Genomic DNA, 144,179 nt, shown 5'->3' with positions numbered 1-144,179 from the left:
AGCTAGAACAAAATCCAAAAAAAAAAAAAATAATAATAAATAAAAGAGAACGAGAAAAGAATCTATATACAAGATAGATTCTGAGATTTTTAAAAAATACAAAATTAGTTATATATATACACACACACGTGTATATTTCTTTTTACAACTATCTTGGTGAATGAATTATTTGTTTTTTTTAAAAAAAAATCCATTTAAAGAAGGATAGTTGTAAAAAAAAAAACAAATAATTCATTATACATGTGTGTGTGTATACAACACGCACACCTCTTCATATGGATAAATTAAAAGGAGAGAGAAGAAGAAAGGTTAGATAATTTAAAAGAATATATTTGTTTAAAAAAGTAATGTTTGTAGAGTTTTACTAAAATAAAAATTTAAGTAATTAATGCATTCAGTGGAATTTGATTCCTAGGACAAACGAAAGTAAAGTCGTGATCAGCAAAGCCCTATAAATTATACACATATCAGCAAAGCCCTATAAATTATACACATACTTACCAAAGGCTGTTATTGATAGGTGGAGGAATCTGCTGTAACGAATTCCAGTATCTGATTCATGAAGATTTACAAGAAGCCAAGTGGTATAAAGCTGCCATAGAAATGCCAGAGACAATAGTAGAATACCCCAAAACCTGACACCATATAGAAGTTGACCCAACGAGTCAATAAACATGTGAAGTCGGCTTTATTAAATCCAATTTAATCAGTTCAAGTCCAAAAGGGCTACCAAATAATACTTTGTTTTTATGTTAGCAACATAATTTTATCAATTGTTCTGTTTTCCTCTGTTTGATCCATCCCTTCAATCAGTAACCAAACCATGGTTTAATTCATACTCATATGTGTGTATGTGAGTGTGCGCTAAGTTATAATTTAATTCAATATCATATAAAAAGGGTATAGAAATTAGGTGATTTACCATCCAAGGGCAGTGAATGCAATTGGAAGTGCAAGAGCTTGGATTCCAATCCCTGAAGAGAGAAGATGGAATGCGGAGTTACAGGTGTTGCCTTTTCGGGACGATGTGATGGGAAGCCAAGCGTCCTGTGCGATGGGCTGTGTCTGTGTGTGGTGATGGTGTGAGCCTTCAGCCTCACCTTTAGGGCTTGCTATGTCCACAGTAATGACTTGCAGTTGTACGCCTTCGACGGAGGTTTGGTGGTGAATTTTTGGTTCCATGGCTAGCCGCTTTGAGACCACCTTCTTCTACCTCCTACTTCACCTACTAGTAGTATATATTACTATTAATTCTATATATCTATATATATATATATAATTTGTATATAGAGGTAGAGACGTATACTGGTATGTAAGCAATGTGCTGGATGAATGAACGTAATTGTTGCCTATAAAAGAGCATTTGTTTATGGGCATACATGTCACACATACACTTATTATATAGGTCATAGTATCCTAGTTGATCATTGTTTGAGGTGTAATCAGTGACGTAAGTACGATGACGTCATATATATATATATATGAAGTGATCGTCAATTAAAGCCAACCATAGACTTTGATTCTGAAATCCTTGAGAATGGAGAATGTGAAAACGTAAATATATATATATATATATATATATATATATATATATATATGAAGTGATCGTCAATTAATGCCAACAATTGACTTTGATTCTGAAATCCTTGAAAATGGAGAATGTCCAAACGTAATATCAGTGCATCCTTGACTTTTTTGTACTCTTTCACAACCGGATCTAGAAAATTATTTGAGGCAATAATAATTTTTTTTTAATAATTTCAGTAGAACAGTAGTAATATTTTAGACATATATAACTGAAAAATAACAAATTAAAAAGATATATTAGAACCCTGAATTCCGTGCCTAAACTTTTATTATAATATCACCTCACCGCTCTTTCTTTACCTCACAAATTATGTGGGGCATTTTTATCACACAAATTAATTAACACTCAGTTTTATAATTTTATTTCAGTTAAAAAATTATAATTTAAATGATACAGGCAAAATGTTTGAGTTATCTTGATCTACAAGTCCGAATAGTAAGGAAGCTTGATAACAACAAAGGAATTACAAATTTAAATATTAGATGTGTCTCGTATTGAATTTGGATTGAAAATTAATGAATATAAATAAATGAACACCATCTAACAGTTTAAAATTTTAAATTAAGAGTAAGCCACCTTATACTAAACTACTTTAAAGTGTGTATAATGTATATTACCATCTATATGGAGCATATATATATATGAACAGGTGAAGACAAATGATAAAAAAATTGGGAAGAATCTTTTCAGTCTATGAGAAGGGAGGGAAGGAAAAGCAATAAAGAGATAAAAGATACTCCAATTATTAGGGAGGCATTGGCAATATTTCCATACCAATTTTAGCCACAGTCCTTACCTTCTTTTTTTTTTTTTTAAAAAGAAAATGACTAGAAAGACATGAGCTCATTAATACTTCACCCATTATTTTATAGGACAATACTTGCTTATTTATTTGTGGATAGTCCAATTATAAATGTACACCATGTCTGTAATTACAAAATTAAAATAATAAATAAGGAAAACACATAGAGTGATTGAATTTATTCCAAAAAAAATTATTTTTCTTATTTATTAATTTCCTAATTTTGAAATAATAGACAATATGTACATTTATGATTGGAACACATCAATGGTCAGTAGAGATCAGACAAGTATCGTCTTATTTTATAATACTTTAACTATTATTTTTTATTTAAACTTTAACTTTTTTACCTTCTTACTTCTTCTATTATAATTTTTTATTTATAAAAGATATCATTTATTAAGCATAAAAAATAAAATAATTTATGACAAATTATATAGGACTTTTATCATCAACTAGGTGAAATTCAATATTCAAAGACATCCCAATTTAATTCTTAAAAATCATAGAAGAAAAAAAAAAAAAATCTTACAACATGAAAAAAAAAAACCATGATACCCCAGTCATTTGAACCCTTGAATATGATGGGGCCCACTATCACATTCATGATTCAAAGGCTACTATTGCCCTGGGGTACCATACCTTCGGGGTATTTAATACTTTTTCTCAAGCCGAAGGTTAAAAATTGCGAGAGACCAAAAAAAATAAGTATTGGAGAGGGAATGGCAGTTGTGGTATTTAAGAAGAATAATAATTTAATTATAAAGTTATGGTTAAAAGTATCATTTCCTTTTAAGATTAGAGTGTAAATATTGCCTCCCTAATTATTTTATGTCTTATTTATTACCATTATTATTTTATTTTAATTCTATATTGATAGTACCTATTTATTGAAATTTGAAAGGTGTAATTCTAGAAAAGTTGAGTTATAAAATTATTGTCTTATTTATATGTTGTGTTTGTAGAATTTATTACACCAATCAATAAGATTTGATGTATTATGTCGTCGGTGTCTTACAATTTGTGTTCAACTTCCCTACCTCCTTAGACCTACTATAATTTAAGATGCAAGCACCATTTAGTTAATGTTGGCAACTGCAAAATGGAGGATTAATTGACTGAGAACCCAAACTTGCCTTCACAGGTAAGAAAAAGTGAGAAATGTGTCAAATTATAAGAGAATAGTAATAAAATAAAATAAATAAATAACAAGGAATATCTCAGGCATTGTTTGCTGCATTTTTATATTAAATTATATATATAAAAAAAAAATCAGAGGGTAAGTTGGTATCTAATAATTAAATTACTAAATAAATAAAAGCTCATAAAGAATATATTAAAAAAAATAAGGTGATTTTTTAATTTTTTCCCCCTTTTTTCACGTGTAGCAGTACTTGAAAGTTGAAACACTTAATTTAGGATGCGTTTAGTAACATTTTCGTTTTCTGTTTTTGCAGTCGCAAAGAAATAGAAACATAATTTTGTTTTTCAAAGTAAAAACAGAAAACAGTGTTTAGTACAACATTTGTTACAAAAATATATTTTTTTGTTTAGTAAAACATTTGTAACAAAAATATTTATTTTTTTGAAAATTTTTTTAATTTATTTTTTCATTCATCTATCAAAATCTAACTTTTAATCATAATAAAAGATATAATCTAAAAGAGAAGAACCAATACAGGTGAAGATAAAAAAGGAAAAAAAAAATTACAGGGCAAGATAAGCGGACAGTTGTATAATGTATATATATAGAATATAAAATTAGATTTTATATATACATATATATTAACAAAAAAATTTGAAAACAAACCACAACTCATACATGTATAACAATCAGAAAAAGGAAAAAAAAAAAAAAAAATACAGGGCAAGAAACTAGCAAGACTGATTCTTCTCCTAATCCAAAACAAAAAACTACTAAATCCAAAACCCACACGTGTACAACAATCAAAAAAAGGAAGAAAAAAAAAATACGGGAGAGAATGAGATACGAGTACGTACCTTTCTGAGAAGAGAGAAAGAGAGACGTGAGCCCTGTGATGAAGAGAGAATAATGAAAAAGTACTAATGGAAGAGTAAAGTAATTAATGGAAGATTAAAGAGAAGAAGAAAGTACTATTGAGTAATGTCAGTGGTTGTGTATTAATGGAAGAGTAATGTCAGTTGTTGATTAAAAAACAAGGGAAACAAAAAAACATTATTTTGATGTTTTCTCTTTCTTTTACAAAAATGAGAAATGTTTAAGAGGAAATAAAAACAAATTACTAAACATGATTTTTGTGTTTGCTTCTCCTTTTTAAGGATTGACAACGGAAAACAAGAAAACACACCCTTGGTCTAAGGCCATTCGTAGCGGGCTCTTGATAGCCCATTTTAGGCGAGCCAAAGCACTAAAGGCCCTGCAGCGGCCTAGCTATACTTGATGGGCCCATTAGCGATCGCGGGCCGGCTCGTGGTATTCGTCGGCTTGCGGAATACTGCCAGCCGGCCTGCGATTGTTGGATTTTTTTTTTTGTTTTTTCCTAATGCAATAATTTTAAGAGAATAATCAGAGATAAAATGAGAAATTATAGACTGGGTTCGATATTTTGCACTCCTATTCAAATACCATCATTTTGAAATACCATAATTTTTGGTTGAGACTCTGGAGAGTAATGTAGCACTGACACCTACCTTGATAGATATGATTTTGAAGGCTGCAAAGACTGCAGTACACATTCATGTCTTGGTCTGAGTGAATTACAGGCTGTGCCCTGCATGTTGCCAATATTTGAAGGTGTCATCCTTGAATTCATGGAACATATAATTTCACATGGGACTCATCTAATTTATCAAGTATTGTTAAATTTGCTTATGGTAATGCAATGATACCCAAGTCCGTTTTTTGGTGGCTCTAATCATTAATTAGTGCCCCAACAAGAACTCTCACACGATAATCAATAAGATAGAAACTCTTGGTTTTAATAACTGGTTCGACGCTTTTATCATTTTTCATTTGTTTATTGTGGCACAAAATTTAGGATATTTTTCTAAATTTTCACCCCTAAAACATGGTAGAATCCTCTAATAGGGAGGACAATTAAAGTTTGAAACTAGCTACTCTTCATGATATTGCAAGTGATATGGGAGGTTCTGATTTTAAGTTCCTTATAATCCATTTCAGTGAGAACTGTATGACCTCTAAAGACAAAGTCATGCCCTATGGGAGGGATCAATTTATGCGTGTGACATAAGGACTTCCCTATTATTAATTTTATATCTAACTTTTAACAGCTAGTTAGCTATTTAATTCTTTATTTTATTTAGGGTAAAGTACAAAGACATCCCTTGAAGTTTGGGGTAAGGACATACAGATGAAAGTTTATCTATTTTTGGACAACGACACCCCCTTGTAAAATTTATCATCCAAATAGAACCTTAAGTCAAATGAAAAGTCCACTTTACCCTTTACTATTTTATGAATTTTAATTATAAAATATCAAAAACTTAAATGGCCAAATTACCCTTTTCATCTCTCTTTATATATAGATATATATAACACATACACACAAACAACCAGTGACCACCACCCCCAACCGAAGACGCCGAAGAAGAGCTCTGCCACCGCTACCTCCTCGACCTCGCTGGAGCTCGGCCTTTAACCCCACTTAGGCTATTCCTGGACTCCATCATTCAGGTTTAGGCCTCTGCTTTGGAGCACTTTGGGACCTCAATTTGTCCTTGAATGATTGTGTACTCGCCATGTAATTTGGATAATTTGTGTACTGCTGGAAATAAGTATCAACACAGACGCTTTTTGCCGGCGTCACCGGGCATTAAACCCGCCAGAATTTACAAACCAAGGGGTGCTTTGGGTCGTGGAGAACCGGTATTCGTCGCCGGTTAGTCCCTAATTGATGTCTTGGAAGTTCCGGTGATCGGGGATTGATAAACGGGTCGAAATTCGACATGGGAAGGGTAAGGAAAGTGTTTGGCCAAATGGGTCGTCGCCGGAATCTGACACCCAGGTTTTGGTTCTCCGGGATCTTGATTTGGGCTTGCTAGTGTCCACTTCCACAATCTTTGGACTGCCCTCAGCGGTGTTTATGTCCAAAGATGCTGAAAGCCTTTTGCTATGTATTGATGCAGTGTGTTCACTTCGTGTATCATTAAATTTCTCCTACAAAATCAACAAAAACAAAGTAAGAAATTGTAATTAGTCCCAAAAAAAAAAAAAAAAAAAATGTTGTGAATTAAAAGGCTTGAATTTTTTTCAATTTTAAGACACCAATTCGTACTCTGAAACATAACCTAAACTTTGAAATTTGTTTGATTTTGACATTTGGGCTTACAATAGATTTTCGGGCTCTGAATTGTGTATGAACCCTTTCATCATTGTTGGTGAACCCTCTGTTTCTTTGGGCTCGAACTGTGGTATGTGCTCTTATTAAAGCTTCCATGCAATCGACGGCAATCACGACGCCACCCCACTGTCGTAGCCATCACCACAATTTCTCTCCTACCTTCTTCCTCTCTCTCCTCTTCACCTCATCTCTTCAACTATGGCTGCCCCCCCTCTCTACACCCATCATCGCAGCCACAACCACCATCCATCTCATCTCCCTTCTTCCTCTCTCCTCCGGTGAACTGTATAATATACACACAGGCTGGTTCGGGTTCGGGTTTGAGATGGGTTTGGATTTAATCCAAGGGTATTTAAGTCAATTAAAATGCTAATTTTATTTCAAAGGATAATAAGGTCAATTCACCATCTTCAGGGTCTCTTTGTCCATTTTTCAAACTTGAAGGGGTGTCATTGTCCAAAAATAGACAAACTTTTCTCTGAGTGTCCTTACCCCAAACCTCAGGGATGTCTCTGTACTTTACCCTTTTATTTATTATTGTTCTTCTCTCTCAAAGGCTAAAGATTACCTTCCTCTCAAAGTACCATAAACACTAGCCATGTCTACACCATGACATTCCTTGAAAAAAATTCTGCACTCCTTGGATGTTTTCATGATTGAAAATGAACTATAAGTTTGGACACTTGGCCAATCACAAACATCAAGAACAGTTTTCCATTAGTTGAGCATGAATTGGGACTTTTTAAAATAGGAAAATGATGTCTTATTTTATTTTATTTTATTTTTTTTAATATATGTTTGGAGATTCGTAATTATAGGATGTACAATATCATTATTAAGTATATTACTTACCTAAAAAAGTATTATTAAGTATTGATACTTGTCACTTTATCTTCCACATTCTGCAAGTTTAAGTTTTTATATATATAAATATATATTCCCCTATATGCATATATGTACTATGTACACACACACATATATTATGTTAGTGTCTTGTTGCATCCTAATTTCTTCTAGGAGTTCTGTATTCATTTTTTTCCCCCTTGCATGTATGCGCACGCGCACATATAAATGTTGGGCTTGCATCCATTTCCATAACTGTTCATGTATTGCTGCGTCCGAATTTTGTCACAGGAGTTGCGTATTCATCTTTTTTTCCCTATATGGTGTACGCATACATATAGTTGTTGGACTAGGATCTATTTCCATAAACGTTAGTACTGCAGTGTCCAAATCTTGTCACAGGAGGCCATTCTTGCTGTGTTCATGTGCTATTTTTTTTTTGTTAGGATCTTATTTGTTTTGTCAGAATACGATACCCTCTCATTGTCCCATGTTTGAAATCTATGTTACTTGTGCTCCTCCGAAGTGATAAGCCCACCTGTGATTATTTATGTGAAAGTATTTTGTTCTTACACAGGATCATTCTTGAACTTTTCTTCTTTCCATATAGTGCTTATTTCTTTATTTCATTGATGAACAAATTAAATAGGTGAAAAAGTTTCATCAGTCAAGGAAGAGTCAGCGGATGGTAGTAGCAGTGGTTCTAGGGAATCAAGTCCCACTGTATGGTGGTGTTCCATTCCTTTATTGTGCAAAAGACCACCTTGGGAGTATATCGGTGCCATTGAATCTGACGTTTGTGATGAGATCAAGGGCCTATGTCTTGGGTAGACTTGTAAAGCCAAATTTCTACAGGAGAATCCGCGGTGGATTTTCTTTTAAAATCAACCGATTAGGCAAGCCTCTCAATTTGACGAAGTCTTGTATCAATGAGTGAGGTTCTACCTCTTTCTGGATACATCTCTAACGAATGTTTAGCTGTTAACTATACTGCTTTATTCTTTAGTTGCAATTACCTCTTAAACGTTTTACACTTCATTTTTGATGCTTTTGATAGCATGGTATATATATTATAATTCATCTTAGATTTTTAGTTTTCATATATGCAATTGTTGTACTTTGTTCTTTTTTTGTTCCTTTTAAAACAAGGAAATAAGTATGTGTTGCACTTCGGTTACATCTGTTGGGGTGCTTTTGTTTATAGTAATGCTTTGACAATGTAATGGATATGAACCTTACCATCCAGTTTTGATCACAGAACTTACTGTCCCATTCTAGATTGCTAAATTTGGATTTTGAGACTTTTCTGTGCCATGTCTCTCCAACGAAAATTGTGAGAATGCTTAGACAATGTGACGGATATGGACCTTCCCATCCAGTTTTGATCACAGAACTTAGCATCTGTTCTAGATGCTAAAATTGGGGTTTGAGACTGTTCTGTGCCATGTCTTGTGATACCCCATCCGAGACACGGTTTGATCAGGCCAAGCTCAAACCCGAAGAAATATCAAACAATTAATATTTAAAACGAACACAAATTACAAAATGATTTAAGAAATAAATAAAAGCTGAATGAATTCTAAAATAAAATCCTTTCAAATTAAATGTTTAGAAAAATCAATAGTCCAAAACCTCCAATAGTTTAAACAACTCGGGAATTCATCTATAGTGGACCCCTAATCAAAATCCAAACTGAAATGAAACTACTAAAAGAACATCCAAAGTAAACCATGGAGAGAAGTCCTACGTCATCGGAAGAGTGAGTGATAGTCTCTACTCAGCACGATCAGGTCTAATAAGTCTAGAATTGGCGAACACCTGAAAAAATAGAAGTGGGTCAGGCCCAAGAACAAGTTCTATCCTACTACAATCCAAGCAAAGACTCGATACGCATATACATTCTAACCAACTCAATAATAGCTATATAATCCGTATATATTTATATATCCACGCTACACGACTGTCACTGGACTATGCAAAGGTCTCAGCCTGAATAGAAGGCAACATGCAAAGCGTACCTGAGTGGGCATGAGTACCTAAGCCTAACAGGGTATACCTCAACCTAGCATATTCAGTTACGCATCCTACTGCATATACGCTCTCTAACCGACAACTCTGAGACTCAAGCTCAAATCGCGGTACTATAGAAATATATTTAAAGTCCAATCATATCCATCCATAAGAAATCCAGTTAGTCGTTCAGCCTATTTAGCCACCCAGACTTACATATGAGTAGGATTTTATTTTTATAATCCATTCCCTTATTCCGATATAGGTAGGACTTAGCGTTTCGAGCTAATCCAAACCTAGTATGTCACCGTCCCATATCGGTGCATACAATTCAAACATCCAGCAGTTGATACAACAAATAATCAATGCACATCTCAACTGATCCATAATAAGCATAAATAGACATTTATAAATATAAGCATAAATAGACATTTATAAATTTACATGCTTACGCCAGTAATTGACAAATCTAAGTAATGAGATACATCAATTAATTCCATGACAACCATAATATAATTAAATAAACTATCATACTCATCCTAAATCACAGATACAGAATTATCCAATACCTGAGAATGCAGACAATCCATCTCCTCATCCATTATTCCATGACAAGTATAATAAAAATTATGTTTAATTATCATGCTTGTCTACTATTAAAAATACAAAATCAAATTACCATTCACAGAGAATGATTAACCTGAGGTTCGGTAATTTTAAAATCCTCCACAACTGAAGTAGTAACAGTTTTATCAAAACTTAATTACTGTTTAGGTTATAACATCTATTGGTTTATTATGCATTAACTGTAATACCCCCTAATCTCGGAACACGGGTTGATCAAGTCCGCGAACAAAATCAGGGGATATCAAACCAATTAAAGTATTTAAACAAGCACGGATTACAAAATGAAATAAAGAATAAAATAAAACGCTGAAGAAAACCAATTAATAGTAAATCCATTAATAACTTCCAAATGGTTACAACTCGGGAATCCTGTAACTCAAGGACCCCTTAACCAAAAGTTACTATTTAGAATGTCAACCAAATAAGTACTAATATCAACTGAAACAAAACTAATATCCTACTTTTAAGTAAATAGAAGGAATGGATAAGTCCTCCAGCTGCGGATCCTCAACCTTGAGACTTAACCTTCTACAACCTGAAAAATAAATCGCGGGTTAAACCCTACGAGCAAGTTCTCTCTACCAAGCGTCTGAAAACCAATAAACAGATCATCTTTACCAAAACCATCCCTAATTAAGCTTTAACTTTAATATACGACGCTACAAATATATATAAATACTTATATATATAGTGCAAGAATCCTACCAGTTAATAGGGCATTAAATTGTCAAAACCACTCACCAATAATTAATTATCAGACATACCTAGACCAAGCCCCCCCTTTTATAATTTTCTCATAAAGTAAACCCCACTCACCTTAACTCCATCCTAAACAGTAATTTAGTCATCTAAACATATAGCAATATAAATATGCACCGGCAAATCAACCATGCCTTTTATAAATATATTTATTTATATATTAGCAATTCAACCATGCTTCCTTCCGTATATTTACTTTTGCAATTAATTAGCAATTCAACCATACTTCCCATATATGAAATTTATTCATAACCAATAAGGCAGTATATCAAAGCCTTTGGCAACTCATCCATGCCTACAATTCAACCATGTACTAACTTTAAACTTATAGACTTCACATGCATATAATAAGCATGTCCTTAATTTAATAACCGTGTATCTATTACGATTTTAAATCAACCATACCATCCACGAATCAAGTCATACCAAACAAGATTTATAATATTTAATAATCTTAAATAATATATATACACATATATTTTATAATATATACATATGTGTGTATCATACATTCCATACCAATCGTTGACTATTTAAAATCATATCTACATATATATATATACATATATACACCTCCTTTCATTGCAAAAATATTTAATTAAGTGTATTTATACCCCTAAATGCTACTAGGTATCTTAGTAACACTCTGAGGCTCTCCGAACATCAAGAACACACCCTTTAATGATTAATTTTAACCCTGACACGCTTAAGATAAATACTGGAAATTCACCAGAGTCTCAAGCAACTTTTCAGGACCTCCCACGCATCCCCACGCGCCACCACATACCCCTAGACTACTCCCACGCGCCTTCACGCGCTTCCCCTTACCGGCAGGCGCGTCCACGCGCCTGCACGCGCCCTCACGCGCCTGAGCCACTCTCGGCGCGTGTGTGGCTTGTTCCTATTGGCTAGCCTTCTGCGTTCTAGTGTATTTGCTTGCACTGGATCATTTTCCTGTTGACTGGACCACATCTATGGTCCAGATTTAATGCGCACACAAATTTTATACAACCGCAACACACTGAATCATCCTACACCCCTTATCTTCATCTAACGGCCCAACCTAGCGAGTGCAACCGTTTCTCATGTAATCATCCACATTGGATTATTCTCTTGTTATCAGGACCAAATGATGGTCCTGATTTGGGCGCACAAGAAAGACTGTGTGTTGCGCCGCACCAAATCCAACCCCTTTTTGTGCATGCGCCGATTTGTATGTTGCCAGTATATATAAATATATATATATATATATATATATATATATATATATATATATAACCAAAAATTATACATAATAGTGTATATATTTTACCAACAATTTTATCAAAGGGAAAAAAAAAAAAAAACTAAAACAAATAATACGACTCATATGTATAAAATATCCAGAAAATTTCAGAAGCACTCAAATACTATATGTAATATTTTAAGGCCAACATTAACATATATAATAATTTAACCACCATATAATATAACTAATCATGCTACCCATCATTAAATCAACCTTTAAAAATTTCAGAAATTAAAATTAGAAAATCCTAATAGCACATACATGTATATAAAAGATTAAAGCTATATATATGCCAACAATAAATGTGACCCCAATAATCTGATTACTAATTTATTTTGATTCCACAAAATAAAATAAAACTATAATTTTGATAATGAAGGTGATAGGCTTATGAGCCCTAAGAGGAGAAGTAGAAAAGAACTTGCCTTTTCTTTTCCAAATCCGGTCTCCTCTTACGTTCTTTGATCCGGCCTCCTCTTCGTTAGCCCTTCTTCTTCTCTCTTTAATTCTCTTATTTTTCTAACGTGGAAAAACTCCTAACCCTAAAGTCTTATGTGTCTATTTATACACATCCAAAAACCTACATCCTTTTCCCATTAGGATTATTATCATATAAAATAAATAATATTTATCTTTTAAATAATATATATACATACATATATTTTAATATAAATATATATATATATATATATATATATATATATATATATATATATTACCTTCCATATATAACCATTAGTATAAATAGATTATATATACCTATATATATCAATATATAATTATATTGACATATATATCCCTCCTCATGATTTAATAATGAATTAATATACACATGTAATTATATAGGTATAATTATGCAAAGATAATTATTAAATATCCTCCCAACCACGGGCCTTTACCAATTAACCCAACAAGGCTTCCTTCAAGCCCAATACCACATCCGTTGGTCCAACTTCCTTTAATCCCAATCCAAATAACTTAAATACCTAAAATAATGAAATTAAATTTGATAGCTACCAATAATTAACAATAAAGTTACACCAACATAAAATCACGCAAATCAAATAAACACTTCACTAACTAGCATTCCACAAATCAAACACCATATAAATTTAACAAATAAAATTACAAAATATATAATTTAATTAAAACAATACAATTTACCTACGCACTTAATTAAATAAAACAAATCACAACTATCATGCACCTAATTAAATAAAACAAATCACTTAAAAATAATAATAATAATATAATATAAATTAATTTAATTAATAAATCCTTTTTAAAATATCGGGGTATTACATTAACCCACTCTCTTAAGCTTTTACTAAGGCTTAGATCATCTCAAAACACCCCAATATAGCTTCTTCCTGAAACAGAAAACTCAAAAATATACGCACCGTAGCCAAACAGTCGCTGGAAAACCAAAAAAAAAAATGAAAAATTGGAGGGAGCCGCCTCCATGGCCTTTGGAGCCGGCTCCCTCCTTGAGGGAGCCTGCTCTTTCATTTGGGAAGCCTGCTCCCCTCCAACGGGAGCCGGCTCTCCTTCTGTTCTTCGTCTCTTTCAACTCCGGCGGTTTTCCGACGGTCTGCCTCCATTCCTAAGATACCTAGATGTTTAAACTAAGTTCCAGTGTGATCCAGTAGTAATTTAATTCGTTATTTATTCACCAATGTCAACCAAAACACGAATTATGCAACAAGAATCTAGAACGAACAATTACTCACTTATGAACACTCATTGTTTAAAGCACTCAACCCTGTAATCCAGATTACCTCTAGTGTTTCCCAATGTGTTCCAGACTAATTAAAAAATCTTTATACATCAATTTACATGAATTAGATTATGATTTACACCAGAACGAATCTAAAATAAACAGTACACAATATAAGAATACGTTCAGTTTTAAAACATCAAAGACATGCAATTCAGTTTAATCTTTAATCTTTGTTTATTCTTGGAGTTGCATTAGACATGCAAAGAACACGAGTCAAAGGAAAAGAGTTAGGATTAGAACTTGCCTTTAACCTTACACCATCGTCTTCCTAAGTTCTCCGACGATTCCTACTGTAACCCCTCCTCTGTTCTTTTTCTGCCTCTATATTCGTGAATAAGGTTCTAAAACCCTAGGCAGAACCTTAATACATGTATTTATAGGCACATAAGTTTACCCTAATTCTAGTCCTAATACTAGACGGGAAAACTAGGTCGACTACAGGAAATAACAAAACCGTAAATTAATCCATTCACTTATTTACACATTTAAACAATTATAATAAATCAATTAATACTTAATTAAACCATTTAACAATTAATTCAATTTAAAGGAAAACAATAAGTTCTATAAAAACAATTAATTATATTAAAGAAAACAATTGAATCAAATAATTAAATAAAACAAATACTGCAATTAACACAATTAATTAATAACAAACAAAACAACCAAGCAAATAGCCAAATAACCACATAAAAATGCAAAAATTACAATAAAACCTTAAAATAAACTACCGAGACTATCCTTTTAAAATTAAGGGTATTACATTCTTCCCCCATTAACAAAAAGGAATTCCGTTCTCCGAATTCGCTCTTACCTTCTTCCAATATTTCAGAAAACTACGAGCGAATGACATCTTCCCATTCCCAAGTAGACTCAGCCTCATTGTGATGACTCCACTGAACACGAACCAAAGGAATAACCTTATTACGAAGGATCTGATCCCGACGGTCGACCATACAACATGGTAGTTCCAAATAAGTTGCATCCGTCTGCAACTCAATCTCCTTAACATCGATATGTTGATACCGATCCTCATCGCGCAGAAATTTTCGGAACATGAAAACATGAAACACATTATGCACACGATCCAAATTATCCAGAAGTGCCAACCGATAAGTAATAGCTCCAACTCGATCCGTAATCATAAATGGACCGACAAATCGCGGAGACAACTTCCCTTTTTTCCCAAAGCGCATCACTCCTTTCATAGGAGACACTTTGAGTAGAACTTAATCCCCAACCTAAAACTCTAAAGCACGTGTGCGACGATCGGTATAACTCTCGTGCCTACTCTAAGCAGTGCGCATGCGATCCCGAATAAGAGCAATATTCTCAGAAGTATCCTTGATGAACTCTGGACCCAAGAATCTACTCTCGCCAACCTCCATCCAACAAACAGACGATCGACATGGTCGGCCATATAATGCCTCAAATGGTGCCATACTGTAATACCCCTACTTTTAAAAGAACAGTTCTGGAATTTATTTATTTTATTTAATTGCATTTTTATTAAGTTAATTGTAGTATTTCCTGTTTATTTGGATTTACTTGTTTTATTTGTTAATTTAGTGTAATTGTTTTATTGTTATTTATTTAATTATTGTTACTTATTTGTTAATTAACTCAATTGATGTTACGGTTATTTAAAAAAAAAAAAAAATGGCCTTAAGTGAGTTAGGTTAGAAACGTAAATTCTTTAGGATTTAGGTGGTTGAGGGTTTTGTTTTAACCGACATAGATTTCATGGGCCGGTTAGGATTGGAATTAGGGCTTAGTCTCTAATTATACATGGATTAGGGTTATCATGATTCACCTATAAATATAAGCAATACGGTAGTTTAGGGTTTTAGAAAACTAAGCCAAATTCTGTAAAAACAGAGAGACCGTGAGATACAGAGAGCAACTGAATCTGTTTTGTGAGACAAAATATAGAGAGAACCTTAAGAGATTAAATGAGGGATTCAAGGAGGAGTTCGGGATTGAATTAGGAGCAGCAGAGGTAGTTTAACGCAACCAACGTTGCCGGAGTTGATAGAGACGATAGTTAGAGATTTTAATCCAAAGTTTCAAGGCAAGTCTCTGTTCTTCTCTTTCCCGTTAATTTGTGTTCTGTGCATGCCTAGTTAGACTCCAGGGATTAAAACAAGGATAAAACGGACTTAAATAAACTTTATAACAAGTTTTATATGCATGTATGAATTTCGTTTACTTTCGTGAATTAACTGCTTTGCAAAAATTGTTGATATTCTGCTATTTGTTCTTGCTGTGGTTTACGGTTAAACATTATTTTAATTGAGATTAATAGGATGTTTGGATGCCTTATAATCACTCTAGGACTGAGTTTGAACTCTAAAACAAGTACTTGGAACATTATTTAATTTCATTAAATCAATTTGAATTAAATCTGTTGTAATTTGCTTTAAAATTTCTTACGGAGGTTCTGTAAACATGGCTTTAAAACTTGCATTCCTACACATGTTAGGATTGGATCTCAGTGATTTAAACTAATCTAGGACTAAGATTGAACCTAGAACAAGGATTTAAAAATACTACAGAGGCTCTGTTAATTACTGGACTTGGAGAAGAAGACGCTGAAACGGGCAATGGCTGCTAAGGGAAAGGAGAGCAGGCTCCCAAAGAGGTGGAGCCGGCTCTTGGTGTGTTAGAGCAGGATCTAAAGAATCTAGAGCAGGCTCTAGATGGAAAAGAGCAAGCTCCAAAAGTTTTAGAGCCTACTCTCTCTTAAAAGGCACAGAAAATGGTTTTTAAGGTTTGTTTGGTTGAAATTGGATTTTCTGGGACTGTTTAAAGCTACTGAATGTTGTAATTAAATGTTTAAGACTTATAAAAATGTTGAGAAACAAGCTCACATTCAGATATTGAGGATGGGAATTAATTCAAGTTTAAACAAAGGACCCATAGGTGGATAATTAAAAATTGCCTATTGTTTTAGCACTTGGTTTCTCTGCATGATCTTAAATTATAAATTATATTTTCAGCTATGTTAAGAGCATATATTAGTCTAAATATATATGGCTTAGATGGAATTAACTGATGTTAAAAACTGTTGTAACATGACATTAATTATTGTACTGTTTGGAGAAGTTAGTGGTGTAGTTTAACTTTGTCAATTTCAAGAACTAGAACTTAGCAAGTTGTATGGATTTAATTATGTAAAATTATATTTTCCACAGTGTTGAGTATGGTGAATTGATTAAAAAACAACTATACTTATGTTGGATTTAATTGGTACTTCAATTATACTGAGTGATACCAGTTTATGGATTTTATGTAGAATTTAAATGCTATGACTTATTATAGCTATTTAAATTGTTGGAGCATGATATTTAGGTTCCATAGTGAATACCTAATATTGTTATATGTATGAATTTATATTGATGCATATTTTGGAGAATGTGAATGCTTGCATTTCTTATAGCAGTTTACATTTTTGGATTTGAATTTTAGGCTCTGTATTGAATGCCTGATACTTCTGTGTAAGAATTAATTTATACTGTGTATATTCTGGAGTTTGGTTGATTAGTATCTATTACTGGCTTGTCAACTATGTTAACTGGAGGATTGTATGGGACGGTGACATACTAGGTATGGACTGGTTAAAATACTAGGTTCTACCTAAATTGGATTAAGGTATGGATTAATCATATATGTTAAGTCTATCATCTACTTGTGTCATATCAATTTAGAATTGAATGACCTACTATGGTTTCAGGATGGATTGGTTATACATATATCAAACCACTACACAGATGGATGGTATTTTGTATTATGAGGAGTATGGACTTTATATATATATTATATGGTGCCGTGGTATGAGCTTGAGTCTCATGACCATGGTTAGGGCGCGTATATCGCCTAGGATGGATAACTGAACATAGGTGTTGTTCCCTGGTAGGTCTAGGTACTCATGCCTACCTTAGGGTGCGTATTTGCATGTTGCCTTCTATTCAGGCTGAGACAGACCTATTGGACTAGTGAGCGTCCTATAGTGTGTACTATATACATATATGGACTACTCTAGATATTTTTGAGTCTTCTTAGAATGTATCTGCGTATCGGATTACTGTTTGGATTGTAGTAGATCAGGATTTATATGTGGGCCTGACCCACTCCTTTATTTTTCAAGTGTTCGTCAGTTCCAGGGTTAGAGCTTGGACGTGCAGAGCAGATACAGATATTCATTTCTCTGACTACGTAGGAATCTTCTCTATATTAGCTTTAGTTTTTATTTCAGTTTTCTAGTTTCAGTTTGAGAACTTTTCATAATGGGTCCACTAGATGGATTCTCGAGTTGTAAACTATGGAGGTTTTGGAATATAGATTTTTTTTTATTTTAGTTTCTCTCAGCTTATTATATATATTTATTTATTTTATTTTGTATTCCGTGTTCGATTTAAAATACTTTAATTGTTCGATATCCCTCGGGTTTGGGCCTAGGCCTGATCAACCCGTGTCTCGGATCCGAGGGGTATCACAGTTGGTATCAAAGCATTCCAGGTTCAAGTGTCTCTAGGATTTTATCGTTTAAGACTTCCGCGTAGTGTGATACCCCCGGATTTCCGGGTGCGGGTTGGCCAGGCCCACGCCCGATTACCCGAGGATATCAAAACAATTAGCAATTTAATGAACACAGAATACAATATAGAAAACAAGAATGAATAAAATTTTGCTGAAAAGAATCTAGAATGATAATCCAATAATTGAAAACCTCAGAATAAATAATTTCATTGATAATTAAAACTATTTTGATACAACTGATCCACCATGAATGGAAATCGTTCTCCAATTTATACAACTCGGGAATCCATCTAGTGGACCCCTAAAAATATCCAATGGTACTCAAAAGACTGGAACAAAACCCAAGTCTTAACATGAAATAAAATCCTACGCCATCAGTAGAGTGAATAACTGTATCTGCTCAGCACGATCAAGCTCTACAGCCCAGAACTGACGAACACCTGAAAAAAATAATAAAAGGGTGGGTCAGGCCCACTAGCAAGTTCTAATCTAACTGCAATCCATACAGTGACCCGATACGCAGATACACCATAGATACCTCACAATATCTATCTAGTCCATACATATATATATCCACACTATGGGACATTCACTGAACTACAGTAGGGGTCTCAACCTGAATAGAAGGCAACATGCGAATACGCACCCCAAAGGTGGGCATGAGTACCTAGACCTAACAGGGTACACCCAACCTACTATAACCAGCTACACGTCCACTGCATATACGCACCCTAACCAACAAGTTTGAGACTCAAGCTCAACTCGTGGTACCATAAACATATATATCTAAACTCCGTTCCTAACCATTCACAAGAAATCCAATAAGTCATTCGGCGTATTCAACCGTACCGACTTATAAATATATAAGGAGGATTTATTTAACAACCCGTTCCCTTATTCCAAAATAGGCAGGACTGAGTATTTAAATCAGTCTGTCTCTAGTATGCCACCGTCCCATACCGGTGCATACAATCCACAAAGTCCATATAATTGATAGAACCAGTCATACTGTTCACCAATTAAAATCCATAAGGTAGGAATTAGCATTTTGAGCTAAACCATACCTAGTATGCCACCGTCCCATACCGGTGCATACCATCCTCCATATCCATGTAAATTACAACATTCAGATGATAAGCAAGTAATTTACAATGCAAAACCAAACCCAGATAATTGACAGAATTTTAATGTGAGAATTCAGCAATTAAAATCCAATACATAATTCCAAATAATTGGTCAAATTTAATATAAGAATTCAACAATTATAATCCAATATATGATTCCAAATAATTGACCAAATTAAGTATAAGAATTCAGCAATTATGCTCCAATACATAATTTCAGGTAAATTACAAGGCATAAATAATAGGCATGTAATTTATAGTCCAAAACCAACCATCCACATCGTTGTAGAATAGTATTTAGTATTTCAACAACTTAAAACCAAAACCATGTAAATTACAGACTACGAATGATAGTACAGCAATTTAAAATCCAAAACCAATATCCAATTAATTACAGAAGATTTTTAAATGTTTCCGCAATTTAAATCCAACCAAATTAACCATATATTTGTAGGGGATGAATTAATAAATCAACAACTAACTTCCAGAGCCTGCATAGATTACATCTAACACATCAATGACCCCATAATATATTTAAGACCATTTTATAAATATATTACATCCCACTCGAATGCCTAAAAATAAGCTTAAGCATTTAAAACTGCATCCATCCACCAACCGTATACAATTGTACATAAGTGTTATACAGTTTGATCCGTTAATTTAGAATTAACCTTAAATTAATTTAGGGTCTTAATAACACCCAAAAATTAACTATTTAATCCCTCCGTGAAGTCTCATTAAATTTCTAAAATTTAATCAAGCCATTCAGTTCCTTTCTCTGTTAGTAACATGCACCGTTGTATATTTTTACACTGCTTCATCCTTTGTCTTAAAGACTTAAACCATGCAATATTAAGTTTAATAACACTTAAAATTAACTACTTAGATCCTCTGTTAAGTCCCTACAGTTCATTAGAATCACTCAAAAGCTCAAACAGTGCTCAAAACACCAAACAGAGCCCTAAAACCACTTTCTGGACGTAACAACAAATTGGAGCCGGCTCTTGGAATGGAGGAGCCGGCTCTTGGAATGGAGGAGCCGGCTCTTCCCCTATTGGAGCCGGCTCCAATCCCCTAGGAGCCGGCTCTTGCTGAAGGGGAGCCAGCTCTTAACTTCCTAGAGCCGGCTCTCTCCCTCTTGAGAGCCTCCAGTTCATCCCTGCTCCGTTTCCGTCAATCTGCTCCTTCTCTGGTCAGTCCCTACCCTTCTGTTTATTTCTTAAACTGATCTTAAGGGTTTATTATCACTCTATTAACATCTCCAAGGTTTGATTACAGTAATTTAAAACAATTACAAAGCTTAAGGTTGCTATTGAACTTACCAAGCTTTTAGTATCAAAACTGAAACTATATGCAGAAACAGAAACGGAACAGATTGCACACGTATTTAAAACAGAATGATAACATCCCTATGAGTTCTGTATAACCCCAGTAGAGTTCCTATATTGTGTCTACAAGAGTTGCAGTCAAATACAGAAACTAAGGCTACGATGGAAACCATATGCTTAAAATACAGAAAACTGAAACACCACTTGCATACACTGTAACAGATATTGAACACATACAGACCAACAATATAACACGTAATAAACATATTAATTCCAGTTTCTGCTTGATTAAACCCTAGAGATTATCTAGGTGCACAGAACACGGATTAAAGGGAAAGAGGAAGATAGAACTTGCCTTTGTAATAGTTGGTCTGCTTTCCTCTGTTCTGGCCACACTGAAAATACTGCTTAGCCTCCTATTACTTCTGTGTTTCCCTTCTCCTAGGTTTGGCTTTGAAACCTCAGTCGAGAACTCACAATTTGCTCTGTTATCTCAACCCTTACTCTGCATCTCTCTGTGTTTTGCAGAACCCTCTACGTGTATATGCTATGTGATATATCGTAAAACCCTAGCTTAACGCATAATGGAGTATTTATAAACCCTAATCCTTGTCACATTGAGATAAAGCCCTAAACTTAATCCGAGTTTAGTTAGATATCAGATGCTTATGAGACGGCTCCAAAAACCCTAACTAAAACGTATCTAAAACCCTAGTTAATGGGAATGACATAATTACCCTGTTCAAAAATTAAATACTTAATAAACAATTAATTTAAACCCATTAATTAAATCAAATAAGGAAGCAACGAATCACTTAAAACACATAAAATAAATAAAACAAGTAATTAAAATAAACCAACAAATAAAGAATTACACCCTTAATTAAAATAAACAATAATAAATCAATTAAATCAAATAATCCAATTAAGTCAATTAATGCACACAAATAAACATTTATTCATAAAATTAAGAAATAAAATAAAAATGCACATAAAATAACATTTAAATTCCAATTTTATCCCTTTTTAAAGTAAGGGTATTACACGTAGTGTTATCTCTTGATTAGAGCTTGAGTTTAGGATTCGTTGAATTCCTTTACGGTTCGTTAAGAACGTACTGATGTCAAGTTTATTCTGTAATTTCATAATGTGTGGCATTAGGAGAAGGATGTGGTCCGTAATGAAGGCAAAGAAGGACCTAAAGAAGAGGAAGATTACTCCGACGATTCCTTTGCGAAGGCCGACCAAGAAGGCAAAGCTGGAGACCCAGGACTTGTATCCAATTAGTGTTGTCTCGGAGTATAAGGCAAGGAAGGTTTATTGTGTGCGGGATTGGCCAACATACTGTGGACCGAACATAACTTCGGTGGTGCTCGAAGCTGAGCTAAGTAGAGAGGAAGACCCCGAAGAAGTTCAGGATGGAGGAGTTACTGGAATATCCAAGATGGAAGGCATCGGAGCTCATGGATGACTATTCTTTTAAGAGTAATTTTGATTACTAGTAGTAGAGGAAGGATTACTAAAAGTGTAGTATGGATTTGATCAAATACACTAGTTTTGTTAAAGAATATTTTATGGTTATTCTTTTGGAAGTTTATAGTTTGGAAAAATTTTAATAAAGTAAACTGGTGGTTTTGGCTATCTCTTTTGTGGTTTATGATGGTATTGTTAGATTTATACACATATGGTTTATTTAAACTGTATTGGATTGTGTGTGAGGTGATGATTAAGGAATATCATAGTAGAGTGATTGTATTGGAGCAAGCACACAAAGCTTTGCTCATAGGTTCGTTGTGTTAAAACGGAATAATTACCGAGGAGTTTATAAAAGAACTTGTGTAATCAATATGGTAGGTACGGTTTCAAAGGCGGAATTCCTAGGATAGAACAATAATCTAAAAATGGGTCGTTTTTTGATTATTTTGTTTACTTTACATGTTTTACTTTACGGGGTATTTCGCGTACCTTCTGTGTTTTGCTCTACGGAGTTTTTTTAGAATTTTGGTTTGGATAGTTTGGTTGGGACACTAGATTTTTGCAGGCTCAGAAATTCTAGCCTGTTTTTTGGTCCTGGACATGCACCCATAGATGTGATGCATGGGATGGATTGGTTATCGCGTTACCATGCCCAAGTTATAATAAATCAATTAATACTTAATTAAACCATTTAACAATTAATTCAATTTAAAAGAAAACAATAAGTTCTATAAAAACAATTAATTCTATTAAAGAAAACAATTGAATCAAATAATTAAATAAAACAAATACTGCAATTAATACAATTAATTAATAACAAACAAAATAACCAAACAAATAGCCAAATAACCACATAAAAATGCAAAAAATACAATAAAATCTCAAAATAAACTACCAAGACTATCCTTTTAAAATTAGGGATATTACATGTCTCTCTAATAAAAATTGTGTTAAAACTGTATTTATACAATCAGCTGCATTGCTATTTAAGGCAGGGGCTTTTTCATTAGAGCTTTTAGATGAGAACGAATAGTTTCACCTTTTCAATGGTGATACACTTTATATGGTTTAAACTATTTGCTAATGGATATGCAAGTACTTAGTGTTGAAAAATAAACTTGATTTTAGTATTTTAGTATTTAGTATTTTCAAGTATTTTTATATCCATGATGCATGTGTGAATTTAGCATATATGTTAGTGGGTAGTAAATTATCTTAGTGGGAGTTAAGGTTATGTAAAATCAAGAGTCATGAAAGTTACAACTAGTAATGGTCATTTTAGTGGGTTAGTGGGAGTTATGCCTATTGAAGATTATGTTAATAGAAGAAATGAGAGTTATGATCATTTATATGTAATTCATAGATATGTGTTTTCAAGGCATATATAATTATGTACTCTAACAATTTTATTAAGGTATAAGTGAAATAAAAAGTGTTTTCCTCCATTTTTATTCTCTTCCAAATAGTGTAGTGTTGTGTGTGTAACTAGGCCACTATTTTCAACAAAGTGGTATCAGAGCCAGGTCATTATCAGAGCCAGTTCCATATTAGAGCCAGATTTCATGTTCAGAGCCTAGACGATCCTGAAGGCCTAACGAAGTTGATCCTAGAAGGTTCAACATTTGAGAAAAATATGTTTCTCCTTGATGATGATGAAGGGGAGAAAATATATTTTGTTAGTGAGAAGATGATGTTATCTAATTACAGGAGAATGAGAATCATCATGACTTCATATCTCAAAGCATGTGATTTGTGGGATGTTGTTGGATTAGAGCCAAATAATGGCATGTCCAACAAGCTTCGAGAAAAGAAAGAAGAAAAAGCATTGGTAGTGTTGCAGAAAGTAATACATCAAGAAATTTGGGAGTTTTGAAGAGTCTGAAATTCCAAGTTATGTTTGGAAGATGCTCGAGATCGACCATCGTTTCCAATCATAGAGGTGAATCACTACCCATAGAGTATTGGGTACAATGCTTTGAGGATGATGAGTTTACGAAGGCTGATTATGAAAGTTTAAAGGACAAATTTGTGGAGAATGAAGAGGCGTACAACACAAATGAAGTTGAAGAAATTGAAAATTCAAAAGTTGAAAGCCAAAGTGAAATGGTGAATAAGGAAGAGATAAAGAAATGTATTGAAGAAGAGATTGAAAAAATGGAAGAGATTGAAGTGGAAAAAGAAATTAAAGAAGAAGAAGGTGCTAAAGAAGAGTCAAAAGTTGATGAAATTGGTGAGTTAACAATTTCAGGTATGGTTCCAAATTTCAATTTCGAAGAAGTTAGATATAACTTATTTGATAAAATTTTAATTTCTTCATATTCATCCCAATTGAAAAAAGAAATCAAATATTATGATAATTGTGTTCATGTTGTGGAGAATGATGAACTTTTCTTGGAGAAAGTTGTTCTAACGAAGTATGAGATTGAAGCTCAAGATGATAATAATTTCTCAAATAATTTTTTGAAAAATGGTTTGGAGAATTTTGTAATTGACACAGGTTGGGTGAATATGGAGTTATTTTTTAATTCCAAAGTAGTAGCACATGTGAAGATCAAGAAGTTTCAGAAATTCAAGAAAAGAGAAAACAGATGGTGCGCCCGTGTGAAGAAGATAAAAGTTGATTATAAGAAGGCATTATTCAAGCATTTGAAGAAGTTTCACAAGCCCTACACTTCAATGGAAATGGCCAAGAAGATTGAAGCTATTGAAAGAGGTGGAGTTGAAGATCAACCATTGAACTTTTGATCAAACCCCCAAGATTAATAAGATTCTCAAGTTATAAAAATCAAGTTTAAAGGGGGGTGTTGAAAAATAAACTTGATTTTTATAACTTGAGAATCTTATTAATCTTGGGGGTTTGATCAAAAGTTCAATGGTTGATCTTCAACTCCGGGTGTTGAAAAATAAACTTGATTTTAGTATTTTAGTATTTAGTATTTTCAAGTATTTTTATATCCATGATGCATGTGTGAATTTAGCATATTTGTTAGTGGGTAGTAAATTGCCTTAGTGGGAGTTAAGGTTATGTAAAATCAAAAGTCATGAAAGTTACAATTAGTAATGGTCATTTTAGTGGGTCATTTTAGCGGGAGTTATACCTATTGAAGATTAGTGTCTAAGAACTAGCTGCCTCGTTTGTCTTGGAAGAAAAAAGAAATTTAGTTTAAAAATGGATGCTGTTTTATTATGAAAAAAAGCGAACATGAGGTCTTTTTTGTTATGATTGCACAGTTGATATGATCTGTCAGCGAAACTGTTGCATGAATTCAGGTTACTGAAACTTGCATAAAATGTCTATCAAGTGTGTTTTGTGTGTGAGAACTGTAAAGTCTTTCACCAGTGAAGAATTTACTATGACAGAGAGCGAACATGAGGTCTTTTTTGTTATGATTGCACAGTTGATATGATCTGTCAGCGAAACTGTTGCATAAATTGAGGTTACTGAAACTTGCATAAAATGTCTATCAAGTGTGTTTTGTGTGTGAGAACTATAAAGTCTTTCTTCACTGAAGAATATTTAGGATGCTGTTTTACTATGACAAAAAGCGAACATGAGAATGTCTTTTTTGTTATGATTGCACAGTTGATATGATCTGTCAGCGAAACTTTTGCATAAATTGAGGTTACTGAAACTTGCATAACATGTCTATCAAGTGTGTTTTGTGTGTGAAAACTATAAAGTCTTTCATCAGTGAAAGTAGATTTATCTTGTGCGTATAAGAAAATTGTTGCTGTTACGTGCACTCACAACAGATACATACCGAGCTAGAGTTGCTAGGAGATCGATGGAACTCTTCCATAAGTTTTGGCTTCTTTTTCTCTATGGAGTCTGATCCGTCTGTTATATGAATCATGACTGCATCCTCTTGGGAATTGCCTTCCTCTTTCTTTCCCAAGAAATCAAACATTCCGCCATCTCTAGTTTCTACAGGAAGCTTTGTGGAAGTCTCGCTCCCATCCTTGAGGCTGTGGTTCCGCCATGCTGCTGATGTTAGAAGTTTAGGTAAAAGGAAGATAAAGAGAAAACAGACAATGTTAGCACAATGCTTAATAAGAGTTTGAGAGTGTGAGTGATGGTACTGAGGGTTGAGTGATGTTTTATGTTGCAAAGATCCGGTTTTTATAGCAGGAGCTAAGAGAACATATTCTATTGCTTGTGCTTTGCAAAATTTTCCATTGATCATAAACTTGAATGAATAAATGAATTAGCCTTTCGAGTGGGAATATGTCAACATGATATACTAAATTAGCAATCGGATGGTACTTTTTGAAGAATACAAGATAAAATAGAGATGCTACTACTACATTGGCATTCAGTGAAAATGCGTACCAACGACATTGGAAAGGGCTTGCAAGTTGTCAACTGTCGAACATCGGGAGGAGAAAACTAAAAAGGGTTGGTGTGGACGGTCTGCACGAATAAAGACTTACCACGTGTTCGGTCAAACTCGGGTTTTTGAGACTAAGATTTTTTTAATACAATGTGTGTGGAATTGGTTTGGGATTCTATTATCCCTATGTTGTATGATATTGCATTGTCCCGAGCTGCTTCTTGTTATGAAAACAACTGAACAGCTTTGATGATCAACACTTTTTAGTCCTATATGTCTTTGGGCAAACAAACTTAATTCAGTAGAACATCCATTCACACCGTGTTTCGAACCGAAAATATCTCTGCTGACATGCTTATAGCACAAGAATATGGTTTCTTTGCTTAGTACATTAGGATTCTTCAAAAGGAATGAAAATTGGTCTCTCATTTTTATCCGGTCCTAATTGTCAAAGGTGTTGCAAATTTTGAATTGACGAGACTTATGTTGCATTAAGGAATACTGCTTTAAATTTGAAATTAGGTACCACAATAATTCCGTTTCCAAGCAAAGCTTTCGCAATTACAATTGTAGAAGTGCATCGGATTTTGGGTGTCCTTGGTGGAGCAACCAGAAGACAGATTTTGGAGCCGACCAGGTTACATAATTAGTATGCATGCCACAATGGTTCCCAGACCTTGGGTGCCTCAGCTCTTAGTAATATATATTGATAGTTGAGAAGGATTCCTGACTGCCCAACTACCGAGGCGACCGTCACTTTATCAAGATAATTAAAATAAGGCTTTCCATCATTTTTTATTTTTTTATTTTCAACTTTAAAATAGATCGAATTTATTGAACATTGATAAAGTCTAAAGAAGCCTTGAACTCCTGTTTGTATTCACAGAAATTTCAATTATCGAATTATCTTTCACTTTGGGACTTGGGCAGAGCTAGTGTCTGCCCAGGGTACATGCTCCCTTCCCCAATACAATATTTAGTTAATATTCAATTTATTTGTATACATATATATATATATTAATTAGGAAAAGACATGTACGATGCACGTGTTAAAGGTTTTATAAATAATGTGATAAACTTTTATAGAAAATAAAACAACCAATTTGTGGTAGATTTTATAAAAATTATTTTATTTTCTTTAAATATATTATTGTTTAATTATATTTTCTTTATTAAAAAAACTCATAATAAATAGATAAATATGTAATATGTGTTAAAATTTTATAAAAACTCTTTTAAAAACTCTTTTTATATCAATTAATAAATATTTTTTTATATTAATAATTCTTGTCTAATTAGATTTAAAAAAATAAATAAATAGGTAATTTGTGTTAGAGTTTTGTAGAAACTCTATTAAAACTTCTTTTTATATTAATTAATAAATAATTTTTTATATTAACAATACTTGTCTAATTAGATTTTTTTTATTCAAAAACTCAAAATAAATAGATAAATAGGCTATTTGTGATAGAGTTTTTATAGAAAATCAAAAAATATATCTTTGTCTAATGTATTATAATTTTATTGAAAATAAAATATGTAATTTGTGGTACAGTTTTTCTAGTCTAATTAGATTTTCTTTTATCAAAAAACTAATAATAAATAAATAAATAGGCAATTTGTGTTAAAGTTTAATAGAAACTCTCTTAAAAACTCTTTTTATATCAATTAATAAATATTTTTTATATTAATAATTCTTGTCTAATTAAACTTCTTTTTATTAAAAAACTCATAATAAATAAATAAATAGGTAATTTGTGTTAGAGTTTTATAGAAACTCTTTTAAAACCTTTTTTTTAGATCAATTAATAAATAAATTTTTACTTTAATAATACTTGTTTAATTAGATTCCCTTTTATTAAAAACTCTTAATAAATATATAAATAGGTAATTTCTGTTAGAATTTTATAGAAACTCTTTAAATATTATATCTTTGTCTAGTGTGATAGAGTTTTATTAAAAATAAAATCTGTAACTTGTGATACAATTTTATAGAAATTATTTTATTTTCTTTAAATATATCCTTGTCTAATTAGATTTAATTTTATTAAGAAACTCATAATAAAAGTTAATTTGCAGTACAGTTTTAGAAAAATTATTTTATTTTATATATCAATTAATAAATATTTTTTAAATCAATAATTCTTGTCTAATTATATTTTCTTTTATTAAAAAATTCATAATAATAATAAATAAATAAGTTAATTTAAATTTTATTAGATAGATTTTAGAGTTTGGTAGAGTTTATATATATATATATATATATATATATAAACTCCTTTCATAGCAATTAATAAATATTTTTTACATATAAATAGATACTTAAATACTATAACTCTTTGCAGATTTAATAATAGTATAGATCAAAACTCTTTTTATATCAATTAATAAATATTTTTTTATAAAAATAAATAAATACTGAAATACTTCGGCAAAGCTTCTATATTTTACTCTAAAAGTTAGATTTTCTTTTATTAAAAAATTCATAACGATAAATAGATAAATAGGTTAATTTGAATTTCATTAGGTAGATTTTAGAGTTTCATTAGTTAATTTAAAAAATTTACGAAAACTCTTTTCATATCAATTAATAAATATTTTTTTTATACAAATAAATAAATACTAAAATACTGAAACTCATTGCACATTTAATAAATATTTTTTATATAAGTAAATAAATACTAAAATTTTATATTTTTTATTAAAAAATACATAATAATCAATAGATAAATAGGTTAATTTTAATTTTATTAGGTAGATTTTAGAGTTTTACAGAATTTTTTATTTTATTTTATAAAAACTCTTTTCATATCAATTAATAAATATTTTTTTATATAAATAAATAAATACTGAAACTCTTTGGCAGAGTTTCTATATCCTGTATTTTATATATAAATAAATAAATACTGAAACTCTTTAACTGAGCTTTTGTAATTCTGCGTCTATGCCCCTCTGAATTTCACTCTTTTTATCCATTAAAAAATATTTTATAATAAATAAATAAATAGCTAATTTGTGTTAGAGTTTAATACAAACTCTGTTAAAAACTCATTTTATATCAATTAATAAATATTTTTTATACTAATAATTCTAGTCTAATTAGATTTCTTTTGATTTAAAAACTTATAGTAAATAGATAAATAGGTAATTTGTATTAGATATTTATTTGAAAACCTCTTTTTATATTAATTAATAAATAATTTTCTATATTCATAATATTTATCTAATTAGATTTCCTTTTATGAAAAACTCATAATAAAAGCTAATTTGTGGTAGCGTTTTTTAAAAAAATAGATAATTTGTGATAGAATTTTATAGAAATTATTTTATTTTCTTTAAATATATCCTTCTCTAATTTTATTTTATTTTAGTAAGAAACTCGTAATAAAAGCTAATTTGTGGTAGAGTTTTAGAAAAATGAATTTATTTTATATATCAATTAATAAATATTTTTTATATAAATAATTCTTGTCTAATTAGATTTTCTTTTATTAAAAAATGCATAATAATAAATAGATAAATAGGTTAATTTGAATTTTATTAGGTAGATTTTAGAGTTAGCTTATTTGTGATAGGTTTTATAGAAATTTTTTATTTTCTTTAAATATATTATTTTTTAATTTTATTTTTTTATTAAAAAAATTCATAATAATTAGATAAATAGGTAATATGTGTTAGAGTTTTATAGAAAATATTTTTAAAACTCTTTTTATATGGATTAATAAATATTTTAATAATTCTTGTCAAATTAGATTAGGTTTTATTAAAAAAACTTATAATAAAAGGTAATTTGAGATAGAATTTTAGAAAAATTATTTTATTTTTTATATTAATAATTCTTGTCTAATTAGATTTTCTTCTATTAAAAAACTTATAATAAATAAATAAATAGGTAATTTGTGAGTTTAATATAAACTCTTTTAAAAATTCTTTTTATTTCAATTAATAAATATTTTTTCTTTTAATAATTCTTGTCTAATTAGATTTACTATTGTTAAAAAAAATTCATAATAAATAGATAAATAGGTAATTTGTGTTAGAGTTTTATAGAAACTCTTTTCAACCTCTTTTTATATCAATTAATAAATAATTTTTTATATTAATAATACTTGTCTAATTAGATATCCTTTTATTAAAAAAAACTCACAATAAATAGATAAATAGGTAATTTGTGTTAGAGTTTTATAGAAACTCTTTAAATATATCTTTGCTTAGTGTGATAAGTTTTATTGAAAATAAAATAGGTAATTTATGATAGCCTTTTATACAAACTATTTTATTTTCTTTAAATATATCCTAATTTAATTAGATTTAATTTTATTAAGAAACTCATAATAAAAGCTAATTTGTGGTAGAGTTTTAGAAAAATTATTCTATTTTATATATCAATTAATGAATATTTTTTATATTAATAATTGTTGTCTAATTAATTTTCTTTTATTTAAAAATTCATAAAAGTAAATAGATAAATAGGTTAATTTAAATTTTATTATGTAGATTTTATTGTTTTATAGAGTTTTTTTTTATTTTTTATATATATATATAAAAACACTTTTCATATCAATTAATAAATATTTTTTATATGAATAGATAAATACTTAAATATTGAAACACTTTGCACATCTAATAATAGTATAGATAAAAAATCTTTTTATATCAATTAATAAATATTTTTTTATATAAATAAATAAATACTGAAACTCTATTTTACTCTGAAATTATGGATTTCTATAATTCTCAATTTCTGAAAGGCCGAGAAAGTAGTATTACACTTGATCTTAGCCAAAAAACCAAGAAAGGTTAGCCAAAAGGCCGACCCAAAAAAATTTAGTACTACACTTGATCTTAGCCAAAAGGCCAAAAAAGTGTGATTATTATTATTTTAACTCTATAGTTTTATAAGAGACTTTCATGCAATCCTTTATACTTAAAACGAATGTGGGACTTTGTAATTTGAATTAAACTCTTTTTATATTTTGTTAATTCGAATTAATTTTAATTTTATTAGGTAATTTTGAATTTTATAGAATTTATATCAATTAATAAATAAATACTGAAATACTGTAATAATTAATGAGAGTAGTATAATATAATTTGTTAATTTGAATTTTATTAAGTAATTACTGTTATTATATTTTGTGTGAGTAGTATAGTATAATTTGAATTTATTATATTTTGTGTGAGTAGTAGTATACTATAAAATTTAATACTACACTTGATCTTAGCCAAAAGGCTAAGAAGATGTGATTATTATTGCTTTAGCTTTATAATTTTATAAGAGGCTTTCATGTAATCCTTTTTACTTAAAACGAATGTGAGACTTTATAATTTGAATTAAACGCTTTTTATATTTTGTTAATTTGAATTAATTTTAATTTTATTAGGTAATTTTGAGTTTTATAGAATTTATATAGTGGGATATAATAATTAATGAGAGCTCTTTATTGTGAATTAAACTCTTTTATATTTTGTTAATTTGAATTACTTTGAATTTTATTAAATAATTTTGAGTTTTATAGAATTTATATCAATTAATAAATAAATACTATACAAAGGCCGAGAAAGTAGTACTACACTTGATTTTAGCCAAAAGATCAAAAAAGGTTAGTCAAAAGATCGACCCAAAAAAATTTAGTACTACACTTGATCTTAGCCAAAAAGCTGAGAAGGTGTGATTATTATTTCTTTAACTCTATAGTTTTATAAGAGGCTTTCATGTAATCCTTTTTACTTAAAATTAATGTGGGACTTTATAATTTGAATTAAATTCTTTTTATATTTTGTTAATTTGAATTAATTTTAATTTTATTTGGTAATTTTGAGTTTTATAGAATAAATTGAAACTCTTTGCACAAAGGTCGAGAAAGTAGTATTACACTTGATCTTAGCCAAAAGACCAATAAAGGTTAGCCAAAAGGTCGACCCAAAAAAATTTAGTACTACATTTGATCTTATCCAAAAGGCCGAGAAGGTGTGATTATTATTTCTTTAGCTCTATAGTTTTATAAAAGGTTTTCATGTAATCCTTTTTACTTAAAACCAGTATGGGACTTTGTAATTTGAATTAAACTCTTTTTAAATTTTGATAATTTTAATTAATTTAAATTTTATTAGGTAATTTTGAGTTTTATAGCACAAAGGCAGAGAAAGTAATACTACACTTGATCTTAGCCAAAAGATTAAGAAAGGTTAACCAAAAGGTCAACCCAAAAAAATTTAGTATTACACTTGATCTTAGCCAAAAAGCTGAGATGGTGTGATTATTATTTCTTTAACTCAATAATTTTATAAGTGATTTTCATATAATTCTTTTTACTTAAAACCAATGTGGGACTTTATAATTTGAATTAAACTTTTTTTATATTTTATTAATTTGAATTAATTTAAATTTTATTAGGTAATTTTGAGTTTTATAGAATTTATATCAATTAATAAATAAATACGAAATACTGAAACACTGAAACACATTTAATAATAGTATAGATATGTATGAAAATTTCAATATAATGTCCTCCCTAAAATTTGTAATTTCTAAAGTTATCTATTAAAAATTTTCTTTTATTCTTTAAATTCTTTTGATTTCCTTAAAAAAAAGTAGTTTGTATTTACAGAAATTCGAATTATCTTTTACCTTGGGACTTGGGCGGAGCCAGTGTGCCCAGAGACATGTCCCCTGCCCTGACCTGACCAATATAATATTTAGTTAATATTCAATTTATTTGTGTGTATATATATATATATATATATATATATGAAAATTTCAATATAATGTCCTCCCTAAAATTTGTAATTTCTAAAGTTATCTCTTAAAATTTTTCCTTTTTCTCTTTAAATTCTTTTGATTTCTTTATAATAAAAAAAAAGTTTAAATTTCCCTTTTTTAATTAAACCCTAATTTTTTTCTTTTCAAAGTTCTCAATTTTCTTTCCTTCTTCTTCTTCTTTTTTCTTTCCTACTTAAAATCATTTTTCTATCCTTTTTCTTCTTTTTTCTTTTCAACTTCTTAAAATTATTCTTTTTTACTTACGTAAGATGTATGTAATATGTAATTTTTTTTCTTTATAAAGTTGATGGATAAAATTTTCATACATTACTTCCAAAATACAATTATTTTAGTTCTTATATTAGTCAAATATTTATAGTTTTTTAGTGAAGAAGAAACCTTAGTGAAGAAGGAAAGAAGCAGTGAAGAAAAAGTGAGATCTTTCATCATCCAACTTTGGAAGATTGCTGCAATTAAGTCATCCACTTGTAGGAGACAAGCTCATGCTACCACATCCAATTTAAAGATCATGTGTAGCACTGAGTTAGTGCATTGTTGACATATGATCTACTTAAAACCAGATTTCCACACAACTTTTGAACTTTGTCTTAGCATTTAAATTAAAATAAAAAATCACTGCACCTATCGACTGTTCTTCGCAGTACCAAATTGTAGTTCTTCAAAGTCAGAAAAAGCTAAACTTTGATTATTATTTTCTTTTTCTTTGGTGAGTATTAACTTCTCTGGTTAGTTATATATCTTTTGATTAATACAAACTGATAAATGCATAAATTCAGCAGATTCGTGATCTAATTTCCTCTAACAGAACTGATTTGGTGGGGGGCATTGTCCAAATTGAGTGAAGTAGATTCAAAGTAACCTCAAATATGATAATGGGGAAAAATGAGTTAGTACTATTCAACAACTTTCATACATTGTTCTCTATGATATATGCCCTTACTTAGTAAGGGTTGAAGAAATTGGCATCTAAACCTCTGTTCACCACATTCCACACACCTCCAGCAACTATCAAGACACTTAACGTCACGCCTAAACAACCAAGCCCTAAGTTTAGGCACCACATTGCACCATGTGGACGGGGTTTGTTGATCGCCATCCACATGAAACATGGGTAAACAAAGGTTAAAGGCAGTGCGATCCCTCCAATGATAGGTGTCAGGCTTGACAAGAATGGGAAAGTCACGGAGATGAAGAATGTCACTCCCCCAAAGAAGACTTTGAACCCTGAGCGGAGCCATTTTGGACACGGCTTGTTTTTCTTGGTGACGTATATGCGCTGCAAGTTGTCGAAGACTGGCATTGCATAGATTTGGTACAAACTTACACAATTAATGAATACTATTACATGTATTAAGCCCATCACAAACTTTGACGTGTTGTGTTTATGGAATTTCAAGTACGCGCTTAATATCCCTGCATTCACAGCTTTCTGGCCCAACTTCCCTCCATTTGCAGCTATCTGTCATTTTAAGTCCAAGCCACATCGTTAATTGCTCGAGATCATTTTGCAAGTCTATGAGAGAAATCTTTGAAGCTAAAGGAAAATCAAATCAAAGCAAGTGTTGCTTACCCCGTTACCATAAGCCCAGTATCCACCTATTGCAAGGGGAAACATACACAAGGAAATCAGCAGATATGACATTTTCACGCCTCTCCACATTGGCTTAACTGATGAATGTTTTGGACTTGAAGGCAGTGTTCCCTGCATCAATATAATTAGTAGCAATTAGAGGTAACCCATGTCGGGACACCTAAGGTTAGACCAGGGCATTGGTCTGAACAATAGGCCAGATCAACAGCACTATGTTGTACAGCAGTGGACGGCCAGGATCACTCACATGTATGGCAGACTCCTAAACAACTTCAAAATAACCAAAATTTGGACTCAAATGACTCATGATTGAATGATTTACCTGTATTTCAAGCACAAGATTGTGACCTCTGAAAGAAAGAGCAATGATCCCTATGGCATTCAGTACACCTCGAATCCTACCCATGTCAGTTGTGGCTGTCTTAGATGGATCATAAGATATGCCATCAGGCCTACCATTTACAATTGGCATAACCCACATCAGTGTGCAATAAACTATAGCTGTTACTGCACCAATCACTGAAATCCCAGCTAGCGAATTCAAGTTGGGAAAAAACATAGCCACAGCAATGGCCAAGCATACAAAAACCAGGAACCACTCTGCTCCGCTCAATGTCTTGGAATTGCAAGTGAGCTCATCCCCACACACTATTTGATAGAAACTCTCCATGGTCCCTCCCCCGATGATAATCAGGATGACACATGTACCTCCCGATAGATACATGACTGGAAATATAGCTAGCAACTTGCCCAATTTTAAACCTGAAATCATCCACACATCATCATATCATCTTCTTTAGCTCCACTTGTACGTACGCGCATATATACATGTATAAAGTGCTACTCCACTCTTGACATTGGAAAGTCAAATGTACACATGATCGGGTTCAGGTCATAATGGAACAACTTTACACATTAATACATACATATAAATGTATATAAATTATACACATACTTACCAAAGGCTGTTATTGATAGGTGGAGGAATCTGCTGTAACGAATTCCAGTATCTGATTCATGAAGATTCACAAGAAGCCAAGTAGTATAAAGCTGCCATAGAAATGCCAGAGACAATAATAGAATACCCCAAAACCTGACACCATATAGAAGTTGACCCAACAAGTCAATGAACATGTGAAGTAAGCTTTATTATATACAATTTAATCAGTTCAAGTTCAAAAGGGCTACCAAATAATACTTCGTTTCTATGTTAGCAACATAATTTCATCAATTGTTCTGTTTTCCTCTGTTTTATCCATCACTTCAATCAGTAACGAAACCATGGTTTAATTCATACTCGTGTGTGTTTGAGTGTGTGCTAAGTTATAATTTAATTCAATATCATATAAAAAGGGTATAGAAATTAGGTGATTTACCATCCAAGGGCAGTGAACGCAATTGGAAGTGCAAGAGCATGAATTCCAATCCCTGAAGAGAGAAGATGGAATGCGGAGTTACAGGTGTTGCCTTTTCGGGACGATGTGATGGGAAGCCAAGCGTCCTGTGGGATGGGCTGTGTCTGTGTGTGGTGATGGTGTGAGCCTTCAGCCTCACCTTTAGGGCTTGCTATGTCCACAGTAATGACTTGCAGTTGTACGCCTTCGACGGAGGTTTGGTGGTGAATTTTTGGTTCCATGGCTAGCCGCTTTGAGACCACCTTCTTCCACCTCCTCCTCCGCCTACTAGTAGTATATATTACTATTAATTAATTATATATATATATATATATATATATATATATATATCTATGACTATATATAATTTGTATATAGTGGTAGAGATGTATACTGGTATGCAAGCAATGTGCTGGATGAATGAACGTAATTGTTGGCTATAAAAGGGCATTTGTTAATGGGCATACTAGTCATACATCCCACATACACCTACCTATTATATACTACGTAGGTGATAGTATCCTATGAGGTGTAATCAGTGACGTAAGTACGATGACGTCATATATATATATATATATATATATATATATATATATATAGATATATATATGTATGTATGTATGTATGAAGTGATCGTCAATTAAAGCCAACCATAGACTTTGATTCTGAAATCCTTGAAAATGGAGAATGTCCAAACGTAAATGCTATTTCAATGGGAGGGTCCTCCAAACTAATATCGGTGCATCCTTGACTTATTTATACTATTTCACAACCGGATCTAGAAAATTATTTGAGGCAATAATAATTTTTTTTAATAATTTCAGTAGAATAATAGTAATATTTTAGACATATATAACTGAAAAATAACAAATTAAAAAGATACATTAGAACCCCTGAATTCCATGCCTAAACTTTTATTATAATATCACCTCACTGCTCTTTCTTTACCTCACAAATTATATGAGGCATTTTTATCACACAAATTAACTAACACTCAGTTTTATAATTTTATTTCAATTAAAAAAATTATAATTTAAGAGCAAGCCACCTTACACTGGACTACTTTAAAGTGTGTATAATGTATATTACCATTTATATGGAGCATATATATATATATATATATATATATATATATATATAGGTGAAGACAGTTGATAAAAAAAAATTGGGAAGAATCTTTTCACTCTATGAGAAGGGAGGGAAGGAAAAGCAATAAACAGAGAAAAGATACTCCAATTATTAGGGAGGCATTGGCAATATTTCCACACCAATTTTATCCACAGTCCTTACTTTAAAAAAAAAGAAAAAGAAAATGACTAGAAAGACATGAGCTCATTAATACTTCACCCATTATTATATAGGACAATACTTATTTATTTGTAGATAACCCAATTATAAATGTACACAGTGTTTGTAATTACAAAATTAAAATAATAAATAAGGAAAACACATAGAGTGATTGAATTTATTTCAAAAAAAATTATTTTCTTTATTTATTAATTTCCAAATTTGGAAATAACAGACAATATGTACATTTGTGATTGGAGCACATCAGCGGTCAGTAGAGTAATTTCTTAATTTTGAAATAACAGATAATACATTTGTGATTGGAGCACATCAACGGTCAGTAGAGATCAACTCACGATGAGTAGGTAAGTATTGTCCTATTTTATAATAGGGTTAATTACACTCACACCCCCTGAGGTTTGTTCTATTGATAGGTAGATGAAAGTTGGGCTCTTTTTGAACACTCACACCCCTTGTCAGAAATTTAACTCAAACAGGCCCTTAGAAGATGGAAAAGGACAAAATTACCCTTCAATAAAATATTAAGTTTTAATCTAAAATATTAAAATGACAAAATTACCCTTTAACATTATTACCGCATGTTTCTCTCTTACAAACCCAGAAATCTGCAACTCTCACATCTACCCTTTTCACTTTCGTGAGAAACCCACCACCACCACTTCCACCATTGTCACCCTTTTACACACGGTGTTGGGAAACGTGCAAGTTTTTAAAACTTTTGAGGGATTTAAAATCACGGATCTTGATTCATCACACAGAGACAAGTTTTATGCAAAGATAAATAAAAGATGATGCATAATTCAATAAACAGATTGAATACTTACATCAAAGGTCTGAGTAAACCTTTTGAACTTTCCTCTAAAGTGAATGTTCTCACTTATTGTAGATCCCTTTAGCAAGATCATTTCTCCTTCCGTTCGATTATTATCTTCCCTTTAGGAATCACCAATATGCCTTGATGAATGACCTTGGAATCTAGGCTGGTGGTAGCCTCCTTTAGAAGAGAAAACAAAACCCTAAAATCTAGAAAGAGAAAGTGTATTCCTTTTTCTTGTTCTCCAAGTCACACCTAAAATATACATGAACTCATGTATATATAGGCAAAATAAAAATAAGAATAAGGAAACAATAAATCATTCTCCATCTCTAATTCAACTTTCTCAATCCTAATATGACTCCAATATCAACTTGGGCTATTGGTGAGAATCCTTTTGGGCTTACTATTTTCTTGGCTCCTATAAATTAATAATTGGTCCGGTCCATTAAACCATGGACCCAATTCAATTAATTCATAAATTAATTTCTACTCCACTAAAAGAAATTAATTGCACTCCAATTAAATAGTAAATAACCTCTAAGTCAATGTTGCACTTTGACCCCTCTATGCTTAATTATTTATCGGATAATTAAAGCCATCAATCCGACAACATAATTAATATAATTATTTTGTTACCTTTGATTATTTCCGACTCGATCACAATAAAATATTTATTTGACAAAAAATAATAATAATAAATATATATAGAAAACATTTGTTTAAAACATACGAAGGCCTTCGAATTTAATTTGTGATCAACCATAATCAAAACAAAATAAATACAAATAGTACTGATGCAAATATTGAGAATATAGACCTCTAATTATTAATTACATAATTACCCAAAGTGTCGATCTAAGGATCCCGAGGTATCTGCCGAACAAATCAAAGTAATTATTAATTAATAAAAGAGTCTATACTTCTCTCATGCTTGAGAGTCAAAAGCCATGACTGTGATAGAGAGCAATTGCATACGACAGCTCTCGCAATATATCTCAATCTATCGTGGACTCGGTTTAAGTCTTAACTAATTAAATGTCCATCCATAATTACCGACTTTAAACCATTTATGATTACTAATTTATATCATAGTATTAATTGTCATTACATACATATATAAATATATTTTGTAATCAAGCAGACACCATCAATTCCATAAAGAATCGAAAAATAATACATTCCATTCACCAATTGTATAATTCTTTAATAATAATATCCAAATAAGAAACCATGACTTTTACAATCCAAAATTAGAATTTGCTATGCTAGGGCACACATATCCTAATAGACGGAACCAACTATTTTTAGACTAATAAATCAAACACCACAACCACTTAACAGTCCCGCCACCACCACTTCATAGCCCCGTCACCACCACTTCACACTCCCACATCTCATATCTCTCTATATATATATGTATATATATGTGGGAAAAAACCTGTTTCATATATATATATATATATATATATATATATATATATATATATGTATATAAACAAAGATAAAAAAAAATAATAAAAAAAAACACCATCAGATTCACAGCAATTAAACCCACTTGAAACTCAAATATTTTACTGTGGCTTTTGCTTCTAGACCAGCTATTCAAATTGCCCATAAATTGGATTTATTGGCTATAAGCAGCAAAAATAAAATAATCTTTGATGATGTATTTTCATCCAAAATAAATCAATCAAACCCAAGATTCCCAAATTCAGGGATTTGGGTTTAGCATGGGTATTGGTAATTCAGAGCATGGATATATACACACACACACACTATATACATAGAAATTACCCAATTTAATTTGGTAATCTAGAACATAGCAAAATAGCTGCATACAGTGAAGCACTTCAATGTGATGAAGTCAACCACCCCGATGAAGTTACCGGCAACGATGATAGGGTTTGATGAAGCGAAGATGATGGGGTTTGATGGGTTCTCCACGATATCTGCCACCGCTTCTGTCTTTCTCCACCCACAATTATATACAACCACCCACCCTTCTCTTCCCCCTCTCTCCCACCACCACCAGCCTACCACTAAAATAGCACGAATAGTGACATTATGTATCAAACCAACCCAATCGGATCGATACGCTTGGTAAATGGCTGAATTGAAGCCTAATTTTGACCAAACTGTAATCTACTCCGTACATTTTTTTTTTTTTACCTGACAATACACTCTGGAACTTGACAAAGATGAAGCCAAAGCAAGGGCATTCAAGTCATTTAACAAATTAAATGTAGGTGTTGACAATTCAAAGGGCATTTAGGTCATTTTATTATGTGTCATATGTGACTGGGGAGTCTTTGTTAACTTTACCAAACTTGAGGGGGTGTCATTGTTCAAAAAGAGACTAACTTTCATCTGTCTGTCAATAAAGCAAACCTTAGGGGGTGTGAACGTAATTAACCCTTTATAATACCATAACTATTTTTTTATTTATTTAAACTTTAACTTTTTTTTACCTTATTTTCTTCTTCTATTATAGTTTTTTTTTTTAAAGATATTATTTATTAAGCATAAAAAATAAAATAATTTATGACAAATTATATAGGTCTTTTATCATCAACTAGGTGAAATTCAATATTCAAAGCATCCCAATTTAATTCTTAAAAAAAAAAAAAGAAAAAAAAAAAAAAAAAAAACATGATACTTGAGTCATTCCAACCCTTGAATGATGGGGCCCACTACCACATTCATGATTCAAGGGCTACCATTGCCTTGGGATACCATACCTTCGGGGTATTTAATACTTTTTCTCAAGACGGAGGTTAAAAAACGCGAGAGACCAAAAAAATTAAATATTAGAGAGAGGGGAGGGCAGTTGTAGTATTTGAGAAAAATAGTAATTTAATTATAAAGTTATGGTTAAAAGTATCATTTCCTTTTAAGATTAAAGTGTAAATATTGTCTCCCTAATTATTTTATTGTCTTATTTATTACCATTATTATTTTATTTTAATTCTATATTGATAATAGCTATTTATTGAAATTTGAAAGGTGTAATTCTAGAATGTTGAGTTATAAAATTATTGTCTAATTTATATGTTGTATATGTAGAATTTATTAGACCTATTAATAAGATTTGATGTATTATGTCGTCGATGTCTTACAATTTGTGTTCAAATTCCCTACCTCCTTAGACCTACCATAATTTAAGATGCAAGCACCATTAAGTTAATGTTGTCAACTGCAAAATGGAGGATTAATTGACTGAGAACCCAAACTTGCCTTCACAGGTAAGAAAAAGTGAGAAACGTGTCAAATTATAAGAGAATAGTAATAAAATAAAATAAATAAATAACAAGGAACATCTCAGGCATTGTTTGCTGCATTTTTATATTAAATTATATATTAAAAAAAAAAATATATATCAGAGGGTAAGTTTGTATCTAATAATTAAATTACTAACTAAATAAAAGCTCATAAAGAATATATTAAAAAAAATAAGGTGATTTCCGCCCCCCTCCCTCTTTTTTCACGTGTAGCGATACTTGAAAGTTGAAACACTTAATCTGGTCTAAGGAAAAACTTGCTGATCTTTCGACATTAGTCAAAAAAATATTGATATCACAAGCTGGGCCCTGAATTAGGTGTGGAAGCTGAGAGGGTTAATCACGTGGACCTTGTGGTCATCAATGGAAGCTATCAACTTTAGATGAGGAAAGAAGCTTCTGACTGGTCTCCTGTGCTTGCAGTCCCTTTTCCATGGCCGTCTAAATATTTTTACATAGTTCCAAGGCCAATTATGTGTGTGTGTGTGTGTTATAATTTATTCAGATCATATAAATCTTAAATTATATACTGTAATAATAATTTTCCATGAACATGTTACCTAAGTTGCGGAAAAGCATATCCTTTGACTTAAAGTTCCAAACTTCTATGACCCTAGACATTGTCTCTACATCGTATGCTATTATTGACCTTTAGCTTTTGCAAATTGCAAATTGCAAATTGTTATTTTGCTACATTAAGTTATAAGTTATTATCAACTGCAAACGCGTTGTAATTGAGACCAACTTACACGGTAAATCACTCTTAAACAATGAGTAATGTTGATTTTTGAATAAAAAGACTTTTAAAAATAACAATTTTTTTTTAAAAAATATTTATTTTAACATCAAAACATTTATGTAATCGATACACTAGAATAGATAATAATATCATTTTTCACAAATAATTTATGTTGGTGGCGCTATTTTAATATAAGTTGCATAATCACCTCTTGGTGATACAACTCACCGATGCATCACATCACCGATCTGAAAATGGCAATGACAAGATCTCATGAAATCAGCAGTTTTTAAAGAGAAATAATTATGTGGGCCGTCTCGGCCCATTTTTTACTGGGCCTAAACAATCGACAGAAGCTGTTTGTTTCAACTTTTGCTTTCACGCTTCTCATGCCCACCACTACTCATAGACATGGACTTGATGTAAAGTAACACTATTGACTTAAAGTAAAGCAAATTTCTACCTAAGAAATTATTAAATGGTTCGCAAACACAATCATATCACGTATACCCTTCTTTTAAACTGTTTTTCAGAATCAATTCAGTGCTTCTGTTTGATCAAGAATCATCATCTTTCTAGGAGATTCATTTCTCATCTTCTGTTTTTGCCAAGAATCATTCTTTTTATCACATTGATTTTCTTTTCTTCTTTTCACACGCTGTCAGTGTAGATAATTATGTCTTAAGTGATTTTTAAATTATTAATTATCTATCAGAAATACAAACCAATAGATGAATTCAATAAAATAAAGTACTCAGTATTTATAAAGTTGAAAGTTGAATTCCCTAGAACCTTATGTCACATTGGTTTGGTACCACTCGGCACTCACTTCTAAGCAGAAATGAATGGACGATGTTTTTTGACAAACAAAAATAATTCTTTTTACCAAAAATAAAAAAAATGGGTATATTATATGTCAGCATACGAGTTTGAAAAAGACACCTCTGAAAATATTGTAAAATTTCTCCAATCAACACCTATAGTAGTTGACAGAAAAAATCAAAGACTATACTGTCACTATCCAGCGAGGAATCCTACTTTCGCACCTTGATTATTATCATTTTCTTATTTATCTTAAAAAGACAAAATCTTAAAAATACCCACTTAAATTTTCACAATATGTCATTATATATTCTTATTGTTTATGTCCGTTTCACTCTCATACTTTCTGGTCCTTCATTACCTCACAATCTTATTATCATTATTATTATTATTTTTTTTTTTGGTCATTCCAAAGGCTCAAAGGCCGAGCCAAAGCGACAATACAGAAGTATAAAGTTAAGTCAAAAAAGACATACAAATCTTGAAACAAAACAAATAAAATGAGGAACGAACTTCAAATTTGTAGAGGAAATAGAGTCCAAAACTCTGTAAACAAACTATTATGAGAGAATATAACAAATAGGAGAGACCCAAAAATCTGACCATTATTACGACAACTGTTTTAAAACTATAACCACAAGGCGTTTCGACACCCACACACTCCACACAAGATCAAATCAAAAAGAAAAAGATCCAATCAAGACGAAAAAACCGACATTATGCTCACACGTAAATGTAATATACGGTATATACCTTATAAAGATGCCATAGGTTTCTCACACAGATGGCCCATCACTTGTCAGTATAATCTTTTTGTCATAGCATAATATTATTTGGCACACAACATTTCGCAATTTCAATGATATTATGAGGATCATATTATACAAGAATTAAAATTGAAACATGATGTTCAAATTGTCAAGATAATATGATTTTTTTTTATTTTTAATATTAATACGATCAATTATATTCTAAGATATTGTTTTTTTTTGACGCCATTAAAGTAATTGAACAGTGGCTAATGGTCGAAGCTTCTGATAGAGACAGAAAGGACAGCACTCGCACTCGGCATTAAGTTTAAGGATGCCAAATCAGGCATTATTCACTTTGTAATCTAATCTTAATCTAATTCCAATTCAAGTTCAGATTTCTTTACAATAATATATTAAATTCTTTCTTTCCTTATTTTTTTTTATTATTTTTTTTTTCTTGGTTCCCTCTGTTCAATTCTTATAATTTTATTTTATTATTATTATTTTTTTAAGTTAAAAGGTTTTGATTGGACGATTTCAAAGTGATCCAGGACTCTATAATAATTTTATCAATTTTTTTTTTGTCATTAAAATAATAATTTAATATTCTTTTTCTCTTAAATTAGGCGGAAGGGAACATCAACAGTGACTCGAAAGTAAGACGGAAGTGACAAAACAACTAAAGCAGCATTCAAAAAAAAGTATATAAATTATGAAAGTGGAATGCTCTTTTGCTGACATTCCTTACCAATTGAGATGCATTATTGAACCCTTTATTAAAAGGCTAAAAGATGGAGAAATTATTAAATAGTTTTGAATTAGAAGGTGATTGATTTTTAAAAAAAGCAAGGAAGTATGGATATAGACACGGAACATGAATGCGATATTTTTAAAAAAATAAATAAATAAATAAATATAAATACGATATGAATATGTCAAAAAATAATAATTTAATATATTATTATATATAAAACTTAATAGTTTTTGTTCATTTCATCTATACAAATCATGAATAAAATCACTAATTTAAAGTTCAGAGCTAAATGCTTGTTATTTTTATTTTTTTAATATATATTATTTTTTAATTAATTCATAATATAATTTAAATTTTATTGAATTCCATTCTTCCAAATATATATATATATATATAAAATAAAATTACAAAACTATCCCACGAAAGTGTCCAGAAAGTTGTCTAACAAAAAAATAAAATATTTTAATTTTAGTACAGTTCTAATCATGTCCGAGGCTGTTTCCATGTGTCTAACGTTCAACAAAGCCTAGACACTCTTAAATGAAATATCGTGTTTTTTAAGTTGATTAAAAAAAAATTAAAAAACAATAAAGAATAAATAAGGACTCTTTGTCAATTTTTAAAAATAACAAAAACACGTTTCCAGATTTTTATCCCAATCAATAATCCCATGTCAAATCAATTGGAGGAGTGTCCTAGGCACTCGATCATTACCAAACTGACTATAATATTTTTCTGTCCGTGAAGATCCAGCCAAAGCGCTTTCGACTTCTAATAGGCTCTTAACTAAATCAGAATCATTCTCCACGAGTCCATGAGAAGTGATCCCGGTTGGAGTTGGATCACATATGATGGTTGTTGCATCCAAAGTTGACTAGTTTCCCTAAACCAACCCAATTTAGTAGTGCTGGACAATATTTCCCTTCCATGAAAACGAGATGGTGATGCAGCCCAGCATATATGGGTGATGTGGTCCATACAAAGTTGTGTACTAAAATTAAAAATGGATCAATTATTTTTATTTATTTATTTATTTTTTAACGGCCGATAACGTTTCTCTCCGTGACCATAGAGAGGGTCTTTCTCAATCTCCTATAAGATAACCGAATTTGCTAAAATTGAAAATTAAGTATGGAAAATTTTAAACATTAAATTTTAGGCATTGAAATTTTAAATATTCAATGTATTAATTTGAAAATTTATTTTATAATGTTTTAATTTTAAGTGTTGAATTCATTAAAATTGTTTATTAAATACAAAATCTAAAGTCTGAAAGTTGTTCAAATTACATTTTTGCCCTCAATATTTGATACTCATAATAATTTTATATTTAATAAAACAATCACATTCGCTAAATAAAATATATCAATTTAATAATGAATATTATTGTCAAATCTAATAATAAATATGTCAAATCAAACTTAAATAATTAAAATTATTCATGCAGTACTCTAAATTTAAAATAATGTTTTTTTAAATAAAAAAAAAATTATTCTATCATGAAATTTACTGTCATTAACATTTATTTAAAAAGTACCAACCAAACCGAATATATATAAAAGAGTTTTTCAAAAAAGAGAACTTACTTATAATGCTCGGTTTCAAAAGCGGGAAAAGTCATGAAGTATTGATTATTTCAAAGTAGAGTAGTTACAGGGGCAAAGCCAGGTTTGCAAAGTAAGAGAGGTTAAAGATAATAAAATTTGAAGATGAACACAATAAAAGTAGTAAAATATTAGAATTTTTTTTTTTTTTTTTTTTTTTTTTTTTTTTTTTTTTTTTTTTGTAGAATTGAGATATGGTAAGGGTATATTGTGTATTCAAAATGGTCTTACTTCCATGTTCAATTAACTAGATAATGAAATTGATCATTTTTTTACTCAATCTGAGAGGACTTAGAAACCTAATTTACCAAGTTTAGATCTCAACTTAAAATTAAGTATAAAAACATGTTTGTTATCTACCATCAAAGTACCCATTGGAATTCATTTTCCGTGTAAAAATAAAATAAAAAATTATCCAATTGAATTTTGAACATCCATTCAACTATTAATTGATAAAGGTGCTTAGATTTTAAAATAAGACTACTCTAGGGAATATGGGTTTATATCCTAATTTGAATGAAAAGTTGGATGTTTCCTCACTTTTTAATAGTTGTAAACTTTTTGAATTGTGGTTTCTAATTAACATAATTTATGCTCTTGCTTAAGGGAGAAAATTTCAAAGATAAACACATGAACAGTTTGAAGAAGGATAGTAGCAGCATATAGCCCAGATAAACATATGAACCGTTGGGCTAATAGGAAGAGGAAGAGTACTACTACAAATTGATTACATATGCACTGGGCTTATATGAACAGTAATACTATTTTTTTTTTTTTTTAATTGAACCTGGGCTATAGCCCAGGTCAACCCATTAATGGTTCCTCCTTAAGTAGTTAATAAAAATAAAAATAAAAAAATTTAAAACCTAGTAACTTACCCACTTTTGCAACAAGGGATAAGCAATCTTTCTTGCGCTTAAAAATTTTACTCTCTTTTAGGTTGTACTTACCATCGTAAGCGGTATCCAAAAATTTTATCTTTTAAAAAGCCCATAAAGACATGGATATATGTTATATGAAAAACAATTTATAGCTTTATTATTTAGCGGAAAAAACAAAAGTTATATTTTCATACCTAATCCATTTTGAGGATTTTCTTAAATTTGGACAAGTTATACACCTAGGGGTGCACACGGTTCCAGTCGGAACCGGAACCGTTCACAACGGTTCCTAAAAAACGGAATCGGAACCATATAGATTAAAATCGAACCGGAACCGAACCGTAGAGTTCGGTTCCATGAGAACCGTTAACCATGAGTTGAGAGCGCCTGAAGCTTGCGAACCCGAACTGGAACAGCAGCGATGGAACTGAAAGATATGGGTTTTGATGTTTTTGAACCATCTGAAATGATATGCCGACAAATCTGAAATATATGGGTTTTGAAAGGTAAAGGTAAATATTTTTCAGAGACTTCTTTTTTGGAGGCTAGAGTAAAAAAGAGCTCCAGCTGGGCTTGGAAAAGCATGTGTAGTTGCAAAGAGGTTCTCAAGAGAGGTTTATGATGGAGGGTGGGTACAGGTGATGGTGTTAATGTATGGACAGACCCTTGGGTTCCAAATTTGCCAAGATTCAACATTATTTCAACCTGTCCTGAAGGTTTCTCTGTTAAACTTGCTAGAGAGAGAGAGAGAGAGGGGCAAGTTCAGATCTGAGAACGAAAGACAAGTACAGAGTCGAGAGAATAGAGATGGAAGCGAAGTTCAGATCTGAGAAAGAAAGGCAAGTTCAGAGTCGATTGAATAGAGATGGAGGCGATTGATTTAGAATCTTTAGATGGTTAGATGAGGTTTCAAACATGTGGCTGCTTGTAGGCCTTTAGTTTAAAATAACTAATTAAATATATAATTATATATATATATATATATATATATATATATATATATGGTTTCGGTTCTTACCAGGTCCCACGGGCTGGAACCGGAACCGGAACTGTACACTCACGGTTCCGAAATTAAGAACCGGGATTAGAACCGGAACCGAAACCGTGAGAACCGGAAAAAACGGTTTTGGTTCTGGTTCCGGTTCCACAGTTCCGGTTCTTTTGTGCACCCCTATATACACCATTTATAGTATTCTTTAGATTAACAAATATTTGTAATATAATATCTTATTATAATACAAGGACATTATTGTCTTTTCAAACTTAAAGTTATTTTCGGACAATGATAAATGAATTTAGAAAAATTAAAATAATAAAAATTGAATAGTCCTGTAATTTGTTCAAACCTTAAAAAGACGGTATAGTGTAATTTAATATTTTTATTGTATTGTATAATGTACACATAAAAATATTCCATGTATATACGGGAGAATCCCGTATGTATCAGAAATTAGCTTATGTAATCAGTGCTTTTGGGAGATGACTTTTTCGTAGGCATTAGCCGAGTGGACTATCTTTGCACTGGGTGTATGGTGAATATTCTAAGAGATTGTTGAGGAGGTCATTAAAGTCTTTAAACAATGGCTTACTATGGTTGAAGCTTCTCATTGAGACAAAAACGACAGCTCGCATTAGGCATTATTCACTTGTAAGGTTTTCAGTTGTGGTATCGGTCGCATTCGGGTGTAACGGACTTAGATGAGTATCGGTATTACGTAACGGTATCAATTATCGCACTCTTAAATTTTTTTCAAACACACACATGTTAACTAAAATCAAGGACGGATTCAGAAATTGTTAATGGGATGAATTAATATTTTTTGGGTGGGCTAATACTAATAATAATAATAATAAATTTGGACCGGGCTAAAATTGACTATAGTTTTTGGATGGGCTCAGGGCCACCCAGCCCAAAATGCACCGCGACTTCTTATAACATAATTTGATAAAGATGACTCTAAGAGACTCCAAACTTATGCTCGGTGTACAAACTACAAAGTATAAAGCCACACACAGTCACGCAACCCACTTTTTTCAAATCAAAGGTAAACTCTAAGAGACAATCATTGTTGTTTTTGTTGAAAGTTTGCTCTACATATTGTCCAATATACTCAGCTTTCCAATTTTTTATTTTTTATATATTTTTTTTTTTGTCTTTTTAATCTAGCAAACAGACTGCAAGTCTGCAAAGTGCAAACATAAAAAAGCTAATGTGGCTGGTATGGGAAAAAACATAACTGAGCGTAACGCAGGTAATAAAGGCGTACCGGTCGATCCTGTTGTGAATCGGTATAGATAACTTAGAAATTTGTATATGTATTGGTTAATACGGTGAACACTGTTTGTAATCTATAGTCTAATCAAAATCCATGATTTCTTTATACTTATTAAATTTTTATAGGTTTACCGATTTTTTAGTTGAAGAATTTTATGTGAGCACTTGCATTTTTATCATTTTTCTAGTCATTTTGATATTCATGCATTTTTATTTTATTACCGGAAATTATGATTTAAGTTGCAAATGTGTTTAATTTAGTTAAATGTCATTTGTTTATTTCATAAAGGGCATTATGGACTTTTTGTTTTACAAATGGTATATATGGTATTTGATTATTTTATATAGGGCAAAGTAGACTTTTAGTAGGCACATGGCATAATTGGCATTTAGAAATAATGAAAGGACTTTTTGGTCATTTTTGCGTGGTCTTGCATATGACTAATTGTGAGCTTGACACATGGGGGTTTACATGGCCACATATTGTGTGTGTGTGTGTGATGACATATAGTATTACAATTGAATGGGATAGACACAAAACACAATCTGCAAAATGCCATTTTTCATCCCTTTGTTCTCCTTCATAGTAGTCTTCTTTACATGACAGTTTGAAGCTTTTGTGTTGGGATTTTGGGAACGGTTTGTGAATGAAAAGTGTAGTTGATGTCTTGGGCTTCATTTTGGTAGCAAAGTTGCAATCATTTCTTCACTGCTGGGATTTTAAAATCTTATTTGAAAAGGGAAGGGTTGGTTGAATTTCAAGAGGTGTTCTTCATCTTTTTGCAAAATTGGTAGCTTACTTTGGATTGCTTTAAATTGTTGGTAGCTGGGTTTTCAAGCTGCAAAGAGGTAGGATTGTCTAACCCTCAATTCCTTTGCCTTTAGTAAGTTAATTTCTTTCAAATTTTGAGTTGCAAAGTGTATACAAATAAAACTGAAATTCTGTGCTTCTAAAACTTAATTACATGCAACTGTTTTGCTCAATTCATGTAAATTCGTAATTTATCTTTTAGAGATGATTTGATATTATGATAATATAGTTAATTAGATTTCATTGAGATTTGGTTTCATTTAAATTGGTTGAAAAATGAATTTATTACTAATTTTTGAAGTTATAGTGTTCTTGCTGGAAATTCTGGGTTGGGGGCAAATTTTGTTCGAATTTTTCTCATCAAACCTGATATAAATGGTAAGGGATTTTGATGAAGTAACATTTTATCTTGAAAATATAGTCTTTAAACTTTCAATGGGCTTTGGATTCACTTAATTTGGATGAGAATTGAATTTTTTATGATTTTTCAAAGTTGGAAGCAACAGGCTGGAAATCAGTTTTCTGGGCAGAATTTATTTCAAAATTTTGGATCAAAACTGTTCCAATTGGGAAGGGATTTTGTTAAACTAAATTGACACTTTCAAAGTACATTGTTTAAGCTTTCATTAGGCTTTGGAATCACTCAATTTGACATATAATTGAAATTATTATGAATTTTCAAAGATGGAGGTAACAAGCTGCGTATGAATTGTTAACAACTAGTAGAGGTTGTTTTAACCCTCACACCCTTTGTTTCCTTGTGAATTAAATCTTTTAAATTGAACCATTATATGACTTAAATTAGGCTTTCTTTACAAGCATGTTGTGTAATTAAAATCTGAAATTTTATAACTTAGACAGAAATGATGCGTTATGTGTTTTAAATATGGAATTTGAGCTCTTAAAATGTTGTTGATGTTTATGTGCTTAAAAACTGAAATTCAAGTAATCACAATGGTTGTATTGTTATTGTTTGACAATCTAGAAATTATATATTTAGTTCACTTCAATTATGGATTGTTTTGTTATAAGTTTGATGTTGTAATAGTGTTCAAAGAACTGAATGATACATTGTCCTTGAAACATGCTGCCATGATAAATTTGCTGTCAAAGCGTGTCCATAGAATTTCTATATGTTTTCTATGTCTTATAACTTCTATGTTGTATAGATTAGATGACAACATACTTGAGTTGATTTCTTGAAGGCTGTGATAGTATGTCATTGTGAAGCTTGCTGCCATGATATATTTGTTGCCAAAATATGTTTATAAAATTGGATTTTGATGTGAGTAATGATATGGTATTATAATATTGTGAAGCATGTGCATTCATCCATAGTATTGGGTATGAAAGAAAAGGGGAAAGTGTTTTGAAATGAAAGTGAAAGGGATTTTTGGGAGAAAAAATTTTGATAAAATGGTTTTTATGAAAACCCGAACGCTGCGGGGGTACCAACAGTTCGTGGAGTTAATGTAACCAAGAGGAAACTAGGGAGATCGTCCGAGCGTAGTTGAGCTATCTGGGCTCCAAATGACGCCGCGGGGGTACCAAGGGTCAAGGACAGTAGCCAATTCTTCTCTCGGCGCTGAGGGGTTACCGAAGGGGGTTACATTAACAGTTTGAAAAGTGACGGTTGGTTTTGGAAAAATGGGGAGCGATATCGCATGACATTGCACCCATTGCATGGCATATCCATTCATGCCTTGGTTTGAAAATGTGATATTGTGGTTATTTCTCTCCCGGCATGAATGTGGTAAATATGGAGTAATAGAGATGGATATTCTCAGTTTGTGTTTATGATTAGACATGAGTAGTTATCTTTTTGTCTAGGTGCAGTAATTCATTAATGCTAAAGGGTTCCTTAGGTATTAATAGAAGGATAGTCCTTTCACGGTACAAGGGTTTACCTTTAGACTAATGGTTGTGCTAATTAGAAAGGTGATACTTTGTATAGAAGGTTGTATTAAGGGGAATGATTTTGACTCTGCTTATATGGCACTTTATATTATTCTGTGTTGACTGTTTTTGTGTGATAGCATGATTATGTGATGATTATTTTCCTCCTGACTAGCATGACTCCCTTTCTGATTCCTATTCTTTGTTTGGATTCATGAGGGTATTAAGGAGTGGTGGTTAGACATTTCATACTGAGTTATGGTTGCTCATTCCTATTACATATACATTTTTTTCAGGTTATGGACAAGAGGTCGTAGAGGGATTTCCTCCACAGCCATGGATGGATGTTGGATTCTATTTGGTTATTTATCTTTGTCTAAATGGGAAATGTATATTTTGAGACCAGTATGTATATTTGTAAATATTTTTCCAAACAGATCGTGTTTAAATATTGTAATTAAAGGATTATGGGATTTTACGTATGAAACCTCCTTTCATATTTTTAGATAAAGTGTGAACGGGGAACTTTATTTAAAATGATTTTGAATCAAGTGATTTTTCTATTATCAGCTATGGACATTAAAGTTTTATTAAATTTTTTTTTTTTTTTTTTTTTTTTTGACATTGTTCCAAGGCTCGGTCAGACATTTCTGAATACAAACATTTCTTTATTCTGTTTTATATTCACAACCTAGATTACGGTTGAGGGTCATGACATTTTAATTGAATTAGATATGACTATTTAACAATTTCTCTTTAATCACTAAACATATAATAAAATGCAAAAGAAGATGGAAAGTAACAGAACTAGAAAAGGAACCAAATAAGTGTGTGAATTATTGAGATGTCTTATCATGATGGATTCCAAAAATTATGTAAGGATGTAATAATAATTTTTTTAAATATTTTTAAGGGGTAATAGAAATATTTTATGGGTATATAATTAAAAAAAAAAAAAAAAACAAAACAATACGGGTATATGCTATATGAAACACATACAGTTTAAAGACCATTAAATCATGTAAGCATCAAAATTTGTTATATGAAACACATAAAGACACACTCAATCTGGGTATATGTTATATGAAACACAATTTATATGTTCATACATAACGGCATTAGAATATTTTTTTATCTTTTACGAGTCTTCAACAAGGGTACCAAATTATAATATTGTTGAAATGAAGAAGTGAAAATACTGTTTATGTCAGATACACTTTTTTCCTGAATCGAAACCACAATTACATATAAACAAATATAGTTATGGTTATTCCCAATTCTAAATCATAAACCAACCACTCCTAATTTTTATCTAAATTAATGTACTTAGTGAGGCTTAAAGAAGCTCACTTCAATACCGGTGTCAATGACAACATACACCCCAGCTGCAATTAATATTCCACTTAGACCCATTCCTAAGAGGCCCAAACCCCAGTTCAGCCACCAAATTGGGCTATAACCCTTGGGCTTCTTAACCTTGAGCCACATAAAACATGGATAAGCTAAAGTCACTAGTAATGCTATCCTCCGATTAGTCCTGCTAGGCTTCCTAGGAAGTGGATTGCCACAGCAACAAAGAAGCATCCGTATCCAAACATGGTCCTAAAAATTGCTCGGAGCCACCAGGGGCATGGCTTCCTCATCCTTATTGTGTACTTGGACTCCATGTCGTCGAATGGGCATGCCATAGATTTGGAAAGAGTTCACCGCGTTTATTATCACAAATAAGCTTGTTAGTCCTAGAGCGAATTGTGAGGCATCTTTTCCGTGGAAAGCGTACAATACTGTTAGCATGCCTCCATTTTCTGGTATCTGCAAGTGAATAGTAATTCTCATTTAGCAAGAAGAATTCAACCTATTATTTGCCAAAAAAATATATATGTATTTTATTGTTTATTTTTCAAATTAAGAGTACAAATTTGTATAGAATGAGGTGAAAAATAATATATACCATATGACCATAAGCCCAATAGCCACCGATTTGACTGCATAAGCAAATTTGACACCTCTCCACATTGGCACTCGAGAGGGATGTTTTTCACTTGAAGGCATAATGGCCTAAAATAAACAAAACATATCCAAATATTCTATTAGACATTTGAGTGTATTAACAACGTGAATATCATAAATTGATTAAAATAGGATCAATCCTTAATTAATTTGTTAGAGAAATCATTGGATGGACGATGACATATATATGGTCTAAGACTACTAAAATAGTTAAAACAATCCAGCTTCAACATTACTGGACTGCAAAAACACTAGTGTTTCAATATGAAACGTGTTAATAATAATAATAATAATAATAATAATAATAATAATCATTGATCTGATTTTGGTCAACGAATTGTTGACCTTATTATGGGTCAAACATAATGAGCACTGAAAAGTGCGCATTTAAACCCGTTAAGCTTAAGCATTCTAGTACCTTTATCTATCTTACTTTGCCGTTTTAGACTTATTACGTGTTATTTATATTTTCAGGCACTAATCCCAAAATTGAGCTAACTCAACCAAATAAGAGCTTAATTGAAGCAATCCTGAGATAAACCAAAGGAGGGAGCAAAGTGGAGAAAGAAAGGAGCAAAAAGGAATCAAAGTTGTGCAGCTGAAAAGTTCGATCGATCCAACTTAGAGTTCGATCGATCGAACATCTATGATCGATCACAGTACTTCTCGATAGATCCAACCTTGGCCTTTGCTGAAATTCCAAGTTCGATCGATCCAACATCACCTTCGATCGATCGAACCCTATTTTGTCCTATTCAAATGATTGATCTTATCCATAACTGTACGCCTACCAACCACTTTTGTCCTTTTCCCCATAAATATTTTTGAAATATCTCAGCCTTGTCCTTATTCGGAGGAGTCAGACCACTTCGATCGATCCAAGATGCAGTTCGATCGATCGAACCCATCTTCGATCGATCCAAGTTAAGGTTCGATCGATCGAACTTCCTCCAGTGAGAAAAAGTTAAAGTCCAGCTCATTTATTCCGTCCTTCACCCAATCATTGGAGAATATACCTTGCACGACCAAAGCTCATCATAGGGTGTATTTGACCTACCTATATAAGGAATATGATACATTTTTTGGTAAGGAGCCTAGAGTCTCTTGTCACACATTGAAAATCATCTTGGAGGCTATTCTTGGAGAGGAAGAAGGGAGGAAGCTAGAGCAACCATTGGAGGAGATCTTCATCTACAAGGAGCAGCCATGGAGTTAGCCCTTGAGGATTGGATCATCACTACCATGAGTGGCTAGACATCTTCTTGGGGCTAGAGTTAGCCCCAAGCATGCTTTCTATACTCTAATCTTGTGTATTATTGAGGGATTAGTGTTGTATGATACATCTTGATATTCATGTATATATAAATCTTGATTATTTCATGGTTTGTATGGTTTAATGCTTCCAATTGACTATTCTATTCTACCCATATGTCTATGTATGCTAGAGTAGGATATTCATGTGCTTATCTCTAGATTTAGTGTTTTTGATGCATGTCTATGTGTATTGATGCAATAGATCTAGAGATTATCAAGATGATATGCTTAATGAATGCTATTTTGGTTCATTTGATAGTTTATGCCTATTCTTGATGGTTTGTGCCTCTCCCCTAGTCTAGATAGCTTTATTTTCATGCTAGTAGTGTAGATTTAGTGTAGTGGTAGTATAATGTTAGATGGGAGGACAATCTACTCTTGATGTTTGATGTTCCATGCTTGTGAGTCCAAATGGCATATTCCTCTAATATTGTGTTGCATGTGGATTGTGAGCTTAATGAAGGATTAATGACTTGTTTTGATATATTGTGCTATCCCCATGTTGTCTAGACAATATATGCTCTATTGTTTAGATATATTGTGCTCTTCACATGATGTTTAGACAATACTTGCTTGATTTGTCATCCTTGCCAATTGAATCAACCTAATGCACACACACCCTTATCACATTGCAACACATCTATTATCCTCAATTGATCACTTGTTAGTAGTATAGAAAAGTATTGCTTGGTGGTGATCTCTACACCCCAAGACCTCTCTCTCTCTTATTTACCTCATATTATTTTATTTAGTTAAATTCAATTTAGCCTAATCAACCAACCAACCAATTGTGTGATCACTTGACCTACTAACCCTAATTACCATAGTTCACAATTCGATACACCATCAAATCCCTTGGGACGATCCCTACTCGCCCTATCTATATTTTATATAGAGAAAGGTAGTAGTGGCTTTTTATAAATGTAAAACTTGGCCACCTCCTAAACACACACAACTCTCAAGCTTGACTTGGTATCGCGACCTTTGTAAAGGACCGGTCAGTTTTTGGCGCCGTTGCCGGGGATTTTAAATTGGCAACGTCGAATTGTGAAATTCAATTAGGATTAGTACTCTTTTGATCGTGTCTTTACTTTCTTTTTATTTTCTGTTTTTGATTACTTATTAAGTTTGTTCTTCATTAACAAGGTGCATTGAGCAAGGAGCTAGCAAAGAACTTCCAAGTTAAGGAGCAAAGCAAAGCAAAGGAAAAATGCTTAAAATAAAGAGTTGCTAAAAAAAAAATTTTTTTGCTAAGCTAAGTTTTTAAATTTGGAGTTGAAGTGCTAAAGGACTATTGTGAGACCTTCTTACTCAATCTCCTTAGTTAAATCGGGGGCCCACGTGGAGGCATTTATTTGACATACATTGCATTTGAAAATTGTGGTTGTGAAGTTTAATTGCATTGTTGAGAAAGTTGCTTATTCGTGTTGCATTGTGCATGCATGGTCGTCGTTCATTGAGACCTACTCTTGTCCCTCTTGATTTGCATTTAGGATCCACTATTAGGAATCCAAGGGGAAGAGGAAGTTCACATAGAACCAATCTACCAATGGATGCTCTCAATGATGATCATGTTGAAGACCTTGGTCACATAGACCAACAAGGCATCCTTCACCCTAATGTGTAAAATGATAATATGCAAGTCACATTAGGCATGCCTAGGCCATACATTCATCAACCTCCTCAACAACAAGGCCAAATTCCAATGGGAATTCCAAGGTCAATGTATGCACCACAACCCCCCATCATTAATCAAGCTCAATATAACCAAGGTGTCTATGTTGCACCTCAAGTTGCTAATCCACCACTCGCATTGAGAGATCACTATGTGCCTAATGAGTATAATGCACCCACATGCATTCAATTGCCACCATTTAGAGCACACCATTATGAGATTAAAGCACAAACTATCCAAATGCTACCTAACTTTTATGGACTTCCTAGTGAAGAACCTTACAAGCATTTGGATGAGTTTCTTGAAGTTTGTTCTACCGTTCGATACACGGACATGCCGGAAGAAGTTTTAAGGCTGAAACTTTTTCCATTTACCCTTAAAGATAAGGCGAAGTATTGGTTCAACAACCTTAGGCCTTTTTCTATAACTTCTTGGGCAGAAATGCAACAAGAATTTTTGAAAAAGTACTATCCGGTTTCGAAGACCAATACTATGAGAACCGCAATTAGGGAATTCACACATGGGGAGGGAGAAACTTTCCACGAGGCATGGGAACGCTTCAATGAATTGCTTAGGAAGTGTCCTCACCATGACATGCCTAAATGGCAATTGGTCCAATTCTTCTTTGAAAGCTTATCGGACAATTATAAAAGCATGGTTGATGCTTCAATGGGAGGTTCTTATATAAACCGGCAAGAGGAAGACGTGTGGCGTCTTTATGAGAGCATGAGTGAAAACTCTTTGCATAGAACAATGTCATCTAGGAATGGTAGAAATTCTCAAGGTAGGAAGAGTGTTGGCTTACATCAAGTTGACCACTCAAATGATATAACCGCCGAGATGAAGTCTTTATCTCAAAATTTTGATCAATTGATCAATCAAAACTCGGCGAATCAAGTGTCTTCCTTTCCTAATCATTCTCCTAGAGCTCAAAATGAATCATGCATGACTTGTTCTAGTGTTCTTCATTCTACTTCTAATTGCCCTCATGGACAAATTCAAAATGAACCCATTAAGCAAGTTAATGCAACATTTGTGAACCAAGGGAACAATCCTTATGGTAATCATTACAATCCCGGTTGGAGGAATCATCCTAATTTTTCTTGGAAAAACCAAGGGGAGGGCTCAAACTCTTCCCAAGGCGGTTTTCAAGGGAAATACATTCCACCTCCACTTCAAAACTAAGGATCCCAAGGTTCAAGACCATATAACTCACAAGGAAATCAATTTGCTAATTCTCATTTTCCTAACCAATCATATTCTCAAGGAAATTTTAGAGGTTCCGCTTTTGAGGAAAAGATTTTAAATGCTTTGGGCACTCTAGAAGCAAATACTCAATTGTTGCATTCTCATTCTCAGTCGATTGCTAAGCTAAAAACCCAAGTAGGGCAAATAGCTGAAACACTTAATGTTAGAGATAAGGGAAAGATGCACGTGAATGCCCCAATCAAACAACAATATGTTGTAGAACCAAATCCTCATTGGAAGGGCATAATGTTGAGCATGTCAATGCGGTAACAACCTTGAGAAGTGGTAGGGTAGTAGACTATCAAGTTAGAATGCCTAATGAAGAGAGTGAACCGGTACAACCTCAAGTTGTCACCCGTCCCGTTCCACACACTATTCCTCCTTCATTGCATGTGCATGATTTTGAGAATGAGAAGCCCTCAAATTGTGAGTTGAAAGATGATTTCCAAAGAGATTCATTGAAAACAGTGTTGAAAAATGTGTTTGAGAAAAGTTCTTTAAAAAATGTTATTCATGATTCTTCTTTGAAAAGTGATTTGAAATCCAATGAATCAAACAAGTCCAATGCTGAAAATTCTTTGAAAGAAAATGCTGAAAGAGTTTTTGAAAAAGCTCCATTTCCGGACGCCTTGAAATGGTCCATTTCAAAAGAAAGGCAAAAGACCAAGAACAATGAGATAATGGATATGTTTAGGCAAGTCACAGTTAATCTTCCTCTTTTAGATGCAATTAAGCAAATTCCGGCTTATGCCAAATTCTTAAAGGGCTTATGCACCCAAAAGCGGAAGAACAAGAGCCAAACATCAAAAAATGTGGTCTTAACCGAACAAGTGAGTTCCATTCTACAACACAACACTTTGCCAAAGTTTAAGGACCCCGGTGCACCTACAACATCTTGTGTCATTGGTGAACATGTCATCAACCGGGCACTTCTTGACTTAGGGGCTAGTGTTAACCTTCTTCCCTATTCGGTTTATGTCAAATTGGGCCTAAGTGAATTGAAACCGACGTCGGTGGTTTTACAACTTGCCGACCGATCCATTAAGAAGCCTAGGGGGATAATTGAGGATGTGTTGATTAAGATTGATAAGTTTTTTTTCTCGGTTGACTTTGTCGTCATTGACACGGAACCGGTGCCCAATCCAAAGAACCAAATTCCGGTTATCCTTGGCCGTCCTTTCTTGGCAACCTCAAATGCCAACATAAATTGTAGGACGGGGATAATGAAGATTTCTTTTGGGCACATGAGAGTGAAGTTGAACATCTTTAACCCCACACCCAATCCATTTGACAAATATGAAGAAGAGGTTAATGTGGTAGAGGAATATCATGATCTTGCTTGTGAAAGAAATGAGCTTTTGTGCATGAACAATGTTTCAAAGCCTTCATCTTCATCTTCAGCATTGTATGCCAGAAAAGTGATTTCGAACTCTTGTTGTGAAAGGGCGTGGAAGCCCAATGAAGGTTTTGACAAAGAACTCAAGACGTCTTTTGAGTTTACCCCAACAAGTTCTTCTAAGAACCATTTGTTGGGAGTGACTCGAAACATCTCTCATCCCAAAAAGGAGGGAATGCATTGCAAGATCTTTGATCCGGGCTGAAAGAGCCCAAGGTCTTGCTAGAGACGTTAAAGACTAGCACCGAAATTCGTAGGATGTCAAAACCCTATTCCTCCCTTATTTCTATCTTGCATTTTGATTCTTGCGAAGTCTAGATACTGTTTTTGTGGTTCATATACATTGGAAGGAACTGAGTAAGGGATTGCATGAGCATTCAAGTCATTTTGAACATTTAGACATAATTTCGATCGATCCAAGTCTTGGTTCGATCGATCGAACTTTGGTTCGATCGATCCAACTATGGACTCGATCGATCTAGCTCTCATTTTGCACCCAACACTTAGAAAAATTTTGGACCTGCATCCAAACTCCAAAATGCATGCTCTCGGGATCTCCAAATTTTCGAAAGTTCGATCGATCGTAAACCATTTCGATCGATCGAACTACCTTTCGATCAATCCAACATGTGGTTCGATTGATCATGAGTCCCAACACTTAGAAAAATTTTGGACCTGCATCCAAATTCCAAAATGCATTCTCTCGGGACTTTTCAAAATTTTTCATGTTCGATTGATCGAATTCCAAGTTCGATCGATCCAAGGTTCCAGCACATATCAACTCTTGAACCCTTAAACTTGTACATTCTTTATCCTCTTCGATCGATCGATCGAAATCTTTCTTCGATCGATCGAAATTTGCGTCTGATTATTCAAAAAAGAAAAAAAAAATGCCATTAAGAGTGGATACCTAAGTTCGATCGATCGAACTCTATCTTCGATCGATCGAACTCTGCATATCGTGTTTTTAAAAATATAACCGAGTTGGATCGATCACTTTGGATTGATCCAACTTCAAAAAGAAACCAAACCCTAGTCTCCCTCTTCTCTCAATCTCAATCTCAATCCGGCCAACCTCCATTCCAATCATCTTCCCCATCTCCGGCGAGCCAATTCCGGCAAGGTAGAGCCTTATTTTCACCGCGGTTTCGCACCCTCTCTCTCATCTCATCCCTCTCGATTTTGAGGTAAATCGCAAGCCACTTCTTGATTTAAAAGTTTAATCAATGCATGATTCATGATTTTCTATATTGATTTATGTTGTATGTGTATTAATCATCCATTTTGAAGCATCAATTTCATGATTATGGTATACATATTCACACATGCATTTGGCCGAACCAAATTGGAGATTTTTGATTTGATTTGGCATTTGGGGAGTGTTTGGATGTTGAGGATGGGATGTTTGGTGTGTAGATGGGCCCACAAACACGTTTGTGTGGGCCCCGTGCTATAGATCTCACAGATCTGTGACTTTTCAAATTCCGCATTCGCACAGTTCAATCGATCGAACTTGTTCTTCGATCGATCGAAGTAGTGAACTTCATTTCACTATCTTCGATCGATCCAATCTTGTGCACTTTCATACTTCGATCGATCCAAGTGTTGGATTGATCCAATTCACTTCGATCGATCCAACTTTTGAACATTTTTCACTTCGATCGATCAAAAATTTCTGTGATCGATCCAACTTAAAGTTCGATCAATCGAACTTTCACAGATCATACATACACACTCTATTCATCTTATGTTGTCTTCATGCTATCTTTATATGCACAATGCCTGTGATATTCCACATTGGATGCATTTCACACCTACATTGCTTAGCATGATTCACATTTCATCATCATCATAGATTCATGTCATCCGTATTTTGTCTATCTTATTTGACATACATGTTTCTATTATGCACTTAAATTCTTATATCTGGCACTGACTTATATTGAAATTTTCTTGTCTTTTTGCAGATCATGCCTCCGCGGTACAAGAGTACAGCCAGGAGATCTTCGGGGCCACAGCGACCCCGCAGACATATGCGACCCAGGATAGAGATGGTTGCAGAGCCATCTCATACTCAGGCGGAGCCAGCACAGGCTACTCCCCCTCAGTCCCCATCCCACGAGGCTGAGGAGGGAGCTGACCACATGCCATCTACATCCCAGGCTCCTCCAGTCTTCACACCATCACCTTCTCCTGTGCGCCATCAGGCAGATGCAGCCGCCATGCCATCATCGCAACCACCTCTACCGGCTCAGCGCCGTGACCAGTTGCTGCCGAGATATGCAGCTATGACCGTGGCTCAGGAGTCGTACTTCGATACTGCGTACTTCTCCGAGTCTATCCTGACCCGGTCTGGCTATCAGGATATCATGCAGCGGGGCCTCTCAGCCATCTTTGCCCCAGTCACCGGCCTTGTATACCCGCGACTGGTGCGGCTATTCTTTCAGCATCTCCGGCCCTCGTCACGATCTACCGCAGAGATGATCACTACATTGGACGGCCACGAGATTGTCATCACAGTTGACACTCTGGCCCGTGCTTGCCGGTGCCCACACCGGTGTCCACCTGAGCTTGCAGAGATATACCCGAGGCTGCATAGGCCTTCATTTTCTGACATGGCTGTCTCCTTGACAGGCCATCATGCCGGTGGTCAGACATTCACCACCAGGACCTTCTTGCCTGACGACCTCTGGTTCATTGACACAGTTCTTTTCCAGAACATTTACATAGCGGGCCACAAGATCCAGAGGCGTCATGACTACTTGACAGCTCTTTACGCTTTTACACGGGCTGCTGGGTATCTATCCCAGTCCTCATCTGGAGCGTGATGAGGTTACTGTATGATTCTTTCATTTCCAGGAAGGACCCTAAGCGGTTCAAGGTCCTGCCCTTCGGACACCTCATCACGCAGATTCTTCTTGACCAGCGCTACAGAGTGCCCCCAGATGAGGAGCCCCTTGCACGGTCCAGCTTCTATAGGAGGAGCGACTGGAATAAGAGCTACAATGCTCTTATTTGGAGTCTTCAGGAGCCAGCTGTAGAGGCAGCAGCTGACCTAGAGGAGGATGAGGCAGCCCAGGCACAGCCGGCACCTCCAGCAGCAGCAGATATCGCAGCGGACGACACACCAGTCGGTCCGGCTACCGATCACATGGACATCGACCTGGAGCGACCTGCGGAGGAGTATGCCGATGCTGCAGATGATGCCGATGATACCAGTGATCGAGCCGCTGCTAAGGAGCGAGTTCGGGAGTCTTCTTCAGAGGCATCTCTGCCTGAGTCTCCAGTTCCCACTCCCGGATTCGGAGCACGCTTGCAGACACTGGAGGAGGACGTAACAGCCATGCGAGCCGACATCACTGCCCACCGAGCTGAGTTCACCTCTTTCAGGGCGAATGTCATGGCTTGCTTTGCCGATCTTTCCAGCCGACTCATTGCACCTGCATCCGCACCTGCACCTCCAGCCACTGCCGATCTTCACGATCAGGCCTCCTGAGACTTCACCTCTAGTTGTTCTATGCTTTCATTTCTTTTATTCTGGATCTGTATTATACTGTCACTGTTATTGTATTATACCTTGCGGCCGGTCTGTCGGCTTTATTATTTTATTGATGTACCTGCACTTTATATTCTCTATATATTGCTTTTTGATTATGGATGTCTCTTAGTATCTCATATTCGTATGTTTGACTCCATCAGGTACACCACAGTGACTTCAGTGAGAGAGTGCTGCCTAATTTTTCAGGACCACTCTTACACCTCTCTCTCTATTTTCTATTTATCCCATCTTACACTTGCATGTCCACTGTGCACTGATTATCCTATCTTGTTATCTAATGAGTTTATCCGAGTGCAAACTTTTCAGGACCACAGTTTATCCCAAGTTTGGGGGGGCCATGCCACCCACTTTGGATACTTCTATCCCGATCATTCATGTCTAAAGCACTGGTATACTCTTTCATTTGTTCTCTTCACACATTAAGGACAATGTGCAGTTTAAGTTTGGGGGTATTGGTGTATGTTTCAGTGTTACTTTAAAATTCAAATTTTGAGCATGTCTTGTGTATTTGAGGGATATTTCTATACTTGGTCCATTTCTAACTATGATTTTGATCTTTTGAGGACTATATTGCTTAAAATTTAAAAATTACTTGACTTGAGAGTCCAATACTCCTTGTATGCCTTGAGGATGCCATTTAGGAGTAAATTTTTCAAAAGATTGATATCTTGCTTACATTTGTGGTCCACATCATCCTGATTCTGTAATTGTTTTGAGATTCATTCTAGGATTTTACACTAGCACCGGTGCACACTAGCATTCATTTATGGGGTACATGCTTTGTTGATTATTGAATTGGTTATATCCCAATTGGGCTAGTAGTGCATTAAAAGCTTTCATTCTTGATAAAGGTGGATAACAACCCCTTTTCATTGAGTAACCGGGGTTCTTGCCTCATTAAGCAGTGAACTTCTCGCGCCGAAAGGTGGAGGGCCCAAACTCTAGGTTAATAATTTAATTGAAAAAAAAAAAAAAAAAAAAAAAAAAAAAAAAAAGTTGCAAAAGCAATAAAAGTGAGGACTTCTCCCAAAAGGTGAGAAGTGGGAAATGATTAGATGGTTATTGTCTTGATTTGTAGCCTAGTTGATTTGAGTTTGTAAGTCCGTTGGGGTGTCTTAACAGCTAATGCCCTAAAGCCATCTAGTTTGGGAGTCATTGACCTAAAGCTCGCTACATGAATCTTCTAAAAAGCTTAAGAGATCAACACATTGCACAATACTTCCATCTTTGATCCTCAATAAAAATAAATAAATAAAAAATAGAGTGAAAAGAATAAGCGCACCTAGAACAATAAAACTTTAATAAAAGGTCCACTCTCTTATCTTGATGATCGGTACTAGATTTGTGTGCTAGTTTGAGGGTAAGGATGTGATTACTTCTCTAGTTGGCTAAGATAGCAGCACACTTGATGCCGGACCTCTCACATGGATTCTAGACTTGTTTCGATTTTCATGATCTTTTTCTTGATGTGTGGAGGATCATGCTTGCTTGCTTGATATTGAAATTTTGGGAGATTACTTAGAAACGGTTGAAAAATTGCATACTTGAGGTAGTTTTCTCCCAATGCTTATTTGCAATATTGGTGCCTCTTTTGAAAGAATGAGCTTAATGTTTGTGGGTACCATTTCTGGAAACCCTCACGAGACTTTACTCGTCCACTAGGGGTAACCTAGGGGTTTAAAAGGCTTGTTGCATATGCTAAATGCAATCGTGTTCCCTACGAAAGTGGCGCTATCATTTTACTTGCTTTTCAGTTTATACTTGTTTAGTTATTCATTTCATTCCTTTACTTCTTAGTTCATTGCTAGGGACTAGCAATATTTAAGTTTGGGGGTGTGATGAGCACTGAAAAGTGCGCATTTAAACCCATTAAACTTAAGCATTCTAGTACCTTTATCTATCTTACTTTGCCGTTTTAGACTTATTACGTGTTATTTATATTTTCAGGCACTAATCCCAAAATTAAGCTAACTCAGCCAAATAAGAGCTTAATTGAAGCAATCCTGAGATAAACCAAAGGAGGGAGCAAAGTGGAGAAAAAAAGGAGCAAAAAGGAATCAAAGTTGTGCAGCTGAAAAGTTCGATCGATCCAACTTAGAGTTCGATCGATCGAACATCTATGATCGATCACAGTACTTCTCGATAGATCCAACCTTGGCCTTTGCTGAAATTCCAAGTTCGATCGATCCAACATCACCTTCGATCGATCGAACCCTATTTTGTCCTATTCAAATGATTGATCTTATCCACAGCTGTACACCTACCAACCACTTTTGTCCTTTTCCCCATAAATATCTTCGAAATATCTCAGCCTTGTCCTTATCCGGAGGAGTCAGACCACTTCGATCGATCCAAGATGAAGTTCGATCGATCGAACCCATCTTCGATCGATCCAAGTTAAGGTTCAATCGATCGAACTTCCTCCAGCGAGAAAAAGTTAAAGTGCAGTTCATTTATTCCGTCCTTCACCCAATCATTGGAGAATATGCCTTGCACGACCACAGCTCATCATAGGGTATATTTGACCTACCTATATAAGGAATATGATACACTTTTTGGTGAGGAGCCTAGAGTCTCTTGTCACACATTGAAAATCATCTTGGAGGCTATTCTTGGAGAGGAAAAAGGGAGGAAGCTAGAGCAACCATTGGAGGAGATCTTTATCTACAAGGAGCAGCCATGGAGTTAGCCCTTGAGGGTTGGATCATCACTACCATGAGTGGCTAGACATCTTCTTGGGGCTAGAGTTAGCCCCAAGCATGCTTTCTATACTCTAATCTTGTGTATTATTGAGGGATTAGTGTTGTATGATACATCTTGATATTCATGTATATATAAATCTTGATTATTTCATGGTTTTTATGGTTTAATGCTTCCAATTGACTATTCTATTCTACCCATATGTCTATGTATGCTAGAGTAGGATATTCATGTGCTTATCTCTAGATTTAGTGTTTTTGATGCATGTCTATGTGTATTGATGCAATAGATCTAGAGATTATCAAGATGATATGCTTAATGAATGTTATTTTGGTTCATTTGATGGTTTATGCCTATTCTTGATGGTTTGTGCCTCTCCCCTAGTCTAGATAACTTTATTTTCATGCTAGTAGTGTAGATTTAGTGTAGTGGTAGTATAATGTTAGATGGGAGGACAATCTACTCTTGATGTTTGATGTTCCATGCTTGTGAGTCCAAATGGCATATTCCTCTAATATTGTGTTGCATGTGGATTGTGAGCTTAATGAAGGATTAATGACTTGTTTTGATCTATTGTGCTATCCCCATGTTGTCTAGACAATATATGCTCTATTGCTTAGATATATTATGCTCTTCACATGATGTTTAGACAATACTTGCTTGATTTGTCATCCTTGCCAATTGAATCAACCTAATGCACACACACCCTTATCACATTGCAACACATCCATTACCCTCAATTGATCACTTGTTAGTAGTATAGAAATGTATTGCTTGGTGGTGATCTCTACACCCCAAGACCTCTCTCTCTCTTGTTTACCTCATATTATTTTATTTAGTTAAATTCAATTTAGCCTAATCAACCAACCAACCAATTGTGTGATCACTTGACCTACTAACCCTAATTACCATAGTTCACAATTCGATACACCATCAAATCCCTTGGGACGATCCCTACTCGCCCTATCTATATTTTATATAGAGAAAGGTAGTAGTGGCTTTTTATAAATGTAAAACTTGACCACCTCCTAAACACACACAACTCTCAAGCTTGACTTGGTATCGCGACCCTTGTAAAGGACCGGTCAAAACAAATACTTTAGCAAAATATTATAATTGAAATACGAATCAGATGGTCCAAACTCTAAATTATAAACTAGTCCTTTATTTTAAGATTAATGATATTTATAGTTTGGGACTGCTAGACTATGTTGGCTGTAGTTTCAACCAACTAAATAATTTCTAAGTGAAGAGAGGAGAGAAACAAATATTGTATTGTATTGAATTCTTTGTTGTGTTGATATTCCTTAACAACAAATCCCTTACACTATATATACTATTCTCCCATAGACCTTTGAACTTTTCAAGATAATTCTCAACCACACATATTATGCATGCACTCACATGATACATGCACTACCTTGGTACATACACACACTTGATACATGTACAATAACAATACATGAATAAACCCAAAATGCATAATGAACATGCATGGCATTAATTTATTTTTAACACACCCCTCTTAATGCCATATTGTGACACCCAACAATTCTCTGAAGTATTCAAACTTATCTCTTGGAAGTGCTTCGGTGAAGATATCCGCATCTTGGTCTTTGGTCTTGCAATGCTTGAGTTAAATCTCATCCTCTTCCTCTTCTTGTTGAATTTCTTCCTTGCATTTCTTTAATTGCTTCTTCAACATTCTTCGGCTTAACAACACAAAAATTGCAACTTGCATACACATCACTAAGACTTTTCATTCTTCTTGGAGTTGAACTTGGAGATGAGGAATTTGAGTTTGATGGAGAAGTTGGGATTGATTGTAACCTAGATATGGGAGACATTTCTTGTGGAACTTCAAGAAAATCTTCATTTTCACTTTCTTGATTTCCTGATACTTCATTGAAAATGGGAATTTGATCTTAAACTTTTTTCTCTTTCCAATCCCAAGCAACCTTCTCATTAAAGAGAACATCTATACAAATAATCAATTTATTCTTCTTCAAATTAAAGAGTCTGTAACCCTTTGATTTTGAGCTATAACCCACAAAGATGCTTTTCACTAGCTTCATCAAGTTTATGCCTCACTTCTCTTGGAACATAAGCAAAACAAATACACCCAAAAACTTTCAAGTGGTTCAATGATGGCTTCCTTCCACTCCATGCTTCAAATGGAGTTTTATTCTTTACCGTTTTTGTTGAACTCCTATTCATCAAGTAACCAACTGTATACACGGCTTCACCCCAAAAAGATTTATGTAGCCCCTTCTCATGAAACATTGATTTTCCCATCTTAATAATTGTTCTATTTTTTCTTTCTGCCACTCTATTTTGTTGTGGAGTGTACCCAACCGTTAATTGCCTCTCCAAGCCAATATCTTCACAAAACTTTTCAAACTCATTTGAGTTGTACTCTCCACCTCTATCACTTCTTAACACTTTGATAAGATGGCCATTTTGCCTTTCAACAAGCTTTTGAAATTTTTTAAAAATAGAGAACACATCTGATTTTTGTCTCATGAAATAAATCCATGTCATTCTTGAAAAATCATCAACGAAAATAATAAAATACTTGTTACCCGCTTGAGTTGGTGTTGTCATCGGTCCACACACATCAGTATGAACAAGCTCCAATGGTGCTTTAGCCCTCCATGCCTTCTCTTTCGGAAATAACTCTCGGTGATGCTTGTCAAGAGCACAACCTTCACAAACTTCTTTAACTTCTTGTATTGTTGGCAGCCCATACACCATGCTATTTTGTTGTAAATTCTTTAAGCTTTGGAAATTCAAATGGCCAAGTCTTCTATGCCAAAGCCATGACTCATCAACAACATCCATCTTCAAGGCCATATTTTTTGAACATGAAAAAGTGAGAGGAAAGCTTCTATTTTTGCCCATCTTGATTTTTGCCACAATATGATTTTGTCCTCCCTTGTCATAAATTTTGCAAGAGTCCTCATCAAAATGAATAGAGTACTCATGCTTTACAAGCTGTCCAACACTTAAAAAATTTTGCTCTAAATCCGGAACAAGTAACACATCCCGAATATGCTTTCTTCCTTTTTCTGTCTCTATGGCAATAGTACCTTTTCTCTTTGCTTGGACCAAGGCACCGTTTCCCATCTTCACTTAAGAATTGGATGAAGAATCAATCTCCAAGAATATGTTTTTATCTCCGGTCATGTGGTTACTACACCTACTATCAAGAAACCACACATCATCCTTTTGTTTCGATGTCGTGTGACAAGCATAAAACATACTCGCTTCACCTTCTTGCTCTTCAGGAAAATTAGCTTGCTGATTTGTTTTCAACCGATAATCTTTTTGAACATGTCCAAATTTCTTGCAATCGAAACATTGAGATTTTCCTCGAAACCAACAATCTTTGTCAACATGGCTACTTCTCTTAAAAATTCCACAATTTTGTTGAGTGGACTCTATATTTCTACTTCTCTCAAAATTATTTCTTCCTCTTCCTCTTCCGTATCTTCCACCTCTAGAAGAATCACCTTTGGATCGATCAAAACTTGATGGGTATTTTTCTTGATTTTGGGAACTAACATTAAGCTTGGATTGAAAAGCACTTTCAATTGTCTTTTCGAAGCGCCTACTCAACCTTTGCTCAAATGCTTTTATGGAACCCATCAATTCTTCAACACTCAAGTTTTCAAGTTTTTTAGTCTCTTCAATAACAGCAACAATAGGGTCATATTTTTCTGGCAAACTAATTAGAATTTTTTCAACAATTCTTTGATTAGAAATATCTTCTCCATAGGTCTTCATTTGATTTACCACCTCCATAAGTTTAGAAAATAATCTTTCAACAACTCCATTTCTTTCATATTCATATTTTCAAAATCTCTTCTCAAAGATTGGAGTTTTATAGTTCTTACCTTCGTGCTGCCTCTATACTCCTTCTCGAGGATATCCCATGCCTCCTTTGCTTTAGAAGCATTGATAATTCTGGGAAAGATTGTATCAGCAACTCCTTGTTGAACCAAGCCTAAAGCTTTTGCATCTTTCTTCTTATGATCTTTCAATTGTTGTCTTTGGGCATTCGTCAAAGTTGTTGTATCCTCCAGTTCATCATATTCATCTTCAACATAATCCCATAAATCATATGAGAGAAAAATTGTCTTCATCTTCACATACCAAAAATCATAATTTTCCCCATAAAAAATGAGAAGTGCTGATTGATGGGTACCTTGGTTTTGATTGCTTGTAGTCGCCATCATGATGGATCTTCTTCGGGTTTTGTTTTCCCGTCAATAAGCTTCACGCCTAGTTTGCTCTTGATCGAAATCAAACTCAGATACCACTTATGTTGGCTGTAGTGTCAACCAACTAAATAATTTCTAAGTGAAGAGAGGAGAGAAACAAATATTGTATTGTATTCAATTCTTTATTGTGTTGATATTCCTTAATAATAAATCCCTTACACTATATATACTATTCTCCCATAGACCCAGGACCGGCCCTGAGATTAAAAAAATCTCTTGAGGCCTTAGGCAGACTTAAAATGTGAGGCCCTCTGTACATAAGTGATATGCTTGCCATATATATATATATATATATATTAGGCCCCTTTTTGCTATATTTGATTAGACTTTTTTTTTTTTTTGGTAGCACATCATTCCTCAGGCCCTCTGCTACAGTTAAAAAAATTTTTTTGGTGGCCCTACATTCATGGCCTATAAATTTGATTTGCTACATTTGGTTGTATTTATTTTTTTTATTATTATTATTTTTTTTGTGGCCCATCATATATAGGCCTATAAATTTGGAGGCCCCTTATATTCTAAGGCCCTAGGCGACTGCCTTGGTCGCTTTGGGCCAGGGCCGGCCCTACATAGACCTTTGAACTTTTCAAGACAATTCTCAACCAAACATATGATGCATGCACTCACATGATACATGCACTACCTTGATACATGTACCCTCTTGATATATGTACAATAACAATACATGAATAAACCCAAAATGCATAATGAACATGCATGGCATTAATTTATTTTTAACAGACCATGGGTCCAGATTGATACTGCCAAGTTTAGAATTTAATCCATCTGAGAGTATATATTTTTTTTTTCTTTCCCTCAAGTAATATACAGACAAATGGAGTATTACTAATTATAGAAAATGAAGTGTAATTAACCAGATAGTGTAAGTTTATCTGTATCTCAAGTATTAGATTGTGGCTTCTGAAAGCAAAAGCAACGATCCCAAGTGCATTCAGAAGATCGAAAACCCTAACAGTCTGGCTGTTGACTTTCACGGGATTGTAGGAAACGTTCAGAAGCCTTCCCTCGGCCACCGACACCTCCCACATGAGTGTACAGTATCCAACGACGGTGATGGCACCGATCAGCGACACACCAGCAATAGAATTCAAGTTGGGCAACTGAGAGAGAAGCACTGCAGAACATGTAAACACTAGGTACCACTCTACAGTCGTTAAAGTTTCGACTGTGCATGTGGTCCCACACACAATCTGGAAGAACATCTTTGACGTCGAACCTCCGATGATGATCAGAGCCACACATGTACCTCCTGCTAGGTACATGATCGGAAATAGGGCTATAAAATTGGCTAGCTTTTCTCCTGATATGTTAATTAATTAATTAGTTACTTACATCAAAATGCACGAAAAAATTATTGAATAACTAGGAGTACCAACTATAAAGTACTATTTTCTTTGATAATAAATATTGTATATATTTATATCTATACTATTACTAAATGTGCAAAGTGTTTCAGTATTTCAGTATTTATTTATTAATTGATATAAATTCTATAACACTCAAAATTATCTAATAAAATTCAATTTAACAAAATATAAAAAGAGTTTAATTCAAATTACAAAGTCCCACATCGGTTTTAAATAAAAAGGATTACATGAAAGTCTCTTATAAAACTATAGAGTTAAAAAAAAAAAAATCACACCTTCTCAGCCATTTGGCTAAGATTAAGTGTAGTACTAAATTTTTTTTGGGTCGACCTTTTGGCTAACCTTTTTTGGTCTTTTGGCTAAGATCAAGTGTAGTACTATTTTCTCGACTTTTGTGCAAGGAGTTTCAGTTTTTATTTATTAATTGATATAAATTCTATAAAACTCAAAATTACCTAATAAATTCAAATTAACAAAATATAAAAAGAGTTTAATTCCCAATAACGAACTCTCATTAAAAATTACCTAATAAAATCATGCAAAGTGTTTCAGTATTTCAGTATTAATTTATATATATAAAAAAATATTTATTAATTGATAAAAAAATAGTTTTTGTAAAAATAGTTTATATAAAACTCTAAAAATTACTTAATAAAATCAATCACATTCTATATAAAACTCTAATTTTTAGTTCAATATAAAAAGAATAGTTATTTTTTTATCGATAATTATCACAATATAACCGGCCTGGCCCAGTTATGATTATGTCCAAAGAGTTTTAGTATTTATTTATTTATATAAAAAAATATTTATTAATTGATATAAAAAGAGTTTTAGTATTTATTTATTTGTATAAAAAAATATTTATTAATTGATATAAAAAGAGTTTTTATCTATACTATTATTAGATGTGCAAAGAGTTTAGTATTTAAGTACAAATTACCTATTTATCTATTTATTATGAGTTTTTTTAATAAAAGTAAATCTAATTAGACAACAATTATTAAAATCAAAAATATTTATTAATTCAAAATTACCTAATAAAATCATGCAAAGTGTTTCTGTATTTTAGTATTTATTTATTTATATAGAAAAATATTTATTAATTAATATAAAAATAGTTTTTGTAAAAATAGTTTCTATAATACTCTAAAAATTACCTAATAGAATTAATCACATTCTATATAAAACATTCTTATTAGGTTTCTGGATCCAACCAACAGTTTGAACGAGAAGTCAACATCCACTTCTACCGGTCAACAAATCTGACCAAACGGGATATTGATTTCCCAGCTTGATTCACTGCCTAAATTGGAAGAAAAAGGGTAGATCAGAAAGCCCCTTAAGTCCTCCCTCTCAATACTTAGTTTATCGCATTCTCAAATTCTTATGAGTTATTATAGAAGTGATAAAATTTAAGTCACACATAGTAAAATCAAGAACAAGAAAGTATGCGAAACGCGAGAGTAGGAACACGTTTAGCACCTATTTAAAAAAAATGTGTGACTTAAATTTGTCATATCTCTTTCACAATTGTTTTCATATTCAAAATGTAATCGTATACTAATGATATGATAATATAGGTTTAATCTTTCACTTCCCATGCATCAAATTGTCTTATTCAAAAGCTAAGTGCAATGTCAGTATTTTCATTGTAGTCACACGGTATCTTTGGATCTCTTCTGACCAAGGACAACGATCTTTGGTTTATATAATTTGATGGTTGTATTGCAAATTCACTTTTCTCATTTTAGTATCAATAAAACCATTTTTTTTTTTTACTGTTTTAAATTTCTTAAATGAACATTATCAAAAAAAATCTATATCTATATATAAATAAAGATTTAAAATTGGTGAATAAAAAATAAGATAAATAGTTATATATATATATATATATATATATATATATATATATATATATATGTATACTATTATTAAATGTACAAAGTGTTTCAGTGTTTCAGTATTTCAGTATTTATTTATTAATTAATATAATTTTTTTTGGGTCGGCCTTTTGGTTAACCTTTCTCGGTCTTTTGGTTAAGATCGAGTGTAGTACTACTTTCTCGGCCTTTGTGTAAAGAGTTTCAGTATTTATTAAATGTGCAAAGTGTTTCAGTATTTCAGTATTTATTTATTAATTGATATATATTCTATAACACTCAGAATTACCTAATAAAATTAAAATTAATTCAAATTAACAAAATATAAAAAGAGTATAATTCAATTTACAAAGTCCCACATTGATTTTAAATAAAAAGGATTACATGAAAGCCTTTTATAAAACTATAGAGCTAAAGAAACAATAATCACATTAAGATCAAGTGTAGTACTAAATTTTTTTGGGTCGGCCTTTTGGCTAACCTTTCTTGGTCTTTTGGCTAAAATCAAGTGTAGTACTACTTTCTTGGCCTTTGTGCAAAGAGTTTCAGTATTTATTTATTAATTGATATAAATTCTATAAAACTCAAAATTACCTAATAAAATTCAAATTAATTCCAATTAACAAAATATAAAAAGAGTTTAATTCACAATAAAAAACTCTCATTAATTATTATATCCCACGATATAAATTCTATAAAACTCAAAATTACCTAATAAAATTAAAATTCAATCTATAATCAATTATGCTTGACCAAATGGTCCATATATTAAATTATTTGTCAATTTTCATATTTTTAATTTAATAAAATCCTTGATGTAAATGAGTCGTAAAAATGATATCTTGGAAATTTATTTATATAAAAAAATATTTATTAATTGATATATAAAGAGTTTTATCTATACTATTATTAGATGTGCAAAGAGTTTCAATATTTAAGTATTTATTTATTTATATAAAAAAATATTTAAAACACTAAAATCAACATAATAAAATTTAAATTAACCTATTTATCTATTTCTTATTATGAATTTTTTAATAAAAGAAAATCTAATTAGACAAGAATTATTAATATAAAAATATTTATTAATTGATATATAAAACAAAATAATTTTTCTAAAACTCTACCATAAATTAGCTTTTATTATGAGTTTCTTAGTAAAATTAAATCTAATTAGCCAATGATATATTTAAAGAAAATAATATAATTTCTATAAAACTCCATCACAAATTACCTATTTTATTTTCAATAAAACTATATCACACCAGACAAAGATATATTTAAAGAGTTTCTATAAAACTCTAACACAAATTACCTATTTATCTATTTATTATGAGTTTTTTAATAAAAGGAAATCTAATTGGACAAGTATTGTTAATATAAAAAATTATTTATTTATTGATATAAAAGGAGGTTTTAAAAAAGTTTCTATAAAACTTTAACACGAATTACCTATTTATCTATTTATTATGAGTTTTTTAATAAAATTATATCTAATTAGAGAAGAATTTCTAAAATAAAAAATATCTATTAATTGAAAATTACCTAATAAAATCATGCAAAGTGTTTCAGTATTAATTGAAATTGATAATTCTAGAAATCCAAAATTTTAGAGTAAAATATAGAAACTAAGTATTTATTTATTTATATACAAAAATATTTACTATTTGATATAAAAAGAGATTTTATCTACACTATTATTAGATATGCAAAGAGTTTCAGTATTTAAGTACAAATTATTTATTAATATAAAAAATTATTTATTAATTGATATAAATAGAGGTTTTAAAAGAGTTTCTTTAAAACTCTAACACAAATTACTTATTTATCTATTGATGATAAGGTTTTTTAATAAAAGTAAATCTAATTAGACAATAATTATTAAAATAAAAAATATTTATTAATTAAAAATTACATAATAAAATAATGCAACGTGTTTCAGTATTTCAGTATTTATTTTTTATATATAAAAATATTTATTAATTGATTTAACCATAGTTTTTGTAAAAATAGTTTATATAAAACTCTAAAAATTACCTAATAAAATCAATCACATTCTATATAACTTTCATGTCAATTATGATTATGTAATTATCAGAAAAGGACACATGTTATCATTCTACTAATCTAAGAAGCCTATAAATAGAGGCATGGAGGAAGGAGGAAAGGGTACAGAAATTGAAAATTCTAGAAATCCAAAATTCTAGAGTAAAATACATAAACTCTCCAAAGAATTTCCGTATTTCAATATTTATTTATTTATATAAAAAAATATTTATTAATTGATATAAAAAGAGTTTTTATCTATACTATTATTAGACGTGCAAAGAGTTTCAGTATTTAAGTATTTATTTATTTATATAAAAAAAATATTTAAAAAACTAAAATCTAGATAATAAAATTTAAATTAACCTATTTATCTATTTATTATTATGAATTTTTAAATAAAAGAAAAACTAATTGGACAATAATTATTAATTTAAAAAAATATTTATTAATTGATATATAAAATAAAATAATTTTTCTAAAACTTTACCACAAATTAGCTTTTATTATGAGTTTCTTAATAAAATTAAATCTAATTAGACATTGATATATTTAAAGAAAATAAAATAATTTTTATAAAAATCTTTCACAAATTACCTATTTTATTTTCAATAAAACTCTATCACACTAGACAAAGATATATTTAAAGATTTTGTATAAAACTCTAACACAAATTACCTATTTATCTATTTATTATGAGTTTTTTTTAATAAAAGAATATCTAATTAGACAATTATTATTAATATTAAAAATTATTTATTAATTGATATAAAAAGGGGTTTTAAAAGAGTTTCTATAAATCTCTAATACAAATTACTTATTTATTTATTTATTATGAGTTTTTTTTAATAAAAGTAAATCTAATTAGACAAGAATTATTAAAATAAAAAATATTTATTAATTACAAAATTACCTAATAATATCAATCACATTCTATATAAAGCTCTTATTTTTAATTCAATATAAAAAGAATAGTTATTTTTTATAGATAATTATCACAATATAACTGGCCCGCTCAGTTATGATTATGTCATTATAAGAAAAGGACACATGTCATAATTCTATTAATCCAAGAAGCCTATAAATAGAGACATAGAGGAAGGAGGAAGGGGTATAGAAATTGAGAATTCTAGAAATTTAGAATTACAGAGCAAAGAGTTTCAGTATTTATTAAAAAGAGTTTTTATCTATACTATTATTAGATGTGTAAAGAGTTTCAGTATTTATTTATTTATATATAAAAAAAATATAAATACTAAAATCTAGATAATAAAGATTTTATATAGAACCCTAACACAAATAACCTGTTTATTATTGTGAGTTTTTTAATAAAATGAAATATAATTAGACAAGTATTACTAATATAAAAAATTATTTATTAATTGATATAAAAAGAGGTTCAAAAGAGTTTTTATAAAAAACTCTAACACAAATTACCAATTTATCTATTTATTATGAATTTTTTTAATAAAAGTAAATCTAATTAGACAAGAATTATTAAAATAAAAATATTTATTAATTGATATAAAAAGAATTTTTAAAAGAGTTTAAGTTAAACTCTAATACAAATTACCTATTTATTTATTTACTATAAGTTTTTTAATAAAAGAAATTCTAATTAGACCAGAATTATTAATATAAAAAATATTTTTTAATTGATATAAAAAATAAAATAATTTTTCTAAAATTCTGTCACAAACTACCTTTTATTATGAGTTTTTTTTTTTTTTTAATAAAAGCTAATCTAATTTGACAAGAATTATTAAAATTTAAAAATATTTATTAATTGATATAAAAAGAGTTTTTAAAAGAGTTTCTATTAAACTGTAACACAAATTACTTATTTATTTATTATAAATTTTTTAATAAAAGAAAATATAATTAAACTAGAAAAACTCTTCCACAAATTACCTATTTTATTTTCAATAAAATTATAATACATTAGACAAAGATATATTTTAAGATTTTTTATAAAAAGTCTAATAGAAATTACCTATTTATCTATTTATTTTGAGTTTTTTAATAAAAAAAAATCTAATTAGACAAGTATTGTTAATATAAAAAATTATTTATTAATTGATATAAAAAGATGTTTTAAAAGAGTTTCTATAAACTCTAATACAGATTACCTATTTATTTATTTATTGAAATCTAATTAGACAAGAATTATTAATATAAAAAAATATTTATTAATTGATATAAAAAGAATTTTCAAAAGAGTTTGTATAAAATTCTAACACATATTATCTATTTATTATGAGTTTTTTTAATAAAAGAAAATATAATTAAATAAAAATATATTTAAAGAAAATAAAATAATTTTTATAAAATCTACCACAAATTGGATGTTTTATTTTCTATAAAACTCTATCACATTATCTACAAAACATTAAACACGTGCCTTTTCCTAGTATATATATGTATGTATGTATGTATGTATGCAATTTAAGGGTGCAAGGCTTACCAAAAGTTGCACTGAATAGTTTCATGTATCTGCTATAGCGCATCCCAGTTTCAGTTGACTCATGGAGTTGGACCAGTAAGTATAGGGTGTAAAGTTGCCATATGAATGCTAGAGTCAAGCGTATGATTCCCCTTGTCCTGCATATATATATAAGTAAATATTTATATACGTACATAATCATGAAACGAACTAGCAATTTAAAACAATATGTGCAGTATGTGAGTTTTTGTAACATAAAGATATAAGTATGGAAATTAATTGCATGCACAAAGACATACCACCCAAGAATGGTGAAGGCAACAGGGAGGATAAGAGCTTGAATCCCAACTCCTGAACAAAGAGTATGAAAGGCTGCATAGTAAGCGTTTCCGTTTCTTGACTCGGTGATTGGGAGCCAAGCATCTTGAGGATCTAGTTTTGTGAGTTGCAGAGCCTTTCTGAGTGGACTCCCCAATGGAGTAATGAACCGCGGCGTTCGAGATTTGTTGGGGGTTTTGGTTGCAGCTGCCGGATGGTCGCCGGTGGATAGGAGCGGTGACCGGGACGGAGGAATGGAACTGCAATGGAGGAGCTGAAATAAAAATAATGTTGTTTCAACCCTCCATAGTGTGGGCCTGAGTTGGCTTGTGGCCTTAGCTACGATCATCTGGGCTTTTGCCTTTGGGCTTGAGATCTTAAGAGTCATCCTAGGAAGAGATTTCCAATGCACAGGACACGCACATTAGCACATACAACACACACACACACATATATATAGTAGGGTTTAAGAGATTGAGTGCATATTTGACCAAATTAGCTAGTCTCATCATTTGTGTCGGGAGCTATGTTGTTTGCATTCTGTCTGGAACGTGCTATTATTTTTGGTATGTTATGTATGTTTTATTCAGAAACAACTTGGGGCCTAGATCTGATCGTACTTTTTTTTATGTTCTCTAACGGGATCTACTTGGGGATCTGCAGCTCAAAATTAAATCAGAAGGTGCACAACCTTGTAATCCTAGTCCTATTCTCTCTCTCTCTCTCTCTCTCTCTCTCTCTCTCTCTCTCTCCCTTTTTTTTGTCACATATATTTGTTTGTTTGATTGGAATATACTATTATATACATATGTATGCATACAACACATATATATATTCGTCCATCGCTGCTGACCTCTCTTCTCAGTTTGTGATGGAGGATTGATAGATCTCCTACGCCTCACAATGATGTGCGGCCTCAGGGTGGTATGGTTCATTGTAACCTGTTTTTGTAAGTCTTGGGCCTTCACTAAGGCCCATACTGCATACTGCAGCTTATAATTATTGATATAATTTGCTTAACATTTCAAAAAAAAAAAAAAAAAAAAAAAAAAACACACACACATATATATAGACACAAGATTAGATTCACAATATGCATGGGAATGCTTCAATTAAATTTTTTATTCATAATTCTCATCAAAATTATACCACACTGAAATCAGATTTTTCAAAGTACTAAAACTTTTAAAAGCTTAATTTTAATTTGTAAATTCAGATTTTTTTTTTTCTTTTTAGATTTGAGATGTTTAGCATTGGGTGATGAGTGAAGTCACTGTGACTTGAAATATTAATTTATTTTTTGGATATTTATTTTAAAAATAATAATATTCAAATTCTTAAGAGTAAAGTATAAAAAAACACTAAAGTTTACATTTTGTGTAAATAAAACCCCTATTTTGTGTTTATAAGTCTGTTAAATTTGAAAAAATGTGATAAATAAAGGCTTAATGTCTATGACAAGTCAAAAAAAGACCTTTAAGAAGTCACCTTTTTGCTCCTCAAAATGATTCTTAGTTAGTTTTCAATATACATATTAGTTACATAGGGCACTATAATTTTTTCATCAGGCTCTACTGACAATGCCAAAGTAGATATTAAGGAGTTTTGAGAATATATAGAGTTATACAATCTATATGAGTGTTTAATGCCCACAACCTAATTCTTAATTATATAAACATTTAACCTTTTCGGAATTACTCATACAGAGGGTTATCAAACAACATCTAATAGAGAAAGTCAGGGTTGTTGTTTTGTATAAAGCATAGGGGTGGCAAAATTCGACACGACCCGCCAACACGACACGTACACGACACGAGTTAAATGGGTAATGAGTTTACTATAAACGGGTTCGTGTCGTAAACGGGTTGACACGATTAACCCATTAAGTTAAACGTGTCGTATTCGGGTTTTATGACTCAACCCGTTTAACCCGTTTTGACCCGTTTAATTAAATGTGTCACCCGTGAACCCGTATAACCTGTTTTGACATGATAAGGGACATTTTGGTCATTGCATAGTATACATAACTCATAAGAAACCCTATCACTATACGCCCTTAGCCCCTTAGTCATTAGATTCACTATGCAGATTGCAGCGGCGGATTTTTCTTTCTCTTCTCTTCAGTCTCTCTCTCCTCTTTTCTCTTCAGAGTTCAGACAAAAGACAACTCCCTTTCTCTCTCAAATCCTCCATTCCTCTACAACTCAGTGAACTCACGTGGATCTATCTTCTTGTTTAGGTAAAATACTATAATTATTTATGGTTTATCTAAATATTGTTTTGGTCCTCCTCTCTCTATCTAAGATTCTCTATCTAAGATTCATGGTTTATGTAATGAAATAATAAATCCACTGTTTTTCGTTTGGATTTTGTTTATTGGATCGATCTATCTGCTTGATTGCTGATTTACTGGGTTTGATTGTTTATTAGGCTTTGTTATCAATTAAATATTTTTTTTTATCTAAACCTTGCTGATGGGTGTCGATGATTTCAATCGTGGTTTCGCCCTTGATCTTCCTCTGCATGTAGCCGGGGATACAGGACTGTACAACGATGTCGCTAGTGGTCAAGATGATGGTGCATGGGGTTGTAACCTTTTTGAGAGTGTCTCTTTCATCACTCTGAAAAACAAGTTTTGTTGCTGAGAGTGCAGCTTCAGGCCTCATTCTGTTCAAGCACTTTTCGAATTTCTATAGAGAGAGAGGATCGCTTGCATCAACAACCAGAGAAGCAAAGTGTGAAGCCTAATTGTTGAAATTGAACTCTACATTTGACAAGATTTGCTCAATATCTGATTTTTCGAACCCTCCTTCATAGTCTTCCGAATTTATGTACCTTTATGTAAAATCAATAAAATTAGTTAGGATCTTGTTTGGATGTACATACTCATATATCTGAATCATTTACATGGCATATTAATAAGATTTACCAATTTAAAAAAGAAAAAGAAAAGGAAAATGATGTTAAATGGATAAACGGGTTAAACGGTTAAACAGGTCGTGTCTGGTGTGTCTTAACACGACTCGTTTATTAAACGGGTTACACGTGTCGTGTCGTGTCATCCGTTTAATAAACGAGTCGTGTTCGGGTTTAGGATGTGTGACACGTTTATTAATCGTGTCGTGTTCGGGTTGACATGTTTAGTGTTATACCCCTAAATTGACACGACACGATTATGACACGCGAACCCGAATTGCCACCCCTAATAAAGCATAAGCCCATAGCACACCTCAATCCTGATGTAGCTAATTGTATAAAGCCAATAAAATTCATATTCTCACACTTTACAATTTGAAGATTTATCATTATTCCAAGTAATGGTCCGTTGTTGTTTGTATTTACTCTCAAAATTGTAAGTATTGCAGGAAACGGAAAAAGTTGACAATAGAAGTAAGGAATATCGAGCAATCGAACCTTATTGGACATTTCTATTCTGGATGGAAAGAGTGGTCATATTTTATGTGGTATGTATGTGGTGTTCAGGAACGACTAAGGGGCTATCTGGGGCCATGTTTGCCTTTTTTTTATCTCTAACGTGATGTACCACGGATTTGCTGAGGGGCTTCCAGAAAAAGAAAATAAACGGAAGGTGCGCAAGAATTAATATAACGCTAGCCCCGCCCTTTCTTTTATATTTGACATATTTTTGTTTGATTGGAATATATTATATAACATATGTTTGCATACAAACATATAGATACACAAATACATATCGATACACACAATTATATGCAAGATTCACATAAGCAAAGGCACTCTGATTTTTTCAATCCATATATATATATAAGGGAGTATTCTGTCAACCAAAAAAAAAAAGAACAGAAAATTCAGTACTTTTGTTGACAAAAGTACTGAATTTATGTAGTATTTATTTTGGAGACCTCAATATAGTATTTTGATGTATTTTGATAGGGATATTACTCACACGCCTGTAAATTCAAAAAAGGAAGAAGAGATATTAGAAACTTGTTTCAGCAAATATATATATATATATATATATATATATATATATATATATTTGTTAGATAAATACTCAAAAAACACATGCATAAATGCCAATTATGGAGCTTGAATAGAAATTATACCACTGTGCTAATGTTCAGTGGTGTTTGAGAGTAATTTGCATAGGAAATGCTTCAAAATAAATTTCTTATTCATAATTCTCATCAAAATTACACAATACTGAAATAAATTTTTAAAAGGTCCTAAAAAAAATTTAAAGCTTAATATGTAAATTAAGAATTTTATTTTTTTTTTTTTCTTTTTTGATTTCAAGTGCTTTAGCTTTCGGTGACAAGTGGAGTAATTGTCACTTGAAATTTTAATTTATTTTAAGCGAGATTTATTTTATTAAGTGATATTTAAATTCTTAATTTCATGTACATTTAATCTTTTCAGAATTAAGTGATTAATAGGTTATCAAATAACACCTAATAAAAAATTGCATGTGAAATTATTGTCGAAGTTCTTGTTTTGTAAAACCAAAAAGGCCATAGCACAGCTCAATCCTGATGTATAAATTCAATGAAATACATGTTCTCACACTTCACAATCTGAAATTTTATCATCACTCCTACTAATTGTCCCTTCTTGTTTGTATTTACTCTCAAATTTCTAAGTCTTTCAGGAAGCTGAAAATGGTGACAACAGAAATATTAGCCAGGAATTACGAGAAAACAAAGCTAATACTGACATCAAGTCGAAGGAAGAAAAAATTATATTTGATCAGGGTAACCAAAGAAAGTGTGGTGGAAGTGGTAGCCTCTTAGAAGAAGAGAAGAAAGGAAAAGATAAAAGAAATAAAGAATCGGAAAGAATTTGTTCAGCTGTTGCAAGTGACAATATTGGCAATGACTTGAACGTAGCAAAAGAAGACGATGGTGACAAGAAGGAAGCACATATATTGAAACTTAAATCGGAAGTAGAAATACTACTGAAATTAACAGTTGAAGGAATGCATTTATTGAAGAAGTTGAAGGAAGAGATGGAAAGATAACTACAGCTAACCACATTATCCACCTCATTAAGGGATGCATCAGAGCAAGATTTTGTAATGTTTTGCACTTCTACTATTTTCTGGACATTTTGACATTTACGCATCATTTTTTTTTCCGAGACCATGATTAATTTATTAATGTGATTCTTTTTATTTAATGTCATTTGTCTAATACATGAGGGGTATTGTGGACTTTTATGATGCGAATGGCATAATTGGGATTTTGTGATGTCCAAGGGACTTTGTAGTCATTTTGGGATGGTCTCACTTTGACCATCATGGGGGTTGACAGCTTGGGGTGTATTAGGCATTTTATAACATGCAGCATTTCAGGTGAAGGAGATATATACAAAATAATTCTGCAGAAGCTCGTTTCTTTCTTTTCCTCTTCATAGCTACTCTGTTTTATGTTTGGATTCACGGAGGTACTGAGAAGTGCACTTTAGGAAATTCTTAATGTTGTGCTCATTCTTATTCTATACACATCTTTTTAGGTCATGACTTTATACGCATCTTTTCAGGTCATGACAAGAAAATCATGGAGGATGTTCATCCCCAGCCGTAGACAAATTTGGGACTGGTGGTTGTGGTATTTTCTTTTGCAAAAAAGACTGTATATTAGTGGGAAAATGTTGTATAATGTTGGTTCAGTTACATCCCTGTAATGGTATTACGGACTTTGAGACTTAAAGTTGTAATATTAGTATCTTACCTGTATATTTTATATACGGTATTATAACTGGAATGAATAGGTGGATGCGTATGTCGAAACAGGTTACAGGGATGTTGGAGTCTTTGAGACTTAGTTGTCCATGTAGTATGTTCACAACCCGGACTCTGGTCTAGGGGTGTGACAGATATGCCTCTCTTAAGCTAAAGAATGGTGCTGAGATAAGGAAGATTGGTTCCCTCGAAGCAATGCAACAACTATTCATTCAAGGAAATATGCTCCTATGCCAGTGGCCAATCTTCGTTTCTGCTTTGATTCTGGTTGGATTCTCCTAAGACTCATGCTGGTTTTTGCTTGATTCTACTATGGTTCCCCTCATACTTAGACTTCAATTTGTTTTGCACTCCATTATGGGATTGTTTGCTGTAAATGGCTAGTTGTGGTGCTGCCAAGGAAAATGTTCCTCTGGCTGGTGTCCTTTGATAGACTCATTTTGCACATATTTTTCCTTTTATAAAGCTTACCCATTTAACAAAAATAAAATAAAAAAAGAGCTGGAAAGATAAATGAAAAAAAAAAATGGAGGATTGCGGCAAGTGGGAGGAAGAGACAGGCAGAATTTAGAACAACACTTTCCGTTGCAATACTTTATGCAGCGAAATCATCTTTTGAGGTTTACCAGTCTCTTGGAAGACTCGGAATAAAATCGTCATAAATTAGAAGAAGAGAATAACAATCTGACTGCACAGCTCTGTGCTGCTACTGCACTATCTGAGCTTCTTATCAGTAATTGACTTCTTTGTTTTTAGTAGGAGTATTAGCAGTTCATAGGATTCTATTTTTTCTTTGTTACAGATGTTGTTATCAATCATAAAGTTTCGTGCTTACTGCACTAGCTCTGGTAGTCATGGTCTATATATAGCCACCCTCTCAATAAAGATAGTTAAAATCTTTTTTGCAACACATCATTTTGTGCTTCGACAGATTAGTTTTATCTTTTGAAATAAATCTTCTGTTGAACTTGAAACTTTAAACATGAATTTAACTGCATTTGGAACTGCTACAACAGAGAACCCAGAGTCTAGCAAAGCACCGCCACATAATTTAAGTACGTTGAAAATCTTGATGGAATTGAAAAATACTATTTCTGTGGATACACTTTTTTTTTTGAATCGAAACCACAATTACATATAAACAAATATAGATATGGTTATTCCCAATTCCAAATCATAAACCCGGCCCCCACTCCCAATTCTTATCTAAATTAGTAGTAGTAATGTACTTAGTGAGGCTTAAAGAAGCTCACTTCAATACCAGTGTCAATGACAACATACACCCCAGCTGCAATTAATACCGCACTTAGACCCATTCCTAGGAGACCCAAACCCCAGTTTAGCCACCAGATTGGGCTGTAAACCTTGGGCTTCTTAACCTTGAGCCACATAAAACATGGATAAGCTAAAGTCACTGGTAATGCTATCCCTCCAATTAGTCCCGCTAGGCTTCCCAGGAAGGGGATTGCCACGGCAACAAAGAAGCATCCGTATCCAAACATGGCCCTAAAAATTGCCCGGAGCCACCATGGGCATGGCTTCTTCATCCTCATCGTGTACTTGGACTCCATGTCGTCGAACATTGGCATGCCATAGATTTGGAAAGAGCTCACCGCATTTATTATCACAAATAAGCTTGTTAGTCCTAGAATGAATTGTGAGGCATCTTTTCCATGGAACGCGTACAATGCTGTTAGCATGCCTCCATTTTCTGGTATCTGCAAGTGAATAGAAATTTTCATTTAGCAATAAGAATTTAGCCTACTATTTGTCAAAAAAAATAATTTTTATTTTTTCAAATTAAGAGTATAAATTTGTATAGCATAAGGTGAAGAATAATTAATATATACCATATGACCATAAGCCCAATAGCCACCGATTGCAAGGGGAAATATGCACATTGCTATGAGTGCATAGGCAAATTTGACACCTCTCCACATTGGCACTCGAGAGGGATGTTTTTCACTTGAAGGCATAGTGGCCTGCAATAAACAAAACGTATCCAAATATTCTATTAGACATTTGAGTGTATTAACAACGTGAATATCATAAATTGATTAAAATAGGATCAATCCTTAATTAATTTGTTAGAGAAATCATTGGATGGACGAAGACATATATATGGTACTGCCACGTTTAGAATTTAATCTATATGAGAGTATTTTTTTCCCTCAAGTAATATACAGACAAATGAAGTATTATTAATTATAGAAAATGAAGTGGAATTAAGCCAGATGTGGAAGTTTACCTGTATCTCAAGTATTAGATTGTGGCCTCTGAAAGCAAAAGCAATGATCCCAAGTGCATTCAGAAGATCGAAAACCCTAACAAGCTGGCTGTTGGCTTTCACCGGATTGTAGGACACGTTCGGAAGCCTTCCCTCCGCCACCGACACCGCCCACATGAGTGTACAGTATCCAACCGCGGTGATGGCACCGACCAGTGACACACCGGCAATAGAATTCAAGTTGGGCAGCTGAGAGAGCAGCACTGCAGCACATGTAAACACCAGGTACCACTCCACAGTCGTTAAAGTTTCGACAGTGCATGTGGTCCCACACACAATCTGGAAGAACATCTTTGACGTTGAACCTCCGATGATGATCAGAGCCACACATGTACCTCCTGCTAGGTACATGATCGGAAATAGGGCTATAAAATTGGCTAGCTTCTCTCCTGCAATGTTAGTTAACTAATTAATTAGTTACTTAGAAAAAATTATTGAATAACTCGGAGTACCAACTATAGAGTACTATTTTCTTTGATAATAAATACTCTATATATATATATATATATATGTATGTATGTATGTATGCATGCAATTTAAGGGTGTAAGGCTTACCAAAAGTTGCACTGAATAGTTGCATGTATCTGCTATAGCGCATCCCAGTTTCAGTTGACTCATGGAGTTGAACCAGTAAGTATAGAGTGTAAAGTTGCCATATGAATGCTAGAGTCAAGCATATGATTCCCCATGTCCTGCAAATATAATTAAGTAAATATTTATATACATAATCACGAAATGCTAGTAATTTCAACAATATGTGCACTATGTGAGTTTTTGTAACATAAAGATATCAGTATGGTAATTGCACGCAGAAAGACAATAATTGACATACCACCCAAGAATGGTGAAGGCAACAGGGAGGATAAGAGCTTGAATCCCAATTCCTGAACAAAGAGTATGAAATGCTGCATAGTAAGCGTTTCCGTTTCTTGACTCGGTGATTGGGAGCCAAGCATCTTGAGGATCTAGTTTTGTGAGGTGCAGAGCCTTTCTGAGTGGACTCCCCAATGGAGTAATGAACCGCGGCGTTCGAGATTTGTTGGGGGTTTTGGTTGCAGCTGCCGGATGGTCGCCGGTGGATAGGAGCGGGGACCGGGACAGAGACGGGGAATGGAACTGCGATGGAGGAGCTGAAATGGGCGGTATCGGTCTGATAGAAGCCGATCTTGGGGTTATAGGGGCGGAGCGTATATCATCAGGCTCACCCATTTTCTCTTGACCAAATTTTGTTGGATCGGATCTCCTCTACTGCAAAGTTATGTCTATTTTTGCTCAGACAATTAAGTCCAACCTTGTTTGTGTGTGTATATATAGGTGTTGGATGTAATATTGGTTGTATATTAAACTATCAATTGCCATGCACTTAAAACGTTGAAATGGGGACTACTTTTATTTGGTGCGTGTACGCTGACCAATTTGGTAGACCATTTCTGACTATTTTGTCTTTCTATCTTAGAATACTGCAGAATTTGAAGCACCAATTCTTTGACTAATTAATTTGCGGTCGGGTCATTGAAGAAAAAACAAAAGTCGGTCCATTATTAATTATCTTTATTCCATTGACTTGACTTGGCCCTAGGTTGAGCAATTCAAATGAAGGGGAAGTTCGTCGGTCCCGCCTCTTACTCCAAATTTTGTTTTTTTAAGACAAAAAGTATTAAAAGTTTAATTAGTAAATGTAAAGAATTCAAGATGGTCACTCCAAAATTTATTGGAAATACTAATTCACTTGCTATTGGAACATATGCGCCTCTCACCCCACTTTTAATTCTTTATTATTTCCCTAATATAGAAAGAAAATGCCATGTGGTTCAAGATGCATATATCATGAAAATATATCTCCACTTAAATGTGCAACATTTAAGTACCGTGAACTGTAATTCACACGTCAACATAGCTTAAATAAATAATGTAAAAATCATCATAAATAATTACAACATTTTTTTAAAAGGCAAAAGTTGATTAGTGGAATCAAATGAAATATTACAAATGAGGAGTGCTAATCACAATTGTCCTCGCAACTGTAGAATCTCAGTTGCTAGTTTAGTGGTACACGGGTGTATTTTCTTTTTCAATAATTAATTATTATTTTTATGCTAACTTCCTTTTGGGTCTCTCATTATATATAATTACTATATTAGCCTCCTAACTGAGAAACTAGTGAAAAAGTACTGTAATCTGGTTCTCTCTCTAAAATTACCTGATTTTTTCAGATCCCTATTCTCTGTTTCGAAGTATTTGGTTGTTTTTCAAATAAAAAAAATAAAATCAGATGAAAAAAAAGTATAATCGGAAGAAAAAAAAATTATAGTACTTTTTTCTTTTTAATTTATGATAATTTTTTTTTATTTTTTTAATCTGAAAAATCAGAGCAATACTTTGAATACAAAGAATACGGATCTAAAAAAATCTAGATTTGAACTTCAAACATTTAGATATGGACTTTTGTATAAAGAAAATTTTAGTGTTGGAACTTTAAACATTTAGATATGGAATTTTGTAAAAAATAAAATTTTAAAGTGAGATGGAATCATGGAGGTTTGTGAAGAGAGAATTTATGCAAATGGTTTCTTAGTTTCTTCCTAAAGAGAGAATTTATGCGAAAAAAGTACTCTTTGTATTCGATCCGTATTCTTTGTATTCGAAGTATTGCTCTGATTTTTTAGATTAAAAAAATAAAAAAATCAGTGAAAAAAGTATTATCAGATCACTTTTTTCTGTTTTGAAGTATTCGGTTGTTTTTCAAATAAAAATAAATAAAATCAGATGAAAAAAAAAGTATAATCTGAAAAAAAAAAAATTATAGTACTTTTTTATTTTTATTTTATCTTTAATTTTTTTAATCTGAAAAATCAGAGCAATGCTTTGAATACAAAGAATACGGATTTGAAAAAATTTAGATTTGAACTTCAAACATTTAGATATGTACTTTTGTTATAAAAAAAAAAATTAGTGTTGGAACTTCAAACATTTAGATGTGGAATTTTGTAAAAAATAAAATTTTAAAGTGAGATGAAACCGTGGAGGTTTCTGAAGAGAGAATTTATGCGAATGGTTTCTCAGTTAGGAGGCTAGTATAGTAATTATATATAATGAGAGACCTAAAAGGAAGTTAGCAGAAAAATAGTAATTAATTATCGAGAAAAGAAATATACGCGTCAACCGTGAAACTAGCAACTGAGATTCTACAGTCGCGGGGCAACTGTGATTAGCACCCCTCTATTACAAATAGGATTCTTGTCACATGACGGTTAATATTAATTATAAATTGGCCTCCAAAACTCATGTTTTAGTAATTGTCGCAAGAAATGCATTTATTATCATCAACGAACTTATATAAAATAGAGTAATGCTATTGCGAGGGTAGTGGTGCACAAAAGAACCGGAACCGTGGAATCGGAACCGGCACCATAAGAACGGGAACTATTTTTTCCGGTTCTCATGGTTCCAGTTCCGGTCTCGGTTCCAAATTTAGGAATTGTGAACATACGGTTTCGATTCCGGTTCCAGCCCGTGGGAACCGGTAAGAACCGGAACCATATATATATGTGTGTGTGTGTGTGATAAAGACTACAGTAAATTCAGTGACTAAATTCAGTCACTCATAAACCAGTCATAATCTCAGCCACGTGGTCACTCATACAGCCACCAAAAAAAAAAAAAAAAAAAAAAAAAAAAGTAAAAAACTCATCCAAAGACTAATTGACCTAAAGTCTCATCTCATCTTTCAAGGAAACCCTCGCCTCGATCCCTTCATCTCAAGCAGCCAAGCTTCCTCGACAGTCATCGCCCTAACCTCAAGCTTCCTAGAATCCTCATCGCCTTTGGCGCCTCGCCTCCTCTCATCCTCTCATCTTTAGATCGCAGCTTACAGCCTCTCATCCTCTCATCTTCAGATCGCAGCTTACAGCCTCTCATCCTCTCATCTTCAAATCGCGGCTTACAGCCTCTCATCTTCAAGCAGTATCTCATTTATTCTTTGTTTTGTTCGATTCTGGCCCTTGCGTTCTCATGCCCGGAACCCCCGCGATTGATTGGGAGAAATGAGGAGGTAGAAGGGATGAAAAGCTTATCCATGGGAGCAACATCTTGAAATTTTGTGTAATTAAATAATAAAGAAAACTCGGTTCGAAATGTCTCCGGGATCCCAAGTGGAGTTGTTGAAATAGAAGTCATTCCGACTCTGTAAAATCTGCTAACACATGAACGAGAAAACACTTTTGTGAGGAGCACAGAGTTAGATTGGACTTTCCACAATGCTGTGATTTGTCTCCAGATGCATGCCCATGAAGCAAAGGAAGAATATTTCATCTCATTTTATTTTAAAAGATTATTCAAAATTTCAGATTTCAGACTATCAATTGATTTATTACCATGGGATGACTGTAATATTATAGAATTTATACTATCAGTTTTTTTGTATTATGTTAATTGTTTTAGTTATGGGCTCAACAAAGCTTTCAAATCAGTACTGATTCTACTAAACGAGGAAACAAAACAGCAAATAGTCGGTTCAATATAATCGAACCGTGAGTCCGTTCGGTTCGGTTCATACCTTCACAGTTCCGATTTCATTTTTTAGCAACCGTGTAAGCTCCGGCGAGAGGGCTGTCGCAATAGCAATCACGCGCTCTCCATGTTTAGCCGCACAATATCTTATTGTTGGGATTCGGGAGCACCAAGGAAACAGAAGTTTCTCTCTCTTCTCACAACGTTTTTCTCTCTGTTAACCCTTGACCCAACTTTCTCTCTGTTAACCCTTAACCCAACTTTATCCTTCTCTTGTTTTACCCTCAGCTCACTTCCTCTTAGCTGAAAATTTTGAGAGAATTAATCCGTCAGGCACAAGCTGAAGGATGGCACTTCTGGGTTCAAAACCCACTTCCAATCTCGATCCGTCGCAGCCCAATTTGGGCTTCCCGTCACCGTCGTCCCGTACAGGATAACAAATTCTTTTTCCTCTCTCTTTATTTCTCTTTGTTTAGCTTTTTGTTTTAATCAGTCACCTATCTTTGGGTAATAATATTTTTGGCCTCCCTTTTTCCTGTCTATGAACAGCCACTAACCACCACCCCCCGTCACCCCAAACCACCGCCACAATCTCCACCCCGACAACCACCACAATCAAAACCCACCAAAAAAATCAATAATCAAAATAAAAAAACCACCGCAACAAATTAACACCACCATTGCAAACATGGATTCTTTTCCCCGATCTAACAATTTTAAAGTAGAAGTAAATTTTTTTTCTTCAATCAACTTGGTTTGAATCTGTTTTTTTTTTTTTTCCCTCTGAGAAGCAAAAGAGGACATACACGTGTGTGTGTGTGTATATATATATAAGAGAAGAAAAAAGGACAAAGGTTAGACACAGAAAAAAGGCAAAAGAAGAGAGAGAAGGGTTGAGGGTTAAGCAAAAACAGAAAGTTGGGTTAAGGGTTAACGGAGAGAGAGTTGGGTTAAGGGTTAACAGATCAGTTTCCTTAGTGCTCCCGAATCCCAAGAATAAAACATGGAGAGCGGCAAAAGCATTACTCTATAAAATACTCCAATATATACATGTAGTTGGTCTATAAATACAGGACCTGTAAACCCTAGCCCTAGTCACTTTTGCTTCCAAGCTCACTTCCCCTCCAGCAAGCCGCCCTCCTGAAACCCAAACCCTAACCACCTACCTACTCTCCATCTACAGCTACATATTTCGAGCCAACATCTACAGCTACATATTTCGAGCCAAATATGTAGTCTATTCTAGCTAGTTACCATGATGGTTACAGCACTCCAAGAAACTATATTCTATTTTTATTCCATTTTGTAGCTATTTGCTCTTTCTGGGTTTCTACTCTCCTGACAGCCCATATGGCAGTTTCCCTTATTCATAAGACTCGGCTGATGACCATTATTGGCGGCCTCAAAGAGTTTGACAAACTCTACATCTGTGATGGGAGAACATGCAAGAAAGAAGACCGAGTTAGCATTGCATCTGACTGAAGTGATGGAGCAAAGTTTTTGGTGGAAGAGATAACCCGTGGGTAGGGTTTCACTGTGCAGTCCCTTTTGTTCATTTATTTATTTTGTTACATAAATGAGTTTTTCATCTTTTTAGGCGGTCTATTACATTTCTAATTGATTCGGTTGATCAATGGCAGTATGTAATACCTGAAGAAGAGTACGCTCTCATTGTGATACCGGGCCAAACACCCACAGTAAGCAGCTACTTTCCTTTTTATCTGTTTTTTTTTTTTTTTTTTCTAATTAATTTTATTGTCTGGTTTTTTTTCACTGAAATTGAACTTGCTTTAAATTTCAGGGTGAATGACCCAAACCGGCCAAACCCCAAACTAGCTTGGTGGATCAAGGGTGAATGATCCAAAGGGGACTATTCTTGCTGCCCCCAAACTGTAAGATATCTTTCCTTTTTCTTTTTCTTTTTTTTCTTCTATAACTTCCATTTTCTTTTTTCTTACCGAAACTAACCTTGCTTTCATTTCAGGATAATTGATCGAAAGGAGAAGTTGAAAGATCCAGCCAACACCTCGACTGAGTATTTATTTATTTTTTTTTTCATTTCTTTATTTTCTGTAACTTCCTTTTTCTTTTTCTTACCCAAACTTACCTTGCTTTCATTTTAGGATGATCCTTCTTTTTCTTACCGAAACTAACCTTGCTTTCATTTCAGGATATTTGATCCGAATGAGAGGTTGAAAGATTCAGCCACGACCACAACTGAGTATTTATTTTTTGTCGATAACTTCTATTCTCTTTTTTCTTACCCAAAACTAATTAGCCTTTCATTTCAGATTGGATGATCCAATCAAGAGCGAGGAAGATCCCACCACAGAACACTTCACATGGATGTAGAGTTTGTCAAATTCTTTGAGGCCGTCAGTAATGGTCATCAGCCGAGCCTTATGAATAAGGGAAGCTGTCACATATGGGCTGTCGGCGGACTAAAAATTCAAAAAGAGCAAATAGCTACAAAAAGAAAGCAAAAAAAAAATAGAATATAGTTTCTTGAAGTGCTTTAGCCATGCTCTAGCTAGCTAGACTACAGTACTTAGGGTTTGGCTCGAAACATGTAGCTGTAGCCGCAGAGTAGGTAGGTGATTAGGGTTTGGGTTTTAGAAGGGCGGCTTGCTAGAGGGGGAAGTGAGCTTGAAAGGAAAAGTGACTAAGGGCTAGAGTTTACAGGTTCTGTATTTGTAGACCAACTATATTCTGTACTAAATATTATTTTACATATGTTCGTTGATATTATAATAAATGCATTTCTTGCGATAATTACAACTAATGTACTGCCTAATTCTTTTTCGTATTCCCGCTCCTTGGGAGGTTCTAACGGTCTTACGGATTTAATTCTAAATACTCCTAAGAAGTAATTGGTCAAAATCACCATACTGGGTATTTAGTTTAAATTAGTTTGTACTGAATTGAACTCTACCAGTACAGCTGGCTTCGAAACCTCACATTATTCACCTTTATTAATGTTTTATGTGGTTAAAAGAGGTAATGTTTAATAACTGGATTTAACACTTATGATTAAGTGTTTCTTCAATTATATGTAATACAACAATTTGAATTTTGTTAAAAACAATAACTTTCACTAAAAATAGACTAAAATTATAAGTAACAAAAAAATTTACATTTTTTTATTACTACTTAAAAATTTAAACTCTTAAAATTTTCAGTTAATAAAAAAAAAAAAAACCAAACAAACAAACAAAAGATTGGTGCTTCTGCCAATGGAGCTAACTGGCGTATCCACTGTAGCTGGATTGTATCTGGTGATTTGACATCTATATTTCTTATATTTAATTTATTTGTAAATCAATGAAAAATAAATAATATTGGGACATTCCACCTAATTGTCAGAGCCTCTATCTTTCTAAGTGAATGTGTCCTTGATGATAATAACTATTAATAACTTTAATTGTCGAGGAAAAGTAATAGACATCATTAGTATAATAGAATTTTTCAATCTCAGACGCCCATAAAACAACCAGATTTAATTACATGACCTTTATTATTTGTCTTTTAATTTTTACCATATGACTAGCTAATTACAGACCAATTCCCTGTAACGACAAAAGTGAGTAGCTGTTTAATTTCCAATAAAAATTATAACTAACTTAACCATGGTAGAGCATAATGGTACAAGTTTTCACCTCATATCTCCGTAAGTTTGAAATTAGCAAAATCAGGATTGAGGTGTGCTATGGCCTTTTGGTATATACATACATACAAAAAAAAATAAAAAAAAATAAAAATTCACATACAGCTTTCTCTATTAGGTGTTGTTTGTTAACCAAATGTATCACTTAATTTAACATATATACAGGAGAGATAACTATAAATTACCCTAATAATATTGTTGTGACAATCGAAATTAATTAGATATTAAACCATTTATTTTTCTAGCCTGAATCATTTTTCATTGTAGTTTTCACAAATACATAGTCATACTAAACATTTATTACTATTATTATTATTTTGAGTTTACTCAATGGAATCAATATAAATGATCTCTACATAGTATGTGTGTTCAACCAAAAAAAAAATCATTTTTTGAAAAGAACCAAATGCAGATACAATTAAATTCCATAAAGAACAAGTTTAATTTTTATTTTTCTAATATAAATTACTTAAAACGTTGGATACTATAAATTGATTATAAAAATTCACTCATTATATTGAAAACAGGGCCGGCCAATCCTGCCCTTGATCAGTCAACTCATACAAAATGAGCTACTTTGAATTTTGTTTTTTTGGGGTCAGCTTTGTTCCCAGGCCTATAATAGTGTAACTTTCAAATAAGCCTCTTTCTACGTACATGTATATCAGTGCCTAATAAATGCAAGCCAAATTTCAGACCACTCTTAAAAACCCAAAACTTAAACACATGACGTAAATACATCCAAGCGGCTATTGGAAATAGAGTGGCCCACAATGGTTAGCACGATGTTTCAACTTAATTGTTTCTTGCAGGCTTCTATAAATACATGACCTGCATGTAAACCCTAGCCCTAACCCTAGGTAGTCACTTTTCCTTTTTCCAAGCTCACTTCCCCTCTACCAAGCCGCCTCCTGAAAGCAAACCCTATTCTCCTACGAAATCTCCAGCTACTACTACCCTAGCTAGCTAGCTACACCATGGCTACAACACTCCAAGAAACTACATTCTATTTTTTTCTTTTTGCAGCTATTTGCTCTTTTTGGATTTCTACTCTGCTAACAGGCCATATGATAGCTTCCCTTGTCTGTAAGTCTCGGCTGATGAACATTCCTGAGGGCCTCAAAGAGTTTGACAAACTCTACATCCATGTGAATTGTTCAGTGATGGGGGTCTTATTTGTTATATTGATAATATATGTGATGATGTTGCATCTTATCACTGTGAAGTGGGCTACAAATGTTTCGCATTTCGTGCGGTGGTTCTGCATTGAGGCGAACCGTGGGCGTGCGGTTCGTTACGCACTGAGGATCCTCAAAGCTATGGGCTCCCACTACACGGGCGGAAATGTCTTGGTGGAGTCTGCGATTGGCTCCTTCTATGTGGGTGTTGTGTGTCTTTCCATCTTCTTATGCAAGAAAGAAGATCGAGTTAGCATCGCATCTGAAGTGATGGAGCAAAGTTTTTGGGGTGCTTTCTACATGCACTATGGTGGAAGAGATAACCCCGTGGGCAGCGGTTCACTGTGCAGACCCTTATGTTTTCGCTGCAATAGCCAGGGTAATAATTATTTATTTATTTATTTTGTTACAGATATGGGTTTTAGTGGGTCTATTACTTTTCTAATTCATTCTGTTGATCAATGGCAGTATGTGATACCTGAAGATGAGTACGCTCTCATTGTGATACCGCCGCCGGCGACGCTGATTCCAACAGCTAACACCCCACAGTAAGCAGATACTTTCCTTTTTATTTATTTATTTTTTTTCCTAATTAATTTTATTCTCTGGTTTTCTTTCACTGAAACTGAACTTGCTTTAAATTTCAGGGTGAATGACCCCCCCATCTTGGTGGATCCAAAAGTGAATGATCCAAAGGATCCACCGACTACATCTTGAGTACAGTATGTTTTATTTTTATTAGTTTTTCAATTTTTTTATTTTTATTTTTTTCTTTGGTTGATGTTTCTGGTATATTTATATATTTGAATTTCTGCAATATATATATATATATATATATATATATATATATATATGTTTTAAAAAAATTCAAATATGAGATATACGTATAGGCCACCATTGGTATGTTTCAAATTATCTTTTAATTCTGTGACATGTTTTTTTAATGATACATTATACATAACTCTTTTTTTGGTTTTGTACCATCTAACTCCTGTTTTTATCTGCTTTTCAGCCTACTGTTTCGAGATGGTCATTCTGCTTTATTGCTTTTGCTTAGCTGGGATGAATGGAATATGTACGTAGCTGGTGTTATTTTGTAGGAGATGTAATATATTTGTAGCTGGTCTTTGTTTGTTCCTTCTGTTAATTTCTTGCTTTTATTTTCATGAAAATGAATGTAGCTAATGCTTGTTTGTTGGATATGGTAATATGCATCTACCTGGTCTTTTGTACTTGGTTGTTTATGAGAATGAAAATGAAAATGTAGTAAAAGAGTTGTTTTCTAATTAATTTGACTTGTTTTTCTAAATCTACATACATGTGTGTGTGTGTGTGTGTGTGTGTGTGTGTGTGTGAGCTGTATGGGGCAAAACACAAGAGAGAGCCTATACGGGTGATGACAAAAAAATGATATTCACCTTCAACGGTCTAAAAAAAAAAAAAAAAAAAAACCAAAAAACAAAAAACAAAACAAAACCAGAAAGAAGTAGAGAAAAGTAATGGAGCAGTTTTCGTTGCTAGGAATGTTTTGCTCGGTAGCTGATGGGATAATCATAGACGCCTACTACAACGTATTTAATTAATCAATGGAAATTTTTTATTTTTTGTTTTTTACTAAAAGTTCAAAACATGATTTCAACCGCAAAACAAAAAAGAGAACATATTTTCATGGTATTTTTCACACTTATCGATAAAGAAAAAAATTGTTACAATGATTGAAATTAGAATTACGACATCAAATTATATCTATCATTAAGTGCCGTAATCCCATTAACATGACAGCAGAAGCTGTACAGCTTTCGTTTGACGCACTGTCTACTTCCTGTACATGCATGATAATAATCAGAAGGATAACAGCATCACAATGACTTGTGCACGAGTCCCGATATAGATTTTCATGTCATATCTCTAATAATATTGTGTGCCAATAATCCTCGTCTTTTATTAGTAACCTATTTATTTATTTATTTATTTTTATTTATTTTTTTATATATATATATCCCAAATTAGTTGTCTTCTTTAAAAAGTAAAAAGTAAAAGTATTTTTTCTTTATATTTTCATCATTATCCTTTATTTTTTAAAAAATTTCAAACTTTATAACTATATACATTTAAATTAAATAAGATAATTTGGTAATTTTAGAAGAAAATAATACATTAATTGCATGTCCCCTTAAAAAGTTATAAAACTAAATATGGACAACTAATAAGGTACGGAGGTAGTATATATTTTATTGATTATCTCTAATAATATATACTGAGTGCTACATAAGTCCGTAAAGATTAACATACTCTTTCCTAATGTTAGTTATACGGACTCCAATGCCAAATTTGTCTAGATTTTCTCAGAAAATTAGAAGAATTTCTCTCCAAAATATTTAGTTTTATGGACTGCATTGGAAGCTTTATGAGGCAAACCAAATGAGAGAGGTATTGATGATGATACTTTTTTTCCTAGTAGTTTTTCACACTTTAAGATAAAAATATAATTTAATATTTTTACTTATTGAAAAATAATAATAATAACAACAATAATATTGTTGTGACGATCCAAATTTATTAGATATTAAACAATTTATTTTTCTAGTCTGAACCATTTTTCATTGTAGTTTTCACATATACATAGTCATTACTAAACATTTATTATTATTATTATTTTGAGTTTACTCAATGTAATCAATATAAATGATCGCTCCATAGCATGTGTGTTCAACCAAAGAAAATAATAATAATTTTTTTGAAAAGAACCAAATGCAGATACAATTAATTTTCATAAAAAACAAGTTTAATTTTTATTTTTTTAATATAAATTACTTAAAACTTTGGATACTAAAAATTGATTATACAAATTCACACATTATATTGAAAACAGGGCCGGCCACTACTGCTTTTGATCAGTCAACTCAGACAAAATGAACTACTTGGAATTTTGTTTTTTCGGTCAGCTTTGTTCCCAGGCCTATAATAGTGTAACTAGTGTAACTTTCAAATAAGCCTCCATTTTTTTTTTTTTCTTCTTCAAATATAAGCCTTTTTCTGCGTACATGTAGGTCATTGACTAAAATATGCAAGCCAAATTTCAGACGACTCAAAAAAAACTCAAAACTCAGAAGGTCAACACATGACGTAAATATATTTAATTTATCATTTCTAAGAGCAACCCGGCGGGCATTCGGAAATAGAGTGCCCACAATGGTTAGCGAGCTGGCTCGCGTAGGGGTGTAATTTGGATTGGATAATTCGAACTAATTCGAGTCTAACTCGATTTTTCACAAGTTTCGACAATTATTTTTACAATTAGGGTTGGCTTTGAGTTGAAAAATCTCAACCTGAATTTAAATAAGGTCAGACTTGGGTTAAAGTGTTAATAACCTAAGTCAATCCGAACCCAAATTCTAATATTATTTTTATATATATTTTTACTTTGAAATACATTATATATAATATTTAAACTTTTTCTCTTTTCAATTCTTTTGTTAAATCTTAACCTATTGTATATTAACATTTAGTATAATTAATTTTCTAAAAATTTGTTTGTAATTTATTAAAAATTTATAAAAAGTCTTTAAACTTCTTCTTATTTAAGAGTAATTTAATCAAAAACTAATTCAATATCATATTAAATTTTCGGTATAAAGATTAGCCATATGTGTAACCCGAATTAACCCGAAATTTTAATTCATTATCTAAGCCTTAGTTACAAGCCCGAATTTAAAAGTAGAAGAATGGGTTGGGTTCGGGTTGAGTAGTTAAGGATGAGAATAGGGTTAGGGTTGAGCTTCGGTTTAACATTTCATATGGTAGATTAGGCTCAAGTTATACCTCAAATCCGCCCAACCCGCCTGAGTTGGAGCTCTAGGCTCGTGCAAAAGTGCGAGCCCAAACCCAATTGTAAAATTTTATTTATTTATTTATTTTTTATTTGCCAATATGATGCTTTTTAAAAAAAAATATTTGCCAGGCAACAGTTAAGGCACTGTTTCGCCGAAGAGGTTTTTTTAAAAAAAAAACCAAATATAAGTTATTTTGACCTCATTTTTTAAAAAAATAAAATTCATTACATAAAAAGTATATTATTTAGGCACTGTTTGTCCAAAAATAAATTAAAAAACATTTTTTCCCCTTAAAAATTGATTTTTTAAACTTTCTTTGCTTTATTTTTTAAAATTTTGCCACAACCAATGGCTATTAAGGCACTATTTGTGTTAGACAAACAATGTCTTAACAGTTATAATTAAAAATAATAATAATAATTAAATTTAAAATTTTTAAACTTTTTTCAACAAGGGAAAAAAAAAAATAATTCATTTCTCTTCTATAAATATCAAACTCTTACCACCATTCATCTCACATCTAACCCATCTCTATTCTCTATCATTCAAGTTAATTCATCTTTTATTTTCTTAATTCTAATTATTATTTTCAAACTCAATCCGATTCCATGAATTCTCGATCAAGTAACTCCCAACCTTCCATACAGCAACCAATTATCCGAAATCCAAATTGGTCCATGCTCGAAAATAAGGCTTTATGCTGGGTGTGGATGTCCATTACCTCTGATGCGATTACAGGGGTGCATAAATCAAAGTAAGAAGAAATTATGGGAGCGAATTCTCGAGAGTTATGTACAACATCTTTGTTCCATCTTCACAAAATGTAGAAGCTTTGATGAATAGTTGGTCCACGTGCCGTTCAAAAATAAATCAGTAAATTTTTTAAGTGCATGACTAATATCAAAATGAATCTTGCCCCTGTGGCTTGAGCACTGATGATATGGTGAATTATTTATTGTTTTAAATATAACTCGTAAATATTTTAAACGTTTGGTTTTAAATTTATTTTTAATTTTTTTTGCGTACATGACAGAAGATAAAAAAGGTGTTTCGTAGTCAAACAGGCAGTGAATTTAAATTAGAAAGTTAGCATATGGTGAAACATAGCATCAATATGTTCTATCTTTTTTAATCCAAATAATGGATAGTGTATTATTTAAAGTTATAACATCAATCTTTACTCTCTTTTTTAATTCAAATAATGGACAATGTATTGTTTAAATTTATAACATCAATCCTAATTTTTTTAGACCATCTAATAGATAATGTATTGTTTAAAGTTGTAATATCAATTCTAATTTTTTAATAATCTGCAAAGATATTGTTTTATTGAAAAATATTGTTGTTTGAAGCCTGAGAATTCATAGAGCATGATAAAGTGCATGTTTTTTGAGAGCCAAAGTTGCTGACATGGCTTTGAGATTTACTGTAACTCCTAAAAAAATTGAAGTGATATTTTTTAAAAACCAAAATTCAAGGAGACTGATGAGGAAGCTCTAAGTGAGCAACATCATGCCCAAACACACCATAAAGGCATGTGTTTGATTACTAATGAAAATTATTCTCAAAGTAAAAACTAAAGCTAATTTATCAATGAGCCACAAATGAATATAATTTTGGATCACTTTAATTCAGTTTTATTTAATATTGTTGGTCAAAATCAGACAAATATAATTTTTTTTATTTTATCTACTTTAATTTTTTAAAAACTCAAAATCTCATCATCTATTTTGCAAAATTAAGGGAGGCATTCCGGGGCGAGAAGGTCCTTGATTTTCTTAAAAAGTGTATCTTTGTGTGTTAACAATGGTATAGATACAAAGTAGGGTATATATAAATTATATAAACTGGTGAGAATAAATTGAATAATACCAAACACATCCACGTCAATGGTCAGACAAGACCCGCACAATTTTTGTTCAGTATCCAAAATCCTAATGTCATATAATTCCAACATTTATATCCTATGTTTGGATATAGCAGACTTTATTTGTGACAGTACTTGAAGATTCCGTCATGGCGCACACACACAATCTGTCTTTGTATATATAGGATATCCTTTGTTTATATAGACTTGTTTTTTTTTTTTTTTGAAATAAAAATAAATGTTAACTATGCCTTTTACTTTTGCAACATTTACGGCCAATTCCACTACTATGTGAGGAGTGCCGTGTTAGTATATAGTTGTTTATTTATCATACGATTTCTCAATGCTTTATTTATTTTGAATTTAAAATTTAAAAATAAATTATAAAAATTACTGTATATTATTAATTATTATTATCAAAATTAACTATCAAAATTAGTTCAATGAATATTAGTCTCCATATTTCAAAAGAAAAATTAAGGACCCATGTGTCATTGTGATGTGTTCATGAATTTAAAACAATTAATTAAATAAAAAATAAAAAACTATACTAATAAGATTCACTGTTATAAAAAGAAGTGAATTTAAATTAGTACTATAAATATAAATTTTAAAGTATATATTGTAACTGTTATTTACCGGAATGGTTGAAGTCTTAATATACATTCTTTATATGTATATATTAAAAAACTAAAAGGCTATCTCTAAAGTGAAAAGATTTATACTCTCACTTATATAAAATGAGAAGAATAATTTAAATAATGATTATATTTAGAAGATTTCTTACTTCTTGTTTCAAAATTTGAGTTTCCAAATTTTACTATGTACCTCAATTTTTTCAAATTTCTTTGAGGCCATTCAACGTGTCATGGGTATTACTAATTTAAACCTAACGTGTATTTAAAGTTACAGAAATTAATGCAAATGTTAAGATTGATGTGCAATAAGAGTATAAAGAATAATATTAGAAAAAATTATATTTAGAAAATGCTTCAGGTAGCACCGATTAGAGAGAAAATAAGAATCAATTTTGATAGTTTGGATATATCCAAAGAAGATTTTTAAGTGCACCGATTAAGAAAAGTGACATGGTCATTAAAGATTGTGTAGTTCTTACTTCTTGTTTCAAAATTTGAGTTTCCAAATTTTACTATGTACCTCAATTTTTTCAAATTTCTTTGAGGCCATTCAACGAGTCATGGGTATTACTAATTTAAACCTAACGTGTTTATTTAAAGTTACAGAAATTAATGCAAATGTTAAGATTGATGTGCAATAAGAGTATAAAGAATAAAATTAGAAAAAATTATATTTAGAAAATGCTTCGGGTAGCACCAATTAGAGACAAAATAAGAATCAATTTTGATAGTTTGGATATATCCAAAGAAGATTTTTAAGTGCACCGATTAAGAAAAATGACATGGTCATTAAAGATTATATAGTCTAATGGTATTTTCTTACCTAACAAAGTAGAAGGTCAATGGCTCAAGTCCCTACAGGGGCTAGCGTGTGTGTTTAACGACCCAAATCTGAGGATCCAAATTGCTAACCGGGTCCTTACCCAAACCCAAGGACACACAAGGGTACTATGGTTATTTCACATTTAAATACTAGTTCTAGGGTCCATGAGGGTATAATGGTCATTTACCATAGTCAAATAATGGTTTAAAACCTAAAAGGGCAAGTAGTCATTTAATACATTAGTTATAGTTTCTAAATTCATCAAGGGTAAAACGGTCATTTTCTATGGCTATTATATATGTGTTTTGGATGAAGTTCGGGGTTAATTAGGTAATTATACTAAAGTTTAGGGTCAAAGTACAAAAATTAGCTCATCTAACCGATTAGATGGAACCCTTCACTGCCTGCCCAACTAACCGGTTAGATGGGAGCATCTAATCGATTAGATAGGTTACGAATTTGATCAGATGGGTTACGGATTGGATCAGAAAGGTTACGGATCTAAATGAAATGATCGATTAGATCACTTTTCAAACTTGTATTGATGCAATCCAAGTTGCTCAAACATCAAATATAAGTTCATGCACATCATCTAACTCAATAACAACACATTTGATCTCCAAAATAAGTCTTTAATTCATCATTTAAAGGTCGGAAATCTCCATAATCTATTACATACATATCCTAAAAGAATGATTCATGTCCAAAAGAACATGTTTACAAAATAATAAGGTCTCCATGACCATGATTACAAAGGCTTCACTTGAAGCTCACAAAAGAATATAGTCAATTACATATAGTCATTACCTGTATAAATCTAAAACAAAAGATGTCAAAAGTCCATCACTCTACTTCTAAGCTTGCGGAGGCACATCATTAACAACTTTTTAATTTGCCATGTCCTGAAAATATTAGAAGATAGGGTGAGCACAATGGCTCAATAGAAAAAGGCCTAAAGCATTGGTTTTGGGCTCCCTTAAGTCAACAACTAAAAAACGGGAAAAAGATGTCGGGATCATACATAGGGAATTATTAAGACCGTAATCGGCACAATTCATATTAAAGGATAATCGTCATATAATCAAACCATACTCAAGAATGCCAATATGATATGAGATGCAATGCTATCCTGACCATAGTCCCGGCACAACATAACACATACAGAAAACCGCTAACCGACTTTACTGAGACGTGATCGATTAGCCGGTTCCAAATCTGGCAACCATTTGGGATCTAGCAATCAACGTTATAAGTCCAAATCCAGTATTGTTAGATACAATGGAATTTTTGGTTGAGTCGCTGAATTTCATTTTGGTTTTTTGGGTAATTCTTAAAATTTGGAGATTTTGTGTGTGTGTGTGATTTTGCTTAATTGGGTAGGAGAGACGATTGGGGTTGGGCGGTTGGTGGTGGTGGTGGACTGTGGGATGGAGGTGGGTGAGGGTGTGGTGGTGATTAGGGCTGCAAATGAGCTGAACTGTTCATGAACAACTCGGGCTCGGCTCGTTAAAAGCTCGGCTCGGGCTTGTTCATTTAGTAAACGAGCCGAGCTCGAGCTCAATTTCCAGGCTCGTTTTAAACGAGCCGAGCTTGAGCAACATTGAGCTCGGCTCGTGAACAAGCTCGTCAAGTTAATGGTTCATTTGTATAATCATTCTAAGTTTAAAAATGTTTAGCCCATATAAACTTGGCCCAACTCACGTAATTTTATTAATAAAGGCCCAAAAAGTTATAATTCATTAGCCCATTATGCAAACAAGATTTTATCTCATCCCTTGAAACTTAATACATCTCAGCCGTTGATTTATAAAGTTAAAGAGAGAAAAGACCTATCTACAAATAAGACCTAGAAGAAGTAAAAGCATACAGCGGCTGCAGCATATCTTCTTCTTCAGCTCCGCTGCCTCGTCTCGCCGACAGCCCTCTTCTTGCGACACAAATTAGTCACTCTCTCTCTCTCTAACTAATCTTAAAGTAGCGCAGTTCAAGATATAGGTAGATTGACTTTGATAAAATTTTTAATTTTTGATATAATCTTAAAAATATGTTGTATATTTTTTCTTTTACTTTTCTATCAAATATAGAGATCGGAATAATTTCTTTCCTGCCAAAGATCCGTGCTTGTTGAATATTTAAGGATCCAGAATCGAGCTAAGAACAGGTGATTTGTGCTGATTTGTGCTTGTTGATCCCGAACTGAGCCAAGCCTGAGCCCTTCAAATCTCTACCGAGCCGAGCCTAAGCTTGGCTAGGCCAAGCTCGCCCGAGCCCGAGCACTTCTCTGGAGTTGACGAGCCGAGCCCGAGCAAGCCAAAGCTCGGCTTGGCTCAGTTCATGTAATACCCCTAATTTTAAAAGGATAGTCTCAGTATTTATTTATTTGTTTTAATTGTATTTTTAATTATTTAATTGATTATTTGACTAATTGCTTACGTGTTTAATTGAATTAGGTATTATTTAATTATTTGATTATGTGTCTATGTATTATTTGTATTTGTCTATGTATTAATTGTTTAATTAGATTATGTGCTTAAATGGTGTTTTGATTAATTATAAGTTAAATGTTTTCTTTTCTTTTATTATTTTATTTTATTTTTCTTTTATGGTTATGGTTAGTAGTAATGGGCCAACCAATTGGATCCCATGGACTACTTGGATAGGAGGTTGGATGTGTATGAATTATTACCCATGGATATTATATGTATATATATAGATATATATTATATACATATATAAAAAGGAAAGTAATTTATTAATTATTTTTATGGTAATTTGGGTAATAATATTTAATCTGATATATATGTTTTATATTTAAATAATAAAAATATACATAGATTTGATACGTGTTATGTTTTAAGTTACTTTATAATATTATGGTAACTTAAGTATTATTGGATAATCCATTAATAAATAATGGAATGTGTATAATTTATTTATTTAATAAACATATACGTAACATATTTTACTTACCTTTTTAATATATATATAAAAGGGAAAGTAATTTATTAATTACTTTTATGGTAATTTGGGTAGTAATATTTAATTTGATGTATATGTTTTATATTTAAATAATAAAAATATACATAGATTTGATACGTGTTATGTTTTAAGTTACTTTATAATATTATGGTAACTTAAGTATTATTGGATAATCCATTAATAAATAATGGGATGTGTATAACTTATTTATTTAATAAAGATATATATAAATTATATACGTAACATATTTTACTTACCTTTTTGATATTTTATTTTTTTATTTTTTTTAAGTTAACTTGGATTGGGAAAGGGGTTAGGATTATTTTGTTTAGCCTATAAATATATAGCTATAGGTTGTAAAAGGGGTTAGAAATATTCACGTAATATATTATATAGAGAGAGAGTTGGAGAGGAAAGGAGAAAAATTAAGGAAGGAATGAGGAGAAAAACCCTGTAGAGAGAAGATCAAGGAAGAAGAAGTGTAACTTTCGATCCGAAAGTTTAAGGCAAGTTCTTCTTCTATCTCTTTCCCTTTGGTTCGTGTTTCTGTACATGCCTGGGAAATTCCAGGATTTATTAAACACATAAAATTAAATAATTATGCATATTTAATTGGATTAGAACATAGATTTTATGAATTTGGTTCATATCTGTTCTTGTGTTATGAATTGATAAATGTATGATTTTTATTTGATTTCCTGTATGAATTTTTACATGTTTAAATTATGTATTTTTCATATCTGAGGAATGATGGAACGTAGAAACATGTCTAGGATTCCTGAACATTAAATAGGAACTAGGTTTGGGTTTAAATAAATTTAAATAGACTTAATCATAATGATGCTTGCTATTTGAATGTTTTAAATAAACGAATGGATTTAATCTTTTAATATGTTTTAGCAATTGAGATTAAATATGTATGATGAAATGGATATGAAAAATGCTTATTTGACGGTATAACAAAATATCATCATATGTATAACATTCAGTTTATGTAGGATATACGATATAGGAAACTTAAATAAATAATAAGTCATTCCTATTTTGTGATAACTTGATATCATATTATTATTGTTATTTCTGGATTATTTGATGTATTTCCTTAATCGTTACATCAATTGTTATATTATGTGGTTTAATGCACCGGTATGGGACAGTGGCATTCTAGGGACGGATTAACTTATCAGTTAACTCTTACCTATTTATTATAAGGGAATGGATTAACTAAAATGTTAAATCCTACTTATATTCAAGTCAGGTCAGCTGAACAAGTTGAATGACTTATGGAAGATTAATTTATTATATAAGGGATTGGATTAACTAAAATGTTAAGGCCTACTTATATTTAAGTCAGGTCAGCTAAACAAGTTGAATGACTTATGGAGGATTAATTTATACTATATAGGATGGTTACTAAATTATATATATATAAGTATGGTGCCATGATATGAGCTTGAGTCTCAGGATCAGTGGTTAGGGTGCGTATATTGCCAGGGATGTGTAGCTAGATATAATGTAGTTGTGTACCCTGGTAGGTCTAGGTACTCATGCCCACTATATGTGCGTTTTGCGTGTTGCCTACTATTCAGGTTGAGACAACCCTATAGTCTAGTGAGGTTCTTTTAGTGTGTGTGTGTATATATATATATATATATACGGACTACTAGTTACTGTTGGATTGACTAAGATGTATACGTGTATCGGATCTCTGCTTGGACTGTAGTAGAGTAGAACTTGTTTGTGGGCCTGACCCACCATTATTTTTTTAGGTGTTCGTCACGAGTAGAGGTTGTTCGTGTTTAGCGGGGATCAGTCTACTTCATTCTTCCGATGCTACATAGGAGTTCCTTTATGATTCAGTTTCCTATTTTAGATTACTGTCATTTGTTTAGTTTGGATTTTCTAGGGGTCCACACAGTATGGATTCCCGAGTTGTATTTTGGAGGATCAGTTGTATCAGAAGAGTTTATTAATTAATGGAAATATATTATGAGGTTTATTATTAGATTATCATTTTAGTTTCTTGTCAACATTTTATTTATTCTTCTTTATTTTTTTGTACTCTGTGTTCGTTTATTATCAATTTGTTTTGATATCCTCGGGTATTCGGGCGTGGGCCTGGCCAACCTGCATTCGGAAATTCGGGAGTATCACAGTTCATTTGCAGTCCTAGTGGTGATGGTTGGTATTAGTGACGGTGATGGAGGTAGGTAGTGGTGGTTGGTAATGGTGACGGGGTAGGAGGTGGGCGGCGGCAGTGGTGGTAGTTGTCGTAGTTATGTTTCAAATTTATTAGTTATTAAATTACTAAAACTCCAACTGAATTCTTAATGAAGTTTTAGTGTAGTATCAATGAAGTTTTCTTCACCCGAATTATTAAAGTTTCTTAACTAATATGTTATCTATGTGGAAATTAAGTATAACTTCATTAATACTAAGTTAATTACATCCCCATTACTACTAGTATAAATAGTATGGCATACGAAGCCTACGAGATATACACTCTCAATACAAGTAAGAGAGAAAAAAAGATTTGAAAAATGTTTTCAAACTACTGAGTTTGAGTGTGTGAGTTTCATATTTTTAGTTGATCAGATGTAGGTAATACAGGTTCATGATGAGAAATACAACCTTCATGAATATACATATTTGATATTGCTTAGTTGAATCTCGAAGATAGTGCTGCCATTTGTCTTCCATTTGCACGTGGGAGAGACTTCAGCTATCTTCAAGAAGCGATTATGTGCCTCTAAGTCTCGATATTCCCCATTTCAATATATTGGTTCTAACAGTAACCTGGTAAGTGGTGGTAGAAAGAGAGAGTAGAGAGAGAATGGAGTTTGATGAAAAATTAAAAAGTTGTGAGGGTAATTTATAATAAAAAAAATATAGTTCCTTGTTTGATAATTATTTTAGTTTAATAGTTCCTTCACCCATATATTATTTGGATAGAGTCATTTTTGTAAGTATACCAAATTAAGCGTCAGTATTTAAAATTTTCCTACTAAAAGCATACAATTCATGAAATACAAGGGAAAGAAAAAGATAAAACCATACATGAGTAGAAAGGAATGAAAACATACAATTAGACACGAGAAATTATCATGTGGTTCTGGACCATTAATACTTACTGGACCAGTTAATAATTTCTCATTGGACACATTTAGTTCATGTCTTGTCAAGAGCTTCCCACGACACGTGGGATAACCACATACCATAGTAATTAATAAAAAGTTTGATGATCGTTATTGTTATTCTTGTGTCTAGTTCAAAAATAAAAAAATAAAAATAAAAAATAAAATAAAATAGGTTATCCTTGGAACCGCTCTGACCTATTTATTTTTGCATTTTAATTGAGTTAATTATAACCAGGAAATGAACACAATAGGCGGTCTAACTCTACCATGGAGTATTTTTTGTTCAAGCCATGTTACTAAGTGACGTGTTATTAACTTGTCCTTGTAACTTATTAGTGTAATTTTATAATTGCCAACGTTTACTTTTATTAACTTATTATTTAGAAAATATTGTTTTGTAAAAGATATTTAACATTATTAATATTTATTATTATTAAATTTTTATAATTATGTATTAATTGGAGTAAAATAGTAAAAGACAGATGCATATAAATAAGAGTGGGTGCACATCTTGTAAATATTTTAAACTTAAAGGGTTATTGAATTAAAATACAAAGTGATAAAAAGAATAAACTCAAGAGTGTCAGATGTGTAGCTGTAAACTGTAAAGATTCGAGTAGTGTTTTTTTTAGTGCGTGCATTCCTCTGTTTTCGGAAAGGGTAACCGCAGTACCTCAAAATATATAAGTAAACAACAGCTGTCCCATTGCCTTGGATGTACGACACACATCCTATAATCCGCTCACATGTGTCAAAATTTGAGTTTATATATGGTATGAGATTTCCTGCAATTCACAATATTAAAGTATCTGTTTTAGGGTCCGTTTTGGTAGAAAAAAAATGAAAGAAAAAGAAAAGGATGGTAATGGAATGAAATAAAGAAGCGTGTTTGGTAGGAAATGTGAATGGAAACAAAAAGAAAATGGAAGATTTGGAGGGATTAAATAAGATATGAATAATAATTTTTGTTATTTAAAAAAAAAAAAATGAGAGGAATTGAAATAAAATGAATGAAAAAATTAATATTCGCAATGAAAATTCGAGTAGTGTTTTTTAAGTGTATGCATTCCTCTGTTTTCGGAAAGGGTAACCGCAGTACCTTGAAATACATAAGCAAACAGCAGCTGTCCCTAGTGCCTTGGATATACGACACACATCCTATAATTTGCTCAAGGGTGTCAAAATTTGATTTTATTTGGTATGAGATTTCCTGCAGTCCACAATATTAAAATATCCGTTTTAAGGTCGGTTTGGTAGAAAGAAAATAAAAGGAAAAGAAAAGAATGGCAAGGGAATGAAGTAAAGAAATGTGTTTGGTAAGAAATGTGGATGGAAAGGAAAAGAAAATGAAGGATTTGGAAGGATAAATGAGACATGAATAATAGTTTTTGTTATCTTTCAAAAAATGGGAGAAAATGGAAGGAGAGGAAAGAAAAAATTAATATTTTTAATGAAATTTTATTATCACCAAATTTGCTCTTATTTTTATAAAAGAAAAACTTTATGAAAAAATATATCGTTGTAAATTCATTACAATAGTTTACTTTCTTTTCTTTCGTCAAACAAAATTACTATAATTTTATTTTATTAATCAACTAAACATAACAAATAATTGAAGAATGTCAACATCATGATGCTACCCATCTCTTGCACCACATGTTTGGTTTGGGCCTCCAAGAGCATCACGAGGGCAAGAGTATTAGGAGAGCCCAAGTGATTGGTGTGGGCCCTTTGGGCCTCGCATTGAATTAAATTCTACAAAAATCACATGACTCAGTCCATACACTCTGAAGATGTTATGGTTGAGATAGACTATGTAAAAAGTGGCCTTTATATTAAACCAAACAGGACAATTTTTTAAAAAGTGGCCCTATAAGTTCCTTACAAATACCTATTATTATAATTCTTTTTGTTTTATTTACTTATACTATCATTTTTTAACCTGCAAAAAAAGAAAGAAAAAGACCATATAATTTATTATATTAACATATAATCATGTATATTTATGATTAATATGTTTTTAATATAATACTATAACATATAATATTATAATCATGTTTTTAATATTAATATCAGATACATATAATAATATAAAAATTTACATATTAATATAAATATCATCTTAATATAATATTATACAATCATATTAATATACATATAATATTATTAACATATTATATTAACATAATATATTAACCAGGAATGATATACATGAATAATATAACCGAGATGATAATATAATACAAGATGATAATGATAAATATACATGATTATATTATTAAGATGAATATTAATATAAACGTGTAGATGATAACATATAATATTATAATATCATGTTTTTAATAATAAATATACATGATTATAATACTAGTATAATACATATTTATTAATATGTTAATATAATATACATATTTATTTTTAATATAATATAATAAATAATATATAATATTATATAACATATTTTATAATATTATATATTATTTTATATATGTTAATATGTTAATATTTAAAATATTATAACTAAATATCACGTATTAATATTATATATATTATTTAAGCATATTTTTATAGGTGACCCTCAATTTCTACACAAATCATACAACCTTTACTGGGCATTTCAATTTTCACCCGTCACTAAAACATGCGGATGTCCAACAAAGCTTATCTTCCCTCTCCCGCTCTCACTCGGTCAAAACATATTGTTTGTTTATATCCTGTGTGTTTATTTGTATTTAAATTATTTATTTATATTTTATTTTATTTTAAATGGATTTGATATGAATAATATTAATGGATCAACTATTTGGGTCCCATGAACTACTTGGATAGAAGGTTTAATGGGTATGAATATTTACCCATGAATAGTTATATTTATATATTTATGAAAAAAAATATATATATATATATATAAGGATAGTTTTAATATTATTATTATTATTTGTAGTATTTATTAATAGTAATAATATTATTATTATTATAGATAATTAGAATTATATATATATATATATATACATATATATTATAATAAAATACGCGTAACAAATTTATATTTATATTTTTCTTTTCTTTTTTATTTTTTTTTATTTTAATTAAGGTAAGTTAGATTGGGAATATGATTTTATATTATAAATTGGATTGGAAATAAGATTTTATAGTTATCTATATATATGGATATTGGGGGTTTGTAAAAGGGTTAGAAAATTCTATTCACGTATAAAATATTAGAGAGAGTTTTAGAGAGAGAGAGGAACTTTGTGGCAAAGAAGAATGCTAAATCAAGGAAGAAGGAGGCTTAAGTTTTCAATCTGAAAATATTAAGGCAAGTTCTTCTCTATTCTTCTTGATAGGGAAAAATAACCTACATTGACCAGCTGCCAGACCTCTTCAACATATTTCGTTATCAGAGATAAAGATTTCTATAGAATAAGAATGATGACATTTCTTATCTAGGATAATGAATGACGACGTGGTTCAACAGGGTGAGGATAACCTTGGCATAATTTAAGAAAGTCAAAGAAGTAAATCATATCCCAGACAAATCTGGCAACAGACGATCTCCTCTGATCTCGCACAAGCAGATCTCCCGGGACCAATTTGATTACGATCGACAGCCATAAATAGGGCACCAAGCCGTTAAAGAAGGTACGTGAAAAAACCCCTAAAGATAATATACATAATTATTATATGATACGATTACAGGGACTAACGTCGGAGGGTCCTTGGCTGGCACCCCACCGATGCCATTCGAGGTGACGTCCCTTTATTTTGCAGGTAAACGTCGTCGTTCCGAGTCGTGAGAATTTACGCATCAACAGCTGGCGCCGTCTGTGGGAACGATTAGTTCTCTGAAGAAATAATAATCCCGATGCGACTTGGCTCGGACGGCAAGATGAAAGTTTCCGATCATGGAAACCATCCCAAAGTCGTCAGTTGACAACGAGTTTCCATGTTCTTATATAAGGACGGGACTCTATATCTTGATTACCCGTCTATCATACTAGGGGCAAAACAGTGGGTTGTGTGATGCCACCCAGTGTACGAGAACAATAATCAAAATTTGGCATGTCAACCCAGGCAGTCCAGTATGGTGTTTTCCATTTAGCGATGCTTGGTCCCCTCACTACTGAGGTTTGGTCGTCTAAGACCAGACTCAATCTCATATCGAGCAGCAGCCAATTACCAAGGCCAGATCGTTGAAGACTAAGGCCTGGTCTTTCTACACCTACATAAATGGGTAGGTCTCCACCCATCAAGAAGATCACCACCAACAAGGGGGTCTTTACCTACTAATAAAGCCTCTACTACTGAGGATGTCTCTAGCAACAAAGTCTCATTACTCTGTCCGTTCGTGCAATTAGGGTGGCTTTCTACACCCAAGAATGTATCGAGGCCTTCAGGTCTAAGGAGTTCAATGTCCTTCAAGATCCCATGTCCAATGAGGTTTGTATTCCCAAGGAGGTTCCTAAGTTAAGGGCGATCATTGGACCCAACGAGGTACTAGCCACTAGACCGTCATCTGGTACTGGCCACCAGACCGTTATTTGTTAGCCGTTGGGTACCACGCCCCTATCCACTAAGCATCAAGCTAGTCGCTGGACACTAAGCCTCCATCTACCAGACGACAGTCATCACCTCTCTTCCCTTGCAGGAATTGCCGATCGACTTCAGATTATGCAGAATTTTGGATTGACAATCCATTGCAGGTTAATTTTCAGCAATTCTTTCTAACACAATTTAATATTTTTAGACAACTGTAAATTGTTGCAGCACCAGACACCCCGTCCGTTGTATAAACATCCATAGAATGGGTCATCACCCAAGATCCCAGCATCTGGGGCAGAATAGTGGATCACACGATATCAATCGTCGATCTACATATGATGACAAGGTTTAAAAGATTGACGTACCTTGGTACATCGAGCTAGTCGGGTTTTTAGTCTCTTTCCTTTAGCGACCCCTCGGGGGCACTAGTCGTCCAAGACCGATGCTCGATCCACCGAAACCATAACCAGGTAAGTCTCTACATACCGGGAAGGGTACAACCCTTGGTTATCATAAAATCAAGGCTTGGTTATCCAAAACCAAGTCCTAGTCAACCAAGATTAAGAATTGATTACCCAAAGTCTACAAAGGCTCGGTCATCCAAGATCAGTGCCCCGTCATCCCAAGTCTGGTTATCAGAGACCAAGACCAGGGCTTAACTGACAAAAGTATAGTCATCAGAGATCAGGACTTAACCTACAAAGGTCAGGTCAAAAAATGATCCTCCCCCTCACATGTTATACCTATGTGGTAATTAATTCCCTTACTAAAGGGACGAGCTGAGTTAAGCTCGTAAAACCTAATTCCCTTACTAAAGGGACGAGCTGAGTGAAACTCGTAAAACATAATTCCCTTACTAAAGGGACGAGCTGAGTGAAGCTTGTAAAATTTATTCCCTTGCTAAAGTGACGGGGTTGAATGAATCCTGTAATCAATATTCCCGTACTATAAGGGATAGTAAAGAAATGTCATGTACTAAAAGGACTTGGGTTGAATGAATTTCGTAATCAATATCCCCGTACTATAAGGGATAGTAAATAAATATCCTGTACTATAAGGACTCGGGCTGAATGAATCCTGTAATTAATATCTCCGTACTATAAGGGATAATAAATAAAAATTCCTTACTAAAGGGGACGAGCTGAGTAAAACTCGTAAAATTTAATTCCCTTAGTAAATGAGTGACGATCTAAGTAAAGCTCGTCCAATTTATTCCCTGGGAAGAATACCCAAGGGTACCAAAAAGAATACCCAGGGGCAGAGTACCCCTGGGTATCAAAAATAGTACCCAGGGGAAGATTACTCAAAGGTACTAAAAATAGTACCTGAGGGAAGAGTACCCAGGGCAAAAAAAAAAAAAAAAAAAAAAAAATAATAATAATAATAAAATAAAAAATTCTTGTACTGTTCACATGAACAGTACCTGCGGGAATAATACCCGTGAGGTACTGTTCCAGGGCAAAAAAAAAAATTACATTCCCAAGGCTAGATAAGCAAGCTTTAGAATGGGGGCAACTGATAGGAAAAAATAACTTACCTTGACCAGCTACCAGACCTCTTCGACATATTTCGTTATTAGAGATAAAGATTTCCATGGAATAAGAATGATGACATTTCTTATCTAGGATAATGAATGACGACGTGGTTTAACAGGGTGAGGATAACCTTGGCATAATTTGAGAAAGTCAAAGGAGTAAATCATATCCCCAACAAATCTGGCAACAGATGATCTCCTTTGATCTCGCACAAGCAAATCTCCCGGGACCAATTTGATTACAATCGACAGCCATAAATAGGACACCAAGCCGTTAAAGAAGGTACGTGAAAAAACCCCTAAAGATAATATACATAATTATTATGTGATACGATTACAGGGACTAACTTGATCGTCGGAGGGTCCTTAGCTGGCATCCCATCGGTGCCATTCGAGGTGACGTCCTTTTGTTTTGCAGGTAAACGCCGTTGTTCCGAGTCGTGAGGATTTACACATCAACACTTCTTATTGGATTAGTGTTTAATACATATCTAGATTAATTCCAGGACTTTTAATCTAAATTAATAATCCTATTTGTAAATTAAAATCAGATTTATAAAGTATGATGGTATGTTAATGGGTTTGTCTACATCTTTCATGTTTTGGTGAATTGATTCATAAATTGTGTTTTACAATATTGAAATCAAATTTATATATGTATTGTCATTGTTGGGACATTCTGGAATGGTAAATTAAAGTTTTGAAACTCCAACAATGAAGGTTTGAAGGGACAAACTCACTGAAGATGAAGATGAAGATGAACGGGTTTCCGTCGACCGAAATCACTATTTCTAAAAGGAATTGGACTCCTTTTCCAAGTTGTGTTCTAAAATAGGAATGGAATTATTATTATTATCATTTTTAATTTGAAACTAAATCAAACAAATTATAGATCTCAAGCAGAAGTGAATTACATTTTTTTTTTTTTTTTTTACTGTTTTATCCTTATTAAGAATTTATCAATCTATTTCGAAAGGAAACAAAATTTATAGGGTGAATGTTAATCGTTATATTTGTGTTTTAGTGCATTAAGAGATGTGTTACGTGGAAATTGAGCGATGTCAACATCACGATGCTACGGATCTCTTGCACCTTATTGGGCATGCAAATGCATTATGGCCACATGTTTGGTTTAGGCCTCTAAGAGAATCACGAGTATTAGGAGAGCCCAAGTGATTGGTGTGGGTCCTTTGGGCCTCTCATTTAATTAAATTCTACATAAATCACATGGGTCAATCCATATACTTTGAAGATGTTATGGTTGAGAACGTGAGATAGACTATGTAAAAAGCGGCCTTTATATTAAACCAAACCGGACAATTTTTTAAAAAGTGGCCCTATAAGTTCCTTACAAATACCTATTATTATAATTCTTTTTAGGGTAAAGTACATTAACACCCCCTCAAGTTTGTCAAAAGGACACACATATGAAACTTCGCTTGTTTTGGGACAAAGACACCCCCTTGTTATATTTGACAGCCAAACAGAGCCTAAAAATGTGTGAAAAGTCTAATTTGCCCTACATTATTTGATTAATTTTAATAGTAAAATATCAAAAATAATTAAATGACCCAATTGCCCTTCTCATTTCTCTCTCTATACACTTCTCTAATACACCGATATAGCAAATATATATATATATACTCACAACCGTGAAATTGTCCAGCAAGGCTCTACTAGGCGCTGATGAACCCACCCATGATGGAGCCATGGAGGTGATCTACTTGGCGGTGATGAACCCACCTACGATAGAGATGCTCTGCTCGGCGGCGGCAAAAATTATTACGTGTGTGTGTGTGTGTGTATATATAAAATATACATAAATTTGTTGCAATGTTCAAATACCAAGTACTGTCTCGATCCACAACTAGAGAGTAGAGAGTTCACGGCGACACAAGGATTAGGTCGGTGAGGAACGGCGGTGAATAGCTCGGCCATGGATGGTTCCGTTATGGAGATAGCGGCATGGGCCGGCGAGCAAGGAGGCTTCGGACGGTGGTGTGAACTCAGTCGCGATGGGGTGGTTCGTGGCGTGATGGCAGCGGCAAGATCGGCCGGTGGAGGGCTCAGTCGTGATGGTCTGACAGGCGATGGAGGGGTCGGCTGTGGAGAGATCGGTCGGTGAGGGGAACATCCGGCAAGCTTGGAATTGAATCGGTAGTGCTTATAATGGTTATGCCCGGCGGTGAAGTGGTGGCAGCGGCGATGAGCTGCGGCGGTGGACAGGTTCGGCTGTGAGCTTGTGGCTTCGGATGATGGCGCCGACAAGACTGAGCGGCGGGACGGTGATGGGCTTGGTATGACTGTGGAGAAGTTGGCTGACTTGGCCGTGAATGACTCGCGGCGGTGAGGTTGTGGCTTCGCTCGGAACGGCGAGGTCGGCTGAGATGGAGTGATGGCAACGGTGGGCGACAGGCTGTGGAGAGGAGTTTGATATATATATAAAGCTGCAAAAATTATTATATTACTTTAAAAAAATTATGTGTTTAAAACGACGATGGGAGAAGGAAGAAGAATGATTGGTTTGTGAGTAAATGTTAGAAATGTAATTTCAACTTTCAAATTGGTCAATATAAAGGTCAAAGGCAAAAATGTCAATTCATTACCATTGGGGTGTCTTTGGTATCTGTATGAAACTTGAAGGGGTGCCTTTGTCTCAAATAGGCTAAGTTTCATAATGGTGTTAGTGCACTCTACCCTTCTTTTTATTTTATTTACTCAGTATTTATTATATCTTTTTTTTACCTGCAAAAAAAGAAAGAAAAAGACCCTCAATTTCTTCACAAATCATACAACCTTTGCTGCTGGGCATTTCAATTTTCAACCGTAACTAAAACATGTGGATGTCCAATAAAAGCTTATCTTCCCTCTCTCAGTCTCAGTCTCACTCTCACTCTCTCAAAACACAACTTATATAGCGCCAATTCGAATTATACTACCCGAGTATAATCAGAAGAGAGAGAGAGAGAGAGAGAGGGAGAGAGGGGGGGTTGGCCATGGAAGGTTTGAATCTGCCATGCTGTCTTCACAACAGCTATGGAGGGAAATCTATTGTCCCACTTCATACTTCAACCTTATTATCGAGATTTCAGCCAAAATGCAGCCCTCCACTTTCCACTGGTAATTTATTTTCCGATACTCTGTGTGTGTATATGCATATATGTGTTTCTTTATATGTATATGTAAATTCACATTCAGCCGTAACTATGTTGCGCGCCACAACCCCTTCCATCACCTGCTATAAATTGGTAACTAATTACATGAAAAAAAAGAAAGAATTGCTGAGTCAACTAGTTGATTATTCTTTGTTGCCTTAAGAATTTTGTTTTCTTTGCCATGGAATTGTTCTGGAAAGAGTGCTATCTCTGTTTTTGCTGTTTCTGTATTAGAAGGTTTTTTTGGGGGAAATTTTCATGGTTCTAAAATTGGTTCTTATAGGGTTATTATTGTTGCTGGGTAAATTTTGAAGCTTTTCTACTTGTCATTTTGGTCTTATGAAGCTTGTAAATAGGCCAGTGCATTGAATGGGGATTATTAGATCATCATTCAGGTTTCCCTTGTGTGATAGGCCACAGCATTGGATGGGGAACCACAGGTAGGGTTTTACTTCTGATTAGGTTTCTTATCTTGCGGATTCAAGGGCCCGCTTGTTGATTCTTGGGTTTGTTTAGGTTAAGAAAATGGATTTGTTTCTTTTTATCTTGCTTAAAGCTTCATCAAAAAGTTATGGGACTTGGTTGAACAAGCTCTAGAGTTCTTTGAATTTTTTATTTTTAAAATTTGTGTGAGTCTCTTATTTAGGCCTGATGGGTCTTTTTATTTTGAAAGTCTATCAAGCATCAAATTCATTCTTGTAAAATTTAGACTTATCTTGATTAAATTGAACCATAGAAGAAAGTGAGCCAAAATTGACATGTCTTGTTCAAATCAAGAAAAGCCAGGTCTCTAACACGGGGAGAAATAAGGTGCTTATTTCAATAGCCTATTTGACATCTTCATCCATGTTAACTATACCGTTGTTCTTGGTGGACAGATAATTGAAAAGACTTGGTATGGTTCCTCTAAAGTATTTGAATTCATTGCCAAAATGAATTTCAGTTGTGACAGTTTTGGTTATTCATAACAAACCCTTTGGGGCACAGAAGGTGCATCCATGAGGCTTGCTAAGTAGGGAGCAGTAAAATTGTTTGGTTGCTAGAAATCAACTTGGCTTGCAGACTGAATACCATTTATGTAAAAATGTCATATTCTGCCATTGATGTTTTTCATTTCCATATTCTGTGCATAACGTTGAATTTTCCAGGCTTATGCATGAGAATTTGAATGTAGGTTGCAGGGATTGTTCAGGCCTCATTATACAGACATTAGCCCAAATTTATCCTAGAAGATTGCCCTCTAAAAACTTTTATATGAGGGGAGCACGAGAAGTGCGATTCAACATAAGAAGTACATCAGGTTTCTTTGGTTAATGTATATTATTTGTTATTGGAGCTTATATATTCTTCAGCTTCCAACTTCAGAAGGATATAATTTTTTTCTGGATCTCTTATTCAGCATCAATACAACCTATGACTAAAGAATTGTTGGAGGATAAGTCCAATGATCTTCCTACAAGTGGGGATTCCATACGCAGGCGATTTCTTGATTTTTATGCTTCGCGAGGTCACAAGATCCTTCCAAGTGCTTCTCTTGTGCCAGATGATCCAACTGTTCTATTGACAATTGCAGGAATGCTTCAGTTCAAACCTATATTCCTTGGAAAGGTATTTATCTGTGATTCTGCAGCCTCTGAAAAACCTGAATTTAGATTTGTAAATTATTCTGTTGAAAACAGAATTAAGCTGGTGGGTGGGTGGTGGTGTTCAGGTGACTAACTAATTATTGAGCATATTAATAAATAATTTGAGCATTATTGCCTTCTTTAATCAATCTATTACTGAAAAAGCTATCAAAACTAGTAGAGTTGTATGCCTCATATGAGGAATCATGCTTTAGTGTCATGGAAATATTTTCACGCATATTGTCAAACATACAGTTGTAAAGATTAAGGATCCAATTTATAGACCTTATCTGCTTTGAGAGAACCTAATACTTATAATCTGAACTTGTATGTCTTGTCCCATGTTGTTTGGACTTTTTAACCATATATGATTTATTATAACTGAATACATTGACAAAACTTGTAGCATAGGTCAAAGTTTATTTTGCCAGAAGGTCCCAATGCATATTCCATACTTGGGCTAGCTAATATATTGCATGCTTTTTTATGACACCACAAGTCTGATCATATTAGCAGTTAACTAGTTAGTGGTGGGGTTCATGCCATCTACAGGGTCTGTTAATGGAATTCGCTGTTGCATATTGTTTTACCTATATTGTGCCTGTCTCAATTTTGCTATTGTCTTGATGCAATGTGAATTGGGCTGTTACTTCCCACATGGTCTTTCTGAATAAAAGTTTGAGCCACTTTGACAGTATGGGCACTTTTTGTTCAGGCGCCCAGAGAAGTACCCCGTGCTGCAACTTCCCAAAGGTGCATCCGGACAAACGATGTTGAGAATGTGGGCCGAACAACTCGGCATCATACATTCTTTGAGATGCTCGGAAACTTCAGTTTTGGAGATTACTTTAAGAAGGAGGCAATTAAATGGGCATGGGATCTTACAACTTTGGAGTATGTGACTATTTTATGGCAGTGTTACGGTCCAGGCTGATAAATGTGTTATTTGATTGAAGCGTGATTACATTATCTTTCAACTGAATTGTTCTGGAAATAGTGATTAGGCATAAAAGTTGTTTCCTCTCCTCACTTCCTGTTGTATGTCTGAATCTGCTTTTAAGAGAAATACTTGACTAAATCTTATTCTTCCTTCATTTTTTTTTTCCATTACTACAAGAGTTAATAATGAGCTATATATTATTCCCACTCTAATACTGGAGAGTAGTATCTATTAAACCTAGTAGACTGATAGTTGATTTTTTTTTTTTTACTAAGCTGATATAACTCAACTAAAGAAATGATAAAAGGCATCCACTTTGGATTGTATAAGCTTCATCCAGGCCATATCTTCTGTTAAATCGCAAGCCAACATTTCTTTTTTCCAACAGCTCAACCCACATTCTTTTAGGTCTTCATTTTGTCTATATAGTATGTTAAGCTCAAGGTAATTTTCTCCTTCATTTTTGCTGTCTTTTTCCCCTTTCTTCTCTTTCCCCTCCCCCTTTTAAATGGGGGCATCTTCATTCATTGGTTAAGCATATTGACTTAAGAAGAAAAAAGAACTGATCACTCTTGTATAACCTCCTATACAATTTCATATATTTTTAATCAATAGCATTCTTCATTTGGAAGCCGAAAAAAAGAAAGAAAAAAGAACTGATCACTCTGGTATAACCTCCTATACAATTTCATATTTTTTTACTCAATAGCATTCTTCATTTGGAAGCCAATAGGCGCTAATTATTATGCTCAGGAGTCTATCCAACAGCTTTTCCTACACATATGAGGTAAACCTTTTAATCCCTTTATACACTGACTGCAATCAAAAAATGATGTCAGTTGATCCTTGTCTTGTAGTTCTTCATGTTGAAATATGTGGCCGTTAGATGTTCATGCATACCGAGGTTTGAAATTCAATCAGTTTTAGCACCTACTATCCATTAGTCACATTTGTGAAGCTTTTACTAGTTCTGCATGCTCTACTAGTTAACAGGACATTGTGCCTTTTTTGTTGCATCTAGTATCACGTTAAATCAAATGAAGAAAGCTCAGTCCTTCAAAAAAAAATCTGTTATTCATTAGACAAGCAGACATATTTCTTGAGCAAGTTAATTTGCATTCTGATAAGGTGCAGCATGCTTCTGATGTTGGTGAAAATAGAGATTCTTAATGTGGTGTTAGTTTGAGTGTGCTTTTCTTCTTTCATAGTCATGATTTTCTTATTAATTTATTGGAAAGAAGAATGAAACTAAACTATTGTGCATTGTGTTTGCTTATAGATTTGGATTGCCAGCTGATAGAGTATGGATTAGTGTTTATGAAGATGATGACGAAGCTTTTGCAATATGGCATGAGGAGGTAAGCTGGACAAGTTTTGTATGTTTCATTATACTTGTATACCTTTTCTAGTTAACTCCTTCGTTCTTATGTGAGCACATTTCATTACTTTTCCTCTGAATATGAGTCTGGTAACTCATGTTTTGTCACTATATGAAATATACCAAGTATATTAGTAAATACCACTAAGAATTCTTCTAGTACAAAATCTTCATCCGGCTTCTTTGGTTAGTCAATTCCAGGGAAACGTATTGGTTTTACCTGAGAATTCTTTTGTAAATGTCTTTTGGACATAGAACAAGTGGAATAAATATTGAACCAGTACTACTTCTGGAAACTTCTATTAATCTTGTTCTTGCTTCAGGTAGGTGTTCCTTTAGAGCGTATAAAGAGGATGGGTGAAGATGACAACTTCTGGACCAGTGGAATAACTGGTCCATGCGGTCCATGCTCTGAGCTTTATTACGATTTCCATCCCGAGAGGGGAACTTCAAATACTGTATGTATTTCTTAAGTTCTTACACGGCGCTGGATCTTTCACAAACTCTTTATTTATTCATATTTTTCTCCCCTTTTTTTTCTATTTTTTTGTTTGAATCTTCGACTATATTTATTATTATTTGGAATAATTCATTTGCAGGATCTAGGTGATGATACTAGGTTTATTGAGTTCTACAATCTTGTTTTCATGCAATACAACAAAAAGGATGATGGTTCACTTGAACCACTAAAACAAAAGAATATAGATACTGGGCTTGGCTTGGAGCGTATGGCTCGCATCCTCCAGAAGGTACTTATAGCTGGGCACATATCTGAGTTATGAATAAGATTTCTCCTCATGTTCAAGCAAATGGGGACATCTGATCGAGATGTGACAAGAGTCAAGATTATACTCTAGAGGTGCAACTTTTGATTCCGTTAAAAGGGCACCACAGAGTAACATACACAAATTATCAGTACTTTTCACTAGTGCAGAGAAAATTATTTAGGTTAGATTTTGGTCACGGTTGTGGGTTTGGTATGATTTTAAATTGGAACGGACTTTGGATTTTTAATATAATGGGCTGGAGGCGTAAAGACAATAAATACCATGGTGAAGGCTAAAGATATTCTGAAAATTGGAAAATTATGATTGAGTAATATGAAGAAAATGTATATATTAAATAGGATCTTTATCACGTAAAATATTTTTGTTCACATGTTAGTGGTACTTCTTAGTAATTATTATTATTTTTTCTTCATGTCACATAAACTCAATTCTTCTTTTAATGTAACCGGAATTATTAGAAACTATATATACAAAATTAAAACAAAAAATAAAATCGTAGCAGCTGTCCCCACCGGGCCTTTCTTAGCCCCGTCCATGCATTAGAGACAGATTTTAGTAATGGATATCATAGCAAAGACAAAACCTTCACAGCAACAATAACCATTTTCGTTTAGTAACCATTTCTTGAAGGGTCTGCTGATTACTTTTGGTTTAGCTTGCTTCTAGTTTTATTTTTCTCCATCGTCTACTTTGCTTCAAAAGTTTTATTTATATGTTGCACTTTTTCTGCAGGTTCCAAACAATTATGAGACTGACTTAATTTATCCTATTATAGAGAAGGCCTCAGAATTGGCAAATGTTTCATATGCTCTTGCAGACGATCCTATAAAAATGAACCTTAAAGTATGTTGTCATTCTAGAGTGTGTGAAATTTGATTATCAGAATTCTATTCTTCTTTTTCTTCTTTTTGGAATTGTTTTTATGAAACACTTTTTATTGTTCTCAGATAATTGGAGATCATTTGCGTGCAATTGTTTATCTCCTATCAGATGGTGTTGTCCCTTCAAATATAGGGAGAGGTTATGTAGTTCGACGGCTCATCAGAAGGGCTGTTCGTACTGGAAGATTACTTGGTATAAAAGGGGATGGTAGGGGAAACATTGAAGGAGCATTTTTACCTACTATTGCAGAAAAAGTGATTGACTTGAGCTCCCGTATAGATTCAGATGTAAAGACAAGAGCAACCCGCATTCTTGAGGAATTGAAAAGGGAAGAACTACGTTTTGTACAGACATTGGAGAGAGGAGAAAAGCTTCTTGACCAAATGCTAGCAAATGCATTGTTAAGTGCTCGGGAAAATAAAATTGCACCTTGTTTGGCAGGAAAAGATGCCTTTCTTCTGTATGACACATATGGTTTTCCTGTGGAGATTACAAAGGAAGTAGCTGATGAATGTGGTGTCAGCATAGATATGAAAGGTTTTGATATCGAAATGGAGAACCAAAGACGTCAATCTCAGGCTGCACATAATGCCGTTAAACTTGCAGTTGTAAATGGTGCAGATCTAACTAAAAGTATTCGTGACACTGAATTTCTAGGTTATGACACCCTTTCTGCCAGAGCAGTAATTGAGGGTCTCTTGGTGAATGGGAACCCAGTAATGCAGGTTTCCGAAGGAAGTGAAGTAGAAGTTTTGCTGAACAGAACTCCATTTTATGCTGAGTCAGGAGGTCAAATTGGAGACCATGGATTTCTATTTGCTATGGAATCTGGAAAGGAACAGAAAGTTATTGTAGAGGTAAAAGATGTTAAAAAATCCCTAGGCAATGTATTTGTTCATAAAGGTACCATCGTGGAGGGAATTATGGAGATCGGCCAAGAAGTGGAAGCTGCAGTAGATGCAAACCTTAGGCAGAGAGCTAAGGTATTGGCTTAAAAAATTTCTTGTCCCTCATCTATACATGTTTATGTTTAAGCAAAATTGGTGTACAAATTAGAATAGTTCAATATTATCGTTTTTACATTTTACCATTTAGTTTCTTAGCTGCATATTCCTTGATGTAAATTTATATGGCAGTAGTTGGCAATTTATTTATGTGTTTTGCAATTCTTTTGGCTTTTATATAAACTTTTCTCTTTTGCAGGTCCATCATACTGCTACTCATTTATTACAAGCTGCACTTAAAAAAGTAATAGGCCAGGAAACATCACAAGCTGGTTCATTGGTGGCTTTTGACCGTCTCAGATTTGATTTCAATTTCCACCGACCTCTTGTAGACAATGAGCTCATGGAGATTGAAGGACTGATTAATAGATGGATTGGGAATGCTACACTTCTGCAAACTAAAGTGATGCCTCTGGATGATGCAAAAAGAGCTGGGGCTATTGCAATGTTTGGGGAAAAATATGGAGAACAGGTATAATTTTCTATAAAATCTTGTTTTTTCTACAATTGACAGGGAAATGATGTGAATATTAGTGCATTTTGGGAAAACTTGGCTAGCTTCTTGAATATGTTTAGAGAGTTATGTCTTAGTGCAATGATAAAGGTTTGCACTGTCAAGTACGAAAACTCAGAATTGAGAATATTCAAGTTGGTCTTGAGTCTATTGACAGGGCAGAATGGTAAAACATGAATCATGTTGCTGGCCTCAATTAGCTGTGACAATGTTTTGTTGAGTTATTTTTGGTAGGTTCGTTGTGTTGAGGGTTACGCTTTTATTGAATTTGTTTTGCATTTCTTGATTCATCTCAATAAGAAAGTTTGAATGTAGGAGAAGCGGAAAGTTTTTGCCAGTGAACCCTTTCTCATGTTTTGAACTTGTATCAGTGTTGATGATTTGTGGAGAGTGCCCATCATCAACCTTGTGGAAACTCCCTAAATTTGTATAAATTTTTTATCACTGCTTTGCGTACTGAAAGTAACACTGAATTACTTACGACTAAATACTGTTAGGATCTTAAAACAACTTCAGCTGATTTAAAGTTTGTCTAATTGAATTTAATGGCCACATGAACATGAGATCGTTCTACAGAATCGTTCCTAGATTCACTCCTCCAAGAGGAACTCCACACAGCCTGAGAGTATGGTACTTTAATTAGCTCCAGCCTGACCGAATATATTGGCCCATGAAATTCACCTATTGAATTTGATGTTATCATAACCTTCCAAAGAAGGTAAAAAGGGGGGTTTTAGTTTCTTGATGTGTGCAACCCTTGGAGGCATGCAAGATGCTGCACACTTGGCAGGGTGCTGTCCTAGATGCAGATAGTGTTCCCCGCACAATTAGACTGATGTCTTGCCATTTGGTACACCTAAACAAGGTGGCACTATAATACATGTGGAATATGTTTTCAACAGTTGTTTATGTTTAACAAATTATTAGCAGTTCCTTTTTCACATTTATTTATTTATTATTTATTAACGCTTGAATGTAATATTTCCAATGTTATGATTTCTAGGGGTCAATGTGTCAGTTATCTATTTAAGCCTGAGCATTTTGCTTTCTTGCGACCTTGTCAACATAAAATTCATAATGCAAATTTCTATCCTTTAGCCGTAAGGCAAGGTTAAGTTGTTTTTGGGTCACTTGACTCAATTAAACTTGAAAATGTCGAAAATTTAGCATCTTAGACACGTTATATAACTTGGCATGCATACAAAATTGATGAAGTAAATCAGGTCTTTCATATTTTTTTCAGAAATTTTGGAGTATATCGTACCGTAACTTTGGGTGTTTAACTACAAATTATGCATGTCCAAGAATTTTAGTCGAGCAACAGGAAATCACTTTGTTCTTTTTCTTCCCCCTTTATACTTGAACTGTTTTAGGTACGTGTCGTTGAGGTTCCAGATGTATCCATGGAACTATGTGGGGGCACTCATGTCAGCAATACTTCTGAAATCCGTGGCTTCAAAATAATCTCAGAACAGGGGATTGCATCTGGCATAAGGCGTATCGAAGCTGTTGCTGGTGAAGCTTTTATTGAATATGTTAGTGCCAGAGATAATTACATGAAACAGTTGTGCTCCACTCTCAAAGTATGTTTTTTCTTTTGGACTCCTGTTGGATTATCTTGATTTTCTTTCTTTATGCTGCCAAATTTCGCATATTATATCTCTTCTAAAAATTATCATCAGGCTTCCATAATCCATGTTCATTAGAGTACCAAATTTACAAGAAGGAAGACGTGTCTATTAGAGTGCAATTGGTTTTGGCAGAATTTTATTCCATTTTCATAATTTAGCACGTAGCATATTTATTCCTGTTAAATAAAATTGAATATATAGAGTGTAACTTTAGTAAATCAAGAAACACAAATGACTTAAATGAGGATGCAGTGAGGATTGAGAATTAAGTGATACAAAAAATTGAACAATTTTGTTATTTAGGCTCAATTATTCATAATGAGGGAGAAATTGGAGATGACGTTAATGATAGAATCAAGGCAGGATATGTTAAATGGAGGAGTACATCTAGTATATTATGTGATAGGCTATTACCTTACGAATTGAAAGGGGAGTTCTATACAAATAGAATAGCTATTAGACCGCCATACTTTGTGCCACCGAATCTTGGGCAATTAGGAAACAACATTTGCATAAAGTGAGTGTGGCAAAAATGCAAATGTTGAGATGGATGTGTGGTAAGACTAGAATGGATAGAATTATAAATTGACGCGGGTGGATGAGAGGGAAGAAGAAGAATTATAGAACAATAAGACACAACTAAGAAAGGAGTTGGATAAACAAAGAGCTACGCTCTATAATTTCATTATCAAAACATAATATTCAAAGTCTGAATTCTCCTTCACTTCCACTGCCTATAAATAGGAGTCTTCATCTTCAACACTATATTAATGAGGCTTCAATTCCCAACTTTTAACACTAGACTCAAGGCTGACAATAAATTAAACACAACTTACTAAACACAAAATATTATGAAATACAAATATAAGTAGTTGTAAATAAGTCTTCTACTCCAAGCCACTTCCAAGATAACCGTTGATCTTTCTGTTGAACCACCGCCACCTCAGCATCCATAATTTGTTGACATGGCTGCCATGTTTGCACTACATCAGAAATGATCACGTTCGGGAGATGTGGAGTAGCACCAATTGGAGATAAATTAAGTAAAAATAGTTAAGATGGTTTGGACATGTGCAAAGAAGACATTTAAGTGCGCCAGTTAGGAAAAGTGACATAGTCCACGTTAAGGGTAATACTAGGGGAAGAGGACGACCAAAGTTAACCTGGGCAGAGTGAGTAAAGAAAGATATGATAGCATGTGGATTGACTGAGGCTATGGCCTTAAATAGAGTGGAATAGAAACGTGGGATTCTTGTAACCAACCCCAAATAATTAGGGAAAGGCTTGGTGGTGGTGGTTGTAGCATATTTTTGCCTATCTTGACTTAAGGTAGACCATGTTTCCCGAGCATTCTTAAGTATGCAACCGTGGGTGGAAGTCAGATATCTTTTATGGTAGAGCTCCTCAATCATATTACTTTAAGGCAAAAGCTTGACCTTAGTGCCTTTCAAAAAAGAAAAAATAAAAAAATAAAAAAATAAAAAAAACCTTGACGAAAGTCTCTTATCATCTTTCCACTAATGTTGATTCTTTTCTTGCAATTGGATTTTGTTTCATTGTTCCATAGGAGGCTCACTTTATCCACTAGAATGCAGAACAACCAATTTCTTTAGCTGTTAATAAAGTAGGATTATACTGGATTTAGTATTCTGTTAGAAATCAAAGTTTAAATATATCAAATATCTCAGCAGCTTTGCTTGCACATGAAAATGCTGTTCTTATTGCATTGGATATTATTCTAATTTTTGAATGTGGTATGGTATCACATGTATTTCTGTGAAGGTGAAAGCTGAAGAAGTAACAACCAGGGTAGAAACTCTCTTGGAGGAATTACGAACCACGAAAAATGAAGTTTCAGCTGCGCAGGCGAAAGCAGCAGTCTACAAAGCGTCAGTCATAGCAAGCAATGTATCCAGTGTAGGAACTTCAAAAAGTATCAGGTAATTATGTGCTTCAGTTTGCAGTTCTGATTTTGTGGCTTTTCGCACGGCCCACTTCCCCTCACCACTCCACAAAGCCTAATATTTATTTACTGAATTGCTTTAGATATCTATAAATGTCAGGAAATTATTGCAAGTAGGAAGACATAAGAATGTGTTAATGAGTAGTGGTTTCGAATTAATCATACATTTTAAGTATGTCCATGAAGAGCTCACAAAATCATGCAATCCTAGGGAAGATAAGCTTCAACTCTATCAGTATCATTTAAAATTCACCATGTCACTCCACTACCCCATGTGTGCATCACTAATAAAAAATTTTGTTCTTCTCATCCTTCGGAGTTTTGAAGTAGAATATTCAATTAATTACTATTTTTTCCCCATGGAAATCCAGGGTGCTAGTTGAGTGCATGGATGACATAGATGCTGATTCACTAAAGAGTGCAGCTGAATATCTGGTGGATACATTACAAGACCCAGCAGCTGTGGTTTTGGGCTCATGCCCAGGTGAAGGAAAGGTAAGCTTAATTGCTGCATTCAGTCCTGGGGTGGTTGATCTAGGAATTCAAGCGGGAAAGTTCATAGGGCCTATAGCTAAGTTGTGTGGCGGAGGAGGAGGTGGAAGGCCTAATTTTGCTCAGGCAGGAGGACGGAAACCTGAGAATTTGTTGAGCGCCCTTGAAAAGGCTCGAACAGAGCTTGTTTCCATTCTTTCTGAAAAAGCATGCTGAAAATCCTTATGCCGTGCCATTAAGAAACTTCTACTTTATGAGGTTAAGTTCATAGGACAATTTATGCTCCTGGGAGTTTCAAAGTGATTCCATGTCCATAAAATGTTTAGGTAAGCACACTTCCTTTTTCTAGCACATCATAACCATACACCAGAGGTTTCTTTTTCTTTTTAGTGGGGGAACAAAAGTGTAAAGTATATTTTATAGGATGGCTTTATGCCTGTATCTGTTAAAAAACAAAGTAATTTTGGTAAGAGCATGGTGTTGAGTGAGCCATAGTGTACATGTTAAACAAAAAGTTGGGGCCTATAGAATGAGGCTCTTTTGGTAATTGTATATTGGTAATAGTTCACGGAATGAACTAGTGTTAGCTGGTCTGAAACTGTTACCTTACTTCAGTTTGTGATCGTTTCAAATTTTAACTGTGCTTCAGGTACAAAATATATATGTGGTGTGGGGAATATGAGAAACCTAATGTGAGTCCTAAATGTGAAATGGAAAACATGCACATTCACAGAATGAACTGGTGTTAGCTGGTCTGAAACAATGTATTATTAAAAGATACATGATAAACACTTACATGATCATGTATACAAATATAGAAAACATGCATTTTATATCTGTGATTCTGCGTGCATATAGACATGTATATTTATAGATGAAAATATTTGTGTACGTACACTAAAATTTGTCTATATATGTATGCCTGTGTGCTATGCTCGGGTATATATACTTATAAATTTGGAATTATTGGCTTGCAGAAAGAAAAAAATAATAATAGTAATAATAGGTTGATTTCATTCCCTTCAAAAATTGTGAAATACCACCTGAAAATGCTAAAAGTATTCTTTATAAAATGTTTTACGGCCAAAGTAACAGTTTGAATAGGTAGATTGGTTGGACTATGTTGACATATAGCTGGCCGAGTGCATGAATATAACTAGCTTTTGCTTTCCATTGAATCAGAGTCCACTAGATAACTTATGATATTCATAGAATTTACAATTCATTTTGAGATAAAAAGAAATTTTATTTTCTTTACCAGATTTACTTTATAGTAATTGTTGTTAATTCATTTCATTTAGGCCATTGTCTTCCAAGGGAAATCAGGGGAAAAAAATGTGCAGCCTTTATGCTGAATAATAATGGTAAAAAAATGTAGTGGTTAGTGATATATTTCATTAATTTTGCTGAACTCATATGTAGATCTCTATATGTCATTATATATTCAGAATCCAACAGAGTAATATGAAATCCAGATTGTGATGGCCAAAAATTGGCAACGAAGTACTTACACTACAAATGAAAATTTCAGAATTTTTAACTTTCTTAAACTTTGGAATTGATGGTAAAATTCTCATATAATAAAGGAGAATCATATTTTTGGAGGTGATAGCCTCACTAGCTCTTGCCTCAATGATATTCCGTCTGTAGTTGGTCTTAAATCATGTAAATAGTTATTATGAATTTGAACATGACAATAATATACAGGTTTGTTTTTGTTTATTTGAATTTCATAACCTCAGGTAATAAATAAGGAATATGAATTTGAACATGACAAGGTAATAAATAAGGAATAGATTTAAAAAATATTAAATTAAAATATCTTTTTCTCATACAAAAACTTAACTCTACAGTTTGTATACAGAAGTTTGCATTCATTAATAATGTTCTAACCATTCATGTTTACACTAATGTTTCTTGAAAATTTTTCATTGATAACGTTATAACCAATCCTCATCACTTGACGGGTGAGACGGGACACGTTGTTTATTTATAAGCATCCACCTTGTGGATGGACATTTCAAATGCAATACAACCACCAAAATATCTCAAATATTTACAAAAATCTATCACAATTCTCCATATTCAAAATTTCTCTATAATTTTCCCCGATCTCTAGACAATGGTAGAAGATACGAGATACAAACTCATCAACTTGACAAACTTACTTACATTAGAAAATGACTTTATTTTTTCTTTTCTATTTTCCGTTTTTAAATTTTTTATAAATACATATATATATATATATATATATATATATATATATATTATCTCCTAAGGAGAATTGTTGTACACTTGCATATACCAAAAGTTAAAATGGTGACATGGCAAGGGTAGTATACAAATGGAACAAGAGGTCCGAGTTTATATATTATGTCTTTTATATATTAATATATTAGGTCAGATAGATAAAATGATTTCTCACATGAATTGTAGCGATTAACACTGATATTGAATTAATAATTTAGTTAGACGTAGAAAGTGAGTGAGTTATAAGTTCTTCAATTACATTTGATATGTGTAATTGTAATATATTTGTTACATGTAATTGTGGTTTATTAAAAATAAATAAATAAAAAGGAATTGACCTCAACAATATTCTTATTTCAACACACACACTCAATTTGGGTAGCCTTGCTGAAATCCACCCATTCCACTTTATTGGGCCTATTGGGCCAATTTCTAAAAATAGTCAAAGTTTGGATGGCACTACAGTTCATTACCGCGCTCCAAACACAAACTAGGACCACTCAACTTTTAGGCCTGCAATCTAACGACAGGTTTTTCTCCACATATTTTATTTTGTATTACAAAAGGGACACTTTCTCTCACTTCTATGACTGAATTAATATATTAAATATAATTATAAAAAAAATCAAGGTTTGAATGTCAGATTAATATCAAAATTTTACTATATCTCTCAAAATGGCATTGAAATTGAGTTGGAGACACCTTGTGAGGCAATATTATGATATGATTACAAGATTCACAGCAAGGTGATGGGCCATATGTGAATAATTTTTTTTTACCAAGATAAAGCTAACAAATTCCACTTATTTCATTCTTCGAATTACTATTGAAATTCGGTCATATTAATCACAATCATAATAATAATTGTAAATTAATATTGGAAATAAGGTTGCAAGGCCTTGGTAGATACTTTTTGGGTAAGTAGATTCTCAGGGTGAGTTTGTGGGCGCAACAAATGGGTTCTCGAAAAAAAAAAAAAAAATCAATAAAAAAAATCCCTAGACAATATTACATGTTCATTATTGTTTTGGCATGCGGTGACTAGAATGCACTCAAACAAACATCTTTGGACTTGGTCGTTTCAAAATGAGTCCTAGAAATGGGACAATGAGTTGTCATGGACCTCATTTTATAATGCTAATGCCCCCAAAACTATGAGGTGTCATGGACCTCATTTTATGGATTTTAGTCATTTGATGGCATCATAGTCCTATTTCAAATTATGATCTAATACCATGCGTATATGGTGTATTTATTGGGAAAAAGAAAATTCACATATGGTGTCCTAGTTTGAGGGATTTTAGTCATTTGATGGTTCTGAAAATCGCACTCCAAAAGTAAGTAGTCCAATAACTTCTTAGGTAAGAGGAGGCAATAATAGAGCACTCAAAGGAGGCAATAATAGAGCACCTAAACGAAGCGTCAATAAGAGGGTACTCCCCTTCCTCTAATAATAAGGCAAGCTTAGCTTTGCCCTTTTTCTTGTTGTAATGCATTCCTCAGCTCCGTCCAAACTTAAATAATTAAACTACGAAAAAAAAGAATCACTATTTGTTGATTGATCTAATAAGACATTTGATTTTTCTGCTTGATATTCTTTCTACAATTACACGATTTGAAGTCAATTAAGTATCACTGTGTGTTAAACTGTATCAGTCGGGCGACTGAAAGAATATTCAGTTGATTCCTTTCCAATGAGAATTAGAGACACACGTCTCGTATCCCCACTTGCATATCGCTCACTTCCGTCGTTTCTGATAAATTGGGTGTCGACGAGTTGGATTTTTAGACCTAGCCAGCTGTTACATTTTGGAATTATTCTTGCTTGACAATATTAACGACTTGTAAAATTCGAGGGACAAATTGGAGTTAGATTGGTTGGACTATGTTGACCTATAGCTGGCCGAGGCTTTTGGTCATGCCTGGCTTTCCATAGAATCAGAATCCACTAGATAACTTAGATATTCATAGAATTTTACAGTTGATTTTGAATGGTCCAAAGTGCAATTTTTTTGAGCAACTTTGTCCACTTCAATGCTCATCAAATCCCACTTTCACTAGTTTTATGAACCCATTTCTACTCCACTTCCCAATTTTAAAATTTTGTTCTGAGTCAGTGCGCACCATCGATCACAGATGATTGCCTACTCTCTTTAAAATCAGCAAAAATCAAGAGAATGATTTGAAAACGTGTGGGCATTAGGATTGTGACTCTTGTAAATGTACATCAAACTGATATATAATTTATTTATAAGCATTTCGAGCTCTGTATTGAATCTTTGACAAGTAAATCACAGTGAGCTGATTAATTCTCAAGTCTTACTTTTATTTATTACTATTATTGTTGAATTTTTTGTTGTTTGTTCTTCTAATACATATGCTGAGGGACTGATGCTCCTTTTGAACCAAAGGCACCGAAATTCATGAAATTGATCTATCTATGTTCCCGTTGTGAGATCGTTTGAAAGACAAAGAAGGTAGTGAATCTTTTATAAATCAATTAGTGTCACGATGAATTGACTACATGAAGTGGACGTCATGCTCGCTCATTTCTTATTTTACAATGACACGAATTTCATACATTATATTAAACAAATTATAAAATTTTACTATTTAACAGAAATCTAATATATGAAAGTAGGATCCTTTAATTCATTAAAAAGTTTAACCTCGGAACAATATTTAGGTGAGAGTTAAGCAAAGAAAAGGATATATATATATATATATATATATATATATATATATAGATGGCCTAGCTCTTAGACTTTGGAATTATGTTTGCTTGACAGCAACGACTTGTAGACTTGTTTTTTTTCCAATATCTCCACTCACTTACAAGAAATCAGTATATTCAACAACCTTATCATCTCATGTTTCGTTGACCTTCGCTTCTCGGATACACACACTTCCAAAAGTAAATAATATGACGCGCACAAAAGACAATTCATCTGCGAGAGAAAATTTACCAAAACAGTATATAAACAGTACATTATAAATACTGATTGAGCTAGATATATCTTTATATATCAGGGAAAAAAACTAAGAGTGATACATGAATAGTGATATAATTTCGTAGTGTAAATATAGATTAATAAAGATTAATAATTGAATCTTCTAATATTTGGATTTTTTTTAGACTTAAAAACGCGTATTTGTTTGAAAATATTAAAGACTCTTCTAAATACAAAAAGATGGTGCCATTTCAAAGAGATCTGAATCTCAACGTCCATGAAAATTAAACTTTTCTTATCATGAATTTAATGGACATAAACTCAATTTTTGTAAGACATTTTGTTAAATGTATTGGATTCAAAACATTAGTAAAGTTAAAAATTTATTCACTAGATGAATAGTTAAGTAAATTATTAATTGAAACATTAATCCAACACATTGAGTGCATCCTAAAACAAAAAAATAAAAAAAAATCCATTGACAGCACGCATCAAACAAATTTCATTAATAAAGAGCTTGTCAAACCTAATTAATTTGTAACATACATGACATAAATTACCCATCTAATAGTTGCTGGTACAGACCATGTAGATGATCCTACTTTGAGTTAATTTTGGTCTTTTAACTAGAACAATATTCCATTTTTAGTTCTCATTTTTATATTAAGTAATTCTTTATTTTTACCCTTTTTCATACAAAATAAAATGTTAGTAATTTTTTTTTATCACACTTTAGTATCTTTTCGAATTAAACAAGTTGAAAAGATATTACAATTGTTTCCTCTTTTTTATTTTCTTAATTATTCAAATCACTATTCTTTTCATTAATTTCAATAACAATTTTTTTTCTTTTGCCTCTTGTGCATCGAACCAAACACACCCTTGACACAAAAAAGAGATTGTTATATCACACTTTTTTATTTTTTTTAGTATGTCCGACTAACATGCCTATAATCTACGTGGACACAAAAACAAATAAATGCTCTCCCAACGCCAAGATTGTGTCCTCATAACTCATAGCTGTTAACAACAAACAGAGAGTCGGTGACGGACTTTTGTCCAGCCGCGTACTCACAATTGCGTGTCTCTTTCCCATCTAATAGTCTTTTCCAATGCCAAAGTAAAATAATATAATAATTCAATGAACCAAATCTAATCCATCTCTTCTCTTTCAATTGCTGACCTGGACACCACTTTCCTCTCCGTGGTTGTTGGTAGTCTCTGTCTCTATAAATGTATACGTTATGCCTGTGTATTTTCTCACTGGACTCACCATTAATTCTCTCTTTTTAAACACAGAATAAGCAAAATGTCTCTCTTTCTTTGCTTCTTCTTCTTTTTGATCATATCATCTGCGAGTGCTTGTGATAGATGTGTACATGAAACCAAGGTTGCTTACTTCTCCAAAGATTCTGCAGTCTCATGTAAGACTCATTCTTAATTTTCTCTTTTTTTCCTCTTATGTTTGGTATTTTGATATTGCTTGGTTGATGATGCCCAAATGTGTTATGATGGAGGGAAAAACAAAAAAAAATGGCATAGACCCAGTTGTTATTTTGTTGAAATATATATATATATATATAGTGGGTGATTTTGATTTTGTGAATTTGGTGCAGCTGGGGCTTGTGGTTATGGTTCATTGGCCTTAGGCATTAGTGGTGGGCACCTTGCAGCTGCTGTTCCCAGCCTTTACAAAGATGGAGCTGGTTGCGGTGCATGTTTTCAGGTATATATGTTTACACTTTACACACACACACACACACACACACACACACACACATATATATATATATATATGATGTATACACAAGTTGTGATGCATACTCTTTCACAAACCCGAATCTATTCGCAGCACACTATATGGTAATTGCAATAGTTACATCACGAAACAACGAATTGTTGTTTAGATGTTACTATGCACAAAGGACAAATCAATTTTCTTTTCTTTTGTTACAATTGTGTTTATGCCTTAAAGTTATGAAATATTTTGTTTTTATTTGGGGTTTGTTTTCAGATAAGATGCAAAAACACAACCCTTTGTGCCAAAAAAGGGGTTGGAGTAATGGTAACTGATCTCAACAACAACAACCAGACTGATTTTGTTCTGAGCAGCAGGGCTTTCAAGGCCATGGCCAATAATGGTATGAGCCAAGACATTTTGAAACTTGGGATTGTCCACGTGGAATATAAAAGGTAAGCCCATGGATATGTCACATTTCACTATATATATATATATATATATTTTTTTTTTTTTCATTTTTATGATAATGGATTTGTTAAACTGAAAAAAAAAACACCATTTCTTTGTTGTGGGCCGGCAATGATCTGTCTGTGACTCTGTGATGGTTGCTACACAAAAACAAACACATTAAATGATAGAACGATCCAATATTAATTGTCATATGCATTTGATGAAATAAATGCATGTTTTTTGAGTAGTAAAGAAATCCAATAAATATAAAAAAAAAGATATATTTATGATCTTGTCCGCAAATTGTCCCCATTTGAATAGCATTTTTCTGACATTCAAACGGTCACTTGGACACTTCCCAACATAATAATTCTAATTTTGCATAACGAATTTCAATTGTATGGAACAGAGTACCATGTACCTACAAAAATCAAAATTTAGCTGTTCGAGTGGAAGAATCAAGCCAAAAACCACATTATCTCGCAATTAAGTTCCTGTTCCAAGGTGGCCAAACAGAAATTGTAGCAGTTGATGTTGCCCAGGTAAAACTGAAAGCTCCTTTTCATTTCTGACTTGTTAAAGTAAAATGTGGAATAGTTGACATTAATTATAATGTCTTTTCTCTACTGTTGCTAAAATTATAGGTTGGTTCACCAAATTGGGGATTCATGAGCCGGAATTATGGGGCTGTGTGGGACACAAGTAGGGTTCCGACTGGGCCGTTGCAGTTTAGATTGGTTGTGACATCTGGATACGACGGCAAGCGGGTGTGGGCACAAAATGTGCTTCCTGCTGATTGGAAGACAGGGACGGTCTATGATTCTGGAGTTCAGATCAATGATATTGCACAGGAAGGCTGTTCTCCGTGTGATGATGGGAATTGGAAATGATAGATTTTCCCAACTAATTATGTGAATATAGTTTTAATTTTTTATTTGGTTTCTTATATATACACTGTATCAAGTGACAGGAGATTAGGGAAATGAGAATATATCCAATTGGGTAGTAGTAAGTTTAAACTTGAACTCTGTTATGGGACGAAACTTTTAATAACACCGTAGCGTGAAATGTTGTTAATTTCTTGATATATTTTATTTTTCCATTGTTAATTTCTTGAGCTGTTCATATTATACTCAAAATTCAATCAGAAAGATAAAATAAATTATTGTTTGGCACCAATACTTGGCATATCTTTAACCGTCTTCCTAGCTTCAACTTTGCCCAAAAACATGGTGACAAAACATTTTGAGTTATTTATGATCACCATTAGGTGAACTTTTCTGACATGTAATGCGCTCAGAAATACAAAACCATTAAGGCTACCATTGGTTTTATAGAGCTCTGCTGCCATCGGTGTGTGGTTTTGAGATTTTGAGTTATGGAGTACTATTAAGTCTAACAATTTGTATGTAATACACAAAATAACATTCACGAGTATGTTAACTTAAAATAATATTAAGGGTAGATTTTTTAAGGAAGGGATATTCAGACTCTATTTTGTAACATTTCCACTACAATCTTAAATGAAATAATAATTCTAACTTTAACTTTACAAGTAAATAATTATTATTTTATAAATGACATAACTACTCTTTCATAAATTCTCTCCTTATCTCTAATGTTTAATATTTTAAGTATTTTTGACAATACAAATAAAATAAAATAAAAATTGGATAATTTTTTTTTTTTAAGGGACCAAAAATAAATATATATTTTTTTATGTTGAATAAATTGCCTCTTTTGACCGGATCAAAAAAATAAAATAAAAAATTATTTCTTTTGACGTGAAAAAAAAAAATCAAAAAAATTATAAAGGGTAGTTATTACATTATAAATTAAGGAATTGTGTATTAATGAAATGAAGGACCTTCTTGTCATTTCTTTAAAAAAATGATAAATATGTGCGAATATCGTCTCCCATATCTCCCATTTTTTATTACAATTAATAATGATAGATGGGAAATTCACAATAATATTAATGATAGACGAAAAGTTTTAAAAATGTTTGGGTCAGATTGTTCAAATCTGGTCCATTATTAAGCTGTATTAACTGATTAAAATCGTATTTGGGTTAATGTGAGCTGGGCTTAAAGCTTAAAATGCTACTGTATGTAAGTGTAAGCACAAAATATAACACAATATTTTGATTTTTTTTTTTTAAATCGATAATATTTTAACAACATTGTTATCTAAAAAATAAAAATAAAAAGTCTTATTCCAATAACAATACATATTTTCTATTGATACAACTGCTTTGAGAATACAACATTTGTGGAATAAATTTTATTTCAAAATTAGAATAAAAGGGTAACTACTTGAAATTGACGAAAGAGGTAAATAGGTTCCTAACAATAGATATGTAAAACAGGTTCGATTACTGTACCTATTCATAATCCTAAATGGAATGAAATAATGTAGGAATCTATATACAAACATACTATCTATTTTGATACGATCCAATGACACTTTCTCATAATGAGAATGTATATACCCCCATTTCGATCTTGCTAATTTGATTAACATATATTCTAAACTTATAATTCAACAATTTCAACTATGTTATTTTAAAAATCTAACACTATCGCACGGACAACAATGAATGTTGTTGGTGGTGGGTTAGATGAGGCATATTTATTATTTATAGAGTATCTACTTTCTCAACGAGAAATTCGGAAATCAATTATCAAAATATCTTAGATATTTACAATTATTTACCACCATCTTGAATATTCTCAAATTTCTCCACAGTTATCTAAGATTGTGGAATGCTGATATAATTTAATGGTTCAAATACAGATGAATAATTGAATCTTTTGTCATTTGAATTTTGTTGAGACTAAAAAACGTGTATTTATTTGAAGATATTAAAATCTCTTTCAAATACAAAAAATGATCCTATCTCAGAGATATTTGAATGTGCATGAAAATTAAACTTCTCCTAGTATGGATTTAATGGGCTTAAACTCAATTCTTTAAACTTATTGTCTTAAATGTATAGGATTCAAAATGCTGTAAAGTTAAAACTTTTCTTCATTAGATGAATTATTAAGTAAATTATTAATTGAATCATTAATCCAACACATTGAGTGTATCCTTTAAAAAAAATTGTTGACGCATCAAACAAATTTCATTACTAAAGCGCTAACCAAATCTAATTAATTTGTAACATTCATTTCCGGTGCTAGCTCTTTAGTATCAAATTTTTAGTGCTCATTTTTATATTAAGTGGATCGATGTTTAGTACCTTTTCCATACATAATAAAATATTAGTAATTTTTTATTACTCTTTAGTATCATTTCTAAACAAGTTGAAAAAATTACTATTGTTACCTTTTTTTTTTTTTTCCTCATGATTCAAATCACTATTCTTTTCATTATTTTCAATAAGGAATAACATTTTTTCTTTCCCTCTTGTGCATCGACCCAAACGCGCCCTTATTCTTTTCCATTTAAGCCATTTTCAATACCAAATAATTCAGAGGGTACTCTTTTTCTTTCCCTCTTGTGCATCGACCAAACGCGCCCTTATTCTTTTCCATTTAAGCCATTTTCAATACCAAATAATTCAGAGGGTACTCTTTCCACCAAAGTCTCTCTCTCTCAATCTCCTGGGAAACAGCATTCCCTCTGTTTTGTTGATCTTCTAATAAAAAGAATCTGACGTGGCAAAGCCACATCAGGTTGGGTCCTTATTTGGTGGATAATTCAATGAACCAAATGAGAACTTTGAATTGCTAACGGGACACCACTAATCCTCTCCTTATAGTCTCTCTCTCTCTCTCCCACTATATAATCTCTGTGTGTGCGTTATTTTTCATTAGACTCACCATTAATTAATTCACTCTTTCTAAATAATTTTATCAGCAAAATGGCTCTCTTTCTATATTTGTTCTTCTTGATCATCTCATCTGCGAGTGCTTGTGATAGATGTGTACATCAAGCCAAGGTTGCTTACTACGCCTCAGATTCTGTTCTTTCAGGTAAGACTCATACTTAATTTTATCTTTTTTCCTTATGCTTGATATTTTAGTATTGATTGGTTGACAACACCCAAAAAGTATTATGATGACTAAAAAAAAAAACAAATTGGCACTGACCCAACTGATATATATATATATATAGTTGGTAATTTTGATTTCTTGAATTTGGTGCAGCTGGGGCTTGTGGTTATGGTGCGTTGGCTTTAGGCTTCAATGGTGGAAACCTTGCAGCTGCTGTTCCTAGCCTTTACAGAGATGGTGCTGGTTGTGGTGCGTGTTTTCAGGTAATGTTATATACAAGTATTCACAAGTAGTCGTGCATTCTCTCATACAAAAATAAATAAATAAATAAATAATATTTTTTTTACCCAAAAGGAGTTTCTTTTGTGAAATCCTGACTCTTCGGAGTCATGATTCTCCAAAAGAGACACAGCACGGTCGTTCAGTCATCTTGCTTGTCGGCACGGCTGGGCATAGATGAGTAGAGAGAAAGTGTTTGTGGGTCAAGAGGGGAAGATGAACCTAAACGAACCCATACCCAAAACCAGCCATCAATGGTATGAAGATGGGCTCGGCACCTTTGGGTATTACAGAGATCAGTTTTTTTGGGTTTCTTTAGAGAGAGAGAGAGAGCAGGGTGAGAGAGAGAAGAATAGGCAAAAACAATAAAAAAAAAAAAAGAAAAAAAAGTCAGGTCCGAAAAATAAAAAATAATAAAAGTAACAGTCTCCTTAGGGGACTGGCAAGGAGACTAACCTCTTCATGCAATTGTGTTTATGATTCCGTTATGGGATCTTTTGTTATGATTTGAGTGTGTTTGATTTTTTTTTTTTTTTTTTTTCAGATAAGATGCAAAAACACAACCATTTGTAACAAAGAAGGGACTGGAGTAACAGTAATTGATCTCAACCAGAACCACCACAATGATTTTGTTGTTAGCAACAAAGCTTTCATGGCCATGGCTAATAATGGAATGGGCCAAGAAGTTTTGAAACTAGGGGTTGTCGACGTGGAATATAAGAGGTGAGCCCGCATTTTATTTATTAATTAATGTCACATTTCATTATATATTAATTATTAAAAGAAAAAGAAAGCAATTAATCTATGTGTTTACACATTCATAAATGATAGAACGATCCAATATGAATTAAGATTAATTCGTTTATACGATTGTAATTCCTCGTAACAAATTTCAATGGTATGGAACAGAGTACCATGTGTCTACAATAATCAAAATTTAGCTGTTCGAGTGGAAGAATCAAGTCAATACCCACATTATCTAGCAATTAAGTTCCTGTACCAAGGTGGCCAAACCGATATTGTTGCAGTTGACGTTGCCCAGGTAAAAGTAAAACTCAAACTTCCATTTTATTACTGCCTTGTTAGAGTAAAATGTTGAATAGGTCACGTTAATTATAGTGTCTTTTTTTTTCTATTGCTGCTAAAACTATAGGCTGGTTCAACAAATTGGAGTCCCATGGAACGAAATTTTGGGGCTGTGTGGGACGTAAGTAAGGCTCCTCCGGGGCCGTTGCAGTTTCGATTTTTTGTGACGACTGGGAACGACCGGAAGTCGGTGTCGGCACAAAAGGGGCTTCCTGCCGATTGGAAGACGGGGGTGGTCTATGATTTTGGAGTTCAGATCAATGACATTGCACAGGAAGCTTGTTCTCCATGTGATGATGTGAATTGGAAATAAAATATTTTCCTCCATAATTATGCGAACACACCTCCAGTGTTTGTTTTGGTTGCTTATGTTTATACTGAATCAAATGATAGAAAAGATTCAGGAAATGAGAATATATATGTATATATTATGTATCTATCTATGAGTACCTGACATCCTCTCCTTCAATCAGTTGGAGACGCACAAGATGCAGGTTGTCTCTCTCCAACGGCTATAATTGATTTTTTGATTTTCTGTTCTGTTTGAGTATAGGCCCGGGCTTGTTAGTACATGGTTGGGCCTCTATGCATATGTTTGTACTTTTGTTTTGCTGGCCGTTTGGGCCTAGCTACTCTTAGCTGAATCCCAATGTAATTATTACATATTTATTATACAATTGTTTAATTTACCAATATACGGAGTGTATTTATTTATATATATATATAAGGAAGTGCAGTACAGGCCATAATTTATTAGACATAACAATCCTTTACAAGAAGAAAATATGGAGCAAGCTCTTTTATTACTTTTTCACTCGGTACTGAAAGAAGTAACTCGGGTATTTTTATGGACAAGAGAACTACATGGTGTCCACCAAGAGTCCAGACCCAAAAGGCCTTTGGTTGGCACAGTCAAGATTTGACCCATAGGTAACCCCAAGTATGTCACAGTACCTCCTATAGAAACCAATGCGATCCTGGACCCTTGAATCTTGGCCATGGCCGCATTCAAGACCACCATTGATGATGTTTGTGATTGCACCGTACCCCTGGTTCCGGCCAGCTGCTTGATCAGCACCTGACGGCGTCCACCTTTTGGTAATGACGTCGTGGCAAGAAGGCTTGGGTGACTGCGGAGTCATCCAGAACCAGATTGCTGTCTTGAATGAAATCACTGGGTCTGTTGCCACCAGATCAGGGTTGTTTAGGAGGTCCACCCCTATGGCTCTTCCAGCTTGCCCATAGTTGTAATTGCTGAAATATATATATCAAAATAAATCACTTAAAATTGACATAATCAAACCAACAATTAAACAACTCTTTCAATAAATGCTTATGATTTTTGTAAAAGTATTAGATGGTTCACGATGATGTGATTTCAATTAAAATGGTGTAAAATGAGGCATGTGCTTACTAAGAAATTTGAATGGGACCACGACCAAAATATTTCCTTCCAGGAGCACAAGGATATTGAGCATTTGGAACACAGTAAGCTCCTGGGTTGCCTTGTTCCCTCAAATAGCAGTATC

At 33.0% G+C, this 144,179-nt stretch overlaps 7 protein-coding genes, 2 long non-coding RNA genes, 1 other non-coding gene and 1 pseudogene across 10 annotated transcripts in view; 5 read left to right on the top strand and 6 right to left on the bottom strand.

Annotated features, from left to right (window-relative positions):
* The window catches only part of LOC132293806 (lysine histidine transporter-like 8), a 3,515-nt gene extending 2,163 nt beyond the window's left edge, over positions 1-1,352 (bottom strand). Inside the window, exons 1-2 of the mRNA XM_059791433.1 lie at positions 923-1,352; positions 502-635 (exon numbers count right to left, since the gene is read on the bottom strand). Of these exons, the coding sequence (XP_059647416.1) occupies positions 502-635; positions 923-1,182 (394 nt within the window). The 5' untranslated portion in view covers positions 1,183-1,352. The remainder of the gene's footprint in view (positions 1-501; positions 636-922) is intronic.
* A 33,140-nt stretch (positions 1,353-34,492) lies between these two features.
* LOC132293805 (lysine histidine transporter-like 8) lies at positions 34,493-37,088 on the bottom strand. The gene is made up of 5 exons (XM_059791432.1): positions 36,593-37,088; positions 36,176-36,309; positions 35,539-35,978; positions 35,196-35,327; positions 34,493-35,084 (listed from the first exon to the last, which is right to left on the bottom strand). The coding sequence occupies exons 1-5, from the start codon at positions 36,850-36,852 to the stop codon at positions 34,566-34,568; spliced, it is 1,485 nt and encodes a 494-aa protein (XP_059647415.1). The 5' UTR covers positions 36,853-37,088; the 3' UTR covers positions 34,493-34,565.
* Positions 37,089-50,373: 13,285 nt separating this feature from the next.
* LOC132293804 (uncharacterized) lies at positions 50,374-53,058 on the top strand. Its single transcript, XR_009477920.1, has 2 exons — positions 50,374-50,689; positions 52,844-53,058. It is a non-coding gene; the product is annotated as an uncharacterized LOC132293804 (long non-coding RNA).
* Positions 53,059-53,873: 815 nt separating this feature from the next.
* LOC132295686 (lysine histidine transporter-like 8) lies at positions 53,874-79,088 on the bottom strand (annotated as a pseudogene).
* LOC132297894 (small nucleolar RNA R71) lies at positions 58,036-58,142 on the bottom strand. Its single transcript, XR_009479443.1, has one exon. It is a non-coding gene; the product is annotated as a small nucleolar RNA R71 (small nucleolar RNA).
* A 1,783-nt stretch (positions 79,089-80,871) lies between the features above and the next one.
* On the top strand, positions 80,872-81,691 carry LOC132285598 (uncharacterized). The gene is made up of 2 exons (XR_009472578.1): positions 80,872-81,049; positions 81,340-81,691. It is a non-coding gene; the product is annotated as an uncharacterized LOC132285598 (long non-coding RNA).
* Positions 81,692-85,582: 3,891 nt separating this feature from the next.
* On the bottom strand, positions 85,583-88,079 carry LOC132285588 (lysine histidine transporter-like 8). The gene is made up of 5 exons (XM_059787780.1): positions 87,649-88,079; positions 87,372-87,508; positions 86,778-87,205; positions 86,380-86,511; positions 85,583-86,247 (listed from the first exon to the last, which is right to left on the bottom strand). The coding sequence occupies exons 1-5, from the start codon at positions 88,023-88,025 to the stop codon at positions 85,759-85,761; spliced, it is 1,563 nt and encodes a 520-aa protein (XP_059643763.1). The 5' UTR covers positions 88,026-88,079; the 3' UTR covers positions 85,583-85,758.
* Positions 88,080-118,396: 30,317 nt separating this feature from the next.
* Positions 118,397-130,551, top strand: LOC132293803 (alanine--tRNA ligase, chloroplastic/mitochondrial). The gene is made up of 13 exons (XM_059791430.1): positions 118,397-118,640; positions 119,850-119,975; positions 120,075-120,283; positions 121,016-121,194; positions 122,520-122,598; positions 122,942-123,076; positions 123,218-123,367; positions 124,139-124,249; positions 124,354-125,271; positions 125,492-125,764; positions 127,180-127,389; positions 129,220-129,377; positions 129,772-130,551. Exons 1-13 carry the CDS (start codon positions 118,517-118,519, stop codon positions 130,106-130,108), a joined length of 3,009 nt encoding a protein of 1,002 aa, XP_059647413.1. The 5' UTR covers positions 118,397-118,516; the 3' UTR covers positions 130,109-130,551.
* A 5,749-nt stretch (positions 130,552-136,300) lies between these two features.
* LOC132293802 (expansin-like A1) lies at positions 136,301-138,393 on the top strand. Its single transcript, XM_059791429.1, has 5 exons — positions 136,301-136,517; positions 136,710-136,819; positions 137,108-137,286; positions 137,694-137,826; positions 137,929-138,393. The coding sequence occupies exons 1-5, from the start codon at positions 136,403-136,405 to the stop codon at positions 138,172-138,174; spliced, it is 783 nt and encodes a 260-aa protein (XP_059647412.1). The 5' UTR covers positions 136,301-136,402; the 3' UTR covers positions 138,175-138,393.
* Positions 138,394-141,019: 2,626 nt separating this feature from the next.
* On the top strand, positions 141,020-143,343 carry LOC132293800 (expansin-like A2). The gene is made up of 5 exons (XM_059791428.1): positions 141,020-141,264; positions 141,439-141,548; positions 142,109-142,287; positions 142,474-142,606; positions 142,718-143,343. Exons 1-5 carry the CDS (start codon positions 141,153-141,155, stop codon positions 142,961-142,963), a joined length of 780 nt encoding a protein of 259 aa, XP_059647411.1. The 5' UTR covers positions 141,020-141,152; the 3' UTR covers positions 142,964-143,343.
* Positions 143,344-143,419: 76 nt separating this feature from the next.
* The window catches only part of LOC132293799 (basic endochitinase), a 1,360-nt gene continuing 600 nt past the window's right edge, over positions 143,420-144,179 (bottom strand). Inside the window, exons 2-3 of the mRNA XM_059791427.1 lie at positions 144,065-144,179; positions 143,420-143,904 (exon numbers count right to left, since the gene is read on the bottom strand). The exon at positions 144,065-144,179 is cut by the window's right edge and continues 39 nt beyond it. Of these exons, the coding sequence (XP_059647410.1) occupies positions 143,511-143,904; positions 144,065-144,179 (509 nt within the window). The 3' untranslated portion in view covers positions 143,420-143,510. The remainder of the gene's footprint in view (positions 143,905-144,064) is intronic.

The sequence above is a fragment of the Cornus florida genome, unplaced genomic scaffold, assembly GCF_030987335.1.
Source record: "Cornus florida cultivar Cherokee Brave unplaced genomic scaffold, ASM3098733v1 CherokeeBrave_3.0.0_Hap2_Chr02, whole genome shotgun sequence".
In the NCBI taxonomy this organism is placed as follows: Eukaryota; Viridiplantae; Streptophyta; class Magnoliopsida; order Cornales; family Cornaceae; genus Cornus; species Cornus florida.
Note: the sequence above shows the minus strand (reverse complement) of the source record. Positions and strands in the feature narration are given on the sequence as shown.

What these genes read in the sequence shown, in the direction of transcription:
- LOC132293802 (XM_059791429.1), top strand. Translation starts at nt 136,403, where the DNA reads ATGTCTCTCTTTCTTTGCTTCTTCTTCTTTTTGATCATATCATCTGCG. An exon ending in GTTGCGGTGCATGTTTTCAG is followed by an intron (nt 136,820 to 137,107) that starts GTATATATGTTT and finishes GTTTGTTTTCAG; the next exon opens with ATAAGATGCAAAAACACAAC. An exon ending in TAGCAGTTGATGTTGCCCAG is followed by an intron (nt 137,827 to 137,928) that starts GTAAAACTGAAA and finishes CTAAAATTATAG; the next exon opens with GTTGGTTCACCAAATTGGGG.
- LOC132293805 (XM_059791432.1), bottom strand. Translation starts at nt 36,852, where the DNA reads ATGGAACCAAAAATTCACCACCAAACCTCCGTCGAAGGCGTACAACTG. An exon ending in GCGTTCACTGCCCTTGGATG is followed by an intron (nt 36,310 to 36,592) that starts GTAAATCACCTA and finishes ATATGGTGTCAG; the next exon opens with GTTTTGGGGTATTCTATTAT. An exon ending in ATCTTGTGCTTGAAATACAG is followed by an intron (nt 35,328 to 35,538) that starts GTAAATCATTCA and finishes ATATTGATGCAG; the next exon opens with GGAACACTGCCTTCAAGTCC.
- LOC132285588 (XM_059787780.1), bottom strand. Translation starts at nt 88,025, where the DNA reads ATGGGTGAGCCTGATGATATACGCTCCGCCCCTATAACCCCAAGATCG. An exon ending in GCCTTCACCATTCTTGGGTG is followed by an intron (nt 87,509 to 87,648) that starts GTATGTCAATTA and finishes TTATATTTGCAG; the next exon opens with GACATGGGGAATCATATGCT. An exon ending in ATTGGGCTTATGGTCATATG is followed by an intron (nt 86,248 to 86,379) that starts GTATATATTAAT and finishes ATTCACTTGCAG; the next exon opens with ATACCAGAAAATGGAGGCAT.
- LOC132293800 (XM_059791428.1), top strand. Translation starts at nt 141,153, where the DNA reads ATGGCTCTCTTTCTATATTTGTTCTTCTTGATCATCTCATCTGCGAGT. An exon ending in GTTGTGGTGCGTGTTTTCAG is followed by an intron (nt 141,549 to 142,108) that starts GTAATGTTATAT and finishes TTTTTTTTTCAG; the next exon opens with ATAAGATGCAAAAACACAAC. An exon ending in TTGCAGTTGACGTTGCCCAG is followed by an intron (nt 142,607 to 142,717) that starts GTAAAAGTAAAA and finishes CTAAAACTATAG; the next exon opens with GCTGGTTCAACAAATTGGAG.
- LOC132293803 (XM_059791430.1), top strand. Translation starts at nt 118,517, where the DNA reads ATGGAAGGTTTGAATCTGCCATGCTGTCTTCACAACAGCTATGGAGGG. An exon ending in CAACATAAGAAGTACATCAG is followed by an intron (nt 119,976 to 120,074) that starts GTTTCTTTGGTT and finishes TCTCTTATTCAG; the next exon opens with CATCAATACAACCTATGACT. An exon ending in TGGCTCGCATCCTCCAGAAG is followed by an intron (nt 123,368 to 124,138) that starts GTACTTATAGCT and finishes CTTTTTCTGCAG; the next exon opens with GTTCCAAACAATTATGAGAC.